The 113,925-nt window shown below is 39.0% G+C and overlaps 2 protein-coding genes and 1 non-coding gene across 6 annotated transcripts; 1 reads left to right on the top strand and 2 right to left on the bottom strand.

Annotated features, from left to right (window-relative positions):
• Positions 1–1,790: 1,790 nt before the first annotated feature.
• Positions 1,791–20,478, bottom strand: TIMM23B (translocase of inner mitochondrial membrane 23 homolog B). The gene is made up of 7 exons (XM_075025592.1): positions 20,328–20,478; positions 19,808–19,866; positions 16,557–16,650; positions 16,268–16,352; positions 13,832–13,890; positions 11,123–11,233; positions 1,791–2,471 (listed from the first exon to the last, which is right to left on the bottom strand). Exons 1-7 carry the CDS (start codon positions 20,422–20,424, stop codon positions 2,356–2,358), a joined length of 621 nt encoding a protein of 206 aa, XP_074881693.1. The 5' UTR covers positions 20,425–20,478; the 3' UTR covers positions 1,791–2,355.
• On the bottom strand, positions 14,511–14,713 carry LOC142030734 (small nucleolar RNA SNORA74). The gene has a single exon (XR_012650268.1). It is a non-coding gene; the product is annotated as a small nucleolar RNA SNORA74 (small nucleolar RNA).
• Positions 20,479–20,501: 23 nt separating the features above from the next.
• PARG (poly(ADP-ribose) glycohydrolase) lies at positions 20,502–95,532 on the top strand. Of its 4 annotated transcripts, none has more exons than XM_075025595.1 (18): positions 20,502–20,545; positions 24,298–24,364; positions 26,894–27,871; positions 31,000–31,186; positions 32,345–32,467; positions 33,762–33,845; positions 34,923–34,997; positions 52,887–52,979; positions 55,001–55,158; positions 68,455–68,534; positions 70,970–71,030; positions 71,662–71,737; positions 74,035–74,182; positions 79,649–79,727; positions 80,540–80,648; positions 85,034–85,139; positions 91,097–91,225; positions 92,012–95,532. In XM_075025595.1, the coding sequence occupies exons 3-18, from the start codon at positions 26,931–26,933 to the stop codon at positions 92,176–92,178; spliced, it is 2,616 nt and encodes an 871-aa protein (XP_074881696.1). In that variant the 5' UTR covers positions 20,502–20,545; positions 24,298–24,364; positions 26,894–26,930; the 3' UTR covers positions 92,179–95,532. The 4 variants fall into 4 exon arrangements, with proteins under 4 accessions (XP_074881696.1, XP_074881694.1, XP_074881695.1 ...); XM_075025593.1 differs by lacking the exon at positions 20,502–20,545 and adding an exon at positions 20,572–21,029; XM_075025594.1 differs by lacking the exon at positions 20,502–20,545 and adding an exon at positions 20,572–21,029 and having other exon boundaries at positions 31,003–31,186.
• The last annotated feature ends 18,393 nt before the right edge of the window (positions 95,533–113,925 follow it).

The following is a 113,925-nucleotide window of genomic DNA, read 5'->3' on the forward strand; positions in this document are numbered from 1 at the left end:
TCTCTGTGTTCCATACTTACAATTCACCTCCCTCACTGCCGCCTCTGTGCTGGTTGTATTTCATAGCACAAGCTACGGATCACTCCACATACAACTAGGATACGAACTAAAGCTTTTAATAGCCTTGGAAACACAGCTATTTCAGAAAAATGCACCCAGTTCTTCCCCAAGGCAAACAATTCCAGGAAATTTGAGGGTTTTGCAGACCAGATAACATGCTGTCTCAAGCGTCAGCCTAGCCTGAAGTTTGTGGCAACTTTGAACTTAAAAAAGCTTGTTCCTACATTATCTCCAGTGCACCTAAAGGAGGAAAGACAGTTGTTAAGCTTCACAGCTTTCTGCTTCAGTTAGGGGCTGAGAGCTCCTGGGTCATATTTCAGACTGGAAAAAGTCTCTATAAAACCTAAAAGATACCTTGCAAAGTTCCTGACACTTAAAAAGCAACCCTTGCCCACCATCAGCCCCCCCAAAGCAGCTCTCAGTCCTTCATCCAGCATTCTTAAGCATGCAGGAGTGCAAATCCTGTTAACGGTGACCGAGAAACATGGGTGGGGAGAACTCAAGGATGCCAATGGGGAGAGAAAAAGCTTGGGAAGAAAGTGCATGCGTTTTCCCAATGTTCCATGTGACAGCGCTGCGCAGCTGGTGCCTATGTCACCTTTCAGCAGGCTGCGAGTAGGGGACAGCTTCTTTGGCGATACAGCCCTCGAAAAATGCATGCTGGAAGGTCCAGCTCTAACACCACAACAGTAACACACAGCCTACTAAAAGACAGTGGAACATATGGCTTAACGAGAAACAGTATTTACAAAGCAGGTGAGAAAAGACCTCTTTTCCTTCCTTTATGCTACATCTAGCTAAGTGCCAGCTCAAAGCATCTACTTTGACCTGGTATCCAAGCAAAGCTAATCGAGTTCAACTATGAAGGCTCGTTAGCTAGAGCACTTGCTCTATAAAAAGCTAGTCCCAGCAGTCATCTCCTCCTAAAGAGGCTTCTTGGCAAAGTGGCATTTCTTCTCAGAGGAAGGTAAGAGGCACCACCTTCCCTCTGCTGCTTTTTTTGTTGTTTCTATGTTGTTGGGTGCCATGTAGTTATCAAGAACTGTTTTAGTAGGGAAAACTCAAAGTAAACTCTTGTTTTGCATTAAGTTGTCTATTGAGCGGTAAGTTTCTTGTTTTTCCCTTGACCTGCCTTCGTGCTGTCTCAGACCTGTTTAATTATTTAAAAGTTGCTGTTATACAGCAATTCCAATTACTGAACTAATTCACAACTTACTGTTTAATTTATCTGCAAATGATGCTTGGTACATGGTTTAATTTTAACACTGGAAAAGGTGTAGGTTCATCACATGTCTTCATTCTGCCAAAAACCTACAAATATTACTTGGAGGAAAAAGCTTGTCACTAATTAAAAATCCTGTAATGGGCAATAAGAGGAGTATTTCTACTGCTTGGTTTCTAACTGTTAGCTAAACGAGTTCTGAGATCCTGGAGCACCCAAGAGCTTTGATAATCCACTGGCAGCTGCAACAGCAACTGTACCTTGCCCAGAAACAACCAGTTCCTTATTTATTAGTGCAATTAAGGGAGTGGAGTCAAGCCCTGGTATGCCTCACCATCACCTTGCATCAGGAGACCATCAGCCTGTTAGTTCACTTCCCCCCTCGCCCACTAACTCCCCCAGGATTTTATCACATCGGTCCTCCAAAACAAAACTGTAAATAAAAGTCACTGGATGCAGCACATTTTTGTCTTATCAGTAGTCGGAACAGCAAAGCATAGAAACAGTATTGCGTAAGTACCACCCTTTTTATTAATGATGACATCCCTTTTTACAGCTTACCCTGTGCTGTCAGAATAACAAGCCTTGCCCTGTGCCAGTTGCTACTTAAGGCTTCCGCTGGCTCCAGCTGCAGGGGCGCCGGCTGCCCGGGCGATGCACGTTGAAAAACTGCAGTGAATAGCTCTATGGACACAGACTTTATTATGCAGCGCTATCGTGGTAGCACACGCAACCGAACAAACCTGGTAGCGCAGCAGGTACAGCTATGGGACTCGAGCATGCCTCGTAGCTCTGGCCCAGGGCTAGCTGGTGAGCCTGTCAGGGAGACTCTATCTCGGTGGCCACTCTGCTTACTTGCAGGTCCAACAAATATTGCTGCCTCTCCAGCGACTGGCTGGCGGGAAGAAAAGGGCCAGTCCAGCTACATGGTGTCAAGAGGTTCCTCCCAGCATAGCTTCCTCCAGTTTCACACTAATTGTAAATAAAATAGGAAGGGGCACCAGACAGATCTCGCAACTGATTTGATTGGTGACTATGCAAGCGTGTCCTCCGTCCAGCGCTGGCTGCCCTGCTCAGAGGGACTGCCGGGCTATGGAGCCCTTCATGTGCTCCCAGTTGTTATAAAGAGCGTAGAGGCCGGTAAGTGTCAGACCTGCAATACCACCTCGTGCTATCCCACGCACTCCACCTGAAAAAGAAAATAAGATTAAAACCCATTAAGTGACATCCGAGGAAATGATCAGCTACAGCAACTTCCAAGAAGCTGTTCAAATCCAGAGGCATCTTAATGAAACAGTTTTTCTTTTTTAAATAACTTTCCAGAAAGGGTACCTGTGCTAATTCTACCCTGCCCTTAAATCTGCTGCCAGGCACAAGAAAGGTCATTCCTGATCCTGATACTAATTCTGCTGGTATGACTTCCTCTCAAACTATTTTAGCACTATTCCCTGAGTGAACCACTACAGAACACTTGAAGCAAGGTGGCTTTTTGTAAGTCCTACTTTATCTATTCCATCTGTCCTCAACACAGGTGTTTACAGATAGGTATGATCTCTTCCTGCTTTAAGAACTCCTCCATTTAGGATTTCAGATGAGGAATAATAATAATAATAATAATAATAATAATGTTTGTCAGTTATGGTAACTAGGCTTGGGGGGGGAGGAGAAAGGGCAGGAGGGAAATAAGTGAACACAACAGCAGCTGATGTGGACACGACCTTGGGCTCCAGAGATTAATGAGGGCCATCACAGAGAATTTATCACTGCTTTTGTGTCTTTGGAATCTTAAAGCCTTTTGGAAAAAAAAAAAAAGTAGATGAAAGGGACCAACTGGCAAGAATTTACTAGGTCATACATCGAACAACTTTCTTTATTCTTACTATTATTAATATGCAAAATTATCATCTTGCAATGGCAAAAATTGAGTCACACAGGTGATTTAAAAAAAAAATCTTTCTTTTTTTATTTTATATTTACTGCTCACTCAAGACTTGAAGCTTCTGCAAGTTGTGAAGGTAAAAATACAAGTAGTGAGTTTGGCTACTACCGGAAGCCAGTGCACCTGGCTGGAGCTGGGAGTCAGATGGCATCACAACTCCATTCCATCCATGTGAGGGCTGTGGTGTACAGGGACAGAAGCAGGAACTTCTGTTGCTTTTACTAAACACCAAAATGCTTCTATTCCTCAGTAGTAGAAAGTGCCTTGCTAAAGCTCCCAGAATGCACTATAAATGTGCAGGAACACCCGAGAGTATGACCCTCAACACTAGGAAAACTTCACTGAGTTTGATTCTGCAATGTTTATCAATCCCAGCTGAAGCAAGTTAGATAATGTGTACAGTATATAGAACAAGGCCAGTTTCTGCTTACAGCTAGATAAAACCTGCCTGCTTTATTGGTAAAACTGACAGTGGAATTCAGGTTCCTCTAACTTGAAAAGAAATGCATCTCCGTTATCAGTGATTTTTTTTTTTTTCCATTATGGTCATAAAGTTGTCTCACAGAATTGCATTTAGGCTTGTAGTGGGGCAAGAAGCTGTTGGTGTCAGCCAGACTGAGACTGCATTACCTGTGCTGCAAGATTAAATGGATTTCATTGGAGTTGTTAAACCTACTCACATTGCCCAGGCATGTAATGAAACCAAGAAGCTGCACAAGTTGGACTTGGCACTAGAGGTCATGTCTAGCCATAGTTTCTAGAAATTTCATTGCCAGACTAGCTGTGGTGATTCGAGAGTTTTTTGGACTGTAAGCCTGAGCTCACTGCCCTAACTGTTGAGAACTCAACAGCTCTAAGGAAAGCCATACTGTTTATGCACCTACGTGCCTAAATCAGGAATTAGGAATGCAGATGTAGACTTCTATTTTTGATAAGTCATCCTGAATTTGTTGCACAAAAAGCTTTTCACATGAAGGGGTTGCAGCTGGGTACACAGAACTAACCATGTGCAAGCAGCTTCTGGCAAAAAGCCACAGGTGAAATTTAAAGGACACTTTGTGCAAAACAAATATTTGAGATAATCTGTAAAAATGCTAACTCCTTGTTACTTTTGGGAAAAATGAATAAAACATTAGTGAGCCTGATTTTCCGCTGTTTGTATTAGAAAGCAATTGCTTACAGAAGAAACCCCCAAAGAGGGCTCCTAACCATTATGGTATACAGGGAAATGCATGAAATGTGGAACATCCTCACAGAATGCAACACAGTACAGAGCTATGACTATTCCCATAGATTCCTCCCTCAGCCCCCAGGTTCAATTCCTCTCCTTTCCCCTTAAAATCCTATTCTTCCTATGGAAGAAAGGTAGGTTGAAGGCTGATCAAGTCTGGTTCCAGATTCTGTGAAGTCAGGATTGTACAAGAAAGTTACCTTCTTTAATTTGGATAGCTGAGCCACTTTCTAGCATCCATGCAGACTTAGACACAGCACTGCTAAGACATACTACTCCTAACGCAAAAAATAATGATAATATTTTCATGTGCTGAGGTCAGCCAGCTGAGGTTGGCAGCTCTGAATCCACTTACAAAGTGCCAACCACCAGGCCTAAAGCAGTCTGTAGGTCTTGTGGACAACTTGGGGACTTTGCTGAAGAAGATGTTTCAGTGGAAGTCTGTTTAATGAACAGGCACTAAGCTTGTGCAGTCGGTATAGGTAAATTACTGAGTTAGAAAAAATCCAAGAAGAAAACATGCAAGAAATGTTTCTTACCAGGCTCCCTATGTTTCTGCTACAAAATTTTGCCAGTCATCTGTTTTGTAGCAGTTGCACCTGGTTTCTGAACTATCCACAGTAATTACAAAAAAAGGGGAAGAAAAAACTTTCCCTAACTGGTTAGATTTGCATTTGAGTAAGTATCTCCAAGTCTGTGGCAGGCATCAAACAGTAATGCACTGTAGAATGCAGCCCAGTTGCTGGGCAGGAAATGTTAAGCCCTCTGAGAAGATTACCTCGTTAAAAAAAAATAATAAAAAATTCTCCACTCCCATCCCAGCTGTGTTTGCATGATAGAACACGTTCCCACCCCTCCTCTGCAATCACTCTCTGCAAGCCTCTGATACCAAATCTGCCTTGACAAACCCTCCTAGAAACATGGTCATAAGCCCCTAATCTTGCATGTCTAAATAAGATAACTTAAAGTTCCAGCTGACAGACACTTCTGAAAGCAGGTATTTTGAGATCAAGCACCTTGCACAATAGTTGAGAACTGCTATGGGTTTCCAAAAATACATCTGATGTTCTCTAAATGAGAATTTAGTCTCTGACTTTAGCTGCTGCACCCTTTCACCACAGAGTATTGTCCCTCTTCTATGCATTTAGAATAGGTTTTGGAGTATGCTATGCAATGACACACAGCATTCTAATAGAGCAGCTTTGCATTTCCTTATGGTATGATCCACTCCTAACATGGAATTTGACTCATATAGTAGGTAAAATCATTATCTATATGGCATCACACGAGGGCAAAATCTTCCAGTTAGGACCTTCGTGTGTCTGTTTTCAGAATGTGTTACTCTATCCTGGGATAGTTCCTGGGATCTTTAAAGCAAGAACCATCCAACAGCAAACATTAGAAATACCTTAACTGAAAAACCAGACATAGGTATTTATGCCAAACAAAAGAATTGTAACAGTTAAGTTGTGATTAGTTTTCTGTCTTCCAATCTCTCTCTCTCTCTGATATTCAGAATGCAAACAGTTTCTCTTCCTTTAGGGCTTCCAGGAACAAAAATATTTTTAAATGGTTTAAAGGGCTTGACTTTTCAAATGTACAAGGCAACCTCAGTTTTTCTCCAAATGCAAGAACAGTGGTAGCTAGCCAGACCCTCTGAACCATCAGGCAGACATTTGTTTCAACATCTGTGGGTGGTCTTATGTCAGTAGAAAATTCGAATAGTTTCCTCCTGCTGCTCCACAGGGGTCACTTTATGAAATCTTCTAAGTGTGGGCAAAGTCTGTGGGTACAGAAATTATTGAGGAAACTGATAAACTTCTTTTTGGAAACAAGATACATTCCAGAAAAGCATGTTCCACTTTCATACTGCTGCAGCTAAGACAGTATTGTAGTTAAAATACAGAAACAGCAAAGCTTGAGACAGGGAACACTTCCTGTACTTACTGTGGTGTGAAGGCTAAATTAGAAAAACAGTAAGAATTTACAATTTAATTTAAAAGTTTAGAAGTATTAAAGCTGTTAAAATTACTTTGCAGACATTATTAACATTCCCTGTCTTCTCACTGAGTGAAAGCACCAGCACCTGACTGACAGGAGACTACTTCAGCTACAGGTCTCCTGCAGCACAGGGAACTTTAACTTTAGTTCACTGATTCTACTTAGCGGAGCAGGACGGAAGGCAGCACTGCTCTCAGTGGCCACACGTATTCTTAGATGTTAGCCCTCAAGTGACAAAGAAAGCCTCAACAGCTATTACCTGTAGCACATGCTTGTACTTTACCCTTATATCTTCCTTATTTCAGACCTGAAACAAAATACTTTCACTAAATACCATTTGATTAATAGTCCTATAGAGTTTTTATGTTAAAAGCAGGTTTTGACAGAGGTTCTTAATTTCTAAAATGCCTGACAGCCCTGAATATCAAAATTCAGAAGCAAATCCTTTACTTCCTTTTCTCCAAATAATGCAGAAAAATAAGACATCCCAGGGCCATACCTGCAGCAGTCTGCAAAAACCTCCCACTCCTCACCAAACAGAAACAAGAAAAAAAACCCTGCCTGCCCCCTCCCCCCATCCCAGACTGAGCCTAAAAAAAAGAGGCTTTTATAGCTCAAGAAGTAGTTAGCTAACACAGCTGCCCTGAACTCCTACCCGCTGAATGTCACAAAACCTATCTTTAGCTCTGGCCAGACTTTACTGCTAGCAATAAAGCATTCACCCCTTCTTAATTAATTCATAATGTATTGACTTTTCAGGGTTGTGTTCTGAGGTCTTAAAATGACAACTACTCCCTTCAGCTATTGCTAGCATGCAATTGCCTTCTTTTCAGATGCATACCATTTTATACCAAACTATGTAACACCTATTGTGCAAAAGGCATGAGATGCTCTATCTAGTATTGGGTTCCTACCGCACAGAAGTACAGTAAACAAAATAATTTAGTTTGTCCAAAGTATTATTTTTGTTCCCGTTTTCCCTAACCTCAAGAGGGGAAAAAAAAAATTATCTAAGAAAAAGAACATCTACAACCTGTGTAACTCTCAGATAAGAGGTAAAGGTTATTTAATTTTTTTGCTTACTGAAGCCTCTGTCAGGAATTTCAATGAGAAATTAATGGCTGTCCCACTGGGTCAGACCAAAGTCCCCACCTAGCTCAATATCTTTTTCCCGAGTGATCAATCCTGCATGCTTGAGGAGGACTGTAAGATCTTCAACCAGCTGTACCTTTGTGACACGATGACTGGAACAACGTGCACTTTCATGGTGGAAGGGAATAATAGTGACATAGTGCATAGTGACAATAATCTTTTTGATTTTTGCTGCTTTCAGAAACTAATACAATTATGAAAAAAACAAAATAAAGATGTTTGATTTAGAGAAGAGGTTGAAAACACATGCAAGAGGGCTAAATATTTGTTTGTTTTAAGATATGTTAGTATTTGCGCTTCGTAACATTTAACAGAAAAAACTTGGCATAACAGATCTCAATTTCTGCTTTTGCTTGAAATTGAAGAATAATGTCTTATTAAATGGGAAAGCTATCCCTGTGGACGTAGGATATTAGATTCCCTTTTAGCAAAACTTAAAGAGGATTGGCTAAGTTGCAACAACATTTCTACTACATATGCCACTGGCAAAGGAACACAAAGGGGTTTTTTTCCCCTCCATCACTCAACTTCTACCCAGAACATTCTGTTTAAGTTGTGAACTCAGAACGCAGCTTCCATAAAGCTGCAAGTCTAGTGTAACAAGTTAATACTGTACTTAGATTGCTACATTTGGGCTAAAATCTAGTGAGTAATCTTGGTATTAAATTTCATTTCAAATAAATGCGAAAGCTAGAGATCACTTTGGTCAAAGGGATCAACTAGTATGCTGTTTCAAAGCTCCTCAAATCAGTTTTACCTTCAACTCAATTCAACATCTGTTAACTTAAGCCATACAGTATGCTGAGAAGGATTCCAGTTAACACTTGATTTATAATGGCAAGTTAACAGTATCTGACTCACTCTGAGGAGGACCAGAAGTCTGGGGGTCTTAACTGCTTTAGTCACTTGCAGTGGGGAACTTTCGGTGACTAATGCCACTTCAGTGAACACAGGGGGGCTAAACTTCCACAGTGCTTACCTGCAGACTTTTTAATGCTCTTTTATCTTCCCTTACACGAGTTGTGTGTTAAGTAGCCTCGCACATAACTGCTCACAATCTAATGGCTCTAGAACGTGCGTATTTTGGAAAGCCTTTTTTGTTTGACTGCTGGCATTTTGGTAATGATTAACACCTCTACAAGGACAAATTGTGAAAACAGGGACCAGTTTGGGGCAAGAAATTTCAGCCTTCAAAAAGTCTTCCCACTTTTTTTTTTCCTGTTTACTCATCCCCCTCAGCAAAGGCTTAATCATTTGTTTCAGAAATTCAATCTAGGGTGTAGTGTAGTGTACACAAGAGTATTTTTCAGTGCAGCAGGGTTGCTGATGTGATTCTTCCATCAGTGCTATGTCTAAATATTAACCAAAAAGTCATAATAAAAAACCTGCCATACTTTATACAGTTTCTTCTTAAATATGTCCCTGATCTCTTTACAGAACAGGACTGATGGAAGCGGGAAATCTGAGTGTTTGAACAGCAATGCCTCGAAATCCGTATCCACCCTTTGTGGATTACAGAAAGCCTTGATTTGAAATGGCCTGTTTGTGGGAGTTTCCAGCCAACACTAAAATACAGGGATTCATAACAGAAATGTCCCTTTGTTAATGCCAACACAACATGGCATTCCATGTAACACAGGAAATTATTACAATCTTGAAATACGTCCCAGGTGTGAACTGATCATTTGCATGTGGTTTAAATATTCAAGGTTTTTTAGGTAAATATATATTGATGTTGGGTAAAGGCACAACTTAGAAGGAAGCTTTGCCATACAGAATTAGGAAGGGCATTCTAGCATAAGGTGACAGGAGAGGAAGCAAGAGGGACAGAGCATGAAAGAAAGAAAGGAAAATAAGATTGGAATTAACCTTTTCACTTCCAGAACTAATCCTTGACCTTTAAGGTCTGCTGTGCCACTCAAATTTTCTGCATATGGTGAAAAATGTATTTCTTTGGAGTTTCTACGCACTACAGTTCATATGCACAACACATACTTGAAATACAATACTGTAATGAATACAGACTTACTGACTACATTTACCTTTATCAGTGCTACTATCAGCTCGGTACATCCTTTATTACAAACAAAAGTCCCACTGTGCTCTGGTAAGAAAAATTTTTGTAGTGTCAGATGACTGTGCATGTGACTGGAGTAGTTACCCCATGGTTGCACTGCACCAAGAATTACACATAATGCCAGCTCTATACTTCTGAAAGGTAAGGGGGAAGCTTCTGCTGGAGCGTAGATGGCAGTTCTCCTTCTTAATAACTTCCTACGGAAAACATTAGACTTCTATACTGCTACCCTATCCAGCTGTTGTTGGTGATCTGTTGTATTACTTTTAATCAATTACTTATTTGGGATTTCACAAGAGAGCTATGTGCTCTTACAAGGTTAAGTGCACAAGCTAGTATTTATGAAGGCTGCTCAAGCCAATTATTTTTGGTTTCAATCAGTCTAGGCCAACAGGAAAATAAGACTTCTCAAACTGTTTTGCCCCATATATAAAGCTAGCCTTCAGGAACACTTCTAAGACACTGCGGCTCAGTTAGTTATGTAAAAGTACATAGGTTAATTCTAGAATTATCTCCTCAGTAAAATAGAGGTGAATCCTATAGCCAAACCTTTATCGAGGTACTTAAAACATATACATTTTTCCTGTGGTAATGTCCATCTGTGGTACCCAGCAGTCCTCTAAAAAAGATGATCCCCTCAATTGTTGAGCTTGGAATATTTGTTAAGAGGCATTCTGCTGACGAAGCTCAGACCCTCTCTTCTGCAAACAATTCACTACGCATCAGTAAACTAACCTTAAATCCATGCTGTTCTCAAATAACGTTGTTTCTTGGTTTTGACCACTACGCAAAGACTAGAGTCCTACCACAAGACAACAGTTTCACAAACAGCTAAGTAATAACTTTATAAATATATCAGTTTCTCTATGTGTATAGTTTTTTTGCAGCTCCAGGTACTATCACATGAATCACTTGTAAGAAGTTTCATCTCAATGCAGTCAAACTGTGTTCTGTATATTTCTCCCCTCCCCTGCTCCCTTCCACTTTGGAAGGTAGTTCCCATTTGCCTGCATCCACTCATGGACTGGAGAAACTATTGGTTTTATTACTGCTATACCTGAAAAACATGGCTAAGAATGAGCTGGGTATGTATTTTATACAATCTCACTACAAATCTGAGTAAATATTTGAGTGTTTATTCAGTACGTAACAGACATAATTTGGCTTTCATGATTATTGTCCTGTGCAAGTTGGAAAGAATCCAATTTAATTCAGCTGGAATTTTTTTTTTTTAAGTGCAAGTTTTCCTTGACTAGACTTAGCTGCGTGAAAAAAATGTGTGGGTTAGGGGATATTGAACTAATAGGTCTTCGTTCCTTGTGTACCATTTTTACACTGCTGATTTTCAGAGCGGGACAGCATTTAGTAAAAGTAATGAGAATCCTAATAACTACCATAAAGCACAAGAAGAGGAAAACTAGAAACATTTTGTTACTCTACCAGTGCTTTTGTATAGCATTCCTGTCAAGGTTCCAGCAGCTATAGTGTTCAGGTCATCTTCTGCACCTCGTGTTTTTTCAATGATGACTCCGAACGCACTGTAAAGTAGAGCTGAGAAAGAAAAACATATTAAAAATTCAAGTTAAAACTCCCATTCTCTGAGACACAAGGCTTGGAATCCAGTCCTGGTGTAACTATTTAGACTATGCTTCTGAAGCACAGACTTTCTGTTTATTTAAAGGGGGGGGAATCCTCTGCAAAATCTTGTCTTTTGTGGTTTTTTCCAGACCTATTTCTATTTTACAGATAATTTTAGTTCTCTAGCTACAGCCTGGTTATAAAGTAGCATTCTTCATGACATCTAGTACTGCCTCAAGACATGATAAATATGTGATATAAAGCACTGACTGAAGTTTAAGCCCATTTTGCTAGTTCAAATTTGTTTAAAAAACTTTTGAGGGTTTAACTTTGTAGTGGCAGGCTTTATACTGTCTTCTGTGGATTGCGTGAAACTAAACAACACTTTCTAGGTAGTAGAGAAAATTGTTGCCCACGTGTGACTGAGATGAAATGCAAGTTAAGTGCAGCATTCAGATCATGTTATCAAGGGCTGAAGTACATTGGGCTGCATTTCCCATATAAATGAGTATTAGATTGCTTGGGATTTGACATTTACAGCTGCTTCACCTCTGCCTGGATATGAAAACTTTGTCCCCAGAGGGCCTTTTGCTTTGGGAGAACTTTGGGGACTGTCCTGGAAAGGACCAGAAAGAGAAATGCATGGGCTTTTAGTATGGATGCATATATCATCTATGCATTTTGATGAAGGGAGAAGGCACCCCCATCCTCACCCCCCATGCTATAATCACATTTCATGCTGACAAAGAACAGTAGAGTGTGTCATCATTTTAAAGTGAAAAAGACACCATGCCACTTTAATTCATCCCTTGTCCTCCGAGAATTTGAAATCTTTACTTCTGCTAAAAAGCATGTAAATACTTCATAAGCAACCATATTAACGCTGATGAGTTGAACAGTAGCATCTCTCTCCATTCAGCATAGGCAATGGTATTTTACCTTGTCTTAGTAGCACGTAGTATTAACAATGAGGGGAAGGAAAAGCTGAATTCAACATTTAAAAAAACACAGATGTTGCTACCTCTGTTTAGGAACAAAATGACAAAAATTGTCGGTAGTGACAAAAGGAATCTCTGAGGTACAGAAATGCTGCACAAGTGAATTAAGAGGCAAAAATACCTCAGCTCCTTGAAAGGAACTTCTCTGGTACCTAGGACAAGGCAGAGCTATACCAAATCACAAAATAACAAGTTCTGCGTAGCTCTGTGGCTTGGGAGGCCATATTTTATAAGAAAAATAACAGTTTGTTACGGGAATGCACAAACATTTTCTTGAGTAATCTTTCTTCAAACACAGCTGAAAAAATCTGTTAATGTGTCACTTAACCTGGAACCTTTAACTGCAGTGTGCCTGCATCTCAGTTTTCAGACGTTTCGATTAGATGTGGAATAGAAAATAAGAAAAACAAAACAAACATCCCACCACAAAACTCACTAGGCAATATGCATCTCTTATGAAAAGTGCCATTCTCACTGTAGTTCAGAAGCCCATCTCTAACCATGGCCTCTATATTATACGTCAAAAGCTGATGTCTGAGTTAAATGGCAGACTAATCTACTCTTTAGAAATAAGACTGAAACAAAATGTAATAAATGCAACTTACCCTATGCTTTGATGCATTTTTCAAAATTCAAATATATGTAGACTGGGTTAAAGTATGATGTAATCTCTTGTTTTAAATATTGCTAATTTCTGTTATCACTTCACGGGTAATGAGTTCCATCATTAATCTTCTTCAAAATAACTTCAACAGTTTTGGATTTCTCCTTTCAAACTGAGCACCCTTTGGTCTTTTAAGATTGGGGCGGGGGGGAACCAAAGAATTTGTATTCTCTAGGGCATTAGTTATTCCACTGACTTTTATGAAATCATCTGAAGTTGTTTTTTTGAGGCAACTGGTGTGATCTTATTTCCTAGCCCCCTCCCCACTCAAATCTCAGTTCACAGAAGTTTCTTTTTCATACATCAGGCTTTTGAGCATTTTCTTTTCTCTTTTTTTCTAACCCATATTAGTTATAAGCAACATTTAGATTTAATGTAGGTGGTATCATATGTGATTTTTCTAGCTAAGCTACCATCATAAAAGGATAAGTCTTTGTAGTCACTATCACATTTCTTCTACAGATAAAATTTTGTTGACTCTTTAGCTGGAAACAGACATCAGGCAGTTGCTCACATGACCACTGAGTCTTTTCTTAGGTTATTGAAGTTATTTCTGAAGTATTCAATTACATTTTTTTACTTAAGTTGTGATTTAACTGGAATTTATTAACAAGTAAGCATTACCTATAACTTTCAGTTATTCCTGCTATTCTATAGCTAGAGTTCTTGTTCGTAATATACTAAAAATTTTGGTTTCTAATTACAGGCTTTTGGCTACTTATGCTTCAAATTCTATTTTAGCCTTTAATTTCCTTTTCAATGTTTACTGAAATGCTCTCATGTCCCAAAGAAAAACAAACGTGCAGTTTTTCCTGATGGATTTCATAATGAAAATTTAGAGAATACACTTTCCCATCAAACAGTTACATGTTTAAATTGCTTTCCCTACAAAATAATGAGTTTACTTACCCAGAGATCCCAGAGTGTTAGCCCATAACGCTCCTTGCCTTGTCACCATATTTAGAATTCTATAAAGGAGTTAAAAAGGTATTAAAACCTTTAGCTCTCTGTGTTTACATTGACGCAGTGTTTATGATAGGTGTACTATGTTTACAACTATACATTTGATTAATAAAACTGGAATAATGAACCAAAAGCCCTTCAAAACAAAACAGTGAGGAAAAGCACACAGCTTGGTAATACATAATCTCCTTCATCACACATACTACAAATAGTAATGCAAGCAATACTGAAGGCAAATATTTAGTCCTGTCAAGTCTTAAGAAAATCTTTCTCTCTTTTCAAGTCAAACTTGCCCCTTACCAAGAATCCAATCTCTTCCCTTCAAATGACTTTCTAACCCTAGCTGATAAATGTTCCTTACATGGTGACTATACTGAGAATGACTGATATACTTATGCTGACCTAACTGGGTAAAAGACCTCCAAGAAGACTAGAGTGCTCTTCTAGAAGGTGCAAGCAATACAGGGACCATGTGTCAGGGAGCATGGTGACACCTGAACAAATGGTGTAGGTATTAAAAGCAAGTCTGAACTAAAGCAAGCCAGGAAGAAAAGAGGCAATCTTTTGCACTTCCATTTGTCAAACTTAGCGCCCAACAAAAAGTAAAGTACCCAGAGTATTTCTGTATGTGTGCTTCCAGACTAGCACTAAAGAGGGAAAGCAAATCTTTAGCGCACTCTCAGGGAAGCACAATATCACTTCTTTTTGGCATCAGCTGTCTCCAGAACGGTGACAACAGCAGCCAGAAGAAATGACTGATCTTTATCTCCCAGCAGTGTAACACTATCACAGGCACAGTACTGCTCTGGACAGCTGACTACCACTGGAACTTAGTTTATCATTTAAAGCAATGAAAGTGTCACACATTATGTTCCTTCTGATTTATTTTCCACTACTTTCCCTTTTTAATAATTTTCATTAGGAGACACAGGCCATTAATGAATATGGTTAGGTATTGAATTAAACAATAATGGAAAACTTCATTTTGAAACAAGAGAAAAAAATCCAAGAGGCTAGGGTGTTGACAATCTCTCCCTAATTACAACCTCCATCCCCATTTTGTTAACATTACATCAATTCTGAATTGATGAGAAAATTCATAATTTTCATAACCATGACATACTGTGAGATGTTTGATGATGGGGATTAACAGCAAAATTCAAATTCATAAAAAAAAAATAATCTGCGTATACTAAGGATAAATTTGAAGGAAATCTAGCTAGGCAAGTCTCTTCCCTGCACCTGATTAGGAAAAGGTGGAATTTAATACACAGTTTCAAGGTGATGACCTCCAGCAGGCCTTTTCCCTTGAAGGGCAAGTACTAACAGCAGCATGAGCACTGACTGCCACCTACTGGACTCGACCCATCAAAGTTCGCTCTTAACATGTTTTTGTGACTCGGCTCATTCCAAATACATAAAGTACAACTCTGTTCATCTAGGACGTACAACTCTGTTCATCTAGGACGTTATGGAAGAGTCATAATTATAATGGGGAATATTTTGGTTCTAGCTGTAAATCTAAAGATGGTAAAAAAGGGGATGAAGAATACAGAAACAGAATTTAAAAAGGAGCAGAGCCAGTACAAGCTATCCTAGGAAATACTAAATTCCTCCTCTAAAATTCCCTTTTTCCAAAGTATTGTGGGAGTGAAAATGTTTTCCCCCAGTTATTCCACTCCTCTAGTTTGCTATGTCTCCTTCACAGGCACTTAAGTTTTCTTATAGTTATGTCTAAACTACCAATAATTCTAGGAGAAGCATACTGCTGGAAAAAATGTGTTCCTATCTTTACTGCGTTCTTTCAAATAATCAGGTAAGGTAAAAACACGGGAATGCCATGCGTATTCGTGGACGCTGTAATCCATAACAACTTCCACCATGCAACACTTGCTCAGCAGCACGTACGAATGTCATCCCTAATGCAAATCCAGGCAGGCCCAGCTTCTGCATTTTAATCTCTTCCTGGTTTTGAAAAGTTTGGGAAAGAAGAGAGAACTCGCTCTCAGCTAAGTGACAGCGAAAAATAGCTCAAAGCAAACTGTGCTGCTTCTGGGAATACTTCAACGTATAAAAACACTGTTTTGACTTCGAAGTAGATTTCTAGTAAATACCAAAGTAGTAATTTATTCTCAAATTTTTAAGGTAAGTCAGAGGACACACCAGTTGTCACTAAATGAAAAGCAAAAAGCTTGAACTGAACATCCTTATAACTAAAAACATTTCACAAGCTGATGAAGACAAACACTGACTCTTGTTTGTCCCCACTAAAGACACAAAAATACATTTATTTTTGCAGTATATTTGGATCTAACCTTGTACAAGCTGGAAGAAACAACTCTGTCACTGAGGTGTACTCTTGGGGGGGGATTAAACACTTACTGTACATTTCTAGGTTTTGACCACGCCATATTCTGCGTCTCCTTCAAGCCAAGTCGCAAACCATTCAGCGCACCAAATGCTGCCCCTAGTTAGCATGATATCAGTTATTACTTTTTAAGAAGAAAAGGAACAAAAAGAACAATACTAGAAACAAATACTGAGAATAGACTTTAGTGTATAGACTGAAGTCAAATAGCTGTTTATTTAAGAACAAGACAGTCTCGTCAATTACTGTAGTACATAGGTGTTACCTGGACAGCTGGGAAAAGTGAAAAACACAACCACCTACCTGTCATACAACATCCTCCAATGGTAAAAAAGGCCAGCTCAAATCTGCCTCGAGTTTTGTTGGCTCCTGTGGGCAAGATAAACTCATCTGTATCCTGGGGGAAAACAAAACAAAACCAATAAATGCTTTTGTATTTTCCAAGTGTACCTGCTTCAAAATGTATGCCATAATAAATTTTTTTCTTTAATCCATACAATGAACTAAAGAAAAGACATTTACAACCAGTGTTTCTGTAAAACTGTTGTCCACACTAGCACAGAAATGGAATATGCTATGTGTATACTTTAATATGAATGAAAAAAGACTTTAAAAAGATAAACTGATCAAGAGCTTTTTTTTTCCCCCATCTGTCCTAACTTTTTATAAATTACATTGGGCAGCCACGGAACTCATATTGTGTGGGTAGGTGGTGGTTGTTTTTTTTTAAATTAGTATTTGCTTAATTATCTATTACAGCTTCCAGCAGGCAATACAAGACTTGCTGCTCTCTAAAAATCTTCCTGGTGTCTGACTGTGCAGCACTGTTTCCTCACTGAGCAACCTATACTTATGCAGCAATGCATTAAGTTTTTCCACTACTCTGACACTAAAGAAAAACTGCCTTTGTACCGAAAGAAGTATTTCCTTGCACTGAAATAAGTGACCTATTTTGAAGACATGAAAAAGCACGGAATGCATTCAAAACTAGTGATTATCAGGCATGAAATATGCAAGGTTGGTAGTTTTTTACTTGTCTATCTTTCTCCCACACGGACAGGCTTGTGTTCTTGTAAATCAGATTGGTCCAAAAAGCTAAAGAAATGGGCTGATAACTAGCATGCGTGTAGAGATAAGGTGGGCCAAAGCACTTTTTCAGTATGAGACATTGCCAAGATGCACACGTGTTGATAAGGTGCTAAAAAGGCAACATCGCCCTTTCTGCTTCTGTGCTCTCCAGTCATAATATTATGCACCCCCCATTTAACTGATATATGACCACAACAACTGCAGGCTCAAGTAATTGCATTGTAAGGGGTTTTCTTAGTCCATACTTGCCACTAAACATGGACAGCAATACATAAAATTATACAACTTCTAAAATTGTGAATACTTTATCAGTTAACTGAACCTATATTATGGTTTCTATCTTCCCTGTAACTAGGTATTTGGAGAAATTCAGTGCATACATTAGTTAGCAGTTTCTTAAGAGTTTTCACTATTGCCCAGAAAGTCAAGATGAAGCATTCACCCTCTGTATGTAACCTCTATGTTTCTACAGAGACAACAACCTAGGAAGCCTATCCTCTAGGTTTGTGACAAAGGCTGGCATGCTATTTTAGAATGGATACCTGCTGAAGGTAACAAAAGCATTGCAGAAAACACATTGGTTTGTGCCTGCATTAATGGACTAACATAGAAAGTGGGTTTTAAAGTCACGAGTACCGCTGTAGCATTCGTTATTATGGGAAGGCCAGGATCAAAATGTAAGATTCTCAACAATAAGGCCGACTTTCTCTCTGCATCCTGAAAGCAAACTGATGATCTTTAAATACAGGAGACCCTCACCCCTCCACACACACCTTCACAGACAAACCAATTTTAAAGGCTAATAATGTAAGTTCTTGTATTTTAAAATATTAGCTATGTCTTTTTCTTTCAATTTTTAGAATCACAGAATGGTTAAGGTTGCAAGGGACCTGCAGAGACTATTTAGTGCAACCCCCCTGCTCAAAGCAAGGTCAGCACTAGCTGGTTGCTCAGGACCACACCCGGGTTTTGCGCATCTCCAAGGATGGAGACTCCACAGCTTGCCTGGGCAACTTGTTCAAGTAAAAAAAAAAAAAATTTCTCACATTTAAATGGAATTCCCTTTTATTTCAATGTACTTGCTAGTGCTAAACATAAAGAGCAGTGAAGTGTTACAACACAAACTGTAGCCTCTAGTGTTATGTCAATAGGTATTTTTAGAACTGTTTTGCAAGTTAGTCATGATGCTAATGCCAATACCTTCTTTTCTTTTAAAGCAAGCTTTTTTTTAAAAAAAACAATCTATCAGTATATACAAGCTTTGTTCCAAAAATTCTGTTGTACCATTTTTAACACCAGCATGTTCCCAGATATACCGTACTAACTAAACAAGACAATTTTAGAGGGTATTTTCAGAAGAGGTCTAAATAATCACTTAGCATTTTTTCAACCACTCAACAACAGCAGGCAAGATAATCATGCTAGTGAATCGACTTCAGAGGCGCATCCCCTGCTTCCCATCATTGTGGGAATGTTATGCTGTAATCTTGACTACAACAACTTCTCGTGAAAGAGAAATATAAAAAACAGCCCCCAGAACTGCATTCAGAGCTTTCCACTTACAAAAGTAGCAGTGACGCAGTGTACCATGAAATAAAAGGCACACAGTTTAGCAGATACTATACAACTGTTGACCTTCAGTGCTACTTCTGAAAAATTTAATGTTCTCAAATAATATAGGTCATATATATAGATAATATTAACTAAATAAAATCATTAAGACATACATCCTTATTGGATTAACTGAAACCTTTTCAGCTGTAGTTAATATTGCTGATAAAGGAAAACATTATAGGATTTTAAATTATTTTATTTTCCTACAGGCCATCCTGTTAGATTAACTAGTATTAAGCTGTGTAAATACAACAGCTACATTATTCTGTAGAATAAAAGGGAAAGCTCTACTTCACAACAGTCTCTCTTCAGCTGGGAAATGACATAAGGAAAGTGGTGTGAAATTTGCTGCTGCTGTGATGACAGCACAGATGATGACAAAGCCTGTATCAGGTCTAGGGTTTGGCTGAACACATCTGTAAACCGATTGAACTCATCACAGTACAGAAAGCTAATCCATCAAGAGTGGAGAGTTTCTGGCTGCTCTTACTGATTGGAGGGGTTCAGTGGAGGGTGTGACAAATGCCAGAACTTGTGCAAGGATGCATTGGGGCTGTATGCCTCAGAGTAGGGAGGGAGACCTCCTCTTTTCAATAGCGGCAGGCTTATATTGACACAACAGTCTTACTTACGCTCTGTATTAAGACTGGTTTTCTTCTCCTTGATGCCATGGTGCTGCAAGCTTTTATTAGGAACAATACTAAAAAAAATCGTTCCTTTCAACTGCTCATCAGTTCGAGAGTCCAGTACACACTGCACAGCACTGCAGGGTTTTTGAGGTCTTCACATATGACCTCATATACAAACAACGGAATCGAGTTCAACACAATAAAAGCAGGCTGCCTTCTCACCTGTACTAGATACCTGGGATCCAAGTTTAAATACGGCGACAAAGGACTCATTCCGGTTACTGAAAGGAAAAAACAATAGAGTACTTTAACACCAGTTTCTCCGGTAACAATTCCACACTCGGTAAGTAAGAAGGGGCCAGGCGCGGTGCGCGGAAGCAGCGGACGTTCCGCCGTGAAGACACGCGGCGGGGACCGATCCCTCCCCGGCCCGGCCCGGCCCGGCCCCCCCGGCAGGACAAAGCGCTGCGCCTCGGCCTCCCGCGGCCCCGGCCCGTTGCCGGGGCGGGCCCTCGGCCCCTCACGGGCCGCGCTCCGTCGGCCCGGCCCTCTGCCCCGGCCGCGCCACGCTGATTTCCGAGAGCGGTGGTGCCGCCGCCCCCGGGCCCGCAGGGACCGATCGATCGGCCGCCCGGCCCGGCCCGGCCCGGCCAGGCCCTGCCCCGCTGACGGGAAGCGGATACCGCCTTCCCGGCGCCGCCGCAGGGCCTCACCGGCCGCCCCCTGCCGCGCCGGTACTCACATGGCACCCCGGCCAGGTCGGCGTGGGAGTACCCCACGCCGCCGGCCCCGAAGAGGCCGCCGAGGCCCGTGCCCTTGGAGTTGCCGCCGCCCTCCATGGCGCCGCCGGGCCCCGCGCCCGCCGCCGCAGCCACGACCGCCGCGCGCCGCCGTAAAGCGCGCCGCGCTGCTTTCCGGCCCGCGCGCCCGCCGCCGGAGGGGGAGGAGCGGGTCGCCATGGTGAGAGGGGTGAGGCGGGCGGGGAGCCATTTTGCTGCGAGCGGCGGCGGCGGCGGCCCCCCGGCCCCCCTCGCTGGACGCGGCTCGGCCCCGGCCCCACCGCTCCTTCCGCGCCCTCCCGCCGAGGCCGCGGCCGGCGGGACGAGCCCGGCGCCGCGGGGCCGGAGGATGCGGAGGGGCAGAGCCGCCGCCGCCGCATCGTCGCGCCGTCCCCGGGGGGCGGCTGCCGCCTGGCCCCGGCGGCTGCTGGCGGGCCCGCGCGGCTGAGGCGGGCTTGGGCGGGCGGAGGCGGGCCCGCCGAGGATGAGTGCGGGCTGCGGGCGGGACCCCCCTCGGAAGAGAGCCCGGCCGAGCACCGCCAGCCCCGGCGGCGGCTCCCAGGGAGAGCGGTCGCCGTCGCCGCCGCTCGGTCCCCGCCAGGAGGGTGGTCCCGGGGGCAGCAGCTCCGGCGGCGGCAGCCCCGCCATCGCCGTGGGGAACAAAGGTTTGTACCGGCCGGGGCTGCGCCCTCCCCGGGGCAGGGGGAGCGCCCGGGCGAGCGCCGGGGCCGGGCGCGGAAGGGGGTTCGTCGGGGTCCGCGTCGCGGCGGCGTCCGTCCGTCCGCCCGTCCTCCGCCTTCGGCGGTTTCGAGGTGCCGGGGGACGGGCCGGCTCTGCCCGCAGAGCCTGGGCAGTGCTGAACTTGCCCAAGCCGGGCCGGAGCGCTGCTCGGCGGCCCCCGCCGCCCCGTCCCGCCCCCGCGGGCGCCGCGGGAGCCGCGGCCGCGCCTGGGGCTTGGCGGGAGGAGGCGGCCGGGCCGGGGGCTCCGCCGATTTGCGGTGTGCTTCTCTGCCCCTTACTGCGCCTCTGCTGTGCTTCCCTTCGCGTGATAACGCCGGAGGGAGGGCAGCGTTGAATGGCGAGAGGCCGGTTGTGCCGGTGCACGTAGCCTCCCCGGAGCTGGCTTTCAATGTCGGGCTTGAATCGTCCCTAACTTGGCTTCCCGGAGCCAGCGTGTCCCGTGTACCCGAGCCCGGTGGTGTGGGGCCGTGCGTGTTGATTTCCTTTGGAGGCGGCTTTGGGTACAGGATCGTTATCCCGGCTTTGTGCCTGATCCTTTACAAACTTTCGGTAACAGTGCAACCGTCCAAGTGAGGTGTGAGCCGCTAAAGGCAGCGTGTCTCGCCTGTGAGAGAAGTACTTGCTGCAAGAGAAATGACGTTCAGCGGGGTATTGTGCCCGGCTATCACGGCAGGGAGAGCTAAGGGTGATGACAGGAACCCGCATGGACATGCGGCTGCAGGCCTGGAGCGCTGCTGGTCGTGTGGGGTGCTCCTCCTGCTGTGTAACAGAGCTGCGTAGGAAAAAGTTCCCACATGGCTTCCTTAGGTTATTTTTATTTGGAGCTAACGCTGTCAAAATAAAATTTTAATGCACAATAAAGCACCTATTTCAGGAATAGAAAGGAATGCAGGGAAGGGGAGAAAAAACACAAAAACAACAAAAACCCAAACAGATTTGCTGTGGTCTTTGGTTGATGAGTTAAACCTCGGTCACCAGTAACTAAGAGGCAACTTTGAGTAGGTAATAGTTTGAAGTTATATGTACGCATTCCTACAGAGTGGTAAATAAGAATCTTCTAAAAATTCAGTTGTTTTCCTCAGTGGCAGATTCTGAAGAATGGTTTGTTTTATGGGAATGATTTGGGGAATCTTGAATAGAAATTTAGAGACCACTTTAAAAAAAATTACACCGAAGTCTGGTTTTGTTTATGCTGAATGTCAGCATGTGTTGTCTTTTTGTTGCCTCTTACGTTTATACCACCTTATCTGTAGCAAAAAGAGATGTTAGCAGTATTAAGGAAGATGATGCATGTTACATTGGTTATAGGGATTAAATGGCTAGTCAGATGTGAAAGTTCAGACCAAAACCATTTTGTTCTGTTCTGCTGCTGCTGCTTTCATTTCTGTTTATTGCGCCAATGAATAAGTATTCCTTCCTCAGTGCAAGTTTATACCTTGAGAGGTAGTCAGCTGCCTTTGAAGAGGTTTATTCGTCCCATGTTTTAACATGTCTCTTCAGGTTTTTTTTCTGGCTGCTTCTTTTCCCCTTTCCTGTAGGCAATTTGGGTTAACACTTCAAATACAAGAAGGTGAATTTTGGTAAACAGAATGACTAATAGACTTTGGTTTTAGTGAATTATTAGAAATAAAAAATTTTTAGCTCATAAAATTCATCAAGCTGTTATTTTTGTCTCAGTGGGGTGAAGCTGAGTGTTGAAGAATTGTATGGCTGAGGGTGGCACAGGTATGCTTGTGTTTGTAATCTATATAAGGCTTGGCATTACTCCCTGGTGGCCTAGTCAAGTGATGGCAATTTTGCACTAGCGTTTGTGCTGTTTCAGCAGAACTTAAAATGATTTAAATGTTTCCTGGAGGTTACTTTTTCATTCTAGAAATTCTGTACTTTTGATGCGGATACTTGATAACCAGCTGTGGAAAAGTGTTCAAGGCCTCAAATGTTAGGGAAAGCGTTTATGAAACAATGTCTCTTAAGTTACCTGTGGCCTAAGTTACCTATGCTACAAGTTACACAACCTCCATTTGCAGTAAAATGCGGAGTCTGTCTGTAGTGACTATTAATCAGAATAGCCAGATCTGCTGTACTGGTTTTTAAGTTCTGCAAAACTACTGTTGCAATAGGGGAACTACAGATTTTACTTACCCAGTTGAAAGCAGTGAGTTAACACCTTGTGCATTCAGCAGTGACAGGTAGATAATTTCTCTTGGCAAATGGAAAGAAAGGGAACTGAAGCTAGTTGCCAAATTTTCAGTGCTACCTTTAAATAATAACAAGAAAACAAAACTAAAAACCCCTTCTTATACTAATGAAGATTACTTTCTAGTTGTGAAATAACTGCTTTGAGTTCTTCCTCCCCATTTCCCCCTCCAAGTCTACATAATTAGTTGATGTGCGGCTGCTCTATTAAAAGCTTGTCTGAACTGCAACATCACAGAGATAAGACTGATCACATTCACTGGAGCTGTGTCGTTGGTAGTAAATCTGAAAAAATTGTGTCCTTCACATTTTGTTGTTGTTTAGGGGAGTAAGCGTTGATAGGCTTCAGAAATTGTTTATGCATAGAAGGGAAAAGAAAAAGTCCTTTTCTCAGCTCTTGTCACTTCTGCTATATACGATCTTTATATTAAGCCTCATGTTTCACAGTATGCTACATACAAATAAGGTTCTTAGCTGGGTCTTCTAAGATGCCTAGTTGTTATTTTTTTGTTTGTTTGTTTTAAGCTATGTCATGTTGCCTCTTCATTCCAAAATTCAGCAGAAGTCTTTCAGGGCTCACTGTGGTGGTGGTGGTGGTAATTAAAGGTAATAATGAGAGCTGGAAGGTTCAAGTTACTGGGTTTTTTTTGGTTTTTGTTTGTTTGTTTGTTTTCTTAATCTAGAGATTCACTGTATGTTTGTAACCATATTAAAAAAAAAAAAAAGTTGGATTAAAAAAAACTCACCACACACCAAGCCTGGCATTTATAAAGATTATTACAGAAGCTACAGCTGCTGACTGATACAAATTAAATATTGCATCACATGTAGTTTTAATACTGTTAGTGTCTGGATACTCCCTATAGTAGAAGATAAAAGCACCTCAATTAAGTCCTGATTATCATCTCATCTGGTACGAGTGATCTTATTCATATGCAATCTTGTTGCAGTTTTATCATGTTTCATGTAATAATGTAGTGAACTGTGGTTTTTCAGTTTGTAAACAACGGACAATTACCACTTGGTTGGAGAATAAAGGACCCAAGACAACTGAGTCCAAAAGGTAAAATACACAGCATACCTATTCAAAAGTTGTGTTCTTTGAGTGGGCCTGTGGGGAGCTGGAAGTGCAGGTTGCCAGTACAGCTAGGCACTGAAAAAAAGGCAGCCCTGTTTCTGCTGCTTTCCTTACCTTGGCGCATCCTCTTGACTGTAACCAACTGACAGAATTTCACTACAAAAAGCTAACTAGTCCCCCTCCCCTCTAACCCCCCAAAACCAAAATCTTTTGCTGACTTAGTTTCTTGAAGCACCTCACTGTTTAGGTGAATAAATACCACTGCTCGGGCAAAGAAAAAGATGGGAACCTGCAGCAAGGGAAGGCAAAGTGGGACTGCTGCTTCCAGTGGCAGCCAACCACTAGATCGAGTTAGCTGTAGTATCAGACTATGTTCTTAGTCAACAGCTCTGATTTTATTTTTGTTTAACATAGGGCAATAAGAGTTGTGGATTTTGGCTGGTGGTCCTGCATTCAACTCACAGTTCTGTTAATTTACAGACGAAAGTCTGTTCTGGTTTGTCTCATTGGACTGTGATTGTAGTATAAGCGTGTACAACTTGATTTAGTTTGGACCAGAATTTACAGATGCTCAAATGTCAATTTAGGGTATTTTGTGAAAGCTGTTATGAAAGCTTTGCTGCTGAATGGTGCCAGGTAAAGTTTGGTATTTTCTGCTAGTGTAGTCTGTCAGGAGGAATGTTTGCAAGACAGCGTTAAAATTAAACTCCTGAGAGTTTAACTATCTGATGCAGAGGAGTATCAGATATTGTTTTTCTATAATTGCAGTTGTAAATGTGCTGGTTTGTTTTTCATTGATGTTTGCTAATAAATAGAAATTGAAATCTATAGCAATGCTAAAATAGCTGGGGAAACTTTTGGTAATGATTAATACAGTAGTACACAGGGGTCAATTACAGGCTCACAGGTTGCAGTAAAACAAAGATGTTAAGAGGTTGCTTAAGGAGGGAATGTGTTTTTTTGTTTTTGTTTTAAGATACCCTTTAGAGTATTGCTTTTATATGCTCTCCTCCAGCCTTGCTGACAGATTACAGCCTAGTCAGTTTTAAGCAGCAGGTTTGTTGTGTAAACACTTCACGTGCCTTTCTGTTGCAGTTAACATCACAATTTTAATTTATTTGAATTTGAACACTGTGAGATTTGATTTCTCATCTTAAGCTGACAACAGATATTGTCAATACCTTTGAACAGTCATTTATTGAGATGACAGCAGTAAGATAACTTTCATTTTTCTTCATCAAAATTTTCAGTGCAGGAACAAATGCATCGATGGGGAGTTAAATTATCATAACATAAAACCCTCTAAAATCCTTTTGTTTTCAAATAATCTTCATATGGGTGAAGTTCCAAGCTATCATCTATTGCTCCAAGCCCCCCCTCCCCCTTTTTTTTTTTCCTTTTTCTTCTGTAGCGGTAAAGGTGTGAATGCTGTCTCTTTATCCAGAGTGCTCTTTGAAGACGATCTGTTATCATTCATGGAGACAATTAATGCCTTCAGGAGTCTATTAAGATGTTCAGTTGCTGAATTTAGGATTATGTGATAATTGCATATTTTTAGTGTAGATGGGAAATTGGGCAATGACCAGACTGTGATACAGAGTTTAGCGTGCTTAGTTTGAATTGGTTATATACAATGCTGTAACAGTACACTCAGGGGACGGTATTTTTCAGAGTGATATATTCACAAAGACTAGTCAGGTTTTTTTTAATATTCGTATGGCATCTAAGTATGTACTTCCACAAAAATTAATACATAAGTGTGAAATGACTTTCCAATGTCATCTTGAAAAGTTTCATCTGCTCATAAAAAACTTGCTTCATTTTGCTGTGTAGCCACCAGAACACGTTTCTTTCCATTCTTTGTGTAAGACAGCACAGGACAAATTAGGTTATTTTTCTCTTTAAAAATAATAATTGATTTAATGTGTCTTTTAATTTTTATTATCAGTTCTAAATGGATTTTACTCTTATGTTTTTGGTTTGTGATTTTTTTTTTGAAGAGTCATGGGCTGCTTGTAAAAGTAAGGAGGTAATAGGATGTTTTTGAGACTATGGACTACTGTGCCCTGCTCTTCTGAAAGATGAATTTGTAGCTCTGAGGGAATGGCTACAAAACCATTGATTTCCTTGCTCACTGTATTTAACTGATTAAAATGAAAGTTAAGGAGGACTTTATCATGACTTTAACATTTTTCATCTGGAGAAAATAACTAAATAATAGCTTAATACTGTTTAGATTTGAAAATAAGGGTAATGAATCACTGGAGTAGATTTCTAAGGTAAGCAACTGATTCATCATCCTTTGGAGCCTTTAAATGGAAATATGTTGTTACTAAGCTACATTCCCCAGTGCAGTAAAACTTGTTGATCCTGGTAGTGCTCAGTTAGAGAGTATAATGGGTAAAATTCTGTAGTTTCTGTTGTATGTTTATAATCATTGCTTTAAATATATATACACACACAGAAATTTTATTTGGAGATAAGACATTAAATTCCTTTACTTCTTTTCCACAGCTTACACAGCAAAATTAATACTGAAGCAAATCCAAAGATGACTTCCATTAAAAAAGAGAACTTTTGTGAGCATGATGTGAAAAAACTAGAGAATATTTGTCAGCAAAATTATTCAAAAATATCTGTGGAAGTTGGTGCAAAGCATGTACATTTACCTCAGACAGGCAGCATGTATAACTGGGAGGCTGAGGACAAAGATCCAGTCTTAGACACAGAGCCTATAAAGGGGATGCAGTCTGGAGACCTTTTTAAAAATGCCAACATCGATCAGATGCACAAAACTGGCAAGCAGGCTCAGAGAGGCTGTGAAGAAAGCAGTGACAATTGGAGTCAGAGGAAATTATCATCAGGCCGGTCTTTGAAAATGGGAAATACAAAACTTTCTTCAAAAGACACTGAGACAGATGGACAAGTGGCTTCATGCAATTCACAGAAGCTGAAGAGTTGCAATTCTGTCTCTCTAACAGGGGAACAAGAAGAAGGGGATGTAGTTCCAGAAAGTCCACTTTCAGATGCTGGTTGTGACGCTTGTATATCTGATCTTGGAGGTCCTGGGAAACTGAGCAAATGTCAGAGCAGTTCAGGGGATTCACCTGCTTTTGAGAAAGAAAGTGAACCGGAGTCACCGATGGATGTAGATAATTCTAAAAATAGCTGTCATGGGTCAGAGGCTGATGAAGAAACAAGTCAGTTTCTTGATGAGCGAGAGGACATCAATATGTCAAAATCCATAAACAAATCTTTTAGAATTCAATATGGGGATGCTGAACTGGAGTCAAGAAAGTCACGGTTTTCTGCCAAGGGCTGTGAAAGCTTTGAGGAAATAGATAATTCTGTTAAAGAGGATAGTCTGCATACAAAGTCACCTGGGATCTCTCCTACTCTATCGTCAGAATGCAAAGGTGCAAAACAGAGTGTGAAGAGAGACTCCAAAATCACCTCTCACTTCATGAGGATACCTAAAGTAGAGGAGAAAAGGTAGCGTTCTGTCTGCCTCTTCATCTGTTTTTTCACACTTAAAAATTTCCACTTGGGTAATAGCACTTTGGAGGCTGGATTGTATAAAGAGTTTTGCAAAATGTATGTTAAGACACAAAGACAACTGATGCAAGCTTGAAATAACTTATTTTTAATGGGACTACCTGTAGGTTTTTTAAAGGATACATTTGTCCAGTACAATTTTTTAAATCATTGGAGATCTGTTAAAATTCGGAATTAAGGACACTGTAGGAAGTTGATTTTCTTTATCAAAGAAGTGATTTAAGATGATGGGATTCTAATGCTTGAAAATGAATCGTGGTACAGGAGTGCTTTATGGAGTGTTGCTCTAGCAATCATTATTTAATTCAGAATACTTGAGGAAACTGGTGTTTTCTTGTGGTTTTTTTTAGTTCCATCTGTCAAAAAATACTGAATCTATTTTATTGAAGCATCAGTGCTACTGGCGCTTTGATTGAAATAGGCATGAAAAAAATCACTTTTGAAAGCAGTTGTAGAGATGTGTGTGAATGTTTTGGGGTTTTTTTTTTTGGCTTTATTCATAATTTGGGAGAGAGAAGGACTGGTGATGATACGCTACAGCAATGAAAATAGAAGTGCTGAGCACGACCCAGGACTCCACATGCTAGGTGTTGTGTAAGGACAAAAGGATAATCTCTGCTCTGAAGAGTTTAGATTTCAGTGGGAACTGAGAAAGTGAATAAACAGCAAAGGAGTAAGCAGAAAGAAGAGGACTCTGTGTGTTGGTGTGATAAGTGATTATCTCTATAGACTGAAGTCCTTAAAGCAGGGCAAGAAAGTAGTTTTGTACATCTTTACTGGGTGGTCCCTTCCAGATGTGAAGAGCAGCACAAATCATACTTTTCAAGGAAATGAAGAAGAGGTGATGGAGGGTGGCTAACTAGCATTGGGAGCTTGCATTTGAGAAATCTTAAGAGATGAGTAGGCTGAGAGTGGATTTGGAAAACAAAAAAAGCTAGTTTTAGGAAAAATGGATGGATGAAGAATTTGCTAAAAAAAGTATGGAAAAGGGGGTCATAAAGTTTAAAAAGACGGGCTTAGGGAGTACTCTTTTCACTAATTTATATGAATTGCTGTTGTAGCAAAGCAGCAGAGGTTGCACGTTGTGTTTGTCAGGGCTAGAGCATTGCGTGTTACAATAAATCCATGTTTGAGAAGGGAAACTCATGCAAAAGTTTTGCTGTGTGGATAGATGGGAATCCTAGCAATGCTTTACAGAATAATTAGTAAAGTAGAGTATGAGGCTGTAGAGAGACTGTTTTTCCTTTTCTTTTGGGGGCCTAAACAAGATGATGTGAAGGTTATAAACCTCAGTGCCAGGCAAAATTGTGGTATTGCCTATAGTGCTGTTGTGGTTTAAGCCCAGCCAGCAACTAGGCACCACACAGCTGCTTGCTCACTTCCCACCCTCCCCCACCCTGAGGGATGAGGAGGAGAATCGGGGAATAAAGTAAAACTCATGGATTGAAATAAGAACAATTTAATAACTAAAGTAAAATAAAATGTAATATGAACAACAACAATAATAAAATGTAATAATAATAATAATGAAAAGGAAAATAATAATAATAATACAATGATACACAATGCAATTGCTCACTACCCACTGACCGATGCCTGAGCAGCGATCCACCCCTCCCAGCCAGCTCCCCCCAGTTTATATACTGGGCATGACGTTCTATGGTATGGAATACCCCTTTGGCTAGTTCGGGTCAGCTGTCCTGGCCACACTCCCTCCCAGCTTTTTGTACACCACCTCGCTGGCAGAGCATGGGAAACTGAACAATCCTTCACTTAGGATGAGTGCTAGTTAGCAACAACTAAAACATCAGTGTGTTATCAACATTATTTATGCACTAAATCCAAAACACAGCACTGTACCAGCTACCAGGCAGAAAATTAACTCCATCCCAGCTGAAACCAGGACAAGTGCTTAAGAGGGCAATTAGAAAATCTTAAAGCTTTCCTCCTGGTTTTCATTAGACCAAGTCTAATAAGATAATAGAGTGGCTCAAATCTGAACTTGCAGAGAAGGCAGCAGTAATGTATCAAACAGGTTTCAGTCATCAGTAATGCTATGCCAGAATTACTCTTTGGCTGTCAGATGAGCACAGTGGGTCTGTACCCAGTGTCATGCTGATGTGGCTACACTATTTGCATGTGATCAGCCAGGTTGGAGGCATTGTCTGCACCTGAAGATACTGGCACATGCATAAAGGCAGTGAACAGGTTGGACAACATCTTTATCCAAGGGTGGAGTGAGTTTCCCAATGGGAATTTAGAGGTCTAAACAGTACCTCAAAGTGTAGGCTTTTAACGTGTTTTGCATTTTGCTCTGAGAACTTTCTCTTGCATGAGAAACATCTGGTATGTTACATCAAACATTCAGCAGGTTCAGATTTTTCTTCCCCAAAATCTCAGATCCATTCAAATACCTTTGATCATTAAAGAGGATGAGTTCATCAGCTCTTGCATATATTTGATTTTTGCAAGTGTTTTGGGGATTATTTTTAAATTTCTACTTCCATTGCAAGTATTGTATGCTTGGCATGAAAAATGGAACCCTAGTGAGAAAAGGTGGTTAAGAAGTTGTTTTTTGGGGTGGGTTGTTTGTTTGTTGTTTTTGTTGTTGTTGTTGTTGTTTTAGTTTGAAGAAGGAATATGTGCATCTGTGCATGTACATGTGTTTGTTTTCTAACAGTTGAGAAGGGGCTGTAGAGGGTATCCTGACAAATGCAGACCAATGAGTCTGTCTCCTGTCCCTGCATAAACAGATCCTGTTGGGAAAGAGCATGACTCTGCAGAGGAGAACCCTGCCTTGCTAACATATTGCAGTTCTGTGAAGGTGTTTGTAAGCCTGTAGAGAAGAGTGTTTCAGTAGACATTGTGTACATGTCTGTGTTGGGTGGGAAGAGGTTGGTGGTGGCAGGGGTTTTCCCCAGATAAAGCTTTGGCCTGGGGCCACAGCGAAGTCTAGCAAATAAACTGATTCAGTTATAAACATAACCCTGGGGTGGAAGTTCATGTATTTGCTTACCAGGTTTTTCAGTGGAAATAAAATGTTTCAATGTATTTTATTTTAACAGCAGAAAAGAAAAGTGTGAATTCAAACCCCAGAGGCCAGGAAGGAAGATTCCTAAATATATGCCACCTCCTCTTCCAACTAATAAGAAATGGTTTGGGACACCGATTGAAGAGATGAGAAGAATGCCTATGTGTGGGGCCCATCTTCCTCATCTGCGACCCTCAGCCAATCATACAGTAACCATCAGAGTACGATAATTGAGTGTATTACCTAAAATCAAATTTCTTACTGAATTGTTCAAGAACATGAAATGCCAAATGTTAGTGTTGTAGTATTAGCAGGTTGTGGAAGTCTTTCTTTGCCCTTCCTTGCGAGCAGACTGGGGCAGCTGATATTCCTGAAAATTAACCTTTCTGATGCACAGAATTAGGATATTAAGATCCAGAAGCAACGTAATTATGGTTTTAATGCCTCTGGCTTTTAGGGACGAGTATTTTTCTTTTGCATAGGTGTGTGTGTGTACTTCCTTGGCTGAGTTGTAAACTGTGGCAATTTAAATCTGCAAGTAAAATCTTTACTTCAATGTTTTCACGTTATATTTTCATTTTAATATGATTCTATTTTGGGTTCAAGATATACAAAACGCTCAAGATAATCAAGATATGATAAAGACAAAGAATGAAGAGGAGATTCGAGCAATTTTACCACTGCATTTTAGATCAAATCGGATACATTTGCCTTTAATCCTTTGAAGTAGTATGCAGTCAAGTTATTGTTGAAATAAAACATGTGACCAGAAATCTGTAGGGTCATGGATAAATCACAAACAAAAGAGAAGCACATTAAGTTTAAATTCAAGTTCTGAGAGAATCAGTGCTGCCAGAAGGCCATACAGCAGATTAAGTCTTTAAGAACATTTTATTTTTATATTTCTGATATTCTGTTGAGTAAACTTGAAATACTGCTATATCTATATTGATTTCCCATCCTCTTCAGTGTTAGATTAAAAAATGTTATTTCTGCACACAACTATGGTTAGATTTAAAAATACATTTTGAAAATATTTGCATGAAACTATGTAGATAGTTAAATTCATAAATGAGGAAGTATTTAGCTGATAAATGGACACAAAATAATTGCATGTATTTAATTTATTTCAGTATGTTTCAAGAGGTCAAATGATACGGTGGTGTTCTTTTCACCAAACATAACATAAGAGTAACAGATGGATTTTTTTCTAACTGAATATCCATTATGTGATAAAGTTGTAGCTTTCCTCTCTCCAAAAAGGATGTCCATAGATAAGAGCTTTTTTAACTATGTTTTTGCTTACTATTTATTTCTTCCATTTAAAAACTTGCATAGAGTCTGAGCTCCCCCCCCCCCCCCCCCCTTCTGTGTTGCAGGTAGATCTTCTGAGGGAAGGAGAGGTGCCTAAACCTTTTCCAACTCACTACAAAGATTCGTGGGACAACAAACATGTTAAAATGCCTTGTTCAGAACAAAATTTATACCCTGTAGAGGATGAGGTAAGGTAAAATATTTACAGTTGTGTAATCAAATAAGTTTGTTTATGTATAAATGAGTTTTCAGTTTACTGCATTTGCTCAGTTAGCAAGTTGTGTGTATGGAATTGGAAAATCAAATAGATGAACATACCTGGTCTGAAAAGCTGGATTGTGGGTCATGATGCTTCAGGCAGAAGATTATTTTTTTTTCCTAGTAATTATTTTACCTAGCTATTGATTTGATGGTGTATATATTTCTGTACTTATATGGAGTATAAGCTTATACTCCATGTAAGTTATATATTTATGTGATTTGCGGGTCTTTTTGTGAAGAAATTTGGGATGCCAACAGATGTGAATGAATTTGTAACCGCGTTCTGATTATAATATTCTGTCAGGTATTGCTGGTAGGTTGAGGTACATGTCTGCTGTTCTGCTGAAACAGTGACGGAGAGATTAGAGTTAGCCCTGCATGGTTTGTTGATCTGATATTTCTTGTCACTGCTCGAGGATTACTTAAACGTACCTGCTGAAATACGTAAGACTGTGGTGAATAAAATGAGCAAGTGTGTCCTGTAGTGAAGACTGTATAATGATTATTCATACTTGAATCTGGAACAAAGAACTTTTATAGCCTCTAGGAAGTACTCTTGGTTTTTTCATTTATCAATTTTACAGATACAGTATAAAATATATTTAATTGATGTTTCAGAGATAAAGCATTCATAAGATCTTTGCCAGTTGAGCAAGATGAGTTGTCTCTGTCCTTGTGGTAGTCTTGTAAGAAATATTATTGCTTGCACTGGGCAATAATACTTTCTGTTGAGGAAAAATATCACAGGATGTCTTAAATTTGGGTTGGCGCAAGAGTCAGCCACAGCAATATGCTTTTAGAATCTGTGCTTTTATTGTTCTTAATATTACATTTTTATAAAGTTGATTCATTTTATATTTTTGAGTTGCAGATCTTATAAACTATGGTCCTGTAAATCTCTTGTCTTCACAAGGAAGGGCATTATTTGTCCTTCATGAGATGGCATGAGAAATAGTGCCTCATATATAAAAAAGAGATCTTTTTATGAATTTTGTGAATGCTTCAATTAAAAAGGAACTCTTAAGGAAGTAAAAGGCAGTGGACTAGAAGTTGCAGAAGTACTTTACAGTTACTCAAAATACGTGGTTTATTTTTAAAGAACTTCACAAATAAAACAAACTTTATTTAAAAAAAATGTGGCAAGGAGGACAATTATTAGTAGATGTGTCTTTCTGTTTTCAGTAACTTCATCTGACTTTGTTTTGGGCTTTTGTTTTAAAGAACGGAGATAGAACTGCTGGAAGTCGATGGGAACTAATCCAAACTGCCTTACTTAACAAATTTACATGCTCGCATGATTTGAAGGTAAGCTTGTCAATTCGAAATCAGATCTATGTGCGTGTATGTATGTTCAGGCTCTCCATGTACTGTTAGTGATTCTGACTCAGTCCTATTTGTTTAATCACTTATAAAAATAAGTTTTAAAAAAATCTGTGCTGTTCAAGGGATTCCGTAATGAATTAAGGGTCTTAATGAGTCTTAAGTGTTACCACTGAATTTATTAGGTATTATTAAAATGAATTGTCTTTATAAGTCTACACAAAACTGTGTTTGTCCAGCGGTATTTACTAGTTTGTGGTAAATGAAGCATGTAGGCTTTTTCTGTAACCAGATGGTAGGGAGATGCACAGGTTAGAGAGTTTGAAACAGTAACTGTTCATACCGGTATACTCCACTAAAATTGCAATGATTCAAGCTGCTAACAAAAATCTGTAAATTTTGGAGACTAATGCTCTGTTGATAACTCTTATAGTTTTCATTGGCTTTAATGAATTGTGATTTGGAGCAGCTTAGAGTTGCTATTATGTTTTTTTGTGAAGAATAATGTAATTTAGATTATACCTGAAAGGCAGGGAAGGAGTAGGATGCAAAAGCTACAGATAAACTTTAAACAAATAAATATTGCTCCCCCGGCATCTAACGAAACTTCCCTTGATAATACTATTTTATTTCCTGTTTTTTCTTGAGAATTTTTTAAAGGTGGTTGTTGTTGTAAGGGCCTATTTAATTTGTTGCGGTTCTGATTCTTTAAGTTCATAAAATGGTAAAACTTCTGCTATATTGCTGAGGTTGCTATTTTTAAAGAGAGCAAGCATGGGGGGGGGAATGTTTATGTTGTGTGGTTTAGGCAGATCCAAGCATGCCTTATCTTGTTTTGTGCTAGGAGGAAAACCCTGTAGACTAAAGCTTATTCAGTGCTAAACCTAAAATACAGGATTCAGTACCATGGAGTCACCCTGTATTAATACAGTTTTATGGATTTTGATAGGCTCTATGACAGGTTTTAGCCACTAGATGGTACTGTTCCTTCAAAAAGGAAATTTCATAAAATAATTTTTCTTAAGTATCTCTAGGCTTTATTTTGTTGTGCTCTTTCCCTAGGATGCTATACTGAGATACAACATTGCTTATTCCAAGAGATGGGACTTCACTGCTCTTACTGACTTCTGTGAGAAGGTAAACCAAGTCTAAAATAGGAAGAAAAGTGAAAAATAAAAAAATATAAGTGACTACTTTGTCTATATGTCTCAATGCTTTTGGCTTTATTTCCCTTTTCAAGAGTAAAGGTTTTGCAATCATCATCTATGTGGACAGTTATTTGGCTGGTAACTTCAGTTGAAATGATAATTATACTTTATAAGCTGGATTCATTTTAAATCTTATGCAGGTAATTTGGGTACTTCAGTAAGAACTAAGGTTACTGAAGGTAAGGTGAGAAATGCCTTTTCTGTGTTTTATGATAACCAGAATTATTAATAAATTGTATTAGTATTTCCACTGTAATGGTTCTTCATTTAAAAAGTATTGCTCTTTTTTTCCTTTTTTAAACAACTTTAGTGTTATAATACAGTGGTGTTTGTATAGACTGTGCTTTGCTGGTCTAGCAGTAAAATTTTGCTATATGCTGAGATGATGAATTTGAACTGCAGAGCCTTTGAAAGACTGGGATGGTTTTTATGACTTCACATTACTTTTCTGGAAGAGGATGGAAAATAAAAATTAATAGTAGGTGGCAAATGCAAGTTGGACTATGTACACCCTGACTGATGTTCAGAAACTATGCTAATTAAAGCAGTATGGGATGTTAAATGAGATGCAGTAGAAACTGTATTTTTCTTCCACCAACTCAGAAGTGCTTTTAAAACACGTGTGCCTGTTTTCTTGGGAGGGGCTTGCTAAGCTGTATTAAGGTTCATTGGAAACTAAATTTGATTTGAAGTCAATTTTGTCAGTTCTGTATGTTTAAAATAGATGTCTACTTAATTCATGTGATCAGAGGAACTGTTCTATTGCCTGTTTCCATTGCTTATAGGGACTACTATTTAACAGAATGAGTTTTGTTTTGCATGCAACACAGTATTTTTATTACTCGCAGAAGGTACCTGTAAAACTACCGGTGGTATCATATTTGCTAGCCATGAGAGCTACTATGTTCGCTCATCTTGCCAATTTAGTGCTCCCCCCTCTCACATGTGGGGTGTCTCTGTTTTTCAGGCTGGCTGGTAGAGGCTGTGGATATTTGGCCTCTTTGCTCCTGTTGACTCTTGTACTAACTGAAATTAACTTGGGCTGTTCAACTGTTCAATCTTGTGTTATTGAAGAATACATATTTAAATTATTAGAATGTTTTAAAGTACAAGCAAACTATTTATTTAAAATCTGACTTGGGAATGTACCAGATTTGCATCGTATTGCTACAAACACAACTGAGCTTGTCCTGATGTGTTCATATCGTGCGTCTGGGAGTTCGGAAACTATGCATGATTAGATTCAGAGATCATCAGCCAGGGAGAATAAGTAATATCAGCTGTCTCCAGAGAAGAGAGGAACAGTAGGGAAATAAACTATGTATCGGGCATCAATCTTTCACTGAGGGTGAAAAGGCAATTTCTGTCACCTGGGGATGATGATTTATTTGTGAAGTTCCCAGATGAGGGGAGGAGAGCTGTTTCAAAACATGGATTTTTGACCAAGGTGAAGAGTGTGCAGCAGTATATTAAATAAGGAGCAGTGAAGCACTATAAGACAGTGGCTCCCCGTAGACCACAGGAACAAAATCTTACCCTGGCTTTGTTTATTGAATATATTGAATTTAGTGAACAGAACGTGGGGGGAATACATCTTGCAGAGAGATGTTTAAATCTTTTCTGTTATTAAGGGATGTGTGAACTCTTCAAGTTCTCTAAATTAACAAGGCATCTGCTTTCAAAGACTGTTTGCAGTCTGCTTAAGTCAGCAGCTATTGAGTGAAAAGTTGAGATCCTCTGTGGAAATGCCTAAATATACTAGTCTGTAGTGAAATGTAGCTTTTGAAGTTACTGTATTTGGGAGTTAATGATTAAGGGCTTACCATTGGCTTGTGTGTTTTCTTGTTTATCTTACTGTTTTGAGGGAACAGGGGAACTGTGTCAAGTGACGTTTGCTCAGTAGAAGTTGAGAGGGTTGGTTGAAAGGAAAGCTGGGTTGACTAATCAGCCCAAAGGAAGGGGCAGCAGCTCAACAAAGGGAGAAATAGTCACTAATATACATTAAAAGAAAAGGTTAAAACAGAGTCTCTGATCCTCAAATATCTGTTTATATTCTTGATTACTGTTGGCTTCCAATGCATTCTTAACCAAGAATTCTGTGGTCTGATTTAGAAGGCAGCTGGGTCCACAAATCTAATCGTGTCTATTTTAGTGATTCATTTAAGGCCACTGTATTCAGATATTACTTAAATAAGTCTGTGCTTGGTGAATTATAAAGTACCATTTGTTATTTTATGTTCTGATTCTGGACATAGCTCACCTTATCTATTAATCTGTTAAATGCTTTCATATCAGTCTTACATTGTGTTTCCTATTTTAGGTGGTTTCTTTCCAAGTTACACAGTCAAAATATGCATTATTTTTAAATCCTACTTGTAAGATTCAAATCAATGTCCTTGTAATAACAATAATTACCAGTTTCTTGGGTTTAATTTTATTTTCCTTTAAGAGTAAAACTCTTTCAGCTTTCTTAACTAATGGGAAATAAATATCCTGTATGTGACCCAGGATTTTTTTTCCAAAACAACATACCCTGACATGTATAGGCTGACCAGTTTTACAGTTTGTCCAAAGTGTTGTCAGAAGAGGGAGCCCTCACACTATTTTCAAAAGATTCTTTTGGATGCCAGTTAATGTTTGGAAGTAAAATTCCTATTTGTACATTGAAGTAAATTTGGGAGCTTGGGTTTTTTTTGTTTCTTTTTAAAAGTTCATAGAGCCCATCAGTAATGTACATAAAGCTCTCAGTAGCTTATTTGCTTCAGACATCTGACAGTTTTGTTGTCCTCTATGGAATTTCCACACTGTTGTATTGATTTGTTTTTCCATCTGTTTGTTAATATTGGCAAACAAGCTTAGGATTTACTCAAGTTATTACTTAGTGGATGAAAATTACTAGTGCTAACATTTTTCTTCTTACTTGCAAAATTCTTGTCACTTGGAAGTCATCCTTGCATCAATTTTCCCAGAACTTACATAGAAGCCAGACAGTAAAGAGTAAACAACAAGCAGAAAAAGAAATGTGAGGAAGCTGCTGTGGATGGAGCTGTCTGAGGACCCACAATGTGTTGTAGATGAGCTTTATTTACGTGAATGATGATAGGTTGGGGATTTATTACATGCTTTTGGTCAACAGTGCTACATACTGTAGAAGTTTTTATTTTTCTTTCTTGTAGACTTGCCCTTCCACTTCCAGGCAAGACCAAATTATTTTGCTTTTTCCCAAGTGTATGAAACAAAAAGCCTAGTGAGGTCATTCAAGGCTTATGTCTTAGACTAATCTCCAACAACAGCAACTTTATTTAAAGAGAAAAGTAGGGCTTTATAATTTAAGATAGTCACATTTGTCTGCTGCTTTAGATTGGGCCTGGTTGTTCTGGACATGCTTTGTTTTTATTGTATCGCTTTAAAGTCTCGTAGAGCTTAAACATAATTCTTGTTAATGTTGTTTCATGAACTCTTCCTCTTATTGCTTGCATCTGTCCTGCTCTTTGAGGAACAGAGGAGTGTTTAAATCTGAAAATGACATGAGATTGTATAAGCAGTGCATAACTTTCTCTAAAGGTGATCCTTCTTTTAAATTCAGTTTTAGTTGCATAGTATATAAGAACTTAAGTCAGCAGGATTTATGTTGTGAAGTTCCAGGAACCTTCATGATATACAACCTGTGTCATTAAAATCTGAGCTCTTTTGAGCAGCTTCACAACTTGGTTTTTTCCTTTACAGTAGAGCTGTATCAAACTGAGTTGTTTGGTCCTATCTAAAACTTGTGAGTTTTAGCAGCAATACTTAAGTTAATAACAGATCTACTGAAAAAATTTGACAGACACTTAAAGTGACAAAAAGGAACTCTGCAGGCAATGAAACAACAATGGGCACTTTTATTGCTCACATGGTTTAAATTTCAGTCATCTTCTAAACTCCTTTGAAACTTGGAGAACTGTAGCTTTTTCATCATTTTAGTGTCAGAAAACAAAAGAATGATGCTCATATGCTTCTTGATTCTTACTTGCGAGTTATCTAAGTTATAGGTTTTCCTGATATGCTTCAGTAAAAGAAAGGAGTCAGATCTAGTAATTTGATTTTTAGCTACTCTTGCTGCTTTTTTGTATATACAAAGCAGAAAGAGAGGGACTTATGTATGCAGGACTGTTAGCATTTAGGATTCCCAAAATATTTGTGTTTAAAGAGTTACTTTGTGAAATAATGTCTGTATGCTGTTCAGTGCTGAAAACAATTACATCCAGTATTTAGGCATGTCAAAACTGTAATCTCTGATGATTACTCATGTATTGGAAATTGCAAATAGCTTAGACATAAGTTTGATCTCTAAAGAAGCATAGACCGAAGATTGGAGTTTAGGTAAATCTGTGTGGCATAGACAGTGATTGTCTCTGAGCTTCTGCGAGTCATCTGAAAAATGGATCACAATACATCTTGCAGATGTTCACATTGTATCTGTAAATATTTTTGTTTGTCTGGCCTCTTTGAGCTTGATTAGCTTGGTGGAAAATTTGTGTGTGTGAAATGGAGAAGATAGAACGAGAGGGGTCAGGAACGGTGTAAATGTATGTAATAGTTTCCATATGAGGAATGTCTGAATAAGCTAGTACTCTTCCATCTTTTCATCTTAGTTGAGAGAAGTGCAGAATGGATATAACAGTGGTGTCCAAAATTAATGTAAAAGACGATGAAGAGGAAATGACTGTTTGTTCTTCTAGTACAACAGTTAAGGGACACCAGATAAGTGTTCCCTGCAGGTAAGGGTTTCAAAACCAGACAAAAATAATTACTTATTTAGATACTGAATAAAAGGCTGTGGAACTCGTTGTCCAGGGCATGTGGAATATGCTATGGCTTTACATCAGGTTTTGAAGGGATTTGGAGAAATTGCTGGTGGAAAGATCCCATTGACCATCTACACAGATACTGTGATGGACTCTGGAAATTTCTGAAACTGATTACTGCAAGTAAAGAGCGTTGTGAGAAAGTGCTGCTGATTACTTGCTTTTCTTGCTGTTAGCCTTTTCTAGACATTTTGTATTGATGGACTTTCATGAACGTTTGTCCATTTTTACATTCTTATGACTTTGCTGGGTTGAAGTTGAGAGGCAGCAGTGGCCTTGTCATGTGGGCCCCATTGTGGCATAGTACCAATATAAGACATTGCTGACAGAAAGGCATGGGGATCTATACACTAGCCTCTTTTAGGAGGACAAAATAGTAAATGTAATTGACGTTTTAAATTAACCTCACTCAAAGGCACATGCCTTTTAAAATTTGTTTTTCCAGGCTCTCTGCAGAACTTTAAACCCTTTATGCCTCCTTGATGCAAGTAGGAAGACTTAAAGGGGATATGCTATTTACAAAGACACTCTGTCATTCTCCACTGTATAATACTCAGTTTCCGGCTTTTAGTGTAGGAAAAAGCATGTGTGTGTCTGCAATGCCTGTTTATGGATGTCTTGTGGTCATCTTGTCATTTGGGAAAGCTGTTTGAAGCCAATCAATCGATTTAATGACCAGGATCTGCATATTTGCTGTTGATTCCCATAGAAATTCAGCATTCAGGAAATCCTTTTCTATTATGAAAGAAGCTGTGTAACTTTTACATTTGGATTTTTCTGGGAGGTTGAAAGAAACATGATAATGCTCTTTAAAAAGACCAATCTCTTCTCCTGTCTATACTTAATTGCAGAGAAGAACCTTCAGCATGAAGGAAAAGCAATAATGTACCAGACGACTTTGTCTGTGCTCCTTTTTGTCCTTTTCCAGTCAAGCATGAATTCACTGGTTTTAGCCTCAAAACTGGCTGTTAGCAGTTTTTTATGGCACAAATCTCAGCTTATCCTAAAATCTGATAAAAAGCTGTATACCAAGAAAACAAGGTCAGTTGTCAAGCTGAAGGAATATATTGCTATTTTTCTTCACCCTTTAGTTATGCTTTTACATGATGTAGAATATGGGCTATTAAAAATGTTTGTCTTACAATTACAGCTGTACTTAGTTTTGAAACAGAAAATTAGAAAAGAGTCCCATTTCTCCCTGCTTTTTTCCATTAAAGCTTGCATGGCAATCATAATTCTGGATGCTAGAACCTTTTAGAAGTCCAGAGCAGTCAGGATACGAGGCTTCGTTACTGTCTGCTTTTACATGCAGCTGTCTACCTGTAAAGTTCTAGAACCTCGCTTAACACCTTTTTCAAACTTTCTATAAATGTAATTTACAAATACATGAACTTATTAATAGATAATATGCAAGATAAATATGTAAATAAATCGCTTTATAAATACAATTTTTTCTATTTTCCATAAATATCACCCATCCCTATTACAGATGTTTTGCTCTTCCAAAAGTCTGGTTTCCTTTTCTTGAAAAATAGGTAGTTAGTTATTGTACTAGAAATTATTTTTCATTTGCACAAATCCTTACTATTTAAATTTTGGCCTAGCAATATTCATATAGATATGTGCACACACTTTCTAAGATACCACTGTTCTCTACTGCAGGTGTTCTGCGCAGATTCCAGGATATAGGAGAATATTCTTAAAGTGAGGAGTGGGGGAGCATATTGCATTGAGTCTTGTTTCTGTTAGTCAATGCTTTGCACTTAGGAATAATTAAATGGAAGAAACCCCTTATATCTCAGTGAAAAAAAGCTAACAAATATGTGTTATTGAATTGCTGAATTATGGCATAAACCTAGTAAAACCTGGGATAATATCTGCAGAATGTGCTTAGTGTGGTTTTTTTGCCACGCTATAGTTTCTCATTTGAATGTGCGCTACTATGTAGTTTACTAGCACGTTTGGCCTGAACTTCATACTTTCAGAAAATGTCAGATGCCAGTAATTGAATTAAGATGGAGCATACTAAATGTTTGAGAACTGAGCAGAAAAATCAGATGCGCAAATATTGGCAGTACGTCTGCTTCCTCTCTAAGAAGAATTGCTTGCTTTTTGAGATCACTGAGCTGATTTGAATGAAATTAAGAACTGTCTTGTCAATGAAGTACTCCAAATGCAAAATTTCAAACAGCCACAGAACCACACAGCCTTTAAGTGTGTGTGCTTTTAGCCTTAATAACCTGAATTTAATAATCTTAAACTTAATAACCTTAAGAAATTTTGGAAATTACCTGGACAACTTTGGAAATAATACTTTCATTTTTTTACCACTATTTCTATTTTTTATCTAAAAAAAGAATATGAATGCAACATCTGAAGATGATGTGATTGTAGTATAGTCTAGTTGGATTATGGTTGAGCTCTGGATTTTCGCTCATTTGAAAAAGACCAAACTGTTTAAGAACACCTACTACTGTTAAGTAAGTGCGTATCTTGGGGGATAGGGCTTTACCCCACTCTCGTTTCCTAGCAGGCCTTATGAATCATGTCAGTCTTTCCTATATGTTTTGTTGTTTGAATGACCTGCTTGAAAAAATGATTGCTGTAATCAGTGATACTGGAATAGAACGAATTTTAAAGTACCAAATTGTTCTGGTGACTGGGTTTTTGATAAATCATTTTTATAATTGTCTGGACAGTACTAACAGAAGTGAGCATTTTAGAGATGTCAGCACTACAAATGTAGGCTTTTAAACAAGAAACAAAATGTCCCAAGGCTGAAAATAGCCTATCCATTGCTCCTTGCTGGATTTCACTTTAGTCCAGATGTTTTCAAACAATTTTCATTACATCAGATTACCTTTTTAAAATCTAAACTGAAAAGGTCTTTTGAGTGTGCCATGAAGGGTTTTCTTTTTACAGTAGCAGAAAGGAATTTGTCCCCATATTGAACAAAACACTTTTCTGGTGTGGAGGGAATATGCATCTTGTACACATTCAAAACATTAGAAGCTAAGCATTGTAGCGGAGAAATAGCATTGAGTACTGAATTACAGGCTTATTCTTAGTTATCTGTACTTTCTCAGAAAAACAGTTGAGTATCTTTTAAGTGGTGTTTTGTAAGCACCATTGCAATGACTGTTGCATCAGACTATTGACTCAGAATTACCAGGGAAGGGATATCTACACATACCAGGTGTAGAGTTTTAATTATAATGTGTCTTAAGTGTTTGTGGATACTTAATGCTTTGAGACAATGTAGAGGTACATCCTGAGGATTTCTTCCATAGTTTTTCACTGTATTGAGAGCATTCCTGATTAAAAAAAAAAAAGAAAAATCTAGTAAATATAAATGTTTTGGTTTTAAAAGCTATCCTCTGATAGTTGCTTTTTTTGTTGTGTTTTGGGAGCAGGGGACTGATGAATATATTTCTTTGCTTTCATTGGATTATGTGTAAATCGTCATTTACCTGTGCTCACTTATCTATCCCAAATGACTAAGAGAAGCCCCTTTTGGTTGTGGTGGCTTTCCTTAGCTGCTTTGTGCCTTTAGATTTATTTGTCTGTTTAGGGTTTGGTTTTGGGGATTTTTTTTTTGTTTGTGTTTTTTTATTTTATTTTTTTATTTTATTTAATGTCCAGAGCAGTTAGAAAAAAAAAACCTGATGATGGTCAAAACTTTCAAGAGAAACACTCTCTGAAAAAGTGTAGATGGAAGTAGGGAAGTGATAAGGAGGCATTGCCATTGTTAGAATGACTATGAAGGCATAAATTAAGTGTATTTTAATTATATTCCCAACTCTTCTCATGCTTTTTCATCTGAAAAACTGAATTTGTTTATATTGCTTCCTTGCAGAGTTTGTAATTAGTTGCCATGCATTCTTTAAAGAGCAGGTTTGCAAAGGTGGCAGAGTGTGTACCCTGGAGATGGTCTGAGGGTCTTTTTTGGCCAATATAATCTTAATTACTGGATATTTTTGTCAAGAGTCTATAATTATGACAACCCAAAAAAAACCCCCAGTCTATAGATTTGTTGAAATCTACAATGCTATTGTGTTATCTTTAGTTGATCCTTCTTTTTCCCCTTCTGTCTGTGCTTGATCTTTTTTTGGTAATGTTAAAGAAAATACAGCTCTCATAAGGGCAATAGCTATGTTGTCTCATGAAGCTTTTAGTGCCAAGGTTATCAGTTACAAAAGTGGTTGAAAAAAGTTGTAGTTAAATATCTGATGGCTTTTAAATGCTTCCACACTATGGTTTGTAGCAGATGTTTTTAAAATCATAGCAGTATTAAACATTTCTTCCCCCCCAAGTACTGTGTTTAGAAAGATAAAAGTTTTGAATGAACCTGGAAATGGATTGTTTTCACGTTAGCTTATGTCAGTCAGATGAAAGATACTTTTTTTTTCCTTCATGTTACAGCACTGCTGTAGAAACGAGGTCATTGTCCTTTCCACTACTTCGTACTTCCAAAGAGTAACTCAAAAGTGTTTAGAAAGCAGTATTGGACTTTTCTTCCCAGGACTCTGCCACTGCTTTGGAAATGTTTGTGATGCTTCTACTCATGGTAGAATTGTTCTGCAAAAATGTGCAGGTGGAATCTACTGGTGGCCTGTAGAGAATCAGGACTGAGGTTTCACTTGTTGGTAATGAAAATGTTTGAGGTTAGATTTCCAGTACCTTAGAAGTATAAACTGGGCTTCTGAAACCATTAAGAGGAGATGGAAATACGAATATACATTTTTCTCTCAGATTTTATTTAGAATGGTGAAAAGCTTTGAGAACAAAGCTGCCATTGTTAGGGATGATACACCTGAGAGATCATCCCAGGGTTGGATTGGCAGAAGACGTGAAGGAGCCTTCGGGGGCGGGGGGGGGGGTGGGGGGGTGGAATTAAACAAAAATGAATTAACCTCTGCCTTGTAAGCTGTCTTCCTTTTTCCTTTTGAAGTGTCAGTTTGTGGTTTTGATAAATGTCAGAAGCATTCTTCTCAAATAAGATTCTTCTCTGCATAATCCAGCATTATGGGTTTTTTTCCCTCTTCCCTCCAAAGATTACTTTGTCCTTCCTCTGGTTTCTAATCAGACAAGTGCTCGAGAAATGGGATGGATTTGACAGCTAAGTGTGTTTCTTGCTGAATTAGTTTTGTAAGGGAACAAAAAGAGGCACATGACAGTTTATTGTTTCCTTCCTGTTTTGGAAGTTCATTGACTCAGTAAAATGGGAACTAAAATTCCCCCCCCCCGACCCCCCCCCCCCGACCCCCACTTTGCTTCTTGGTTTCAATCTTGTTTATAAGTATAATATTTAACATTATGACAAAGAATCTGTTTTACACAGGCATACAAGTCAGCAGTCTGCAGCATAGTGTATCTGTCTAGGTATCGGATACGCTGGTAGTTTGGCGCAATATGTTTAAGTAGAACTCATCTACTCCCTGTCCAGAAGAAAAGGCTTTGTAGGCTTTGTAGAGAGTATGATTTAGTGAAGCTTGTTCTGGTTTTTTTGGGGCGTATTAAGTTAGTATATTAGTTTTCAAAGTTACCTGATAAGAACTTGTTTAGGCTTTTTTGTTTGTTTTGGTTTGTTTTTTTCCCCAGCTGTCCCAAATAACAGATCAAGAGAGCCTGCTTTTATGATTCTATAATATTTAAAAGCATTTATGACAAGGACTAGGGGAAGAAAGCAAGTACAGGTTGGCAGTCTGAGGTTGGTTTACTTTCAGGTAAAAGACTTAAACATCATAGACAGTGGCTTGGTTGTTTTACTGGCACCGAGGAGTTCTAGTCATGGATCTAGACTCCACCATGTTTAAGCATTACACAAACAGCATACAAAAAGCATGCGACTCCTGTATGAGACAGGAGAACAAGTAAATAAGTACAGGCTGCTCTGGAAGGAAAAGAAAATGAAGACAATATTGCTTAGTGCAATAAAGGAGCAGCCACTTGTTGTGATTGCTGAAGTACGTTCAAGTTTTTGCATAAGTTTCATCTCAATGGAAAGTCTTAGCTTGAGGGGAATGGTAAGGGAGATGCTTCAGGATGCCTGGGAGGTTCTTCTGTGGAATACACGTTAAAAAAAAGTGGGAAATTGAAATTGCTAACATTATCCCAAAGTGCACAAGGACCAATATCTTGTAAACAGTGCAAGAGCACAACTGAACTCTTCAATCTCATTTGACAGGAAAATGGAAGCCTTTGGAAGGGAGGTACAGTCTGTGCATTGAATTAAAATAGCGTTTTAAATGCTTATGGGTAGAACAAGACTGTTAACAGTCTTAAAAAGAAATTAAGGCTTCAAACACAAGTTCCTGTTGTCCTTGTTCCCCAAATATTATTTTTTTTCCATGTTATCCTCACCAAAACTGCAAAGCTATAAATGTTGATCAAATTTTTTTCAGGAGACCATTCCAAGTTGTAGGTGGAACATGCCATGAAGTTTAAGACATGTTCCTCGCGCATGGCACTGAGCAAATCTTTCTCTTTGTGGGAATGTGACTAGTATTTCTTTGTTTGCTATCTATCTTTGTTATTTTCTTTGAATTGCAGACTTGAAGGAGGTTTAATAATGATGTTATGTCTAGGTGGGCTATATATACCCTTATTTGCTACACTTCTATTTGCAACCAAGTTTTTCAGCTTGGAAGTATTCATCATGTGGGTCTTAATGCCCTGTAAAAATGTACAGAGATATTTTTTTATTTGAGACAAATTGAAGATAGTGAAGAAGGAAAAAGAAAAAAAATTATTCCTGAGATTAGGAAAATGAACTTACTGTGAATAGAGTACATAGAAGTTATGCAGTTTGTCTAATTAGTTAGGAGGCTATTACCACCTCTAACCATATGATACATTAAAATAATTAGGAAAGCTGTTACTAGAAAGACAGTTCAGTATAGTAACTGATGGTACAGAGCACTTACAAACTGAAACAAAGTAATTCTAAGAAAGTGCCTGAGGTGTTAGGGCAGCTGGGAAGGAAAAAGAACTCAAAATCCATTAGAATTAGGAAATAAAAGACACAAAATCTGAAGGGAGCACTCTTGTTTTCCCCTTCATCCTTAAGAATGTGGTTCAGTTGGTCCTTGTCCTGCCACAAAAGTTAATATCGGGAAATAAAAACAAACAAATGGAAAGAATTAAGCCATTGCTGTCTTAGCATGCTGGTTGCCTGTTGGTGTGATGACTCTACCTTCCCATGTGATAGATACAGCTGTCCAAATTTGTGTTCTGTATGTGCAGTTTGTTTGGTTTGATGAGCTGTCAGATTTAGATTTAAACTCTCTACCATCACTATCACCCCATGCTACCTCAGATCCTTCTTATTAGGACTGTCAGGCATGCTCGTTCATTACGTTTTGGAGGACTGGTTTATAGTGACAAGAGGCTATTACTTATGGTGGCATTTAGTCAGGCCTCTTTGCTGCAGTATAAATGTTCATTTTACAAAATTGCAATGCAAGTTTGGCCAAGAGCTTTTACCTCTGCTATGGCTCACTGAACCATTTGCATCTTATGAATTGGAGCCCTAAGTCATGTTCATTTAATCAGTCACTCCAGTGCAAATACTGATGAAATCGCCAAGTGATTTCTTGGCAAAAGGCAACTCTGATTGCATATACTTTTCCCATGGGGTATAGCCCCTGCTTTTATTTCATTCCTAAATAATTTTTTGCATGATTGGAGGACTATGAATAAAGTCAACAATATATTTTTGTTTTTATTTCAAACCCTGACGGAAGCTGCAAAGGACATATGTGCATAATAAGGAAAAGGGAAACTAATCAATTGTTTAAAAACAAAATTGCTACACATAATGTATTTTCCTTTACCAAAAATTGTTGACAACCATTTAATATTTTAGAATTCCTTAAGTTATAAAATAAATGTTATTTTTTAAACAAGGGAAATCCAATCATTTCTCTTAATCTTTGCATAGTTGTAGCTTTGAAAAAGATTGTACACAGTTAAAAGCACATTACTGAATCCATACAGATATTCCTGTGCTAGGAGATTTACTTCAAAGTGAGGTGCTTGTTGTAACAGCTTCATACTAACTAGAGTATTACTGCTTTTTCAGTGAGAAGAGTTGCAACTATTGACAAGGTGTGTGACTAGTTCTGTTTCACCTACCACGCACCCTGCACAACATCTAATGATGCATGACTTTTTGGTAGGCTTCTTTGACTTACTAATGCAGAGGAAGAATACCTCCCCCCCTCCCAGGTTATTTTCTTGTAGCATTAGCAAGCTGAAGGATCTCAGGAAATTATCAGATGAACGCGGGAACTGGTAAAATGATGGGTGCCTGTGTTTGGGGAATTAGAACGACACATCCCTCTTTCAGTAGCAACAAATAAGTAGCATATGTAATGTGGCTCTAAATGTGCTGGATTTTACATCAGCACAAGTCACTGCTTCCTGAAGAGACTTTCCTTCTAAATAAATCTTCATTCCATTCTGTGACCAGGTATTCTGTGTGCTGTTGCTAGGTTCTTCCAGGTTGGCATTTTCATCATGGGATATCTGTCAGATGTAGCTGTGGTGTCAGTACTCCACGTCCTGGAATCCTTTTACGTTCCATGATTGAGTGTTCTTTTTTGCTGCTTTCAAAGTCTGAAAAGACTGTCACAGATAAAACCAGGCTCTGTTGCACTGAGCATAGCTGAGAATATGCAGTGACAGTGGTTGGTCCACAAAGCTGCAGCTGTGGTGGTGTGCTGGTTTAGTTGTCAAAAGAGGATGAAGGCCAAGCAGCCAGGGGTTTGCAGGCATTTTCATAAAAACCTCATAGGAATGTTACTTGTACAGGAAAAGCCCATGGGCAGAAAGGGGAAGTTACAGTTACGTGGATGTAGCCATGACTCAAGTTACTTAGTTTTTAAAAAAAACTTAAAGCAAGGAAGGGAACGTATTTCTGGCTTACTGCCACTGTTCAATAATGGGTTATAGCCTCAAGATATAAATGGGAAGCAGAGGACTGAGTAGTTGGCCAAGGAGTTATTTTTAGGGAGAAAGTTTATTAGGGAGAAAGGGGTTTGGTTGGGGTTTTTTGTTTGTTTGTTTTCTAAAAAAACAGCAACAGCACCTGCAGTTGAACAACAGAGTTCTTGGATTACTTACTGCAGCAACTATTTTGTGAACTTCTGGTATTTCTGGGAATAAACAAGCTACGTTTGAGTGTGAAAACTATTGATGTGCTTCCCTGCAATATTTAGGAGACCTTTGCTTAAATAGGGGAATACTCAAAACAAGGATGCTTAGGCTACTTGGTGGTTTGATTAGAGAATGATGCAGAGTTAGGAGTTTCTTGGCAAGGTCTGTGAACTTAGCACTCACAATGATCATCTTTTTAAAGTTGTGGTGTTCTTTAAGTGACTTTTGAAAATGTAAGGCTTTCATGGCACCCAACACTTTTCACAAAAAAAACCATCTTATTTGTCATTTACACGTAAGAATAATCTGTCTGAAGTCCAATGAGAACACTTCTGGTCATTAACAGCTTCAAATTTTGAGGTTTTCATTAGTGGAGGCCTGGTAAAAGTCGTGCATAAGAATAATGTAGAGAGGAGAGCATGTTCTGGTGCAACATTAGGAAGGTAAAGAGAAGGAAAAGTAGAATTTCAGTTTAAGAAGTGAACTCTGTAGTTACGCATTTTGTATTGAAGCTGAGTTGTACAATCGCTGGCCCTGCTTTGGTTTTTGGGAAAAAATTGTCTCATACTATTATTATGTTGTTTTCAAAGGAGCATAAAGAAAAGGTTGAAGTCTTGACAGCTATGACAAAGTCCAGTGCCATAATGTGTCACCAGATAAGTGATACTGTATAGTCTGTGGCAGTCAGCAAAGCATAGCAGCCACTATTTATATGTCAACTTTAAAAGAGAAGAAGTGTTACCCGAAGGGGAGAGAATATCAGAATTTGACAGCCTGGTAGACATCTGAGGTTAAATGTCATCTTTTGAGTAGATTTAACTTACATATTCATTTTACGTATTGAGGTCTGAAATTCCAGCCTTTAAGTGCTTATTTTGTTACTTTATGTCACTTAAAAACATTGTGCCTAAGAACAGAGGAAAGTTTTGTGATAGAGCAGATGATCATAAAGGTTAGGTCATAATTTTCAGTATCTGACTTATACTGTGTAAATATGTAGGTGCATATGCAGCCAACAACAGGAGAGAGAGATGCATCTTGTTCATTTCTTAACCTTAAAAAAAAAAGTTGACTTTCAGTAATAATTTGTATATTACTTGGATTCCTCCTCTATTATATCAAATGATTTTCATGTTTTCTAGGCTTGCTGTTCTTTGTAAGCTCTTGTTTCAATTTAAAATTTTAAACTAGAGCCTTGTTTGTATGTCTCCATGAGCAGCATACATAATGCATGGAAAGTAACTGTGTAGGTGTTGGGATTGTTTTGTTTTCTTCCCCTCCCCTGCCATAAGTTGTTTGTCCTGTGAGCATTTGTTTGTGTTTTGTTTTTTAACTTCCTGAGTACTCTTGGCCCTTTATATTGCTCGGAACGGGGGGGCGGGGAATAGAACAGAGATACCTCTATAGTTATTTTAATGATCTTGGAAGAACAGAAGTTGTTAGCCTTCAAACAATATTTTCAGCTTGGCATTTATGGGGAACAGTATGCTTTGAATCAGAGGCACCATATTTTCCTCAAGAAAATTGCCAGTATCTTTTTTACATTCTGAAGGCTGTGTGAAACTTTCCATTGAAGTGTGAATTACAAAGCTTTGATTGTATGACTGAAAAGATCACTTCCTGTGATTTCACAATTAGTCTTAAGCGTAGCAGAGGCTAAAATTGATAATACCTTCATGCCGTTTCATCCATTCTGTCTGCTATTGTTTTTGTGTGAAGTTGGTAGTAAATCCAATTATTTTCTAACAGTTTTACTTGAAAAATAATATTCTATAGCTTTAAAGTCACAGTTTCAGAACTTTAATGATTTTAATCTAGAAACTGGTAGAAGGTAGTTGTCTCAAATACAGATTCCTTGGATGTAGGGGAAAGAGGGAGGCAGAAGACTGAACTGTGACCTTCGTCTTCTGTTCCCCAGCTGTAGTGCAAGCTGTGTGTTCTCTCTGTTTTTTGACTTAAACGCAGCATGCAAATCTAACAGCCAGTCACATCTAGTGCCTGGATCCCTAGATCAGGGGAAAAACTGCACCACTGCACAGGAAGGTGGAGAATGCTTTCCTCTCCTTGATCTTACTTCAGCTGGTTCATATGTGTCGTGGTTTAACCCCAGCCAGCAACTAAGCACCACGCAGCCGCTCACTCACTCCTCCCCCCCCCCCCCCAGTGGGATGGGGGAGAAAATCAGGAAAAGAAGTAAAACTCCTGGGTTGAGATAAGAACGGCTTAATAGAACAGAAAAGAAGAAACTAATAATGATAATGATAACACTAATAAAATGACAACAGTAAGTAATAAAAGGATTGAAATGTACAAATGATGCACAGGGCAATTGCTCACCACCCGCCGACCGACACCCAGCCAGTCCCCGAGCGGCGAATCCCTGCCCCCCCCCTTCCCAGTTCCTGAACTAGATGGGACGTCCCATGGTATGGAATACACCGTTGGCCAGTTTGGGTCAGGTGCCCTGGCTGGGCATGAGAAGCTGAAAAATCCCCGACCATAGTCTAAACACTACTGGGCAACAACTGAAAACATCAGTGTTATCAACATTCTTCACATACTGAACTCAAAACATAGCACTGTACCAGCTACTAGGAAGACAGTTAACTCCATCCCGGCTGAAACCAGGACAATATGGCAGAATATGAGACTTTTGAGGATATGGCATGCTTTTGTGCCACTTTGCATATTGCAATTGCACTGCTTTATGTTGCTTTTCTTTTCACAACCTCTCATTCATGTGCCTATCCTAGCTTTTCAAGAGCATTGCCCGTGGTAAAGAACCTTTTGCACCTTTTAAAAATAGGTGTATGATACATGAATGGTGGTGTAGGGTGTGGGTGGGTTCGTCTAAACCCTGGGTACCTGATGTTATGCTCAGGACTGGCAGTTGCAACTTAGAAGAGAGATCCTGGACTTTCTCTGAATACATTGGCTTGATACACTTTGGTAGCCAAACATGTCAAGAGTGGGCCAGACAGTGTTAGGAAGGGAGTTGGGAATAGGACAAGAATGGATTGATGTGAGTGATTGAGTATAAAAACTTTGAGAAGCCTTGTGAAGCATTGGTGTCCCCACTTGTTTTTTAATGTTGTCAATTCTGGTGTCTCCTTCTCTGGAAGAATGTTAGAGCAGGTAGAGAGGGGCAGCTAAAATAGTCATAGGACCAGCTGTCTTAAAGGAAGAGACTGAAAAGTTTGCAACTTCAGCATGTGGACCAGGCAGGGTGCACCCTTTAACGGATGTAATCCAACAGCTATAGTTCTTTAGGGAACATGGTGGGGATGGACAGCAGAAAGTGCCCGGGCTTGCATGCTCCTCTTAGATAGCATTTCCTGTTGCTGCTGCTGAGGACCACTGATCTGACCCAGCAGTGTGTTTCATATGTCCTTAACAGGAGAATGTCACAGGCACTTGTCTTGGACTGTGACCTGAATATAGAAGTTAAGTAAATTGTTCGAGTACTTTTGTGGTTAGGTGGTGATTTCTATCAGTTGAGAATTTGGTTCATGGCTTTGGAAAGAGTCAAATGATAACTTATTCAAGGTTCGTTTATAGGGTGTTTGGTGACATGTTTTCTCAGCTGCAACTTTTGAGAGTTGTTTCTGTATTTCAGTTAGTGGATTATTGCAAGGTAAAATGCAGTGAAGGTACTACCACGAAAAATGCTACAGATTTGCATGAAGCTAAAAGGACCTTTTTTTTTTTCTAATTTCTTTCAAATGGGTCCTGTTTTCACAAACTTTTTGTACAATCATTTTTTCTGAGGTAAAAAGCTTCCCCCCCCCCCCCCCCCCCTTTCTTTTTAACAGGTTCTTGAAGATGCAGAGGCTCAACATTTGTTCCAGTCCATTCTTCCTGATATGGTCAAGCTGGCACTCTGTCTCCCTAGTATCTGCACCCAGGTACGTAAATAGAGCTAGCTAAGTGCTCTGTGGCAGACCACTTTTCTGCAAACTGTAACTAATAGCTAAGGTCAAAACATCAGGATCGTGTTATAATAAAAGCTATAGGTTTTGTGTTGAACGTAGCTGAGGCCTAGGGAGCAGAACGGACAATGCACTTCTATAATGATATAGTGGAATGTAAAAAAAAAAATATATCTTGCTGTCATTTTAGCCTGAACTTCAGTAATGTTTTCCTTTCTATATACTAGAGTTGCTTATTGCTTTTTTAAAATGAAAATACCATGAAATGTTTCAGGTTTGAAAATCACACTTACAAATTGAACTACTTGAATAATCTTAAAACGTGATTTTTTATTTTAGAATTTTTTTAATCCTACAAGTAGTATTTTCATAAAGCCTTTGTTTACTTGGAAACATGTTTTATTCTAGTTAAAGCATCACAATACTTGCAGACATACAAACATTAACTAATTCATTGTTATGGGAATCAGTTTTGTAGGTAGTAAAGCTGATGAAAGTGAATAGGACTGATCAAGCAAGAGTGTATGATAGGTAACACATTAGCAGGGTTATAACTAATTTGTAACCTCCTTTGTTACAGTTTTCTAAATTGATTTTATTGGACAGGACCAGAGAAAATCTCTCCCTACTTTGTTAGGCTGCCGGGGTCCTACAGTAGAGATAATTTCAAACAGTATGACTATTTCCTAAAAATGTTTTTACTAGTCACTTGATGGGGGAGCTTTGTGCTTAGAAACTTCACAGCATTCTCAAAAAGTCAAGCACAAGACTTGCAAGTTCATATAGTAATGCCTTTTATAAAGATGATGTACTGTTAGGCAATGTAAATTGTGAAGAACTTTGTCAGACTGATTTTTTTGGTTAGACATAAAGCTAAATTTATTCCAGTATAACATAGTGTCAAAAATATCCTATTTTTATAGGCTTGTAGAACTTATTAGAGAGAGCTTGTCAGGCTTTTTTTCCCCCCTCTAGCTGTGTGACTTCGGACATTATAATGTAGCTTGTTAATTAAATAGCCGGAAGACAGAATGAGATTCAGTGAACGTGAATGTAGTAGTTATAAGAATCAAGTAAAACTGGTTTTGTGGAGTAAACTGGGCTGTGTATTCAACAGTCTGAATTAGTAGCAATTTCTGTATTCACAACTAGAAAGATTAAAATGTAGCTGCGCAGCTGTCCTGGAGCTACGCTAATGATGATGGCTGAGAATATTGGAAGAAGAGATGAATGTGGTGAGCAAAAATTCCAAATCAGGAAGCTAAAGTCTGATAAAATGGAAGATGTATAACACTTCAGGTGGTTTTTTTTTGTTGTTGTTGTTCCCCCTGCCCCTTAGTTTCTTTTTATATTAAAGAAACCCTGACTAAAGTCAAATAAAACTCCAAACTGAAGACCAAAGTGACGCTGAACTTCTTGTTCATTGTGATTATAAAAGATTGGATAATCATGCACTTCCTGCAAATATTATCAGTGTTATTTTTTCAAGTAGGATTGAAAAAAATTCAGAGCAAGTCATAGACTGATGATCTGTGGCATGCCTTCCATGTTTCTTTGTAAAGTGTAAAGCATGGTTATTGTAGCTGAAAGCATTCCTTAAGGGTTCTTAACTATACAGCTGTCAGAAGTGGGCTTTTACTTCAGTTTTTAAGATTGCCCAGGATTTATAGCATCCCATCTACTTCCCCCCTCCTCCCCCATTACCCATGGTTTTGTTTGACAAGCAGTGTTTTCTTGGTCTTTCTTTTTATTATTGATTAGAAATCTGCAGTTTGTCAAGCAAGCTTTTTCCTAATTGTCTTGAATAAACGGTTCTTGACTTCAATGGCGCTGCTGATTAAAGGGTTCACCAATGGCCTAAATTACTCTTGCTCTAATTTAACAAATGTAATTTGTGCTCCTGTTTTTTCTTCTAAAATGGGTAAGCTAATTATTTTTCTCTCTCCTCCCCTCCCTTCTGTCCTGCCCCTCCCTCCCCCTCACTTCTTTGTTGGTAGCCAATACCTCTGCTGAAACAAAAGATGAATCACTCCATCACAATGTCACAGGAACAGATTGCTAGTTTTCTAGCCAATGCTTTCTTCTGTACTTTTCCACGTCGCAATGCGAAGATGAAGTCTGAATATTCTAGTTATCCAGACATTAACTTCAACAGGTATGGCACTCCAGAGTAAATGAAGCTGATAACCCTTCAATGAAAATATTATTGTTGTCGTTTACAGGAGAAACTCCTGTTTCTTTCATGTTCCTATCACTAATTTCAGTAGTTTGCTTCTGTCTTTTCTGTTTACCTCTAAGGGACAAGAAAACTATGCAACTACGTAAGAAAGGATCCTGTGCGCAGGAAGATACGCTTAATATTCCAAATTATTCTTCATGCATGCACATGCACAGGCACGTTCTTGTTGTGGCATAATTAGGCTGATATAGTTCCCTACCTCCTCATAAGCCATTTGTCTGCAAACGGTATATTTTAGTTGTGCTTCCGAGTGTTCTATATGTATTTAAATTAAAGGTCAGTGTTTCCCTAGCCATGTTACTGTTGTCTCCTTTGTGTCAGCAGTGGTGATCTGCACATTAAGTCAGATCAATAGGACGTGATTCTTCAGTATGCATACAGTCTCTTATCATTTTAAGGCAGTTGTAGAGCTGCATGTTAAAATAAAGCTGTCCTTTTTGCTACAAGTTAGCCTAAAAAGGTTTCAAGACCACAATAAGAATTTAATTAAAGATACTCTGATTTCTAAACAAATGCTTATTCTTTTTTGCTCAATGGTAGTTTACAGACAGATTTGATTAGAAATTTTTCTTCACATCTTTTATTTTTTAAATATGCTTATTTAAATTTTAAATGGGGGACGAAGATGGAGATATTTCCTGCTGCAAAATATTATGGTTCACATGGACTTGTAGATTAGAAATGAGTTTGTTATCTTCTGGACGCTTCCATACAAGTCTGTGTGGATCAACCTCAAGTTTATTAGGCTGCAGCTTGGACAGATTATTGATCTAGAGGTTTTTCTTATTCCTCACAGTTAACATATGTAGTGTATATGCTCTGAAAACTGAGATGAAATATAAAAATACTGTTACCTGTGATCCAGCACACTTGGGTATGCCCTGTCATGAGCTATATTGGACTGGAACTTCCCAGAATAAATTGTCAGGCATGCTGACATACTAATAATGGTTTTGGTGCTTGCTGTCTTCAGGGGCTAGCACACGTTTCTCTATACTGTGTATTTCAGAAGAGAGACCAGGGTCACTGTCTTGGTGTTTATTCCAACAGTGCAGTGGGTTACAGAAGAGAATTGTGAGTGGGCATTAATGTGCCATACAATTCAGCATATTTTTTCCACCATTAGTTCATAAGAACAAATAAATGGAAAGTACCATCCATGCATTAAAAAAGATCTATGTTCAGAGCAGTGAAAGAAGACAGTAAAGTTCTGGAAAGAGTTCTGTTTGACTGCACCAGCTACACACTTCTAGCTGGATTTTATGGTTTTTTTAAAGGACTTTAAGGTACCAGGTTTTGTTGTAACTTAAGCATGTTATAAATCAAGCAGTTAAATTCTTACCAACTATAGAATAAAATGCTTTTAAATCAGTGCAGTAAATTCATATTCTCTTCTATGAACATTGCACAGCAATGTAAAGTCACTGTAGTACAGTGTAATACTAGTGGTTAACTCGGGGCATAATATTTTGAACTACTACTAAATAAAAAAGCCTTGGCAAATTATTAGGTAAATAGTTTCCTGCCATAGACTTAAAGAATGACCAGTAGTATAAAGTATTAACTATTCAGGATTTTCTATGCTATTCCAGTCATCCTCCTTTGTTTTCTGACATGGCTTCCTAGTCCTATCACTCAGAGTATGTTCCAACAATGTTATTTAAAAGGGGTAATACAGCAGCCAATCTTCAGGCCTTCCTCTTGCATTATGGATGAGGTAATACTCAGCTTTTAGTCACATAGGGTAGAAAGCCATTTTTATTCATTTAAGTGCAAGAATATTGTTGCCAAACTGGAGAAAAGAAAGGAAGCTGATGTCCTCTGGTTCTTGAGGATTAAAAGTGGCTCTTCCTCAGTGTTTGCCAATTTGTGTGATTTTTATATAGTTACAGTTTCCTTTTTCAGTCCTATTTCTACTTAACCATTTGTCGGACCACAATTTCCCCTCCCTGTGTATTTTGCATTCGATAATGAGCAGATTAGTGAAGTAGAATATGAGGTGTGACAGGCAGTGGATAAAATAAGAGGGAATGCCTCAGTGAGAGGGGGACTGGCAGAATAAAAACAAAAGGAGATTGAAAAGAGTGAGTGGTGGAGGGAGTACTACAAGAATTTACAGGTTTGTATCATGATACTGTGTATAACCTGACTCAGTTGAAATCTAAAATGAGGAGGAGGAGGAGGATGGATAGTATCCTATTTCTTTTCCTCCTGTCAACCCTGTATTTTATCGCCCTGAAAAGTTAGTTCTTTAGTAGCAAGGACAGAGAATAAAATGTCGAGTTTTCAGCTATTGTTTCAGCCTTGTAAAGACGACAAGGTTTGGTCCATTGCAGTGTGTATTTTCAACTTTTACAAAAAAGCCTTTTGTGAAGCTGGATATACTCAAAAGGCAGTAGGCAATGACTGAAGTTAAAATGTTTGTGATTTTTTTTTTCCTTTTTATAACAATGTTTTTGATGTAAAGGCTTTGGAGGCTGCTGCTTTGCTGTCTGCTTAGGGATGGGCATAACAGATTGTTCCACACAGCAACTCTTTCTCCCCACAGTATTATGGTCTGCAGCTTTTTCCAGACTTAGTTCTTTCCTCAGCATAATTCATCTGCTATATGACTGAATGAATGACTTTGTTCTTCGGGTACAAAATAATAATCTGCCATGGTTCCCTAACAAAGCAAAATTACTGAGCGGATGCTGGCATTTGAGGGATTTTTTTCTTTAGCAAATGTGGTGTTCCTCAATTCTACTACACATGCCCTTTCTACATTCATACAAAAGGCTTCCACCCCTCCCCTCAAATCTTTGAGACTGACAAAATAAAATTTGTGCCTTAAGTTAGAAACACAACTGTGTAAGCTGTTTCTTTCTTGTGTTTTCAATTTTACACAGCAGTCATTTATCAATTCACTTTATGCAGACTTAAGCATTAATATCTTTTTATACACTATAAAATAATTACAGTTTCTCCATTTAAATGTTGTCATGTTCCCTCTTCCCTCCCACTATTCTCCCTGCTTTAGATTTTTACGTGGTATTAACTAGCATATGTGACTTCCACCCCTACTTCCCCCAAGGTACAAATCTGTTTGACAAAATAACAGACAGTCAGTGCAAGATATTAAGAATTTACTTCCCCCCCGCCTCCCCTTCTTTTTTCCCTCTCCTATTCTTCCCGCCCCCCCCCCCCCCTTCCCCCCCGTTAAGCATTTTCTGGTGAACCAGTGCTTGGCATTGTTAGTACAGTGATGATGGCAAGTTGTTTGAATGCTGGTGCATGTGCTGCAACTGATTGGAAGGCAGGCCATTGTATGTGTTAGTATTAACATAAGTCATCCATGCTTTACCTCTTCTGCCTGTTGGTCTTGCCAAATGAGAGAAGGAAAAAAAAGAAAAAAAGTGAGCATTCCTCTTTTGACACTGAAGCACTTAGTTTAATAGTATTTTGTGACACTGACTATTTTGATTGTTCCTCATGCTACAGACTGAAAGTCACCTGTGTATAATGAAATACTCAATAATTTAATTGAATTCTTCCCTTTCGTGCTTGGCAAGGATGGGCCTATTATGATTCTTAGGTCATTAATAACATAGTCCATTTCAAATGTAGGTAATAAAATGGAATTTGTAGTTTAACTTTGAGAGCTATAATATTTATGAATTCTAGTAGATAGAATGACAGCTGTTCAGTGGCCAAACATTAGATCATACTAAATAGCATAAAATACTGCTTCTGTTCAAAATATCAAGTTAATTTAAAGAGCTCAATTTTTCTTTTTAAAAACGCTTTTATGGTATGTAAGATGGAAATAGATTGGGCAGTTTTATGCAAAAATATCCCATCACAAAAGAAAGAAATAATTAAATTTGCTATTTTATTCCTCTTACTGATAAATTTTCCATGGAAGTTGCATGCGGTTGAAGGTAGAGCATGAATTGCATTGACTGTTCTGAAATCATCTCTACAGTTATGGTGTTGGTTGCACAGTTTAAAGTAGTTTCTTATGACAATGCTTGTAATTAAACTTCTTTGTGAATAGTTTGTGGTTTAACATGGAACTTTTCATAGAAAACATATTCATGTTGAATTTTTTTAAAGATAAGATTGAACTATGCTTTCTTGCATTTATTTTTTGTAAGATGCTGAAACAGCTACTGTCCACTGTCACAGAAGACTTGGTGCTGTGGAGGTTTTTCTTCCCCCCCCCCCATATTGACCATGTTATCAGACCTGTGTCTTAGCGCTGTAGAATTTGGTAATTTAGGAAACTACCTAGTTTGATTATATGTAAAAGCAAAGTATGAGGAAAAAAACTTCTGCAATCTTGAGTCAGTGTTCTGGATGACTGAAAAGGAGACAGGTTTGTCAAGGACCTGCTTTGCTTTTTCTATGTCTTTGACTGCTGCAGATCCATTCTTAGCTGTTGTGTCAAGTTACAGTAACTGCTGTTTTCCTTTTTCAAAAAAATACTGTAGTTAAACTGGAGAGACTATGCATCTGTAATAGCTCCCATCAAAACAGTTGAGGCTGAATTCATAATTGAAGGTAGTATGTCTAATGGTATAAGCCTGGTGGATCATCTGGCACGTATATTAGTGGATGGTCTGGTCTGAAACTGCCAGTATTCCACTAGGACTGAATTTCTTTATCAAACAAACCTTTAAAGTAATTTCAAGTGATTGGAAATGAGGGGAAAATCCCCCTTAGTTAAGATATATATGTCTTTCATGGAATGTATAATATATGAAAGGAAATGGGCAAACTGTATAGTACATTTATGCAGGAGAATTGAAACCTAATTTACCAGTAATGCAATTGTCTCTACATAAACAACATCAATTTTGCAACACTAATGAGTATTCTCTGGGGAATAAATTATCTAGCAACTTTGAGAGAACTTGGTTTGGACTGCGAGATGCATTGCTCCTCTGAAAAGTGGTTCTAGGTTTTCTGAGTTTACAGAAACTGATCTGACAAAATTGATTCTGTTATGCCTACCTTAAGTACAAGTTCTAATTAGCCTTGGATGGAATACTTCAAGTAGAGTATAATTTTCTGAAAAATTTAAAATCAGCATTTGTGTGTGGTACATGATGAAATAATATTTAAATAGACAACTTTAAAAGGATGCTATTCTTAACACACCTGGCATAATTACTTTGCTGTACTGATTAAAACAGTATCCAATCTGAATATTTTTTGTTAGCTTAGTAAATATAGTAATTTAGTCCAGAACTTAGTTGTACCATGGTGTGGGATGCCTTTTGTTTTAGATCCTCAGGGTAAAACATTTTACCCTGCTATTCCTTGGTGTTGAGTACTTGGAATTAGCATCTTATCATTTCATCCAAGTCAAGTATCAATCCGATGTACTTCAAGACTCCTAAATCACCAAAACTTTTTCTTAAAGCATGTTTATAATGCTCCAAGCTACTTACCACAATAAACAAAAGTACAAAATAAAAAGCACAGAGAATACAGATGTGGGTATATGTGTGTGTCTAAGATGGAAAGATAGTTTTTGCATCTAGATTACCAACAAAATTGCATTGCTCAATTTTTTGTTTCTACAAATCTTAAAAGTCACTATTTATCTAGAGATGAAGTTCTAATTAAACATAAGAGTATTGAATAGTACGATGATCTTAAATAACTTTGTGATGACGACAGCTCGTACCAATGACACATGACTAAGTAAGAAATTGCCTGTGAGGTTGAATTATTGAATGTATTGTTTTTCTCCTACTTGACACCAAGGGAATTCAAAAACTCTAAATTACACCCTGTATAAACAGAGAAAAGGAAGGCAGTTTTAATACAGAAGGATGGAATTCATGAGATGAAGTGGAAGAAACATACACTAGACACCAGAAAAGCAGAACTGGGGTTGCTGTACCTAACTTGTGTAAGGTTGTGATATGTCTTCCTACTGGGAAATGCAAGATCTGGACAGCGATGATGTTTCCTTTTGTACTGTTTAGAAAGCTGGTTAATTTGTCTGCCTTTCATCTCTCTGGGAGGAGTTCCTCATCTGTATTATTCTGCTTTTGATTTATATAAAGTCCAGATTTCATGAACTGAAACTTTAATATCCTGAATAGTATTTAGTTCTCCCTTATAATATTTTCAGTGGCTGCAGGACTTTCTAGTAAGGGTTTATATTTTATATTGGATACAAGAATTTCCCATTTTAAATTTGCTAAGGTTTTTTCATCTTATCTTATATAATTGATGTTTAAATATTTAAAGCTGTCTAGGGCAGTGGTCTCCAAACTTTTTTGATTGCACATACCTACCAGTAAAAAATTTTTGAGCATGCACCCCCAATATATGCGTACTTATTTACTTATAAATTACATACATGTGCTACTGTATTAATATATTGCATTCTAAAACGTGCACAAAAAAATTTTTTTAAAGTACGAGATAAAGATGAAATAAACACTATTTTAAACATATTTTTTATTTTATGAATGGTACATAAATACTTTTTTACTGCATCCTAGTAGATTGTCTGGCGCACCCCCTGGTGTGCTTTGGAGAGCAGAGTGGGTCTGGGGTATTGCTATTCACAAAATACAGGTATGTAAGCAGGAATGAAACATTGTATAATTCATTTCTCTTGATAAGGGGAGTGTAAATGGTAGCAGTGAAACACTTGTTGCAGCTCCATTCTTCATGTAAAGTCCTTGACTGGTAACTGATTGGAACTATCTCTGTCTTTTTCATTGAAGCCAAGCTTTAGTGATGTACCACTCTGGTTTAAAAGGCAGATAGATATTTCTGTAGGGAGCGGGAGGGGACACCCCCCCCCCCCAATACATAATAAATTGAAACAGCTTTCTCAGAAGAGAACTTCAGGCAAAGGATACAGGTAATTAATGTAATTCCAGTTATTCCTATATGGTAGGATGAATTACTTTAATATATTTAGAGAGTGAAAGAGATTGTTCTCTATCCTGTGCAATCATGTGATAAGTACACATAATTACATACACATTCCAGCTCTTACATGATGGGGTTCTCCCTCTGTGCACATTAATGTATACAGATTTCCTAGACCTTAGATACACTAATATCTATAGGTAGTACTTAATATGCGTGTAACTAAGGTTACCTTGAGCACAATTGAATAAAATGTCAAATAATATTGTGACAGGACCCTTACTGAAACAAAGTGTTTTCATCAACTGTGTTTAGCATTGCAAATCAAAGCTTAAAAAAATACTTCATTACAAATATGATACTGGTTTTGAAAAAGGGAGGGTTTTATTTTTCTCTCGTGTTCGTGGAACTGCACTTTCTTTTTTACGGGGGGGGGGGGGGGAATTGCAGGAGGAAGATGGAAGGGATTCTTCTTGTGTGCTCCCCAGTGCAATCAATGTAATACTAAATGATGAGTTTATTGTGCCATTCAACACTATGTTAGTTTTTCCTTTAGGGTTCCACGTATCAGTATGAAATTTTAGTAGTTCCCATTGAGATTGCTAGCAATTGAGAATCCTCAGCCTTTTCATGAAAATAGCCCTCAATCATATGAAGAGTAATACAAGTTTGACAGTAACATACTGTTGTGGTTTAACTCCAGCCAGCAGGTAAGCACCATGCAGCTGCTCGCTTACTCCCCCCCTACTCCCAGTGGGATGGAGAGGAGAATTGGAAAAAAAATAAAACTTGTGGGTTAAGAACAGTTTAATAACTAAAATAAAATAATAATAATAACAAAATATAATAATAACAATAATGATAATTATAATAATAATGATACAAATTAATATAACAAAAAGAGAGAAATAAAACCCAAGAAAAGACAAGTGATGCACAATGCAATTGCTCACCACCTGCTGACTGATGCCTGAGCAGCGATCCACCCCTCCCAGCCAGCTCCCCCCAGTTTATATACTGGGCATGACGTTCTATGGTATGGAATACCCCTTTGGCTAGTTCGGGTCAGCTGTCCTGGCCACACTCCCTCCCAGCTTTTTGTACACCACCTCGCTGGCAGAGCATGGGAAACTGAACAATCCTTCACTTAGGATGAGTGCTAGTTAGCAGCAACTAAAACATCAGTGTGTTATCAACATTATTCACACACTAAATCCAAAACATACTGTACCAGCTACCAGGAAGAAAACTCTGTCCCGGCTGAAACCAGGACACAGACGTAAGCACAGTATTTCCACCCCTACACGTATACCTCCAATAAGCTTAGGCTTGAAATGCAACAAGACACAAAAAGCAAGGCGCTTGTTTTTTTCTTTTTTCCAAGTGTTTTGTCATCCTATACATTAGACAAAACTTTGTTCAGTAATCCGCTGCGTTCTTGAGGTTGAAGGTAATGTCGATTCCGTATTTTCATTTCTGCCTTAACTTTCCATCCTTCCCACTGCTCAGTCCCTTCACTGAGTGAAATTCATCTCTCCATACTACTTCCTTGTAAATCCTTCTTCCACTTCTATTTGTAGGAGAAAAATTAGGTTTTAGTAAAATGGCTTGCACTTGCTTAGATGTTATGTTATTTTTAGTGAGATCACGCTAAAATACAAGAAATAATACAAGTGTGTCTTCAACTACAGTAGTAAGGTAAAAGGCACTTTTTAGTGCCTGTAGTAGTTAAGAAAAAGCACACATAGTTATTTTTGGGGACCGTAAGTATAAAATTGTGTATCCATGCTTTTGCAAACAGCACACATGAAATGCCATGGATCTATGAATGGGAAGTATTCTTTGAAGTATGGTCCATACTGTAAATTTTTGCATATTGTTACAGCGTGGACAGCTTTCTGAGTCTTATGATAGGTTCCGATTTCAGTGTAAAGACACGATTATACTTTTTGAAAAGAAACATTTAAAAGAAGCCCAGCCTGGGGATGGGAAGATACAGGCTGCGGATGGAAATACTGATATGAAATTACTTAACTGGGAGGTTAAACCACATGATTGTAATGGTTCCTTCTGCTTGTAAAAATTACTGGAGCCAGTTCTTCAAATAATCTCAAGGGATCAATTAAACTCCTTGGAAATTAAATTTTACAAGTAAACTACTGTATTTTGATTATACCTTAATCAGAAACAATGTCTTTTGGAATTGTTTACTTAAGCTGGTTCAACTTTCCCCCAGTAAACTATATGCATGCCAAGGTCACTTTGTGTAGCTCTTAATGTTATTAAATCATGTTGATGTTGCATTATTGGAAATGCACCCTTTAAAGTATCTTGCAGATTTGCCACTTGCCTCAGCACTTGAAGGACTTAAGAGCAGGTTCTTTAAAGCTTTTGGCTCCAGCTTTCCAAGGTGGAAGTGTCGGTTGAAAATAAGACAATTTTGAGTTTGCACTCAATGAGACTGCAAAAACCAGAATATTGATTACACTTCTAAAATGCTTTTTTCCACCCTAAAATTTTAGGAAAACACTAATGCAAAACAAATGCATACGTTTTTGTAACAATTATTGAAATAGCATAAACTATTGCCTTGTAACTTTACAGTATGTTTACTGACAATTGTTGAGTAATTTAAAAAAAATTTTTTTAACGTTTTCCCAGTATTTGTTTTAATTATTTTTAATATTTTATTTCTCATATATAGGATTTCTCTTCAGAGCAATTGAATTAATGTCCAAATATTTGGTAGGAAAAAGTTTTAATTTAGCCACAATGACTACTCGGTGTTTATGACATTGTTCACACATCTACTTTCTTAGGTTTTTAAATCTCTGACCTTGATTTCTTGAGTACTTAAGTGTATCTCTGTAGAGGTCTTTTATTTGATTAACATTGCCGCTACCCTGGCTTGGAAGCTGGAGAACCAGAAATAAATTTGCAGCTGTGTTTGGTGATCAGCCCTGCAAGGTTTCTTAGCTCCTGTGTCTGCTAAATTGAAGTTAGCTGCATGGCAGCGGTAACATCTTGTACAAAGCAAAACAGCTTACGTATGCAGTTGCCGGTAATATTTCAATTACTTCGATTGAAAGTGGGCTTGCAGTGCTTTGCATTTGATTTACAGTGCACTTCATTGGATGAGTTCTTTAATTGGAATTAATGGGTTTTTGCCTTGGGTTCTTTTGTCAGAAAATTGATTATGTGGTTTCCACTTACATTTTTGGGTTGGTTTTTTAGTAGGATCTGTGTCTCAGAGCTTGAAGAAGAATTTTATTTAATATCTTATTGATGCCGTTATCTAGCTTTGTTCTTCAAAATAGAGATACTTGTTTCAGAAATAAAACTTCTCATAACGTTGTGTAATGGATCATTTCAGAAGTAAGGTTCAAGGTTAAAATGTTCATAACTTTGCCATGTTATATCCTCACTTAAATTAATGGGGCAGGACTGGGCCATTTTTGATTGTTGTAAATATCACTTGCTTTTACTGTTGCATTCACAAAGATAACTGGTTACTTTATGCTGCGCTTAGGAAAGCTTGGCTGCCTGTGTGTATGGGGGGCTCTGTGTTGGTTTTTCTCTTGTGCTTTTCTTCTGACTTAAGTATAGCTTGGGGGAAGTCTTCTGAATCGTTAATGTAATCGTGATATGATTTCTGTGGAAATCTAAAAGAACATATAAAGCAATCAAATTCAATTGAGTGAATATCAATAACTTCAAATAATTAGATACTATGCGGATTTAAGGCCAATTTGTAGCCCATTAAAATCTGTGGGGATTTTTCCACTGGTCTGATTGACCTTTAAAACATATTCCTAATGTAAAGCACTCTTACTTGAAATAGCTGAAGACAAGAGTTCCTTGGTCTGGTTATATGAAAATGCGCAAGTACTATACTAGTGTTTTGCAAATATACATATATAGTAAAAAGCATGTTTGTAGATAGCCATCTTCAGTTTGCCACTGGCTCACTAATAAAGGTAAATTTTAGACACAGAAAATATTAAGTAAATTTCAGCATAATAATCTAAGACATGGTGTCTTCAAGCTGCCATAAATAGCTATCCCTTTATAAATGCATTCTGTTTTGGACAAACATAATTTGTAGTGGATTCAGTCCTAAAACGTGTGTGCAGGACTGGGTTGCCTGCTTTTGTTTTAAATAAATAATTTTTTAAAAATTATTTTTCTCTATTTAACCGTGGATTTTCAAAGAGAAAGTACAGTTTATGTTATGTCATAGCGAAGAAAAGCAAATACTGTGAGGAGGAGAAAGGTTATGAGAGCTCTTGAGCTAGCTGCTATAAAAGATCTGATGCATGTAGTTACTGGATGCATATAGCTACTAGGTCAAAATACAGATAATTTTGAATGCCACAGTATTCTTCTGTTCCTGCTGTATGGAGTATCCCTCTACAGCAAGTGCCTGTGCCAGAACCCAGAGCTTTTCAGATTCATTTGTGCTGCCCTGTGGTTTTTACCCAGCCATATAGGGCTAGAACAGAAATACAGATATCTCTTATTATTGTAATTACAGATGGTGTTTTGGGAATATTTATCTGCTGTAAATGAGATTTTTCAGAAGCAAATCAGCATTACTCTAGCTTTGATCCCAGAGGAGAAAGACGAGAGGTAGTTATCACAGCTTTTAACGAGAGAAAAGACAGGCCAATGCTGAACACTTCAGATTTTAAAAAATATTTGGTTGAAATTCCCTACTTGACGGAGTGACTGCATTTTGGTGTGTAATTGTAATGGATGAAACCAAGTTCATCTGCCTTGCCATTGCCTTTAACTTGATCTGACTTATTTCAGGCATAGTTTTTCTAGTTCTGGACTTCTTCTGCCCACTCTGCTAGTTATGCCGAATCATGTATCGCCTTTGTGACATGAAGAACTGTCTCCTGAGAGTTTGTAATATAAGCAAGATTTCAATTTGATGTAGGCAAAAAACTAGTAAAGGCATGATTGGGCTAATAGATAAATTAACCGGTTTAAAGGATTCATGCCAAATGAGACTTCCAGATAAAAGGTCAGAGATGATTTATACATTTAGGCAAGATGCATGCGCGCACATGCGCACACATCAACTCTTTCTTTTACAAACCCCTTCTTAGCTGTGCAAGCACAACCCCTTGATAGAACTTGCATATTGGCCCATTTTAAAATAGACTCTGTAAGTCTGGAGTTTGCCTTCTTAAAGTCCTGATTAATTATTCAATGAATAAAAAAGTTTTCATAAAACCTTTTTAACCTTTTTAAAATCAGTTTCTGTGACTTAATATAGATTTTTGGATGAAATTGATCTCTTCAGCATGTATAAGAATTCATAAGAATTTTTAAATACTGAAAAAATCTAGTTCACTTCACTACTAAAAGCTTAATTCACCTGACAGCATTCTGATTTTTAAAGGCAGGTTGTCATTCCGGTACATGGAAACAAATGAATAATGTTGTGTCATTCCTTTACTTAGACTGTTTATCGGGGGGGAATCTTACATCCTCAGGGCTTTCACTGTATCAGACATCTTTTAGTGAACTTCCTACTCAAAGGATATTATTTCTGAAGTCGCCGCTATTCTTCCTCCCAGATAAATTCCATTATGTGTTGCCAGTAACAATGCCTTGTCACTTTGTTGGAAGTGAAATTAAGTAATGCGTGTTCAAGTTGCTGGAAGATAGATGATGCAGTAAAAGTATTTCAGCTAACCTTAAAAGAATACATTCACTTAATGGCTAAAAATAGGATGCTTCTTTTTTAATGCTTAGGTTTTTTACAAATGAATGTTAGAATGCCAGTAGTAGCCCAGTGGGTGAAGCCATTTCTGTTGGGGGTAGGTTCTTTTCTTTAGAAATGCTGCTGGTGCTGTGCCACTCTTGAAAGCAATATGGTTGCATTAATTCTTCTCTGCAACTCACTGAGCTGAAAGTAGGGTAAGACATTTGGATCTTGGAGTACTCAACATACATGTTTTCACCCCTCAGTCACTTATTTTAATCTGAGCCAGTCTGTTGCAAAAAACCTAGTAGCTTTCCTGGATGTTTGCATTGAAATTACATTTTCTGATATTACAAAATCAGTATGAGTGCGATAGGCATTCTCTTAGCATCTTCATGAGAAATTTAGCAAGTGAACAAATATGTTACTCCTAAAAACCCGTGTTACAGAGGGGCTGTCTAGAGAGTTCTTTCTACAGTAGAGTGTTTAAATGCAAGGCTAATCAAAATATGTACATAATAGTTAAAAAATCAAATCACAATTAGTAAGTAGTCTAATTACTATGGACTATATCCCTGATATCTATTTAATTGCTTTTATTTCTTGTTTTTCAGATTGTTTGAAGGACGGTCACCAAGGAAGCCTGAGAAACTTAAGACCCTTTTCTGCTATTTTAGGAGAGTCACAGAAAAAAGTAATCCTTTATTCTTCTTTTGAGCTACAAAGCAGATACATGAAAAATTTAATCCCATTAAATTTAGAAATGGCAATGCAGCATTATGATGGAAGTGTGTAACAAAAGCCAGCTTGCTAAGTACACTGATATTCATATTAATGTCACTTCTTCTCATATAGATGATGCATGCAATTAAATTTTTTGTACGGAACTTACTCTGTTTTCTTTTTTCCAAGATATATATGTGGAGGGATGTGTAAAACAGAGAAATATTTTCACCCTCCTTTAAATATATATATAAAGTGTATGTGTATATATAACTATATATATGTATAATGTTTGTAATATATGCAACTACTTGCTGTACCACATCAGAGTGAGAATGTAGAGGGAGCTTAGCACCATATGTAATCATTAAAATCACAGGCTTAAAAGATTCTGAATCAAGCTTCAGATTTCTTGCAGTGTGCACATTTAGTCCTTTGCCTATAATGTTTGTAGTTCTGAGGGATTTTCCGCTAGTTGTGTTGATATTTCAGGTTTTTACCTTCTGTTTACACAAAGCAAAGCTGTTGTGAAGTTTTCCCAGTTCAAATAAAACAAGCGATAGCAAGACATGAGATATCCACAACTCTTTTAGACATTATTGCCATATTTTCCTTAGTGTGCGTAGTCAGATCTTCTGTTGTTACCATGAATTTGAACATCTGCATAAGCTGTCAAAAATAGATTTATTTTTATGAGAACTGTATCAGAGCTTATATATTGTATTTTGGGGGAGAAAGAGATTTTACTGCAGTAGCATATATCACATCTGCAGCAATATCCTTATTACAGTATTTTTTTAAAAACTTTTTTTTTACATGTCCGTAGTTCAGTATTAGCTTCATATTCTCTTAGAAGGGTTTGCTTTAAAAGGAGGACAGCTTTAAACTATTAAATATAAAAATCCCTTGATTCAATTCATCATTCTAGTTCACCACAAATTAAATGCATCTACATCCTGTTTCAGCTATCAAACTTTCAGCAATGTCAATAGAACTAAATCTCTGAGGTAAAAAGTAAATTATGATTTATGTGTGGGACTGAGAAGAGATAGAGCATACTAGCTATTTTTTATATTTGAGTAATAATGTTTTCATGCAAACCAAATCCTAAATTTAGGCAGCTGTGCCTGACCCCCTGTGCATATGAAATCTGTTGGGAACATGCTTTATGAAACTACCGTATTAGATTTCTTAACATTATAACTTTAAATAATATTTAATGAGATTCTTGAGTGCTCTTTTCTTGAATTAAAAATTCCTATCATACCTTTAAAAGACTCCATTTCTTGTTCTTTTTTGTCCAAGGAATTAGTAAGACTGAAGTAACTTAGGTCTATAAATTACTGTAATAATTTTGCAACTCTCTTTATTGTAAATGGTAATTGAATTCCTTGTAAAAGAACACAGTGGAGACTATATCAGCTGAAGACTTCCTGCTCAAAAGGTGAATGCTTAATTTGTAAAATATCACCACTGATACCAGAGTTCCCTTGTGGAAAAGCACTTGATTATTGAAAGCTCTGCACTTTTTTTAAGAGCAAGCAACCCTTTTTTCCCCCTGCACCCCTATAATTTTGAAGAAAAGCATAGGATTATTTAAGGCTTTCGGAAGGATAAGTGTGCTTTACATACTGTTTTGAATGTTTTTCACAAGCCAGCACAGTAGACTTACTGGAGCAAAGAAATGAGTCTCAAATTAAGTTTTTATTAGGATGACATCACCTAATAAAAGGTTGATATTTTCTTTCTGTTGCAAAACCGAACTTTTTGAGTAAAATAAGGAGAGAAGGTGGTAATGCATCCCTCCTGCGATGAGCAATGGCTCCTCTTTTTCTCTTGTGGGCAGGAGTCTTTTCTCAGTTGAAATACAGTGAATTTCACTAGCATTCTGGCAGGGCTGAAAACGGCTTGATATGGAATCCACTAACACTGCATCTTTATTGACATAGTAGGACTTTCTTGGAAATATGAGCTGCTGCTTCATCCATCTATGGGTCGAGTACTCTGTGCGTTGCCTGTTGACACTGAACAGTAGTCACCTCTAAAGGTTCACAATTTCTTTTAAGTGGCAGCACATTTTACTTCAGCTATTGAGTCTTTCTAGTAGAGTTTACAGTGTAAGTGAAAATCACTTAAGAAATAGTTTTTCCTTGATCTGGAAAAATAAAACACTCAAACTCCAAAGGCAGAAGAGAAGTGTGTATTTTGGTCTTAATGTTACTTGTTTTCAATTTGAGCATGGGCTGTCAGGAGAAAATTCAAAGCTGCTCTTGAGGAAAGTTAAGCTTTCGTGTTTCTGCCAAGAACGATGTTTGTTGTAATTTTAAAAGTTTACCACTTCAAAGAATCTAAGGACTAAAGCTCCAGCAGTTAATACATTTTCCTCTGGGGTTGATTTGCCTGTAGAACCTACGGGATTGGTGACGTTTACAAGGCAGTGTCTCCAGGAGTTTCCAGACTGGGAAAGGTAAGCCAAGCGTGTTAATGTAAGAAATTTCTTAAATCTATAACTGAATCTCATTCATGTGGAATTGATTCAGGCCTGGAAGACAATGTTTGGTATGAATTGTTATGGAGAAAAGTACAGAGGTAAGTGGGTGAACTGTCACAGGTAGTTTGAGTGCCCCAGGAATGTTTGTTTGCTTGTGAAGCCACCAAGTCTTAAGTGAATTTTTAAAACAGTAGTACATCTTTGGTGCTGTTGCTTGAGTGGGGAAAAAAAGAGAGAGATGACTTGATTTCAGAAATTACAGGAAATATAATGAAGTATGGGTGATAACCAGCATGAAAACAGAAGTGTTGCTGGTTAGCAAGTTAATGTGGGACAAACTTGTGTGAAAAACATAGAACTTCAATTTCACATTTGGGGTTTTATGGTGGAAGAGGTGGAGAAACTGAACAATTGACTATGTTAAACCTTTACAAATTGTATCTGAAAGGAAAATGCATTTTCGTTAATCCACCAGGGTTTTTTTTAAACCACCTTATGTTTAAGGTGTGCAAGGAGTTTGGGTTTGGATGTGTTTTCTTTTAAAATGGATCTCTGTGTGGAGATTCTGTAATCATACTTTCTGTACAATATTTTTCCTTAATGATAGATCTCAGAAAAAACTGTCTAGATTGCATGTCACCTATGAAGGCACCATTGAAAGCAATGGGCAAGGTATGCTACAGGTAAGCGCATCTAACAGTAAATGTGGCTTTGTCATGTCTTTGTCATACTTTTATGGTCTGCAAGCTTAACAAAGTTATTTGTTTATCCTCAATTCACTTAAATGACAAGATGTTATGTGGTGTAAAAGAAACATCAAAATTAATTCCATGGGCAGTCTTAGTACTGCCAATATTCCTCAGCTCATCTAGTTTTGCACATGTACCTGGTACAGAAAGAACTGACAGGAAATCACAAGGCCTGGACAGCTTCAGGTCTTCTGGTTCAAACCAGGATCAAAGATTGACAAGATAAAAGTTTCAGGCTGTGATCTTGATGAGTTGTCAAGGGTTTCAGTTTATTTTTAAAAAATTATTCTTGTGCCCCAGACATTGACCAGGTCAGTGGTTCAGCATACTTTCTTGCTGCTGCCAGCACTGCTGTTTTGGTCTTGGAGACAGTCAGCAAAAAATTCATAAGGAGGATGTCCTGTCCATGTCTATAGCAAGGAACACACTTGAGTTTTCAAATTAGTTGTTTGGGTTTTGCTTTTCTTTAACAAAAAAAAAAAAAAAAAAAAAAAAGTCTGCCTTCTAGAGTTCATTACAACTTCTTTAGCTGGGAACAAGTGCTGCAGAGGAGGAGGAGGAGGGAGAATAGGAAGTCTTTTTTCTGCAATGCTTTTTGCTCAAACTTTAAAATGTCTTATGACTTTATGAAACTTGAGCAGTCAAATGTGTATTGAAATTATTAAGAACTCAGCAACTGCTCAATAATCATTTTTCTATTGTCTCTCTATTCAAATATACTATAACCTCAGAGGTGAGAGAAGGTTGAATTATGCCTTTTCATGTGCTGTTTCTGTTGCATTCTGTAAAAGTGAGTATTGCCTAGGATTTTTCCTTCTGGCTGTTTCAAGTCTTATCAAGCACAATATCTCCACTCAGATGAAGAGCGCTTACTCCAAGAGGGAGCAGGATGACCAAGGCAAGACAATCCAGGAGTCCACAGTGACCCCAGCCTCAGCGGGCAGGGTTGCTGGCTGGGGCAGGCAGACCAGGGATGGTGACAATAACATAACAGTTTCTGCTGACAGGCTGGTGGACATCAGACAAAGGCAAGGTGATGAGTCAGGTCACAAAGGTCAGCAAACGGACATCAGCAGAGGACAGGTCTGGGCATGGGCCTATGCTTGATGTGTCTCAGGCGAGGTCCAGGGCAAGGGGACCGTGTGCCGGGGCCGAGGATGGGGGCCCAAGGTGAGGCTACTCAGCACAGTTAAAAGTGCATTTGGAGCCCAGACACACTGAACGTTTGGGTAGTTTTCACATTACTTTTTTGTATCATAATCGAGTTCAGCAAATCTTAAACAACTGAAGTCCTTTGGTATTTGCAGGATAGACTTCAGGAATGCTTGCTCTTGTAGCGGCTGGCTCTCAGTGTGCTTTAGACTTGACTCTGACTCCTGAATCAGTTTGTAATTTCAACAGATGCTCATATCACTCCAGCAACTTTTGTTCCCTTCCTGTAAATGTGCTCTCATCAGCTATCTAAATAAAAGTCAGTAAGAAGCTAATAGCATTTGAAAGATGAAGTGACTCTTTAAAATTATAAATTTATATGGGCAGTTAATTTGCATAAATAGTAATCACTTTATTGAATAAACCAAATCCTTTAAAAACTGTTGTCTATATAAAAACATAATTTGCAAAGTATGTATTATTGTAGAACAAAAGAGAGTCCAGAGCTTCTTTGTTTCATGCAGAAACCTTAATGATTCAAATGACTTGCTTTGTTCAAGTGTATTTCAAGGAGAATTCGTAAGAATTTGTAAGAAAATTTTAGGTACAGAACAACTGGTACAGGGGCAATGCTAATCTAAAAATGCTTCAGTGTGGACAGCTGGGGCAGAATGCTTATTAAAGGACAACTTAGTAATTCTTCAATGTTCATAAAATGCAAAAAGAATACTGTAATTTGCTGTTTTCATCTTTCACATTTACTGAAATGCATTTTACTCTTAAATATATGCTCTTCAAAGAAAAGCCACAAAACTTGGATTCAGAGTACTTGAGATGCAAAACTTTTTTTTGCTGTGTAATATCTCACTTGTCTTTTTAAGTTTTCTGAGAAGTAGAAAGGAAAAAAATACAAAGACATGCTGTTGAACAGGCTCTGTGCTGCTGCTTGTATTTCAAGTGATACCAGCAGATTTCAACAGAATTATTGAAATTTGTACGGGACTTTATCTACCTCGGTAAATGAAAGGATTTTATGCTGTTTGCTTATCTAATAATCCTCCTGAATATATTTTTGTTAGGTTGACTTTGCAAACCGTTTTGTTGGAGGTGGTGTGACTGGGGCAGGACTAGTTCAAGAAGAAATTCGTTTTTTAATCAACCCAGAACTGATTGTATCGAGGCTCATCACTGAAGTCTTGGATCACAATGAATGTCTTATCATCACAGGTTAGTCTCCGCAGAAGATGTTTCACATCTTACTCTGGTTTTATATATAGAAAATATATTCCAAGTTGAAATTTAGTATTTTTAAATGCTGTAGGGATAAAAAAAAAGAAAAATAATACTCATTTGACAAAGAACTTCCCTCTTCACCCCACCTCTTAAGACCATAGGGCTGCTGTTTCAATAGATGTTTTGTGAAGGAAACAAACAAACAAAAAATTTTAAAAAAAAAAGTGACAGCAAGCAGACAGAACTTTTTTTTATTCTATATAAATGTGTTTGAGGACTCAGTGTCTTTAGGCCTAGCTAAAGAATACTGTTGAGCAATATAGGTAAAAACCACAATTACCAGCTATCAGTTGGTCCCAGCTATTAGGAGGTAATGTTTCTGTTATGTTAAAGCAGGGATTTTTTTTTTGTTCCTGTCTGGAATTTGTAAAATTTAATGTAATCAGTGGGATTGAAAACTCTGAGAAGAGGAACTGCCTTCTGGTTACAAAAAGGGGAGGAACTGGAAGAGGAGAAAATCAGCATCTATTAAAAACGGTAAAAAGTCAGGAAATGTCTCTTAAGGAATTTGATCTTGTTAAGTTACGAGCATGTGTTTGTGTTACTTGTAGGGTAGTTATGGGTTCCTAATTACATCATCAAAAACTAAACACTTCTCCAGTATGTTGTTGAGGGGCTGTGTATGGAGATGAGCTGTCTGTCCAGTGTTTTGCTGAAAGCATTTTTCCTTTTGTTTCCACCTCTGTCATAGAACTTGGAATGTTTTATTATCCATTGGATCAAAACAGTTAGCATCAAAACACCAAATGTCACCATTAAGAACTGGAGAGGCCCAGGTCATGCTGTGTGTGGCTCAGTTCTATACAGAGGAACACAGTGGGCATTTTTCATGACTGAAAAATAAAATGATGCTATAATATTTTTTTATTTATTCTAAAGAATAGCTATAAAGAAAAAATATTTGATCAGAGAGATCCTCTGGGTAAATACTGTAATACACTATGTATATTTTATATTTTTCAGTCTGCTATAGTAAGAAACATTGGGTTTAGTTACCTGAGCTACCTCAACAGTCAGGAATTTGTACAGTTACTAGAACACATTTCTTGGAAAAGTCCTTCCAAAGCACTTCTTTCTCTTGCATGCATGCACAATAAAAATTTGAGCTTAGATCTTGCAGATCTTACTCTGTCCTGAGCTATTGATTGTACTGTGCAGAGCATCTTTTAGTTTTCGTTTTATACTTGGTAATCTTTTTAAGAGAGTGTTTTATTTTGTTTTTCCACCCTGCCAAAATTAATGCCTTTTCTATGAAAACTTCTTGATAAATTGGCTTTTGTGATTACCTTTTAAAAAAATGAGTCAGAGAATTCTTGGCCATCGCTGATTTCTGTTGTGTATTTTGGATATGATACTATAACAAGATTAACATGTTGAAATACTGTCCTCTGCCTAAGGCTCTTCTGGGCAGGGTAAAAACAGAGCACAGCTATCAGTCTGTAATAACTGCTTGGGGGAAAACACTAAATGGATGTTTTGAAAGACCTTCTTCCATTCCCCTGCAAAAAAAAACAGTGATTTGGCATGAACAAATAAAGGTGAGGATATTTTTTCACTTCGGCATTATTCTTTTAGTTTTCTTGAGTACTTCATAGTGTTTTGCAATTAGTATTTGTGATATGGCGTTCTTCTCTAATGGAAATGGCCATTCCATCATTTTAATTTCATCACTGGAGCTTTTCCACCTCAGTTCTTAGCCAAGTCTCCACTGCGTGTCACAATCCTCTTGATAAATTACATTCTTTGTGATGCAACTTGACTCAGCAGCCTAATGGGTATAACTGTGCAGCTTAAATTTGCAGAAGACTCTGAGAAATTGGAGAGAAATTAAATTTGTTGTGATTGCACAGTATCTGGTTAAGATCACTGCTGTAATGAATATGGAACTGGTCATGCAAACAGTCAAGTTATTCCACACAGACATCTACCTACAGAAATGTCAGCAGCAATGCCAAAGATTTCCACAGCTGCATTTCTGGTAGAGCTGTGAATAAGTATCAGTGGTTTTCATTCAGGTTTTTTTCTTTTCTTTTTTTCCCTTCTTTTTTTTTCCTCTTTGAGTTCACATATACCCAGGCAGCGTTAAGAGCAAATGAAGCTATATTCCATGTTTGCTTTAAATCTACTGACTGAACAACGGCCAGTCCTGACCACATCTTAGCGATGCATTTTCAGAGACTTCCAAGCACATTACCCGTGCAGTAAATGAGATCGGATAATTGGTCAGCTGAAAATTTTACTTAGAGGGGAAAAATTGTTTTTCAGCTGGATTTAGCAAACTGATCATGCCACTGTCTGGAGAGCCAGAAGACTAATGGTAGTGCAAGATAAGGGTCAGAAGAACTGATTGAAAAGGAGAGAAGGACCTTCCCCTCACTTTTGGCAGTAAATGTGCATTTATGTTGGTGACTACAAAACTATACTCTTGTGCTTTTCACATGTAGTCCTTTTATTCAGTAATAATTGCAACTCTCTCTAGATGGAGGAGGTCCCATAAGCACTAACACTTGGCAATTTCACCATTTGTTTGATGCTGTAACTATTACAAGTTTCACAAAGAATGTATTTTTGAATGGTGCTTGTATATACTTTCTTTTGACTTTAGGCTTTTTTAGTTTTTGTAACTTGTTTTTAAAGTTCTGATGGAACTGTGCTATTATGCTGTATTTGTGGCTTGGCCACAAAAAGATTCACCAGAAACATTAGCATATCCAATTTTCCCATACTGCTTCTGTTCTTCCAGCAACAGCAGTTTGTGTCCCAGTAGTTCACAGGCAAAAAGTGCTTCCAGTTGAATAACAATTTTTGTCTGACAAATTTCCAGAGCTTCACTTATGAAAACCCATTGATTTTCATTAACTTTTTGTTTCTGGGACGTGAGTTTAGAGTTCGTGTGATTTCTTTGAGTTTCTCTGTTATTGATTTATTATTTTTTTTTAATATATGTGTATTTGCTTGCTTGTTTGTTTCCTGGTGTTTTCATCATCAGACACTGCACTTCCATAAAAATAAATGAAAACAATGACCCTTTTGAAAAAGTCAGCTTAATACTTTGACTGTCATTTAATCTATCCTTTTGCAATGTCTTGATAACCTAGTCTTTTCTTTCCACATGCTAGACACCAAACAAAATGCTTCCTTTTCAAAGTTGGAAGTTTTGCTAAGTTGTCCCCTAAAGAGAGCTCTCAGAAGAGTCACATAACTTTCTTGTCTGTTTTTTCTTACTATTTGCTCAGACACTTTTTCCAAGCATATCAGTAAAACTGAATTTTACCGATGTCAGGACAAGTCTTAGTGAAGGTTGATAGCCTACAATTCGATTAGAAGGCTGACTTCTGAATATTTAAGCTGCTCACAGTTGTCCTTTGTACAAGAGCATGGATGTGTGTGAATATATAGGCATATTCTGCCACCCAATTTTGGGGACTTTGATTTTGTAACAGGAAGTGAATTCTGGGTGAGGAATCTTTTACCATCCCACTCATTTTGCATAGCAGCTTTCCAAAATAGCCTTGAGTGGTATTTGTATGCCCTCAGTATGGTTATTCATCTAGACAAATCTAAATAAATAACGGGTGGATAATAGGGCAGATGAGTTAAAGAAGTGACGAAAAGTCTTTTCCATTAAAATGAATTTGGGTAGATGGAGAAAATGACTTGGAGTATATGCATCATTTTAAACAGTTTTTAACAGCTTGTGTTTCCTGTGCTTGAGACTACTGAAAGCAAGCATTTAAATTCCCTTGTTAAAAGTGAATAGTTTTATGTTTCTGATTCTTCAACTTTTTATTTTTATTTAGAGATTGAAAAACTTTGATATTAAATACAAACATTTGTGTTCTCAGAGTATCACCAATCTGTGCAATAGTTAAGCATTACTGCTGTCTTAATAATCAGATGTTTTGTGCTGTCAGCTTGCACGTCTTTCTAAAACCTATTTTTTCTGTTATATTTATAGGCATAGCTGGTGTCACTGTTTGTAGTTAAGGGGTTGCTTAACAGTTCTTTTCTTACTCGTATCGTTTATCACTTGTGCCAAACTGTACCTGTATGAGCTGAAATTTTCTAAACAAGGTATTCTTTTCAGTCCCCTACTTTTGAAATTCAGCTGTTGCAAGCTCAGAACAGGGGGGAAAGTTGTGATTTTGCTGTGGCATTACTTTAGGAGTATTTCTTTGAAGCATTTGTGCAACCCCAGGTTTTGAAGCAAGGTCCTGAAATTCAGTAAAATGAGGTGAAAGGCAGCCTTTTAGAAAGGTTACGATCCTTACTCTCAGTTAAAATGCTCTCCTTCTTGGTCTTGGGATAAACCTTTGAAAAACGAATTGGCATAGCAGTGCATAATAGCTAAAATTACTGGAGGTCTTAATGAGCTACTTTCTTAAAGCCCTTAATGCTTGCCAAGATACCCTGCTGGACTTCTTCACAGAGCAGCCAAGTATGTTCCAGACCATGGTTTTTGTGGGTCCTCAAGCTTTTACAGAAGTAGCTTCTTGGTACTGACCACTGCAACCGAGAGCAGTGGCCTTTCAGTCCATTCAGTGCCATACATTGCTGTTATATCTGAGAATTCGTGTCAGGAACCATAGTGCAGAAATCATGCTGAACTAATGTAAAACAAAATAGTAAGAAGGGAAAGAGGTGTATTGGGCAATGAGACTAGGAAGCTTAACAGCCCTACCTATCCTTATGTAAGGTTGCCCTCAAGAGACTGTAGGGCTACAAACTGGGTAATGCTGGCATGTGGGAAATCTGCTTGGTTTCTGACCATCAGGGTTTTCTTTGGCTTTATGGATTTTAATTTTGTTAGAGAAATAAAACTTGTTAGAGAAATAAAATATATAAACATATAGCTTGCCACATACACTTTTGAATCTCTTTATATTTTTCTTCTTATGTTTCCTAAAATGTCAGCCCAGATGTTTGCTAAATTGTGATGAAGTAGGGTTGCCACATTTTCAATAGTGGAATGACTATTTTATCATCATGTTTAGAGGTAGTAGCCTCAAAAAAGAGAAAAGAAAAGCAAAATACTGGTGGCGCGAAGGCTCACAGTCTTTCTTAACCAGGTATTAGCCAGTAAAACCTTAAAGATGATGGGCAGTTTATGGAGAAGCTATTGAACTTGAGAGTGGCCAAGTTGAAAACTATCTTCTTGTTTTATACTGGACAACATCACTTGTAATGTTCTATGCTGGATGCTGTGCATTATCTGTGGAAAAGAAGCTTCTACTGGTTACAGGAAGATCTTGTATTCTTGGTGCAGATATGAGTCTTTATTTTCCATTGCTTCTGGGAGCTGCATGTTCATTTGGAGAAGCAGTGATTCCTATGAAGGATTTGCCAAGTGAAAAAATATGTACGTATTTTGTAAGTAATATGGAAAATAATTTGTTTCAGGTACTGAACAGTACAGTGAGTATACAGGCTATGCAGAAACTTACCGGTGGGCAAGAAGCCACGAAGATAAGACCCCAAGGTAAAGTTCCACATAAATATTTCAAGTGAAGGAATAAATAAATGTTATAAATTTGAAAACTGGTTCTTTAAGTATTTCCTAGCATTTGCCTTATTAAAGAATTTGCCTGTTTTATCCTGCTCTCTTCAGTAGAGCCAACAAGCTAAGAAAATTATCTCATATTAATAATGAGATATTAATTCTAATAAATGGTACCTGCCAATATGTCAGTTCTTAAACCAACATCTTTTACAGTTATATGTATTTAATCCAAATTTTTGTTAAGATACTGACTGAACTGTGGATTATAATGCCATAAGAAGTTTGACAGTGATACCTCAGGTGTCACAGTGCAGCTGATGTGTGGCAAAATAAGATTTAATATCGTGAATCTGAGTAGAAAGCTCTGAGCTCTTGAATTTATTTCTCCAACAAGGTTATCGTAGTGTATACACAAAATTATTCATTTGGTATAGAAACATACACAATGTACTCTCATTTAAATGTTGGAGGAAGACAGAGAGCCAAAGTGCTTTTCTTTGACCTTGCGGTGTTCTTACGTCTGTAATTAGATTTGTTTCATGTTTATGCCCAAAGTCTAGCCAGAGTATTTCTAAATTTATAGGGAGACCTGTCTCACTTCTGATGCTGCTTTCATTCCCAACCCACAAAGAAGAAAAAAAAAAAAGGTGCTCCATTGTTTGTTATGAGCTCACCTTTCTAGCTGCTTCTAACGGAGAAGCTCTGCAGGGAATTGCTTATTTCGGATCATGATTATATCACCAATACTAAATAACTAACGTCATCTACTTTTCTTCTCCCTCCAATTTTAGGGATGAATGGCAGCGACGCTACACTGAAATTGTTGCTATAGATGCATTTCACTTCAGACGTTTCCTTGATCAGTTTGGTCCAGAGAAAATTAGAAGAGAGCTCAACAAGGCCAGTAACTTCTTACAGTGGCCTGCAGTTGAATGTTTATAGCAGCTTTTCAAATATTTTTCTATTATTATCTTCAGCTAAGGAAGGTCTTGCTTAGTTGTCTCTCTTATAAAAGGTGTACTTCAGGGTTTTGCTGTCCAATGTTAAAGAAGCAGCTTGTCAAATAGAATGACTCTTATCCTTTGGTACGCTATTCAAAGGTGTATTTTATTTAACTTTCAAAAATGTAAATGAAATGTGGATGTACATTTTTTTAACTCTTCCCTGTCCTGCTTCTAAATTATGATTTTAAGTTCTTTTCCCTTGATTGGCTCTGCTGATTATCCTACTCAGCCCTGCAGTCAAGGTGGAGAAGGGGGTGCCTCCTGTTTTAATATGGTGACAGTTCATAAATACGGTGCCACTTACTTTTCTTCCACCTTTCTTGTTTGCTATTGGGGTATTGCCATATTACCTAGGAGTTTATCTTTTCATATATTGATGTCTTCTTGAGATCAGATCCAGCTGTTCATAAATCTCATATCTTTATTTGAACAATAGCTGTAAGGGCTGTTGCAACTGAGTATGTGTATATACATGCCAGTTAGAGCTTACAGTGATGGGGGCATTCAGAAGACTGATAAATCAGGCCAGTTTTAATCCTTTAAACAAAACTTTTAGACTAATGTTCAGAAACAGCACACTTCCTGCTAATAATTCTTACACATTATTAATCATTATCACTATGTATTCAAAGCAGTCAATCCTTGACCTTACCCTAGATTAACTGTGTGTATACAAAACTGCACTGCTCCAATGGCTATCGTCCTTTATACTCGTAGTCATCGAAGTTGCCAGGCTGAAGAGCTCTTTGACAGGGAAAGCTGGAACTGCAGTGGGCATCTTTTTTTCTCTCCCCTGCCCTCCCTAATTTGGGATCTTGTCCTTAAACTAGGTATTTGAGGTTCTAGATGGTTCCCAGCCCTCGGTCTCTGCGCAGGACTGTGTGCTGCATAACGTTTGGGAACGTGGGGTTACTTTGCCAAGCCATGGCAGGTGCTTTATGTTGTATGGCTGAGATTTTCATGTTACTTGTTTTACTTCTTGCTTTGCTGCTACTTCTTTTCTTAAAGCTAAAGCAGTCTTTTCCCAGCTCTTGAGGTTGTACTTTTCCAATGACTAGCAATTGCCATCAGTGAGCTGTTTATAGTTCTGAGGCCTTAACTTTCAACCTACGCCAATGTTTTCAAGGCCTTTGCTGTTATCCCATGTGTAAATTTTATCTCCTAACAAAAGATGTCTGGTATCAATCTCCAGTTCACATAGCAAATTCTCATACGTTAATAAGGCTAATGGGCTGGAATGAGGGTCTTGCATGGCTAGTATAAGGCATAGGCAGTGAAAGGTCTGTGGCCTGTTATAGCAATGGCAATGCTATTTTTACTGGGCAGTTGAGTACAAGAATGTTTATATAGTTATACTATATTAGTGTGCTTATATTTGGGTTCAAAACATGCTAATGATAAAGTCTGTTTAGTGTGCTTCTATGTTTATAGATGCAGTGGGCCTCTGCTTTAGCTAGGGTGTTAAATATAAGGGCACAATACTGCTGTTGTTAGTCTCCTGCTTTCTGTAGTACAGGAGGTTATAGAATAATATAAGATGCATCATAAATAAATTCAAACGTAGGGCAGTGTGTTCCCAATTCTCACCTGGAAAGAGAAAGGGAATATACCTGAAAGCTCATTTCTTTTTTTTGGAGGGGTGGGGGGAGGGAGGGTGGTTTGGGGTTTTTTGGTTGGTTGGTTTTGTGGGGGTTTTTTGGTAGTGGTGGTTTGTTCCCCCACCCCAAAATGATGTACAGTGCTGAAGGAATAATTTAATTTAGTTATAAAACCTTAGCATCTTGACTAAAGTAACATTCATCAGCTTGTTTCTTCATGGTTGGTAATGAAATTAGCCCTGAAAAAGACAGCAAATAAATTTTATAAACTTCAGTGATATCTTAGTACAAAATTCAAAGTACCTACTCTAGTGGATTTATGATCTGCCTACAATTTTCAGTATTATTGATTGGGTGTGGATTTTTAAAATAAATTATGGTAGATCCATGCAACTTTTATACCGTGTGTTGGTTTGGCTGATGTTTGATAAGGACTGATTGGTATTTAAAGAAAATTTTAAGCCTGACTTAATTCTGTTAACTACAGTAAAAATTTCATTAAGTTTATTGGAGGTTCTATAATATTTTAACAAATATTTTCAAACGTACTGTGGTGGGTTTTTTTCAGTTTGATATAAAATTAATATTAACCTTAAGATTTTTCTGTGGGTGAAAACAAGTTAATGGAATAAGCTGCAACTCTATTTCTACTATGACTTAATGAATCAGGACTCAGTAAGCGCAGTGTATGCACACAGGCTTTGAAATCCGAGTGTATTATGTATTAGTAGACAGAGCCCAGTGTCCAGAGGTTCTTTTGTTTGTCTGTCATTTTGTTAGACGTTAGGAAATGATTGAAACAACTTAAAGTGATTTTTCTTACAACTTGTATTTTCTTACAAGCCTATGTGATTTCTCCTTATAAGATCTATCTGTCTTAAAGAACCAGATGTTCAGTCCTGGTTAGTTTTCTCAAAAGGTCACTGTCTGAGGCTGACCCTTCTTTCTGGTGTAACCCATATGCAGAAAACGAGATTAATATTGTCTAATTCTGAACTGCTGTTCAGAATAAGAAAAAACCCCATTGTATCTGATTTCAGCATTAAGATTTGCAGATATATGTGTAAGAGATGTCACTGTTTCATCCTTGCTAGCCCCTTGAGATTATTGCCTAATAAAGACTCTCACTAGCAATAATTTTTCCAGTTGCAAGTTCCAGTTTCCAAATCCTAAGCAACAACTGACTTATAATTGGGCTTGCAATCCCACTCATAAATGTCATTAAGCCTATTTTGATAGTCACCAATTAAAAGCTACAGCTTCATGTTTGGCAAGAAATGCTTCCCTAAGAATTATGGTATGCAGAACAGTTATGTTTCAAATGGTTAGCTGTGAGAACTATATATAACAGTTTTATATGAAAACAAACCAATTGTAAACATCACACAACTTCTAAACAATATGAGATACCATATATTTGAAGTTGTCTACAACTTAAAAACAGATTCCTTTATGTAGTTCAAAAGGAACAGGTCTTCTGCTTCCCATATGGAAGCAACTGCTTTAAAACTGGACAGAAAGCTTTTTTCATATTGCTGTATTCCTAGGTGAAACCTATTTAAAATATCAGTGCATTGTCTCTTTTTAAAAAAAGTTATTAGTTTTATCTTTATCCTTTATTTGCTATGAAAAATCATATGGGCGCACTTACTTAGATATTTTTCTTCATTGCTGCTGAAGTCCTTCCAAGTAATTGCTGACTTTCTTATTGTGTCTGACGAGACAGTTTCTGTTCTCCATGTCCTGGTGAGTTGAGAAATACATGCCCATTAAGTAAAAGCTGAAAAGAAAATGGCATCCTGTTGCAACACCAGTCCATTTCCCTCACTGGGAGGATGGAGTTTGAAGAATTATTGTCCACACAGCCAGAGTACTAGCTTGCTTGGCCCACTAGTTTTGTACAAACATGCTTTGGACATTAAGCACACTAATAGCTCTGACTTGATCTTTTTTGAGCTCTTGCTCAAGAAACTGCATGTACCTGATGATGTGTAAGTGCTTCTTATGCAAACTCTGAATCATGGTACCCTGCTAAATTACAACTCACAGAAGTTTGAATTTGCAGCTTAGATCAGATTGGAGTGAAACTGTGGGTACTTCAGTCTGTACCAGACAATTGTACCAATTCAATAAATTTTTGTACTGTTGAAAAACTTCCTGAAGAGATTTATCCTTTTTTCTATACATGGAAGCATCTGCCTTTACTCAAGATTTCTTATGGAATATCACACTTTTTCCTCCTACCCTCATTTATTGCATCAAAACTGTATTCTAGGGTGCCCATTTTGTATTTTATTTTCAGTTCTGAGGAATTTCAGTAATACTGGACGTAGCGGTTCAACTGTCTTATGCTAAATGGGCCAAAACCCAACAAACGTGATACAATCTACAGTTAAAGTTATTCTCTGCTCTGGCTATCCTGAAAAGTTTCCTATAGCTGAAATCCTTAGGAGTCAGCACCTGTATCTAATTTTTAACTTGGATCCAAATAAGGCAAAATTATTTCTGCCTTAAATTCTTTAGTGATTGACCTTAAATTTAAAGGAAAACTAATGGTGAATTGAAGTAGTTTGAATTTGGTATTGCTAAAAGACAATACTGATTATTGTTATCACCTTAGTGTTTGAAAATATTGCACCAGATTGCCTGTCAACTTCATCTTCTGACTCTTGTCTGCCTGCAGGCCTATTGCGGCTTCTTTCGACCCAATGTTCCACCTCAGCATCTCTCTGCAATAGCCACAGGAAACTGGGGATGTGGTGCCTTTGGAGGGGACTCCCGATTAAAAGGTAAATTGTAGCATTCATTAATGTCCAAATGAATCAAATAAGTTTTAATTCTTTGCGTTTTTGTTGTTGTTGTTCAAGTACATTTTTTTTGTTTTCTTCAAATTAATACATTTTAGCCAAGAATTGGAATAGTAGTTAAACTCTCCATAGAACTGGTTCCTTAAGCTTTGATCTTTAGGCCATGAGTATTGTGGCCTTAAACAATAAAAATGCACACTGCTTTTATATGCTATGTTCAGTTTAAAGTTTGAGGTAAGTACGTTATGGTGAAATGCTGGGTTTACAAGGACCTGAAACCTTCAAAAGCACGAACATGCAATATTAGTTCACAAAAGAACATGTTCATTGCAGTTCTCAGTCGTATAAATCAGTTGACCTTTGTGGACCAGCCTTTTCAGATTATGCCTAAAATTCATATCTCTGCAAAGCTGTTTAAAATACCTGGTAATCTGCAAGGCTTCACAAACTTGCTGGCAATGCTTAATGTTTAGTTTTGCCCCTTAATATATTGCTGTATGCTGGAAAGGTTTCCAGTCACTCAGACATGCTTCTTTCTTTCCTGACTTGCCTGCTATATTACTCACTTTCTCATGTTCTTTTATTTTTAATTGGAGTATTTATAATGCAGCAGATAACACATGCCTACATTCATTTAAGATTTTTTCCCATCAAGCCAAGAACTGATGGATCCTGACATTTAAATTGGTTTCCTGATTCATATAGTTCTAAGTAGAAATTTACATTTGTGTTGTTTTCAAACATTTGGATAGTATTTAACATTTGCTTTTCTGCACAGCTTTAGGTAGTTATATTGAGACAAACAATCACCAGACTACCAGCTTCATTAGTTTTCTTTCTTAATGTGTTTTATTCATTGAGCATCTATTTTTTTCCTCAATGCTCATTGATTTCCTGACAGTTGTTTTTTGATTTCCATTAGATAAAATGGGCTGCCTAGTGCAGATCATCAATATCAGAGGTAGTATTTACTGCAGGATCTGACCATACTTGATTATGTTAGGAAGGTTTAATAAATGTTTTGATCTGCGTAAGGCCTCCTCTTGGATCTGAACTGTAATAGCGCATGTATATTTTTTTTAACATATGGCTTTCTGATAAAAATATGGCTCATCTGATCTAAGCCATTATTTGTTCAACACTGGATGTGACTTTTAGAATAGGGATTGCTCACTGCAGTGCTTTACTTCCTCTCCCCATTGGTCGGAGCTCAAAACTGAAGCATAATGACAAAGACCACCAGAGCTGAGTCTATTTGGTGAAGTAGTCCGTAAGAAAAGACTTTGATGTAGACAAAGAAATGAGCCATGAGATGTGGTGCTTTGTAACTTGGATATGAACTCTGGCCAGAACAAGAGCATGTAAAGTCTTGAACAATGTCTCAGTTTTATTTTAACTTAATGTTTTAGTTTGAGCTCTCATTTATGTAACTTTTGCTCTGGTTTTGGATCAACCTTATTTTTTTTTTTTTCCCCAAAGTCTGCGAGAGTTAACACTTAACAGCAAGTTACAGCACTGCTGCTGTTGTGAAAAATTCATCTAAATCTATGTGTGTACTCTCAAGTCTTCTCATGTTCTTTTGGCAGACCTTACAAAGACAGATATTGGTTTAACTTGCACTTAAGTTACTCTTGTTGTAAACTCAGCTTAATTTCTTAGTTGACTCTGAAAAATCAATACTTAATAAAGAGAATTAAATGACAGTGATATGCTATGGGATATGGAGCTAGTCTTTTAGTATGTGATGTTTTTCTCTGAGCTGATGCTGACTAGAAACAAGATGGCTTCATTCTTTATTTTTGTAAACTAAGAGCTACTAAAAGAGTACAGTAGTTTGTCATGTGTGGTTTTGTCAGAATAGAGTTGCATTTGATGTGTGATAACCATATGAAGTCTTTTCTAGTTCACAGATACTCCCTGCACAGTCATAAGTGCTAAAGGTGTTTCTCCCTTTTGTTCTAAAATGCTGTATAGGGTTATTCTGAACTGCAAATTCTCTCAGTGGTTTCATTTCATTATAAGCAAATTTCTTACACCGGAGAATAATCTTTTACACTTCATAGGGAGTCATAAATTCTTCATTTCTGAGTATGTTTTAGAAAACTGAGATTATCAGTATCACAGTTTCACTCAACCCAAATAAATACCTTTTGTTGACTACACAGGCTTGACAGCGTATTGCAATGACAAAATAATTTTCATAGTTTAAAAACTTGCTTTTTCATTTAATGTTCTTAAATATATACGCTTGTCCTTTCAGAATTAGTATATGGATCTGTAACAAAGACTTCAGAACCACCAAAGTAATTGATATAATTGGATATAACTGGATAAGTTCCATAATGCATTATGATATTTTGCCATGATTTTTTTTTAGTCATGAATTAGAGGTGCATGATTGTGTATAAAATATGGTTTCATTCAAGGTCACAGATGATGTGAAAACTAAAGTTGTCTTAAGGGAGGAAAAAAATAATCTGGCTTTATAAATTGAAGACCTGGTACGTAAACAAGCCAGATTCCAGTTAAGTTAGGGGTATTTCCACAAAATTTTACTATAAACTTAAGACTTTCAATACTGAAAAAAGTATGTTTATGTAACTGGGAGAAGTTGGAAGATCTTGTCTTGCTCTTCAAACCAGAGGATAATTTAACAATTACTAGCTGCAGGGGCTCTGTGCAACTGTCTAAAGATTGGAAAACTGTTGTTTTATTGAAAATGCAAAGGAGATGATCTGATAAGGCTTCTCATAAATACATAAATTTAACTCCTAATGATTGTGAGAAAGTACTATTTAGCTGAATTGGTGTTCTTATTTATCTGAGAAAATGAAGTTCAATAGGAAGACTGCTGTCAGCTTTAAAAAGACCCCTGTAGGATTAGTGGAAGGAGGGAAAAGCATGCATCTTGCCTCATGTAAATGCGTGCGATATCGAGGCGCTACCATGATAGTACTGCGGTTCTGAACTTACACAATAGGCAACGACAGAAGGAGTATGGGGCATTTCACCCAGTGTAGCGTTGCTGCACCTGCAGTAGTGGAGTTCCGCTCTGCTTGCCCCTGCGGTGTCTCTGGTGCCGCTTGCCTCGCACCGATCTCTGGACTTTGGCTGCACTGCTGCAAGGGTACTGCAGGAGAGGAGTCCCTGGTGATAACATCCTTCCCTCTGGGTAAAAGGGATTGAAGGTGTAGGGCCTGTGAGGATAGTTGGGTCCCTAGAGGGATTTGTATTATGCTTCTACCACCCTCACTGGGTATGTCAGCACAGCCATCCCTTCAGGTGTGAGTCTCGAAGAGTTAAATGGGATCACATCAGCTGGGTGCATGGGGCAAGACAGCCCAGATCCCTCCAGACCCCTGTATGACAGGCTCTATTGCTCTTCATGTGATGCTCCTTTCTGTATCAGTGTCATGGTTTAACCCCAGCCAGCAAATAAGCACTATGCAGCCGCTCACTCACTTCCCCCCCTCCCCAGTGAGATGGGCGAGAGAATTGGAAGGAAAAAGGTAAAACTTCTGGGTTGAGATAAGAACAGTTTAATAGAACAGAAAGGAAGAAAATAATAATGATAGTAATAACAATAATGAAATTACAATAATAATAATAAAAGAATTGGAATATACAAAACAAGTGATGCACAATGCAATTGCTCACCCCTCACCAACCGATGCCCAGTAAGTTCCTGAGCAGCAATCCACCCTGCCCCAGCCAACTCCCCCCAGTGTATATACTGGGCATGATGTGACATGGTATGGAATATCCCTTTGGCCAGTTCGGGTCAGCTGCCCTGGCTGTGTCCCCTCCCAGCTTCTTGTGCCCCTCCAGCCTTCTTGCTGGCTGGGCCTGAGAAGCTGAGAAATCCTTGACTTAGTTTAAACACTACTTAGCAACCATTGAAAACATCAGTGTGTTATCAACTTTCTTCTCATACTGAACCCAAAACATAGCACTATACCAGCTACTAGAAAGAAAATTAACTCTATCCCAGCCAAAACCAGGACAATCAGTAGCATGGAAATTTCACATGGTATTGTATATCATTAATGCCCAGAAGATTGTGAAGCCTGATTCTTGACAGAAATTTTGACCATCGTTTCATAAGGTCTATAGCAATTCAAAATAAACAGTAGGATATTTTTAATATCTTCTGTAAAATGAAACTGCATTGTTTAGTTGGAATGAATAATAAGATTCATTAGGTTCTGTTCCCCTATGCGAGCTAGTTAATTAGACCCTTTAAAAGCTGAACTACTGAAGCTTTACCAAATCCATAGCTGGTTCAGTAGTTTAATTAAAATATCATTCCCAGATTGAGATTAATTTCACATGTGAATCATGTAATTTATAATTTTAGCTATGGGTTTACAAGAGGTTTTGTGATTAAAGAATGCAGCATTTTATTAGGTCTCTGTTTAAAAATGTGAAAGATTCTTGAGCTGAGCTATGAACAGCTTTCTATTTAGTTTCCAGTAGCAGGTGGTAATGCAGTACGTATGCTATTTTACTTAAAATTAATCTTTACAAATACAATATTAATCACATTTTAATTAACTCTACTTACTGGGTGGAAAAGGAAAGAATTAATATCAGAACTGCACCCATAGGCTCTGAAATAAGACAAGCCGCAATAGATTAAATCATTGCTGGGGTCCATTATTTGGACTGTTGTAACATTACCTGAAATGAATGTGTGATTGATTGCATGCATCTGTGACACTCCAGCCTCACAGTACTGGTTGGTGAAAAAGCTGCACTCTTGTAATAGTTTGGTGCTACCTAAAAGGGTCTTGGTTTTTCTTCTCCCCTTCCCTGTTCTTGGCCGTATGGTCTGGTGCCCTCCCTTACATCAGCTCTGGCTTTTGGCAAACCCTTCACTCAGCCAATTCAACTGCAGATCTAGCAGAAAACAGTTAGCTTTTATTCTTTTGTCATATAAATTTTCTGCCAGGTTGGTGAATGGAGTTGGCTCAGTGAGATGTCTGATGAGCACCTGAGAGCTGCAGAAAAGTCAGGAGATGGGTGAGAAGGGAGAAAATGTAGCTGTACCAGAGCCACTTTCTCCAGTTGCAGTGGGTCATTGGCTTGGTTCAGCTGGACCATTGATCAATGCCCCAGATGATTTCTCAAGATGAGTCTTCAAAAATCTGTTTCCAAGATAGGAAGCATTCTTCTTTCTTTTCCATATAGGAAAACAAAGTCTGTCTATTTTGTAATGTTAGCCATTGACAGAACTTGGGGATGCAGCTTGGTCCAGCGAGTTTGACATAAAGCTGGAAGTTGAGTAACCTCAATTGCATTCTTGGCATTGCCACTCACTTTTTATACGTCAGAACGAGACATCATATTCCATGCTGCATGCTTCTATTATAGGTAAGATGGACACCTTAAATTGCGCAGTAAGAGGCTGCAGAACCATAGATCTCCTGGCAGCTAAAAGTTGGGTCAGCTCCTGCTTTGTGTAGCTTACCTAGTGAAAGGGTTGGCTCCATTCCTTCTGAAGGGTGGTAGAGAATGGAAATTGTGACATGCTAATGGATGCTTTTTACCCTACTATTTGTGACTCGATGCAAGCAGCTTAAACCAGGATGTAAGATGGTGCTGTCGTCTTAGGCTGTCGCACATATTTATTGAATAACTAATGGTTGCATGGTGCTTAGGGACGGATACAGACCAAAAAACCCTTTGATTTTTAAGCACATTGTTTATCTGGAAAATAAGGGTGGTTGTCACTAGTGACTCCAGCAGAACACTTCAACATTCCTGAGCTGCAGTGCCCAGTATTCTTTACTTTGTTTTAAAAGTGGAAGTAATACTTACCCACCTATTGTTCATACTGCTGGTGGTGTGATTATTTGCTGTAAACTTAGGCTGTATTTTTCCCTTCAGCAAATTGTTTTATCCTGTATTCATGTGTGTAATCTTTTTTGTTGTTTCAGCCTTAATACAGATACTGGCAGCTGCTGAGGCTGGACGTGATGTTGTTTATTTTACCTTTGGAGATGTGGAGCTGATGCGAGATATTTACAGCATGCACACTTTTCTCTGTGAGAAGGGCCAAACTATTGGTGAGCATAAAGAAATCTTTTCGTGCAGCAAAGAGACTTAACCATCTCTTTAAGTAGAAATTGTCCAATAAGAATTACTGTCATCAAGTCCTGAGCACAAGCAAATGGGTCTCGGTTTATTTGTACCTGTTTCCAGAGTGGGGAGCTCTTCTGAGTCAGGGTCCACTGCGCAGTGTTAATCTGTTAGAAGACTTCTAGAATCCTTTTCTAATTCACTTGGGAGTTATGCTCCAGAATTTGGAAAATAGAGATACATGTGGTAGACAGAAGGTTTGCAAAAGTTTTTAATATAACTCAAAATGCTTTAAAAAGGGAAAATCTGCTTACGCATTCTTGATACAGATTTGTCTTTTAGTGGTTCTGGCTTGATCCTGCAAGATGTGGTCAGATGTGTTATGCAGTAACATACAAGAATACAAATACAAGAAAAGCAACGTATCCATTGCCCCACTATAATTGTCAAATGTCTTTAATTTCTGGGACAGAAGCACAAAGCTACTTAATTGGCAATACACTTTTAAGTAACACATGTGCAAGCCTAACGTTCAGATAGCTTGTGCAGAAATCTCAGCAGGAAGTTGAGGGAGCTCACTCTATGTTTTGAACAAACTTGGAAACAGTTACATTCCCCTCATACAGTTGTCTACCTCCTGTTTCACTGCTCATTTAAAGAGATACTCCTAGCCACTATCTCAGTGTGAGTGTGCATTTCTAGTCTTCATTTGCAATCATACATTCTTCATATGGCATGATCTTACATGGTTTTTATTTCTTTTTATTTTTAAGGGGACATTTATAGGCTGTTACTGAGATATTACAATGAAGAATGCAGAAGCTGTTCTACTTCAGGACCAGATGTCAAGCTGTACTCCTTCATGTATAACACCATTGAGTCCTATGCAGATTCTACTGATGATGATGATGAAGAAAAAGGGTTGTGCTTCGAGGATTGAAATAAATGTATTCGACCAGAATATTGTTCATCTCCTCCCACTGGTATATTGTGTGAATTGCTGGGTATAATGTATGAATTGGCTTAACTTAATATATATTGACTGCATTGGTAGTTATGTATAACACCCAAACAAAAAAAAACACCTTTGAGAGACAAGATTTTTTTGTTTGATGGTTTCATACATGAAAATCTTGTTCATATGTGTACAGAAAAGATTTCTTCGGTAAATCTGGTTTGCATTATACCTTGTTAAGCAGGATTTTTTGGTACACATTTGTACTTCAGTCAAGAGATTGCTGAAAGACTTCAGAAGATTTCTCTACACTCCTTTGCCTTTATTTTTCAGAGATCTTACTTAGATTTCTCATGTAAGCTTAGTGCTGGAGTACAGGCAGCCATGTAACTCTGGGGATGATTTTAGAGAGAAGGGCTGTAATGATCATTTTTACTGAAAATTGTCATAATTTGATTACCTCCTTAAGACTGCCATGGTATCTTCATTGTTCTTATCAACTTTTAAATTCATTTAACTTAAAATGTCCTGGTTTAAATCTATTTTTTTAATAAATGGTTAAAAATGGGAAGATTGTGGGGGAGCTATAATGCATTTCACAACTGCATTGTCTTTATCAAATCAGACACAAAAGCTAGCATGAAGAAGTAGAGAAAAAACAAAGTATGGGAGGGTGGGAAAATGAGAAATGTGACCAAAGTTAGCAGAGGGAAACATTTTCACCTGACACTCTTCAATACCATTTTGCTGGTGCTATCTGTTACAACGTTGAACAAGGTCTTAGATGTGTTAGTATATTTGGAGTTTCTCAAGGTTCACTGTTGTTGGCGATATCATTTGAATTGAGGTCTGCTAGTTGTGTTTATATTGTCATATCAGTTCTCCTTTATCACAGTACGCGTATATGTGAGTATAAGATCCCCATGGGATAACGTGAGTGAGGAAATGGAAATCACTTACGTATCAGTGGGAGGAAAGTCTGCAGGATACAGATAAGAACATGAGGTCTTGCTAGGAGTTTGTTCCTGTGTCTTTTTAGGCATGGGAATAATAACAATGAAGAGAGGGCAAAAGATGTGTAAAAACTGTGCTATTACTATCTCTGTGAATACCAAATTAGTGTTGCTTTAGTACATTAATAGTTTACACAAAGCTGCAGATACATCTGTGATAAAACTTTTCCAGGTCTATGTACTATGTACAATCCAATGAAATGTTTGTCTCTTAGTAGTTTAAACCCAGCTTAAGTTTAAGCCCAAATTGCTAAGTTTAGCCTCTTCTGTGTTAGATTTTCTGGTCTGTCATGGTTGCTATTACAAGTTTAGTAATACAAGTAAAAACTGCAGCAGGAAATGTAGTGAACTAGGGCTCTAATATCAACAAATCCTGTCGGCTAATGTCAGACATAAACCTCTCCAAGCCTGAAACTTAACATGGTAATTAAATGCTGGAAGCTGTTGGCAGTCTGGCTCACAATAAAGCACTCGCTGCTTGAGCTGCTCTGGTGGAAGCAATAGCAAAGGGTTTGGGTCGTTTGTAAACACCTTCAGAATGTGCTGCATCTTTGCATTAATGCTAAGTGGGCAGCTTGGAAGCATGTTGCTTGGAAGGTGACAGACAACAGCAGTTCAAGGGTTTCTTTCTATTCTTCCCACCAGCTGTAGTTTTCTCCACCCCCATCCATTATAAGGAAAAGATTTGGGCTAGAATTTCAGGCCTTTTTCTGTGTTTGCAACCTGCGTCCTCAGAGTTAGCAGAAATCTTTTCTCCTATTCCTGGTGTTTCAGTGTTGGCTCAGATTCTGGCAACAGGCGTAACAGTGTTTTACAATAAGCTCTTACTTGAGCATTTAGGTTCAACTACGATAGTGCTTCTAGATGCGTTGCTGATGATAAATGTACCCTGTTAATTAAGTGGTGGAAAATTGGTGCTATCTGCCAAACGTTCTTCACCTTACACTCAGGATTTCCTATAGAAAAGGTGAACAGAATTTGTTCCTAAACAACTGGAAGAAAATACAGCAAAAAGCTTTAGGTGGCTAGATATGACCTCCCCTTTATTGTAAATAAATGCACCTTTATTAGTACAATATTAATTTTCATTGTAAGGGGAAGTGATTGGTCAGGTATGAAAAATGTACCAAAACAAGATGGCATAAAATTCTACTTCAACTCTAGAAACAGAAAAATATATTTAATGTTGGAAAGATTCTCTGAAAATCATGTTATAAGGTATCCAGTTAAGACAGTTTTTGCAGTGTCAGATGTTTCCAGGATAATCCTAGTCATTTTATGCAGTCCGTATTTTCACTGATATCTGAGAATTTTCTAATGTGGGGAAGAATGCCTTTTATTTCTTTAGGATATGTTTACCATACTTTTATTATTTTTTTCCCCCCTGTGAAATATGGTTGTACAGACAGGAGAAAAGGAAAGTAATAACTCATTTTCTGTTTAATGTGTCATCTAAATAAGAGTGATATATCCTGCATTCTACTGTGTGTCCCTGATCTCGTAAAGGGCAATGTTGTAAGAACACTTTGAATATGACTTTGATCACAGACAGGCTGAAGATTATATTTTTCTTTATTGTTTTGGAGGGTTTTTTTAAGCAAAATAGCCCAGAGTTAACAAATTATCAACAGTGTTACATTCCCATGACTTTCTAATTCAATAAAGAGCTAAACTGCCCAGAATGCTGCATGTGGAAGCAGGAATTTTGCATCAGCCCAATACGTGCTCTGCATCTTTCTTTCTTTTTCCCTCCACCCACAGCTCTCCATTTATAAACTACCTGAAACGTTTTCTTTAGCTAGAGATGCCTTTTGGTGCTCTGTTTGAACTAGCATGGAATGGAGATGTCAATGACCTCTTTGTGCAGCCTAGTAAGCTTCAGTTTCACTCTTCTAGAAACCTGTTTATGGAGTATTCCATTTTTGGGTTTTTTATTACTTTAGGGATGTTTGCTATATGATTTCAAATAAAAATAAACTTCTTACCAAAACTTTTGTTTTATACTTTCTAGCAGCTAAATCGAATGCTTAATATGAAATGACAACAAGCAGTCATGTAGATTGCAATGTCGCCTCGTGGTCAAGTTTGGTGTCGGAGCACTTCTGTTGTTTTACAGCTCTTGCACCTAAGTTCCTCAGTTTTGAGGTGTTCTTATCTAATGATGAGTACCCATTACTGTATATATTAATTTATAAACTGTTGAAGTGTTCCTGACGTTCTTCTAAACTTACAGTTTATGCACCATTATATTATATTGATTTTTCTGGATCTGTATGCTACTGTTTACATGATTTTGTAGGAATACGATTAAAAAATTCTGACTGAAGCAATATTGTGTGCTTTGTCTCGTAATACACTTTACAGGACAGAGAAATTGCAGCACATTTGAATGTACATGACACAATACAAGAGATAGTTCTAGCAGTAAATTTAATAATGCAAGTATTTTGACACATAAAATATAGCTAAGTAATTTATTCTTACTGTACAATATTGTAGCGGTTGCTCCCGTCTGCGTAGCAATCTAAAAAGGAAGTAACTACTGTAAATTGGAAGGGTGTTGGCATGAGTGTAAAATTTCATATGGGTGTATGGCTATATGCAGACATTTCAATGTTAATTTCCAATTTGCTTTTGGTAAGCAAGTAAGTGTTTGATTATTCTTTGAACTTCATGAAGGAAATACAACTAAATAAAAGCAAATAAAACCCTAAAAAGAAATAATGAACACATTGCATAAATGTTTACATGGTTTGTAAAAGTGAGACTGACATCCTCCTAAATGAAAAGATTTAGAACTATTTTTCAAAAATCTTGTTTTAAGCCAGTAAGGAACTCTTTTTTTAGCAATACAGAAAATTAGGATAAAATACAATTTCTGATTGCTCCTAAGGTTTTAGATGTAGCCAGGCTTTTTAAAGTTTGCAGTGTTAATACTAAAGGATTTAGTCTGTAGCCCAGCAGTGCCAGTAACGAAGACGTTGACCAGCAGGCACATCCACCGAAGCGGGAGTGCGCAGCTTGGTCGTGGCTGAGCAGGGGTGCCCCGTGCAACACGCTCGCTGGCTGCTGCACGCTAGGTCTCGGTGCATCCCCACGCGTGGTTTGTCATTCCTGCTTTTAGATTTAACGCTTCTCATGTAAACAGCCAAAATGCTATCGCTCTCTCTGAGGGGTGTTTGGGTAAGTGTTGGATAATCTGGAGATGACGGACTGCTGGTAGCGTGATGGCTGGGTAGAGAAGGGTTGATGCCCTTCATGTTGTATCCGGTAAATCCCAGGTGATGGGGAAGCAGGAGAAGGCGCGCATGTTCTCTGCTGCTGCAGTGGGGAAGCAGCTGCCAGTCTTTCGTGTCCCAAGCTGTCACTGATCTAACTGTAATCAGCAAACACCCTCAGGAATATGCTTTATTCATTCTTAAAAGCAACTGGAGCCTGTGGAGATAACTCCTTAGGGATAAAGCACAATTGCAAGGGCTGCTTCCCCATGGACTTTTCCAATTTTTCTTCATTGCAAACCATTGGCTTCCCACCTATGTCAGTACTTGGATAGAAGAGTCCCAGAAAACTGAATTTCACAACTTTTGACGTTTACATTCCAGTCTGCATCCTCTCAGCCTAAGCAGCTTTCTATGACAGAAGGATGGACAGATGGATGTCAGACCTTGGGATACCAAAAGCTGTTACAAACTCTGCAAGGTTCACCGATGTATTTGTGTATTAGCCAGTGTAGGGTGATGTAATATTTGCTCTGGATGGATGACTGGAGGTTTTTTCCTTTCTTTTTTTTAAACCTGCAAAAAGTCTCCTTTCACTATTTTGTGGTATATTTTTGACAAGAGTGAGAACATCCATAAAATCATGGAAACTGCAAGATGCTACCGCTGTCTGAAGTTGGTGGGGTTTTTTAACTACAAATTGAGTATTTATGATCTTGTTTTGTGCTAACAGTGTTTCATGCTCGTTTATCATTGCTTAAGTGAGTGTGACCTGGAAGCTGCATAGGAGGTATCTGTCACTGATAACTCCATTACAGCAATACCATCAATTTCTGCTCAACTGAGCTGTCAGCTGGGGTTACATTACATGGTTCTGGGAAGTGGCACTTGGTACGCAGTTAAAAGAAGTGCTGGTGTGTTCCACGTCCTCTTGGCAGTGCTGTGGTACCCTGTTACGGTTGCAGATATGCTTGCTGGCTAGTTGATATATATATATATATATATATATATTGCAGAAGCTTAGAGGAGCTGTCACAAACTACAGGGAGTGCGGATCATTAGTACATGGATAATCAACTGTATATCTAGCAAGCAGAGCACAGCGGAACCTGTGCACAATCGAGAGAGAGGTTGCACTGTCTTTACAATCTGACTGTGCTTGCCGGCTGTCTGGGATCCGCAGTTCATGCACCTCAGCCTTTAGAGTCAGCTCTTCTCTCGATCACATGGAAAACAGGTTGCACTGAAAATCCTTTCCATAGCTTATCTGCCTAACAACAAGAAAAAGACAGGGGTTTGTGTTTTGATTTGGTTTGGTTTTTTTAATGGTAAATTGAACCGGCAATATTAAAAATGGGACATTTGTTGTCCTTTTTTTTTTCTTGTGGAGTATCTAAGAGGACTACTTTGATGTTAAGTTTTCAGAGCAATGGAATGCAACAAGGGGATTTCTTCATTGGATGTAAAATGGTAAAAGCATGCGTGATTAGGTAAAAATTACTGAAAAGACCCAACTCCTCTTTCTGCCCGAGTGGTAAATGTTGGTTTGTGTAAATCAACTCTTGGAGAATTCACGTAGCAGGTAGCTACCTACTAACCCTGTACCGAACTTTCCACAGACACTTTGTCTACCCTGTTCTCAGTTATAGTCACATGGAAGGCCCAGTTCAGTGATGGCTTTTTTTTGTTCCTTAAAGAGCTGCTTTCTGCAACTGCTTGGAATTCTTATACCTACTATAACTGTCTCCTTTTGCAGTTAACATTATCAAAGTGAGATTCTGCGCAGATAAAAACTGCATTCACTAAGTAGGAAGAGAGAAAAAAACCTGTGGAGCAGGTTTGGTTTTGAAGTCCGTGTTATCAAGAAAGAGAATGTAATGCCCCACAAGATGCTACCAGTTTGGATGCAATACATATGTACAGGTATTAGCATTTAATTACTGTCCCTACACAAATCTTGAACTTCTGTTTCGAAAGCATTTTTGCAGGAAGATAGTTAGGAGAAATTGTAAACTGTTTGTTTTAGTGTATCCTTATGTTGTCACTTTTTTAATACGTCTGACCTTAGCTAAAGGTTAAAGGCATTATTGGTATTTTCGCCTGGAAGTACAATGTTTTCTAGCTTTTTTGTAAACTCTAATTTACATTAGGAACAATGGCTGGAGCATGTGAGAAATTAAATGTCTGTAAATCCTGGCTGGATGTGCTCTGTAATGGCTACTGAGCACCTGATGTCTCCTTTTCAGGGTGGAGGGGTGTGTTAAGAGGCAAAAGGGGAAAGCTGCAATCTTTTCACCTGTCTTTTACACTCACTTTATGGAGATAGATAGAAAATTATTTTCGTTGTTGGGGAACAGTGAAGTTTATTCTCAGAAATTGCTAATAGTACCTGTTAAAAACAAACCAAACCAGGAAAACAACAGCAGAATCAGGGGTAAACTTCAACGTTTTCAGATTTATTTCAGGAATCTGCTATAGTCATGCTTTCCAAATAAAATACTTAGATTCTCTCAGCAACCATTATTAAGACCAGTTATAGGGGAGGAGTTTTCTTCTGATTAGCCTTTACTTTCCAAGTTTGCAGGTGTTTGCAAAGAGGGCAGAAAACAGTTCAGGGAGGCAACTGATTTTTGTTTCTGTGTTCCCCTTTGGTGGGTTGCCATCTCCCACATGTTGGTGACCAAGAAGAAATACCTGTATGGGTTTCCTTAGGTGCTTGGTTTTTGATTAATGTTTTTTATTTGTGAAAGACTGTCCTGACTGGATGCTGATAGTAGTCTTGCTTTGCTTACAGGAGGGGAAAAAAAAAAAAAAAAAGGTGATGTTTTCCTGAAAACAGCAATGTGAGCTCTGACTGTGTTCAGGGAAGTCGTGTTCATTTTGGAGCTCAGTGGAGAAATGGCAAGCATAAGCACCTTACAAGGCCAGAACGTTGCAACTTTAGAATTGGGAATAAGAAATTCATGGAAAATTTTCTCCAGGATGCCTCGTTAGGTCAAGTGGTTTTGCTTTGTGTAGCTGAACACCAGAAAGTAGGTTTTCGGTGAAGTATTTCCATGGGCTTGTGCATCTTCATCAGTAACAATGTTCCCGTGTTAATGGTCCTGAGTAGCTGCTGTCCCCTTTTGTAATCTTCAGTAACTGGGCAAGTAAGAAACTTGTCTCCGTGCGTAGGGAAGGCAGGGTGTCCCCTCTGGCACATATTGGCTTTGCAGGACTGACAAGGATGAAATGCACTATCAAGATCTTTTCCTATTGCAGGAATTTGACCTGCTCCACTCGTAAAGGAAACTCATTTGTTGAATTAACCTGTTGTGCTATTTCCACATCAGGTGTTACCTACAAAAGGACACTTGGGAGAGTTCATGATCTTGAACTATGACATTAGTGTGGATTATCACTAAGCAGAAAGAAGCTTTGTTTACTTGCATTTGAAAGCAGAGGAAGCTAAATCAAATCAATTAATTTTGAAGAGTGCCCACTTAAGATTTAGATGTAGTTTATGTCATCTGCTTTAGAGATGCTTCAGAAGAACCTTCCTCCGTGGCTTTGTATCAGCGAGGACATTGCTCCTCTGCGCGTGTACACTGGGCTTTCTGCTGGAAGTTGAAGGGAAGTGCTGAAACTGCTAATTTCTTTCATTCGTCAAAGCATCTTGGCACACCAGACACAATACAGATATTGTCTATATCAAAGCATTCACCATGGCACAAAGTTAATTTTGCTAAGGCTTGAAGAGTTACCTTTTCAAAATCAAAGGTTAAGAAAATTGCTTTGAATAGCTAAATCCTGTTATTGAATAATGACAAGATTTTCCTTAATGTACTAGGAATTGATTGGATCTAAACCAAAATGTCATAGAAATAAATTTAGGTAATTGTGTTTCACACCCTTTTATATAAAGGATAAGGTCCTAAAAAAATTGTATTTTCAAATCCAGAGCTAAGTCTATCTTCAAAATGCCTGCACTGTAAGGTAATTATCTTGTTGCAGTTTTAAGTCATTATTTGGCCTGTTGCCTGAGGGATTTTACAGCACAGCAGTATTAATAAGATGCCAGGAGTACAAATTTCATAACTTAATCTCTGTCATAAGCTGAACTCATATAAACAAAGTGGCATTTTCATTCATAATTACTTGACCTGTGGCAAATGTGGGTCAGGAATGAAGGGATGTTTGATCTTACATTCTGTGGGAAATCAAAACTTTTGCATTTTCAGGAGAAAGGTAAAAAAAAAAAAAAAATCAGTTTCTTCTGGGCAAGGATTGAACATACCATAACTTTGAAAAAAGGAAGCTTCTAATTCTTCCACATTGTAAATCTCAGCTAAGTGGCATTTAGAGTTTACTGTTGGTGATGATAATTCCCTGAGTGTTCATGATGAAAAAAAAGACCTACTGATTGATTGAGTCCACCCCTCCCTCGTTCCGCCAACTCCATGTACACAAAAACTAGCAGCCAAATCCAGCAGATTAAATTTAAAATGCAACAGATCTGGAGCTTTTTTTTTTTCATATGTGAAACTAGACCATTTGATTGCAGGCAATCATGAGGACTAGATGTTTTTAATGACAACTAAGTACCTGCTAAAGTCATCTGACTTCAGCATCGGGGACTCTAAATCTTTTGACTGACTTTTTGTTTTGTTTTTTAAAGTTTTTGAAGTGTTAAAATTATTTGTCAGTCATTGGCATGAGAGCTGGAAACACTCAGATGAACCTGCACGTTCTGCGTGGCCGTTTTGGAAGGGTTTTGTTACCCTGACTGACAGCAGGAACCTTCTTTGCCTGTTAGGAAATGTTTTGGCCCCAGTAGTTTGAAGGGTTTCAAGGCTAATCAAATCCCTGTTTGCTTTAAACAAGCATCCCCCTCTTTTTGCCTCAAATCTTGATTACATGTGACCTTCGGATAGCCTCAAAGTGTTAATAAATCACTTTGAGATTGGTTTCTGCTACAGTCCAGTAGAAGCTCGTAACAGATCTGTGTAAAATTGTACCCATGAAAAATGTTTAGTCTATGACCAAAATAATGCATTTATATACTTAAATGAGCAGGGGAAGGCTTTGCTGTTCTGAAAATTCATGTGGCAACGACCTGACAGAGCTATGACTTAAGGGAGTTAAATCCAACTTCGGATTCTGATCTCTAGCGATACTCGGCCAATGTTTTACTGAATGGCATGCACAGGAATGTTGGGATCACAAAGACCAGCATCTTGAAACAACAAGCAATGCCAGGTATTCTCTGCCACCTTAATACCTCTCTAGGGCTGAGACACAACACAAGCAGCAACTAGTGGCCAAAGTATCCTAACGTTGTATTTAGCAGTTTGTGTCTTAAAGCATTTCCAAATAGGAGTATTTGGAACATCCCCAGGTGGGGGACATTCTCGGAAGCGGGCTGAGGGAAAGGATGAGCCAGGAGGAGGTGAGGGCCTCGTGCAGGTCGCCTGCTCGGTCAGCGCCCAGCAGACACAGGCAGCACCTTTTCCTTACAGAGGTAAAACACACAAGTGCCACAACCCCAGACCTGGTGGGTGAAACCCAGGTGTGTTTTGTCCTGTGCTTGAGAAGGTGTTAATTCCTTGCAAAAGCCTCTTTGTTTACTGAAGTGTTTGCTTTATATCTCTGTTCTGGTCTGATGGCCTCACTGCGGCTCGGCAGTGTCTAGCCGATGATCTCAGCCTCAGCCCGAAAGGTTCACCCTGTCTGCAAGAGGAATCGTAATTCAGCCTGCCGGCTCGCTCCCGCTAAGCCCCTATGGCACGCAGAGCGCCTGTGCTGACAGTGTGCGCCAGCTACACTTAGTGGCTTTAGAGTATTGAGCGGACTGTCAGCTTCAAACTCATTTACTTAAGACTTGGGCTAATCACAGACCCCAAAGTGACGTGCAATCCTGGATCTTCAGAGCCAGATCCTTCCCTTGCTGCAATGCGCAAGGGTGGTAATGAGTGAGGATCGTGATTTGCTGGCTGGATTGAGTAAGAAATGACAGGTAGGATTTATTTCTCACTTTCCAAACACCTTTACAGGGTTTTCAATTTTTTTCTATAATTGGCTTCAGTGACAGCCTTCCACAGGCACTGTGCACATCCAGGGGAATGGGTCTATGCAGGAAAGGTCTGTTCGTTAAGGCAACGTCTGTAATTGCCTTAGGCTGCCACAGCAATAGTGCTAAAACCCCAAACCTAGCATCATTACAATCCAAGACTCATCTCACTGTGGGTTCTGCCTTTCACTTAATGATGTTCTTCTTCATGTAGTGTACTGTGCATTGAAGGTGATATTATGATCAATCAGACTAGGATTTCATACATCTCGGAATGCCTTAAAACGGAGCTGTAGCAATACTACTTTTGCGTTAGTGAAACAAGCACCATCCAGGCACCCATTGGTAACTGCCCTGCAGAGAAGACTAGAGAGCTGGACACGGTTATGGTGCTGTGTCCTGAGTGCCACAACTGCCTCGTGTTAATAAGCATTAATACGATCCAATGAGCTCAGCATCGATGGGCGAGGACTTTGTAAAATAAGAGGACCTGTGTAATGTGACAGCCTGAACTGCGTAGCAATCTAGTCTGAAAGGAATTTAGAGCAAAGTTAAAACAATTTATTCTGAGTTGATAAACCAAGCACAAAACAACGCGCTGGGGGTAAGTTTGGGGTGAGCTGTTCCATTTTTCCTGTAACACCAACGCTATTTTTCTGAAAATCTGTTCAGTCATATGGTGGCTGCTAATGGACGAACGGTCCACGTGAAGCATGAACAGTAAGCTCACCTTGGTAACTGAGATGCTCAGACTATTTTCTACTTTACTGGAGAACAATTGTATAGTAAAATACAGGCCACAAAAATTCAGGGAAGCGTAGACCTGTTTCAGCTGTGAACAAGAATCACTCTCTAATATTGTCCACCTGCATCCAGCACTGTGAATGTAATGTTTCCAAATGGACACCATCGGGAAAATAAGAAATTATTGTTACTCTGCATGTAATAGATTTGATATTTACAGCCCACCCCTGAGCCCTTGGATATTTTACATTAACACTTTCACTGAAGGTCCCTTTGGCTCAGGCACCAGAGGAGAAGGGGTTGGGGGCTGCAAGAGGAAAGTGTTAGAAAGAAATTATGAAGTTTTAACTGTACGACAGGTTTGGAGAGCAGCTTCAAAGGATCCCATTAAAAAACAGATATGGTGCCAGAACAGAAGTAAACAGAAAAGCCTGTTTAGTTATTGCAGAATAACTCGGTAGGGACAGTGCATCTAAGGGAACTCTAGCTTTGAGGCACAACATGGTGTTGATTAGTGCAAATAAACCTCTTCAAGAGTCACCTTTCAGCAATTACAATCAGACATCACCACTGTGGCTTCAAAAGCTTCATTAGCAAACCTTACTCCCAGGGAGAGCTACAAACCTCAGATACCCCAGAAGTTTTAACTGATGGAGAACTGTCTTGCCTTATTTATTTTCTTCCAAATGAAAGACGTGGGAAGATAATTACACATTCCCTCATCAGGATAAATAGCATTAAAAGTCAAAATAGATCCTCCTGAAGAAAACACAGCCAGTGGTATAGACTAAGAGACGAGGATAATTTTCTAGTTGAGTATGATGAAGTCAGGGTACCTTGATGTTTTATTTTCACCTAAAAGGACTAAAAAAATGCAGCCTGTTTTAGATGTAGCTAAAAGAAAGCTATCAAAACTAAAGAACTTTTTCTATTTTTGTTAGGATTCTCTTATAAAACACCAGCAAATATTTAAAACAATTTTCTAGCAGTTTTCTCGTAATCCACTAGTAAAATAGAAAAAATAGTATTTTCCATTATTTCTTGGTTAAGGAAAGGGCAGTTGGCAGTGCTTCATTCCTTGTCAACCTGCCAAATGCTGGCAGGCTTTTTTGCAGTGCCAGTGATCTACTTCCACAGTTAGTGAGAAAACTTCTTGCTGTTTCTCCTGCCAACGTACTAACTTCCCATTAAAATACTAGGACAAATTAAGTTTAGTGCTCTTGCTAATTTCAGTGTGAATTCATTATTTGGCAGCTATAGTAAATGTTGTATGTCAGGGTTCCTCCCCAACCTACCTCTCTTATTGACTCAATTGCTGGTTTGTATATGCTGTAGTTCTCTGTTTACTCTGAGATTTTAATGATAATACAGTGAGATATCAGAGAAATAATTACAGCAACAGTTGCTTTTGCTCTTGTAGTTGTAGTGGGCTAATTTATTAGGAAAGACTTGTGAAACAGCCAGGCAGAAGTTGTGTTTTCCTGACTGTCATTTGGGTCTATTGCCTAGCTTGCCTCTCTCTAACGGATCTGTGGCCAGACAAATGGGCTCCTGCAGTTTGATTCTACCTAGGAATATGTTTGGAGAATAAAGTCGCTTGAAAACAACCTGTTGGCCAGAATCAGTTGAGGAGCAATCTTCAGTGATCTTGGTCTTCCAATAAAACACTCTGTACTTCTAAGCTACTGTTTTCTCTAGAGCAATACAGCCTGAAATTTTAGAATAGAGAATAATTAAAACCAAGATAGATGCTATCCATATAAAACTATTGATATGAGTTTGTCTGTTGACCAAATAATGATTGCGTGCTTAACCTTAGATCTGACATGACTTCTGTTGTGAAACTGGTACGAATCATAGCTGCTTCAGTCAGGATTGAAGGAACCTTGGAGGTCATCCAGGGCAACTCCTGCTCAAAGCAGGATCAACACTGGAGTCGGACCAGGGTGTTCAGGGCTTTGTTCAGTCAGGTCTTGAAGCCTCTAAGGATGGAGGATCCACCACGTTTCTGGGTCCCTGCTGCAGTGTTTATCCTCTGAGTGAAAAACGTTTCCCTTGTATCTAGACCAAACCACTTCTATTCCACCGTCTCTCACCCTCCTGCCACGCAGCATTGTGAAGAGCCTGGCTCTGCTGGCTTTGTCTTCCTGCTGACACCCCCCCCCAGGTTACCCCTACGGCTGAGGAAAGGGCAGTAGCTGCTTCCCTCCAGCTACTGGCTGTGCTTCTGTTAGCACAGCCCTCCATGCTGTTGTCTTTCCTCACTGCCTCATATTTAACCTGCCCAATACAAGAAGCAGTGCGAAACTGGGATCAGTTTTTCCGTCTCTCTGACATCCAGCAGCCTGTGTCTCCTTTATCATGGGAAGTTTATTCTGGGAAGTCAGGGATCTTACTGAAGCTCACGGCACACAAAGACAAGGTTTCGGTAAGCAAAGGGAATGGAAATAACCCATGTGAAATTCCCACATAAACTTCGCTGCAGGAGGTTTCAGAGGTAATTAATATGCTTCTCCCATAAATGATACAAGCTGACAAAAAAAGGAAGATAAAAGAGACTGGGGGGAAGCACTGAAGTGAATGGAAATTTGCTGCTGATTCACTAAGGCCATGGTTTCACCTGTTTGCTTTGTAGTAGTAAAATGTGCTGAACATGGCTGTGTAGCTACTACAGGGAAGTATCTGGCAAGGGTATTCCCAGAGGCTGGAATCCACTTGAACCAACTATTGAGAACATCGGCATGAAGCACTGCATTGTGCTGTTTCAAACAAGCGTTCTGCCAGCGCGTAAGCATGTGCCATTTTAGGGAGTGTAATAAGTTCACCATAAAACGTAGTACTGTTACCCTGTCTACCTAGCAGCTCAAAGCAGATCTGTACTAGTGCCACCAAAAAAACATTTTTCCATTCAATGCAGATATGTCTGCTAGAATAAAAACAAAAGCCGTGCAGCAAACTCAGGGAAGTTTGAATCAGGAATCTGCCAGAGGAACTGCCTGGCAGTACTCAGCAGTTGTCAGCTGCTGCTAAAAGTAATTTGGCTCCTCCTGAAAACACGATATGAACTCCAGGCTGAAAAGTATGTTTATAATTAATATCTTTTCACACTAACGGACATAAGTGGGGTGCTGACAGTGCAGGATGCTTAACAGCAGGCAGGATTCTGGATACTGCACGGGAGACTATGGCATGTGATGACAGCAGAGAGTGCTGGCCCAGGGCTGGAAGTGGAAAGGTCTCTGTTACACCCTGGGGGCACTTAAACAAGAATTTGTGGTTAACCCTCCTGTGCGAGCTGCTCAGGCAGTACAGCTGTCCTGGTTTCAGCTGGGATAGAGTTAACTGTCTTCCTAGTAGCTGGTACAGTGCTATGTTTTGAGTTCAGTATGTGAAGAATGTTGGTAACACTGATGTTTTCAGTTGTTGCTCAGTAGTGTTTAGACTAAAGTCAAGGATTTTTCAGCTTCTCATGCCCAGCCAGTGAGAAAGCTGGAGGGGCACAAGAAGTTGGGAGGGGACACAGCCAGGGCAGCTGAACCAAAGTGGCCAAAGGGATATTCCATACCATGGGGCATCCCATTTAGTATAGGAACTGGGGAGTGGGGGCAGGGAATCGCTGCTCGGGGACTGGCTGTGTGTCGATCGGCGGGTGGTGAGCAATTGCACTGTGCATCATTTGTACATTCCAATCCTTTTATTATTGCTGTTGTCATTTTATTAGTATTATCATTATTAGTTTCTTCTTTTCTGTTCTATTAAACCGTTCTTATCTCAACCCATGAGTTTTACTTCTTTTCCCGATTTTCTCCCCCATCCCACTGGGTGGGGGGGAGTGAGTAAGCAGCTGTGTGGTGCTTAGTTGCTGGCTGGGGTTAAACCACAAGAGCACTTTTGAGGAGGATGGTCAAAGCAGCTGCAATCAACCAGTGATGTACCTTGCCCAGGAAAGGCTCCTATGCTGGACAGAGGAGGTTAATCTGGGTGCCTGCCAGATTAATTTCAGAGTATTGAAACTGAGAGGGTTGCAGAAAAGGGGGAGAAATGTTGTACAAGGAATTGGTGCAAATCCCAGCTGGAAAAGTGAGTGCTGTTACTCTGCTACTGTTTATAAGGATTTAAAAACTCTTTTAGCACTTATTTGAACTGTCTACCTAGGATAAGCAGCAAAAAGCCCGAAGCCTCCCCTTTGAAAACTGACTGAATCATTTGTTGGAGCTATTTGGTCTAAGATGCTCTAAGGTTTTTAAGTCTCAGATTTAAATATTAGACAAACCTAATGACCAGAGCCCCATAGGACATTCACTGCATTTATTGTTAGGCTCAAAGTGAAAGGATGCTTTACCATTTCCAAATTGCCTTGCTTTAAAAAGAGATGATATTTTAGATTCGAGCCTATGCTAGTTTGTAGTCTTCATGTGTAATAAACATATTGGGAAATAAAGTAAAATGGAGTTTCTTTGCTTGGCTTAAGAGAACTTCTGGTAAACATTGGCTCTACTGGAATTACTTTACCAGTAACAATGAAGAGTTGCCAAAAGTACATAAATGTATCTATCTCAGGAGGGGAAGCTATTAATAAGATTGTCCTTCTATCCTGTATCCAGACCACCTCCTATGAGATTACCCTTTGAAGAAACAAGCCTACTGAGAAGTCATGCTGTGTTAGAGAGCGAGTTGTGTGAAGCAATTAACCACAGGAACCACAATGCTGATTGCGAGTAGCTGCTGATCCGGCAAGGAAAACCGATGTACCAAAACCAAGCAAAGACAAAGGCAAGGCATTAGAGAGTCATGCAATCCCATACCGTGGAATAAACGATGGATCCCATTGTGCCCTCAGTGGTCAACACGGTGTGTTTCCAAAACCAGTTTGGTTCTAGTTTTGTTAAAACATGCTTTGGTTTGTTCAAATAGGTTGGTTCTAGTTTTGTTAACTCATGCCTGAGTTAAGACATAAAAGAGGCAGAAATAAGTAAGAAAATACTACAGAAAATAAGGATAAATCTAAAAATAAATCATGGTGAGGCAGTGTGTCTTTCAACACAACAATTTCACATCTGACTTCCATTTCAGGGGTGCTGTTGTGACTATGCTGTGTTACACATTTTATTCAGTGCAAAAATTCTAATGCATAACAATTTTTCAGTGCAGAGCTGACACAAGAACGATGCTAAGCAAGCTGGCAAACTTTGCTCTGTGTCTGCTATGAATTGCAGTTTTTCTAAGTTTTCATTCTGCTGATGGACCTTCATTCCGGTCAGATTCAAAGTGTGATAGTTTAGCAGGAAGCAAAGCCAGTGTATGTATCGCCCTTTCGGTGGTGCGAGGGAGAGGTAAGTACACAAGTGGACATATAAATGGGCAGTTAAATGAGAACTGTAATTGGAAATTGTAAGAATGAAACCAGAATCATGCAAAAATAGCTGATTGTCCATCACAGGGACTCACTGTAGAGCAAACAGATGAGTGGTAAGAAGGTACAGCTCAGGAGGCACAGACCAGAGGCAAAGTGACACCGAACGAAGGAAAGCCAGCAGCAGTAAGGCAATGCCTTAGTACGGCAAGAGCTGGTGGGGCAGGTGCCGAAAGCTGAGCAGGAGAGGTGGGAGGGAAATCCAGTTAGAATAAATACTGGAGAATTTGGGAGTTGCTCCAAAGCACAATAAACCAGAATTTTGCTGTTTTAAGCACACAAATTCCCATTTTGTGAAGAATTAAAAAAAAAAAAGGAAAAAGAACGTAATTGTTGTGAAATTGGGCAAAGGCTTCAGTGCACAACATAGACATGTAAAACATACTGTAGTATCTTAGTGTGTATCCAAGCATATTTACCCTGGTCACTGCAATGGTATTCAAAGTTGGATTTGACATGTGGGTTTCCCTCTGAAGTAGAGGGGAGGTCTGCTTGTCCTCACTATAATTTTTAATTGAATTTATGTTCAGTCAGCATAACATGATTGCTCTAAAGATGGCTTCTGTCTGCTCATAATAAGGTTAAAACTCAATTAGTAGCTGCAGCATCTAACAATATTTCACCACTCGCCAGAAGGCTCAACCAGCATCTGGCTAGCCGCAAGTAACCGGTTCAGCACACATTTCATTTTGCAGTGGCGATGGGGTCCCCCAGCCAGCATGGCAGTCACCCTCCCTGGCAGCACCGTCCATGGGACACATGGTTCTGCAGCGCTTCCTGTGCCGTCTCTCTGCTCAGTCTCTTCCCTGCACTAAATACTATATCACAAAAATTTCAACACAAAATCATTTGCACCGTCACTTTGCAGTATTTATCAATTCCTCAAAGACACACAGCTGCTAGGAAAACTGCTGAGATGATAATAAGGCTTTTGATTTATTTATGTGAGAATTAAGATTTTTTTATCTAGAAGAAATTAACTTTAATCAACAACTGTAATAACCAATAAGCTTCATGAAAATCTGTGTGGCCATTAGGCAAAAAAGCCCCAGATGAACCCTGTTGTGTTCCTTCCTAAGGTTTTTACTTCCCATTTCTGCCCACCTGACCCTGATAAACTCATTTTTGCAGTATACCCTTAGCACAGAACAAATTGTAGCTCTCTTTCTCTCCTCCTTCGAGATGTACCCAGTTTTCCCATTATTTGTACCTTATTATTTACCTAGAAAATTATCAGACATTGGTATTTATGTGATGGTGTCAATATTTACCTGAAATATCAATTTTAGTGTCCGTATAGACAATTGACCTTGGTTGTATGTACTGTGTAACTTGATTAAGCGCAGGCAAATGACAAGTATGTCATGTTCTGAATTATTACAGAAAATGGATGGACATTTGTAATTTGAAGACATCCAGGAGAAAACAAGACTTGGAAGCATAAATAAAAGTTCTGCCAGCAAAGAAACACTTGAAATTGTATTGTCTTGCATTTGATATTGGGCCATATAACCTGGGACAATAACTCACCCAAAAAAACGCCTCAAACGTAGTTCCAATCATTTTGTCAAGGTCTACTACTTTCAGTCTACTTTATGTACAAATTTGGGGGAAAAAGCGTAAGCGTCCTTGGAACACTTTATAACTCCTTTATGGAACTTCCAGTCATTCCTGTTCAGGAGGTATGCGAACAACACGTCCTTTAGAGGCGTTTTCCTTCCCTGCTCCCTTCACAGCTATTCGTTTGGTCGGTGCTTTCGTTTACACTTACATTCTATTTTCAATGAAAACCGTTGGGCAAGGATGACCGAAGGACCTTCTGTGTCCACATGGACATTTAACGCTGCCCTCTGCCATTAACGTCAAGCGCAGTGACGTTCTTTGTGCCGGTCTCTGTACAGGCCTGAAGATGAATGCGAGGAAGGCGCAGCACGCTCTTCACGACCCGGATCATCTCTTACGGCCCCGCGACGCCTCACACCGTGCAGGTGCAAAGCCGCCCGCTCCCACCACCCGGACAATCCGCCGCAGATCGTGCAGGTGGACGCTCCTGCTGTCCCGCTTCCCTCCCCGCCGGGCACATCTCCTGTCGCGGACGCCCCGTGGCGCGGGGCCCTACCAGAGGACCGCGCACCCCGGCTGAGGCAGCGTCCAGCGCAGAAATGCTTTCACCGTGTACGGGGAGAGGTGACCGGAGCGACCACGGGGCTCCCAGGACCGGCCGCCTGCCTCGTCGGGGCACCCGGGCGCTCCCCGGCCTCGCACCTCGCCGCCAGCCCCGGCCCTGACATGGCGGCGCGGCCGGAGGGGCGGCTGAGGGGGCGTGGCCTCGGGCGGGGGCGCGGCCTCGGGCGGGGGCGCGGGGGACAGCGCCCCGCGGCCCCGCCCCGCCGTGACCTCGGCGCGCGCACCGGGCGCGGCGGCCGTTGCGGCGCGCGCCTCACGTGACGCAGGTAACGGTCCCCTCGCCCCGCCCCGCCCCGCCGGTCCCTCGGCGCGGCCCGTGTGCCCCGGGCGGTGGCGGCGCTGCCGCTGTCCACGGACGGGCCGGAGCCTCTCCGCCCCCGCAGGTCTGTCAGCGCCGGCGAGGGGCGGGGGGCGGCGGGCCTGGCGGCCAGGCCGGACCCGGCTCGGCTCGGCTCGGCTGCGGGCGGCGCGGCGGAGCCGAGCCAGGCCCGGCCCGGCCCGGCCCGGCCCCTGTGAGCGTGCCGGGCGGTCGGGGTCACCGTCCCCCCCCCCGCAGGCCCCGGGGCGGCGGGGTCCGCTCGCCGTGCGGTTGTGAGGGGTCGCGGCGCAGGGCCGGGCCGGGTCCCGGAGCGCGGCCTACCGGCGGGGCGGCGCGGCTTGGGGTGAGGGAGGAAGGCGGCTCCTGGCCCGGGCTCCGGTGGTACCTCAGCCCCGTCGTAGCCGGGAGCGCCTCGACAGCCTCGCCGGCTCCGGCCTCTGCTCGCGGCCAAGGTGACCAGGACGCTGGCGTGGCAAGGTTTTGCTGGGTGGCCGCGGAAGGACGTGTCCTTGTGTTACGAGCAGGGCCAGAGGAACGAAACCGAGCCCTTCCAGATATTCCCCCCCTGCTCTTTTACAACGGTTTGGTAGCTTAAGAGTCTGTGGCGATGTCATCCCTTTGGTACCCACTGAAGGCGGGTTTTTTTGAGGGGCGAGTAACATATCGGGCAGTGTTATTGCACCGGGATGCCTCTGTTGCCCAGGACTTACGGTGTATGCCTTGTGGTGAATGCAGGGCTTGTAAACGTCCTCCAGGTCAACTTTTTGGGTGGAGAGTTATGCTTCTTTGCACGTTCTGGCACATCTGTGCAGGGAGGAAAAGAAACATTTAGCATGTGGAGGTATATATTCCTGAAGCAGCCTTATTTGATAAGGATATTCTGTGCCTCTCTAGTTTCAATTATCCATGACAGGCTTTTGGAGACACTTTATTATCTTTATCCATTTTTTTCACTGTCAGCCTTGTTTTATTAGAATTACCCAATCTTAAGAGGCGCTTTAGGAGCGAGTTGTATGGGGAATATAGGAGAAAAGACCGTGATAGCAGATGAAGGAGTGTTTTTGTGAAATATGGACCAGACATATTGATGACTACTTCTGCAGAGCGTAAAGAACATTTGTTAGCACTGGTAGCAGGACTTCATGTGTGAGTTAAGAAATTCAGTAAGGGTACTGGCAATACGAGGAGAATATTGATTCATATGATACTAGCCTGTGCAACATGTTTGTGTTTAAAGTGATCTTGAAAAAAGCTGGATAAACACTTTGCTATGAGAAGTGTCTTGCTGTCTCTTTTTCATATGTGTCTATTACCCTCTAGAAACCTGGGTAGAATAATTCACAAGGCTTTCCATGCCATTAGGTCACTTCTAGAGTTGAAAGCGCCAAGGCGAAAGCGGGCTCGTAGCTTGAGACACACATGCCATACTGCAGGACAGCTGCAGAAATTTTCAGCTGCTTAGGGCTTTCATTTACTTCCACCATTTTAAGGGTGCTTTGGTGCATTAAATATCAGGTTGTTCTTTTGGTTCACTGCTTCTTTCTTATTTTTTACCTCCGGTAGAGATTTAATTAATATCTTCCTTTAGGTTGCTCTTAGCTCAGCTTGTTTCCTTTCCAGTTGCTGTTTTCATTTCAGGGTTGATTTAGGAAACATAGTGGAGTGGAACAATCCTAACTATTTGTGATTTCTGCCTGCTGTCCTGTGTGCTGATTTTTGACTGACAGTCTCAAGGCTGAGTGGGCTGGAATGGTCTATGATCATGCTGGTGGTCTCCAATTCATTTAGCTGCTGACAGCTGACATCTGTGCTGAAGAGCGGTGTGTGTGAAAGGAAGAGCTAGGAAGAAGTCAGTTTTGTCAAGTGAAATTAATCTGTAGTTGAAATCTGACTGGAATTACATGATTGGTGGCTTTGTCCATTTTTGTTTCATACCTGTATAAAAAGGGAGGCATTGCTTTTTCATGAGATGGGAATAATGTCTGTGATAACAGTTTTCTTTACCCATGATCTCTGTATCTTCGCAGGAGTGACATAGCCCATATCCGCTCCTATAGATTGCGTATTCAGTAGTTACAACTTGAAGTATGGCTCTGATCCCATTTCAAAATTTAAGTGGAAGTGGAGGGAAGTGACTGGTACCACTTATAAGCTCTTTGTTTCTATTACGTATTATGTCATTTCCATCCATTTTCAAATCCCCCTGACAAATGGTTGTTATTTTGCTATGTGTTCTTTGCTAACTCCTAGAAAAAAGATCTACATGTTCTCCAGGCAGACATATTAGGAAGAAAGAATGTGAAATTACCTGTACTTAAGAAGCTTGCCACTGTAGTATGATAAACTGAGAAGAATGTTCCTCTCATTCCCTTCTCTCCCAGCTCTTTGCAAATCACTTCAAATGAGGGTAGGTTACCCTTTAGGAATGAGTGTCTGCCCCTCAGGTATGTGTCTGGAAGTTTGGTAGTAGAGGGTGGGATTTGCAGGGAATGAGATAGAAATGATTATTCCACATATCAGAATGGGCACAAACATAAAGTCCTAAGTGCCATGGTGACCTCTCAGTTCTTACTGTTATAACATGTTGAAATCTTACCAAGTTTTGCAAAATTACATGATGCGTACATAATGTTTTTAGTGCCATTACATCTTAAAGAGGATTATGTATGTAGACAATATCCTAACTCTGTCAGTGTTGTCCCAGTTGCTCTGAGCTTTTGCAGGACTTAATCTGCTTTCAAAATGGTCCTGATAGTATTTATGTTCCTACAGTTGCTTAGGAGCCCTAA

The sequence above is a fragment of the Buteo buteo genome, chromosome 4 (assembly GCF_964188355.1).
Source record: "Buteo buteo chromosome 4, bButBut1.hap1.1, whole genome shotgun sequence".
Classification (NCBI taxonomy): Eukaryota; Metazoa; Chordata; class Aves; order Accipitriformes; family Accipitridae; genus Buteo; species Buteo buteo.

Coding starts and splice junctions, on each gene's coding strand:
- PARG (XM_075025593.1), top strand. CDS start 20,849: ATGAGTGCGGGCTGCGGGCGGGACCCCCCTCGGAAGAGAGCCCGGCCG. Junction 68,535..70,969: donor TAGGAGAGTCACAGAAAAAA/GTAATCCTTTAT, acceptor ATTTGCCTGTAG/AACCTACGGGATTGGTGACG. Junction 91,226..92,011: donor TGAGAAGGGCCAAACTATTG/GTGAGCATAAAG, acceptor TTTATTTTTAAG/GGGACATTTATAGGCTGTTA.
- TIMM23B (XM_075025592.1), bottom strand. CDS start 20,424: ATGGAGGGCGGCGGCAACTCCAAGGGCACGGGCCTCGGCGGCCTCTTC. Junction 16,651..19,807: donor ATCCCAGGTATCTAGTACAG/GTGAGAAGGCAG, acceptor GTTTTCCCCCAG/GATACAGATGAGTTTATCTT. Junction 11,234..13,831: donor TAACACTCTGGGATCTCTGG/GTAAGTAAACTC, acceptor TTTCTTTCTCAG/CTCTACTTTACAGTGCGTTC.